The sequence below is a fragment of the Heteronotia binoei genome, chromosome 3 (genome assembly GCF_032191835.1).
Source record: "Heteronotia binoei isolate CCM8104 ecotype False Entrance Well chromosome 3, APGP_CSIRO_Hbin_v1, whole genome shotgun sequence".
In the NCBI taxonomy this organism is placed as follows: Eukaryota; Metazoa; Chordata; class Lepidosauria; order Squamata; family Gekkonidae; genus Heteronotia; species Heteronotia binoei.
The window spans coordinates 158,999,807-159,121,702 of record NC_083225.1 but is presented as its reverse complement, the minus strand read 5'-3'; the positions used below and the strand labels follow the sequence as shown (position 1 = coordinate 159,121,702).

The 121,896-nt window shown below is 41.0% G+C and overlaps 1 protein-coding gene across 1 annotated transcript; it reads left to right on the top strand.

The window, feature by feature from the left end:
• The first annotated feature begins 3,586 nt into the window (after positions 1–3,586).
• Positions 3,587–89,960, top strand: B3GLCT (beta 3-glucosyltransferase). The gene is made up of 15 exons (XM_060234718.1): positions 3,587–3,843; positions 15,100–15,161; positions 19,639–19,678; positions 23,179–23,288; positions 46,349–46,425; positions 48,522–48,633; positions 50,862–50,998; positions 54,866–54,929; positions 58,922–59,053; positions 60,666–60,735; positions 68,347–68,460; positions 77,300–77,399; positions 81,399–81,518; positions 82,594–82,738; positions 87,878–89,960. Exons 1-15 carry the CDS (start codon positions 3,762–3,764, stop codon positions 88,037–88,039), a joined length of 1,527 nt encoding a protein of 508 aa, XP_060090701.1. The 5' UTR covers positions 3,587–3,761; the 3' UTR covers positions 88,040–89,960.
• Positions 89,961–121,896: the final 31,936 nt, after the last annotated feature.

The window sequence follows — 121,896 nt, the reverse complement described above, 5'->3', positions numbered from 1 at the left end:
TGGTAGGGTATGTGTGTATCAAGCACTTTTATGGATTAATTAATGTGGGATATCTCTGTCATCCACCTTGAGTCTCAGTGCAAAAGATAAACTATAAATAAGCTAAATAAATAAAATTAAATGAATTATAATCAGACACCTTTATTAATCAGTAAGTTTGTATTATAATACATACACTAATGTAACTAACACAAATTTGAGCAGTCTTCGGAGGATGGTGGAAGAAAGGAGGGCCTGGCATGACTTGGTCTATGAGGTCGCAAAGAGTCGGACTTGACTGTGTGACTGAACAACAAACATGCACACTTATTCTTAAAAGGAATCAGTATATTCTTCCTGTGATTTCCTGTACCCCTCACTGCTATTATTTTTCATTCAGAGCATTTATATCCTGCCTTTCCAGTTGTTAACAGTTCTCAAAATCATCATCCAAAGAATAAAAACTAATCAATAATGTTCAAAAATCTAGAATCAAACAGCAACATAAAATCCAGAACAGACGTAACAGAACCATGAACACCTAAATTACAATTAAAACCTCTGGAATAAAGGATTTAGCTTGACACCAGCAGATTTTGCTAGGAATCTCAAACCAAGATATCACACCAGAAAATGCCCTTTATCCAGTTGCCACCCACCTAATCCCAGGATCTGGGGGAATGTGGAGATTTTGATTCTTGGACACCTTCACATGAGAGGCTGCCTGCAGATGACCAGGTCCCTCATCATTGCTTAGGTCAACACCAGTACCTTAGATTGTGCTGAAGAGCAAGCTGATGACCCATTAATGGCTTTTAATAACAAAGTGAGGGCCAAAATCTAGTTCTGTGCTTGAAATTGCTTTTTCATAGGTCCTAGCAATCTTTTTCAAGCAGCAACATGCAAAACAAGAACACAGGTCTTAAGCATTCCGTTCCAGTGCCATTTTTGCAACCTGAAACAGTTTTGGGAAGCCACTATGTTTCAACTATTAACTTTAAAAAAATAACTGGAGATTGGTCCTCATACCTGGCCACAATATTTTGGACAAGTTGTGAGGTTGCACAAAGCTCAGTCTTGTGCCCCATGCTATTCATTCTCTATGTAAAACCGTAATTTTTGAATATAGTGTGTCATTAATATGCTAATTACATCCACCTCTACATTCCTTTATCCTGAATACCCAGTGACTCTTCAGAGGCTCTGAACTACTGGTTAATAAAGGTGTCTGACTGCTGTAGTTGCTGAGGGTAAACGAACTGAAACTGAATTCTGTCAAGATGGAGGTATTGTTGGATGGGAAGACTGAGGTCTTGAATGACATTGTTTCCCCCACTTTTGTTGGTGTCCATTTGATTCCATTAAGAGACTAGGGGTGATCCAGTTTTACTGCTGGAGAAGCAAACTAATGCAGTTGCAAAGGACATTCTACCCACTCCTGTTAGTTTAGAAGATGGCCTCCCTACCTTAATATGGCTGATTTGACCAAGTGGATCCATCCTGTTCCTACATTGAGACTAGGTCAGGGGTGTCAAAGTCATTTGTTACGAGGGCCAGATCTGACATAAATGGGACTTTGTGGGGCCAGGCCATGCAAATCATAAAATGTAATGACAGGTACTGGAGATACAAACTTTATAAAGTTTGCAGAGAAACACCATTAAAGATATTATTTTTACTTAAAATACAAACATGCTTAAAACTCTTGTGATGTTTTGTTTAAAATGGAAAGGTGGAGGAGTAGTGGGATTTAGCAATGCAATTAAAAAAATAAAACATCAAGAAGCACAAGGATCACAGCAGAAACTAAAAATTCAAACAAAAAATATAAAATGCTCTGGGCTTTGGAAAACATGAAATGGCTGCGTATTGCAAACTTCTTCCCCTGCCTCCAGGTCTACTCAGAATGGCAATGGCTCTTCAGTGTAATATCACCCTTTGGCTGTGGGTTCCCAGGTTAGAGTACTCACTAGACATCAGTTGTAAGGTCCATTCAGCAGAGACATGCTGGCTTAATGCATCAACCTTTTATTTGCAAGGTCACACAACTCCAGCAAGAAACAGCTTCCAAATGGCCATAGAAATGCTGAAAAGTGAAACTGAGCTCCACTCCATAAAATCATGTAAGCCGCCCTGAACCTGATTCGGTGGGGAGGGCGGGATATAAATTAAAAATTATTATTATTATTATTATTAAAATACATTACAGCACAGACAAAGCTGCAAGAAAAACATGGAATGGATTTTCCATTAAGATTTCTGTGTCCAGATAGACTACTCTGGCAGTAGTTCATCTGGACACAGAGCCCTTAATGGAACATCGACTTTGCATTTTCTTTGCAGCTTTGTAAGCCCAGGATTGCATCCTGCTTCAGCCTGCAAAGACAAAGCAGAAGAAGCTGGGAACTTAGGCAGCCTAGGAGCTTCGGGGGGGGGGGGGGGGGAGGGAAGAGCCCCACAGGCCTGATTAAAGCCCTGGGCGGGCCAGACATTTACACCCCTGGACTAGATGGTACTCTATATGGATCTGTCCTTAAAGACAACTCAGAAACTACCGTTAGTACAGAATGCCATAGCTCAACTACTATTGGGCACTAAAAGGATGCTACATATAATTTCCTTTCTGCAGTTACTCCACTGGTTACCCATCAGTAATTGGGTTCAATTCAAGGCAGTAGCGATCACCCTTAAAGGCATTGGACCCACATAGCTGTTGGACTGCCTCCCCTTCTATGTTCCATTGCAACAGCTTCATTTGTCTGAGCAAAGCCTTGCAAAGATACCACCCTGTGAAGAGGTATAATTGGGAACTGTCCACATCACATAGAATCATAGAGTTGGAAGGGACCTCCAGGGTCATCTAGTCCAACCCCCTACACAATGCAGGAAACTCACAAATACCTCCCCCTAAATTCATCGGATCTTCTCTGTGGTGGTTGTGACATTGCAGAACAATCTGCCTGAAGCCATTATTATTTGTCACTCTTGAATGGTTTGGCAAAATGTGCAAAACAGCTTCTTTTTTTTTTTTAGGAGGCCATTCTTATAGAGGAAGCAGAGTTGTGGCATAATGGGTCAACTTAGGTGACTTTTATAGGGATAAAGTTCTACGTTCATGGGTCTGTGGCCTTAAACAGTTGTTGAAAATGTGAATAGATAATAACACAGATTATTTTGTAAATGTTTCACATGAAATTCTGTAGCTTTGATTTCTAGCTTTTTTTAAAAAAGTGAACGATGAAAAGATACAAATCCCCACCCTCTTGATTAGACACCCTTGAGTTCCCTTTAATCTTTATGTTATATTCAAAGTAAGGATTTATCTTCTCACTTTTCAGTATAACAAGCACGCTGTGAATACAGAGGAAAGAGATGTTATTAGCGTTTCTGTGTCACTGAAGATCAGTTATGCCCGAGTAACAAATTCAGGACATCGCGTCTGTGTGGCACTAAAGACAACAGTACTTTAAACAGCCTTTAGTTAAATTGGATGGGCCAGGAGAGGCCGCTTATAACTGCTTGAACCTGAAGGCAGAATTAGGGTGCGAGACGCCGATCGGAACGAAGGAAGGCACTTTTTCTCCCGCTAGATGGCGCTGTTGCCTCCGACTCGCTCGCTTCCTTCTCCCGCTTCCCGGCGCCCGGTTCTGCTGGGCGGCGGTGCCCTCCTGAGGCCGCTCGGGAGTCGGCGGCGCTCCTGCAGCAGAAGCGGGAGAACGGGCCAAGACGAGCTGACTCTTTCTTCCCCCGCACCTCCTCCTCCTTACAGCGGCGCTGCCAAAATGCCTCGCGAAGAGGAGCGCGCCTGCCTCGTGACGCCCCTCGCCATAGCCGCTTGCCTCCTCTTGTCGCTCTTCACCCGGGGTGAGTTGCCGAAAGCGGGCGGAGGGAAGCTGGAGTGGACCGGGGGACATTTTGTCGTGCTGGGGAGGAGGAGTCCCTGGAAGGGATGAGGGGAACAAAAAAAGAGAACAAATAAATAAACCGACGCCGGAGAGCCGCAGCAGCCAGGCTGCCCTCTGCCTGCCCGTGAGGGGAACCGGATGCGGAGGGAGCTTCCCCCTTCCTTGAAGTTTGTTGGCGGGATGGGCTGCCGGAGTGGCCGCCGAAAGAACGGAGGAAGTCGCCTCCTGGTGAAAAGTGGGGAAGCGGCGGCGGCTTCTCTTCACCGTCCGCCTGTCTCTCCCTCCGCCCCTTTTCTGGGGTTCTCTTGTCTTCTGAGGCGGGAATGCGGGGCGATGGCTGGCTGGCTGCGAAGAGAGAGAAGCTGTTGAGCGCCCGCCGAGCCAGGGTGGCGACTCTTTCCAAAGGAAGGAGGGAAGAATAAAATGGGCGCGGGGAATGTTTTGTGGCAGCGGCTTTGGTGGGCTTGGGGCGTCAGTTTTAGTAAAAGGGTGTCAGGCTCTCCCGAGCTGTGACACAGCGGCGTGGCTTCTCTTCTGTAGACCTTTATGATGCTCCTTGATGGAGATCGGGCCCGGCCCAGAGTAACGGTCAAGTTCATTCAGACTAACCAACTCCTCTCGGATCCTCACCCCACCGGTGTATAACAGGAGAATTAAGGAAAAGTCCCTATTTCTGGTTTTGAGCGTGGCAGGGTGTGTTGTAGGAAGGGGTCAGTAATCCGGGTTTGGTGACGTTAAGAATAGCCAGCACAGAGGGCCATCAGTTCCCATGTGGGCCATTTAAACATTATGCTGGCTGCCTAGACAGCTACTGGCAGAGAAGCAAGAAAGCAGGAGGTGAACCTCCAGATGAGCGCAGCAGAGTGGCTCTGCTTACTGAGGCACTCCAAACGGTCTTGCCACAGACGTGTTTGGGGTATTTATAAAGCGGAGTAATAACACTTGAACTGTGCCCGCTCTGATGTGTGGGACTGTGGATGGGTGCTGGATGCACACCCCCCACCCCACCGGGTAATGTTCAAAGTCCTCCATATCTAATACTTTAAACTGAAAATGTTTGTAGAAGGGGCGTGGCTAGACATTTTTATTCTAGATTGAAATTGTCAAAGAAGGCGTATTTTTATCTCCCTGTTTTCATTGTGAATTAATGTGTTCTATATTAAACAGAATAGATTGCAGATATTATTTTTGAAAGAGTAGAATTTGTAGCCCCCCTCTTAATTGCAAGGAGGAGGAATTATGATCTCTGTCACAATATTAGTGTTGACTGTGTCGTGTCAAATATATAGTGAACATATAGATCCAATTGGTATTGTCTGCATTGCCATGTTTTAATGTTAGACTCATGAAATGTTCACAAGACCATGCATTTTAGTTGCTGTAGTAGAGAAGTGCACTGTAAATCCTGCAGCAGAAGGGGCAGGTCTGTTATTGCCCAAGAAAAGCCCTCTTGTGGCTTAAAGCATGGGCATTTGAGGAAATTACTTGTGTGCCTGCTTCAGGAGCATGAGGGTTACTTCATGTACTATATGCTGATGTGAAAGTGATAGCATTAGGATATCTGTTGGTTAACCTTCCTTCCAAGGTAGGTTAAACAGAGAGATTCACTATTATTAATCTATGGCATTTAAGTGTACAGCTATATAATGGCATAATATTTAGGTTCTGGAACTTAATTCTCTCAAACTCAGTTATAAAACTATCAGGTCTTGCTTGGCTAAGTCACAGGCTGTTGCTGTTACATGCAGCAGCAGTCAGGAGAGTTGATGTGAAAAATGCACAGTAAAAAACTGACTGATTTATTTTGCTGTTTTATTGCTCCTGGCTGCCTCTGTATCAGAGATCCTGAACATTCTGAGTAACAGCAACAGGCAAGAAGTAAATCATGAAAATGTATCAAGTAATAGGTTTGAGGGGCTGCCAGTGTAGATTACAAAAGAAATATAGTACTGAACAGGCAGGTGGAACTAGGCTCTTGTTAAATGATAAATATCATGTAATCTCCAGTGATTGCTCTTGTATGAATCAAAATGCCAGTTATGAGGAACAGTAAAGAAATGAAAGATCTGGAATAAATACAATACAGCCTCAGTTAGCCTAACGTTATAGGGGTGGAAATTGTGGTGAATGAAGAAATTCTCTATTTCAGGTGTTTCCAAATTTTGCTATATCGGGTCTTTTTAAGCCAAGAAAGACACTCCAAATGTAGGGAAGAAACATAATCCCATATCCAAGGAGACCAGAAAAAAAAAGAAGGAAGGCATGCAAAGCGAGCAAGCTTTTTTCTTTTGATGGTTGCAGTTTGGCAGCCATTATGGGGTCTCCTCAACCTTTTTGAGCCTGTGGGCACCTTTGAATTGTGGCATGGTATGGTGGGCACAGCTGTGAAATGGCTGCCCTGAAGGAGGCACAGCTAGACACAAAGTGACTGCTGCAACATCCTTCAGTCACACAGTGAAGGTTCTTGTGCTGTGGTGGTAGCTGCTGCTAAAACAGCATTTTAAAAAATCTACATAGCTAATTAGAAGCCTTGCTGAGCAAAAGCCCCACTTGGCCTTGCACACTTTCTAAAAATATGCAGTGGGCATGAAGAAAAGTGTCAGGGCACCATTATGCCAGGAACCCCTGTTTTACATTAAGAAGCTGTAGTGCTGGTGGTAAGATGATCTCAGTCATTATGAAACATTTTCCTCTGGGACACCACTGGGCTGTTTTAGATAGGATTAACTTTTGTTTCAGTAATCTTTTAAAATGTCCTGCTTTTAAGGCAACTCTGTTTCTTTTTGAGCTGTATGGTATTGTTTTAATGATTCTAAAAATTCTCCTTGAAAACTTGTAAAAGGCAACTAAAATTTTTCAAATTGTTATTGTAAAACCATGTTTTTTAAATTAAACTAAGACTGCATTCAGACAGCAGCATCCCTAAATCAGACTTCAGAAGCAAGCTTAAGCATGCCTTTTTTAAAGTACCGTAAGTTATATTTTATTCAGTGGGGATTACTCCCAGGGAAGTGCTTTTACGATATCGCTGCTAGTATGGGAATAGTAAATCTCTACTGGGGACAAAGGATCTCAAGATGGAGGCACCTTGTGGGGAAGATTCCCCCCCCCCCATCACGGTCATAGTTTTGGACTGGGTTACTCATTCCATGTTATACAGCCCAATGCTAAGCTCCCCATCGCAGTCATACTTTTGGACTGGGTTACTCATTACAGTCATATTATACAGCCCAATGATAAACTCTGATGTACATGGGAAATTTCACAGTTACCACATGGCTTGTATGTATTAGTTGCTGTGAATAAATGTATTTGACACTTTAAAAACTCTTAAATGCACCATATTTGGCAGGGTTGTGTTGAAACTCTGTTTTTAGCTCCTCCCGGGGCTAGGGTGCTTGCTACAGTTCAAGGTGTGCTGCTGTATGGACATAGTATGAGACTAGCCTCTTGAAGGATAGGTAAATATGAAGGGAGCTGCAAACTCATTTCTAATATCCTCTTGCCAGCCTCCCTTTCAGTGTGGTACAAGAAGACTAGGATTTGTTTTCCTTCTTGAAATAACTTGATTGGTTCTGCGGAGGCAGTGCCACAGGTCTCTGGACTTTTGGTATATTTTTTTGTGTTCCTGAAAACCTCGCTTTTGAGAACATCAAAAGCTTACCAAGTAACTTTGTGACTCTCCTACTTTCTTTGAACCTCTCTTTAGAAAAAGGGTAATCATGAGCACTGTCACCTAAAAGTTTGGTTTTGTTTACCGTTGAGTTATCTGTGCTATATTTGAAGTGTAATGTAGCAGATTTCATTTTAAAAGTTCCCCAGCACGTTCAGTAAAGTGGAGGCTTGAATGTGGACATTATTGATCAGCTGTAGAATGTTGAGGAAAGCCGGATCTCTCTTGGGCCAGGGGCTACCAGGAGATTTTTTTGTATCAGTTCAAAACACTATTGCAGGCATATTGAAACAGGCAGTCCTGAAGGTATGTGGGTCCCTGACCACGAATAGCCTTAAAGGCCTTCTTGAGAAACTGGAAGATTTGGGGGGGGAGGGGCTAAAAGGGCCAAATGTCTAGACATATTATAATCAACTGTGCTTTTGGACCTTCTGTCAGTTTTAAGGTCTTTTACGTTTTTTAGGTGTGCTTGTTATTACTGTGAGCTGCATTGGGACCAGACACAGGCATACAAGCCCACCAAATAAATGAACCTTTTGGGTTTCTATGCTTTTCAAAGGACAGATGACTGCTTCCTGTCTTGCCGTTGCTGACGATAAACCCTTGTCTTGTAGTACTGAATTAGAGTGTTTAAACTCAATATAGGAAAGGTGATCAGTCACCTCAGCTAATTCGGTTGATGGGATGGCACTGTATTTACTTGAGAATGTGATATACGTGTATTATTTTACTATATTTCTCCCCCGCAAGTGGCCTCAGGGCAGTTCACAACAAATGTAATCAAATAAAAGCATTAAAAAGTACTTATACAATAATTCAGTTAAAACCCCATAATTCAACACATGATGACAAAAATAATTTTACAAAAGCTCCCAGAGGTTGCTTTGCGTTTGTCCAGATGGAATGAGTGTTTGAGAATAGGTGGCAACACCGTAAGATGGAATGAAGAGGGTGGATGGAGCAGAGGAAGGCAATATAACCTCAACCAAAGTCCTGGTAGAACAGCTGTTTTGCAGAGTCCCTCAGGTCTGTGATCTCACTTGGTTGAGAATTCCACCAGGCCAGAGCCAAGGCTGAAGGAACCCTGGTTCTGGTCAAGGCTACATGGATGTCTTAGGGGCCAGAGGTCACCAGGAGATGCTGTTCAGAAGAGTACAAGGCTCACCAGGACAGAGAACATATAAGGAGAGTCGGTCCTGCAGAAAAATGATGGTCCCATACCGCGTAGGGCTTTGAAGGTTAATACCATAACCTTGAACCTTATCCGGTACTCAATTGGCAGCCAGTGCAGTGCAGTTGATAAAGAACTGGCTGCATGTGCGTCTGCGGAGATGACTCAGTCAGTAAGTGTGCTGCCACATTTTGAACCAGTTGAAGTTTCTGAAGCAGGGTCAAGGGTAGCCCTGCATAGAGCGATTTGCAGTAGTCCAACTTGGAGGTGACCATTGCGTGGATTACCACGGATAAGTCGCAGTTGAATGGATTGGTATGGCTAAGTCACAGGGAACCAGTTGCCTGACCAGCCAAAGATGGTAAAAGGATGATCTGGCAACGTTTGTGACCTGGGCCTCCATAAACTCCTCACTGTTGGTGCAGACATCAGTGATGCCCCATCAAGGGCCAGGAGGTGGATTCCTGATCCCATACTGGAATTGAAGAAATCTGATTTTATGGGCTTTAGTAATACAGATACTCCATACTTGGAAAAAAATATGCTGGAGAGTGATCAGGGATGCATAATGCTGCTAAATGTTAAAGCTAACCAGGAAAAGTGGTCAGTGACAATTTTGATAGTGGTTTTGGGAATGTGCTGTGAGCTTTAGCAGGATATGTACTCATAATGCTATCCTGATAGTGTTAAAATAGGAAGTTTATAGAAAGCTTTTTAAAATACTTGTGTTATGGCAGCAGTTTTTTTAAAAAAAAAAGTTTCAAAAGAAGCTTTCTGCTATTGTTGCAGAATAAGGCTTCATAATAGCCTTCTGCTGGTACTCACAAGATAGCACTTTAAAATGGCTTTTACTTACTGAGCATTGAAAAAGAGTTTTCATTTCGTTTTCTTTAATCCAGTGGCTTTCCCCAACCAGTTGTTGCATTGAAAATAGCTTGAACGTAAAAATGGGGGGTGGGGAGTCTCAAACTGGAAATGCATGGGCATAAACTATTATTGAGAAAGGGTACATTTTTCTCATGTTTGATCTCTTCTTTTGACTTCTATTTCTTTTTCTGCTATCTGGAGAAACAGACATCACAAGGAAGGACAGAGAGATTAAAATGCAGCACATCTGTAATACAAGCTTCACTTTACTTTCAGCCTCATTTTTTATGAAAGTAATATTGGAATGGCTGATGCAATGTAGCTAGAGGTAAGAAAAAAAGGTACTTAGCTATTTTGGTCTGTGCTAGATCAAATCAACTAGGGTTGTCAGCACACTGATAAAATCTACAATACCTCTACCAAAAAAAGCAGGAGTTAAGAGAGAGACCAGAATTTTTTTTTACAAGCTAATCCTGAAGTATGTACCAAGATGCAGTGTCTTTTTATGATAATGATAGCGATAATACCACTAATGGTTGAATTTAAGTGACAGTAGAAATATGAGATCCTTTATTGTAGCAATACACAAGTGAATTCTGATTCATGAAAGCTTATGTTGGAATAAATTTTGTTAGTATTTAGGGTGCTGCTGAACTATGCACTATTTTGTTGCTGTAGGCTAACGCAGCTACCCATTTGGAAATAACACAGTAATAGAGTATTTGTGAATTTAGGCATTTAGCCACTAATTACTTGCATGAACATTTGAAAAATCATCTTGGGCTATTGCAGTTCTTCAGACCTAAAAGTGATTTTGTATGGGCTGAAATTTTGATTTAATCATTCATTTGCTGAGACCCAGCATGGTATAATGCAGGGGTAGCCAATGGTAGCTCTCCAGATGTTTTTTGCTTACAACTCCCATCAGCCCCAGCCATTGACCCTGATGGGAGTTGTAGACAAAAAACATCGGGAGAGCTACTGTTGGCCACCCCTGTATAGTAGTTAGAGTTTCAGACCCGGATCTCGAAGACCCAGTACTGAATCCCCACTCTGCTTTGGAAGTTGGTTGGGTGACCTTGTGACAGTCACATATTCAGCCAAGCCTGCCTCACACGGTGATTGCTGTAGGGGTAAAATGGTGAAAATTAGAATGATACAAGCAACTTTGGCTCCTATTGAAGAGAGAAATGTCCTGTATGAATGAAGTAAATATATTAAAAAGAGATGAATTGGGATCTTTATTTGCTGTTATGTGCATAGTACCTCCCGCATTCCTATATATTACAAAGTTGAAAGCGCGTATTTCCTAAACTATATAGAGCTGTATGAGAAAAGGGACTGGAATGAGCAAAGTGAAGCAGAAAAATAATACCATATTTTAGACAAAACTTGATAAACCCAACTATAGAAGCTGCAAGTGTGAGAATTGCTCTGGGTTTATAGTAAAGAATTTAAAAAGAAATGCCAGATTAAACAAGGAGAATGGGGCCATTATAGTTTTGACCATACAGAAATGACTATGAGAGGTATGCAGGTATAAATAATTCCTTATAGGATTTCCACCATAGTGCTGGAATTATATAATAGCTGGCTTCTTATCCAAGTTCTCTCTAATCCCTGATTTGTTTCAGGGTTGTGTATTAATATTTTATAAACTGAAAATACTGTATGCTGCATCAGATATTCAAAAGTTATGATGAGACAGGCAGTGTTTTAGTCTCAGTTGCATATTTCAGTTCACATCTCCTCATGTGGCCTCTCACCTGCATGCAAAAATCCAAGCACTGTGCATCCCATGTTTTTATAGAAGTTCTGCAAAAAGAATATATTTTATCAGGAAATACATTGTTTTCTATAGTAATACAAAGTTTTACTTAGAAATGCCCTAGAGAATCATTTATGGGTTGACCTTGAAATTGCAATTCCAAAAACAAAGAACATGGTATTGGCTTGCTGTTTGCATATGTAAAATATTTCTTCTGTGGTGCTCAAAACACAATTAAAATTCTTGCAGCCCAATTGTAAAAATGTTTACACAAAAGTAATTCCCAGGTATTTCACTGGGATAATTTCTAGTCTGAATTGCCATCTTAAATTCTAAACTGTTATTTCGTGAAGTTATAGTAGGTGATTAAAAGAAGTAATTTCTTAATAATTTACAAGACTTTCTATGTTTCTTGAGCTTCAAATATGAACGTATGAAGCTGCCTTATATTGAATCAGATCCTCGGTCCATCAAAGTCAGTATTGTCTACTCAGACTGGCAGTGGCTCTCCAGGGTCTCAAGCTGAGGTTTTTCACACCTACTTGCCTGGATCTTTTTTAGTTGGAGATGCCAGGGATTGAACCTGGGACCTTCTGCTTACCAAGCAGATGCTCTACCACTGAGTCACCATCCCTCCTTTGTTGCTGGGCTTCTATTATCTAAATTGCTTTTTTCTCTTTTAGACATAATTTGTCAAATATGAATATGAAATACTATTAGATTTAAATACCATGCATTTTATATACTGTGCTTTATATATACTGTGTAGTTTTGTTGTGTATGATATGTAGGAGGCTTTTTAAGACTAAAAAAGGAAAGGTCCCTTGTGCAAGCACCAGTCGTTTCCAACTCTGGGGTGACATTGCTTTCACAACGTTTTCATGGCAGACTTTTTACAGGGTGGTTTGCCGTTGCTTTCCCCAGTCATCTACACTTTCCCCCCAGCAAGCTGGGTACTCATTTTACCGACCTTGGAAGGATGGAAGGTTGAGTCAACCTCGAGCCTGCTACCTGAAGAACCCCGTGGCGCAGAGTGTTAAAGCTGCAGTACTGCAGTCCTAAACTCTGCTCACAACCTGAGTTCGATCCCTGGTAGAAGCTGGGTTTTCAGGTAGCCGGCTTGAGGTTGACTCAGCCTTCCATCCTTCCAAGGTCGGTAAAATGAGTACCCAGCTTGCTGGGGGGAAAGTGTAGATGACTGGGGAAGGCAATGGCAAACCACACCATAAAATGTCTGCCATGAAAATGTTGTGAAAGCAAGTCACCCCAGAGTCAGAAACGACTGGTGCTTGCACAGGGGACCTTTCCTTTAAGACTACAGTTCCTATTTGCTGTTCTAAGGATATATATCCACTTTGTAGAGTTTCTTCAGAAATGTAGGAATTTTCTGTGAGGATGTTTTAATTACTAATGTCTGCTTATTTTGTTTGGTATGAATTTGACATTAAGTTTTCAGTAATAATGGTTGGCTTCAGTATGGAACAATTGTTAGATAGATAGCTATTTTGACCTGTTCAAAATATGCAGATTTTTGTGAGATGGAAGTAGTGGAACTTTTATGTAGAACTTGTTTGGCAAAGATATGCTTTTTGTAATCGTGATTGATGAGATGGAAATTGTCTGATTTGTAATAGGATAACAGACTTCTAAAAATATTTCTTATACATTTATATTCTGCGGTGAGACCCAAGTGACATAATTGTAGTTTATATTTATACATTTATAGGCTTTGTCTAAGAGAAAAGCACTCACAAGTTCACTTGTGCTAGAAAAATGCAGTATATTAAGTAAAGACAAGGAGTAAAGGCTGCCAATTTAACTTACACAAAGTGTGAGTAGTGCGGATGTGAAGACTGACATTTTACATTTGGGTACAAGTAGGACTCACTGTAGCAGCATTTTTCTGTTTCATTTTTTTTTTTAGATTCGTATTGCTGTTATATCTATTCCTTCAAATTCCCATGGCATGGGTCCTGTGGATCCATTCTTCTAGCAGAGGTACTTTGTTATGGCGGAAAAAGATTTTCCTTGGTACAAGATATTCAGAACAGCCAAAGGCACAGAGCACCTCTGCTAGTGGAACGGGTCTGCGGGATCTAGCTGCATCATTAATTTCAACATCTTCACAAGTTCTTACTAAACATTTATAGAACACTGAACCTGTGTTCAATATTTCAGTACCCCCAACTTGCAAAGGTAGAGAACTGAAGGTAAAACAACTCAGGATAGTTACAGGAAAGAGGAACAAAAATGACTAGGAAATTGCTGCAATGTCTTAGATAGGCTGAAGTGTATATAAAGTGTAAATACTTATAAAATTATGTATAGTAAGAGTGGAATGGGTAGAGATTTTTACTCTTTGGTGGCACAATAACATTTATTCAGAAAGAGTAAAAAAAGTTCTATTTCACACAACACATACTTCATAAAGAATATGTTGCTGCTGGATGTGCCTGATGAATACTATCAAAGATGGCTTTCAGAGGCCAAATACAGGGCTCATAATATAATAATAATAAAATTTTATTTATATCCCGCCCTCCCCGCCGAGGCGGGTTCAGGGCGGCTAACAACATTTATTCATAGTGAGGAGGACTGTAGGCCATCTTTAAGAAAAGCCATATTGGATCAGGGCAATGGCCCATCCAGTCCAATACTCTGTGTCACACAATGGCCAAAAAAACCAGGCGCCATCAGGAGGTCCATCAGTGGGGCCAGGACACCCACAGTGCCTCCCCAAAACCAAGAATTCAGAGCATCACTGCCCCAGGCAGAGAGTTCCAACAATGCGCTGTGGCTAATAGCCACTGATTGACCTCTGTTCTTTGTATTCTTATAGATTTCTGTGTGTCAGTGTTCGGAAACAAGAATCTGAACTAAATGAACTTTGTCTAATATAGAAGAATTGATTCTTTGTTTCAGTGTAGCATTCCTAGGTCATGAACATTCCAACCTTTTACTTCAGTTGTCCATCGCTTGCATTTCTCCTTTTGTCTTAAGGAGCCTAAACTCTTTCTTTAGCTGTTCCTTGTATAATTTCCAAGCATACACAGTTCTTTGTCGCTGGGATATACCATATCTCCTCACCTCCAGTTCCCAAGTATGATATCTTTCTGGCAAGAGAATAAACCTATTTTCAATATATATTTTTTAAAAATCCAGTTTCTGATCTGTTTACATATTATCAGTTACCTTGATATTGGCACTTGTTCATAATTTGCAGCCCAGAAAAATGGCAGTTTCCTTTAAGTCTAAATGAGCCTCATGTCAGTTCCTGGCAGTCTTTCAGGAAACTGGATCATGAACTCTTCTTCACCCAGGATTCTAAGGAGGTCTTCTCTAATAATAACAAGTTTTAACCTAAGGGTAAAGAGAAATTCAGGTCTCCTGTGTGCTAGCACATTGTTCAGTAAACCAAAGTGCTGGAGTGGCCAGATGTTATTTTTATGGGATTTGTTTTGACTTGAAGCCAAAATAAATTGGCTTCACATCAAAGAATGATTTTCTGTCCACAGAAGCATGAGAGTAAAATTGTCAGACTACAGAAAATGATACTACTATTGAAACAGCAGAATTGCCTAATAGCTGCGCTGCTATTACAGATATTCTATGCATTTAAGAGATACTGTTATATATATTGTTTTTTAAATACTGTTTTGTTGTGGATTTGTCAAATTTGAAACAGATACTTCTTTGAGAAAAAGGTGGATAACATTTTTCCCCTTCCTATTTCCAGCTTTGGCTTTAAATATTGCTGCTGAAGAATTAAAGGATCAGAGCAAGATTCTGGTATCTCAGGTACTAAATTTTCTGTCCTTTCCCAGAAGACACCAGCATCTCTGAAGCAGAGCTGGCACATAAATTCCAAATCTTGTTGTCCACAGATTTTCTTGAAATGAAAATGTAGCATCTTTGTTTAGTAGATTATGTCCCCTGTTAGGTTTTTCTAAGCTTTTTTGATAGTCCTTTTAAAAACTTCTATCGTAGTACAGCTGCCCCCTCTTAAATTTTTAGAAGTAGTTTTGTTGCCTCTCCCACATGACTGCATTCCTGACTACTCAGGTAACATTACAACAAGTTGATCACATGAGTGAGACAAGTAGGTGGTTATTTTTTCCAGAGCCAGATACGCTGGATTGAGAAGTAACGGTATCATTGGACCTTCTGATGTTATCTCTCACATTCTAATATTCTAATAATATTGGAGCATTGTTAGATGGAGCTTTGAGGAAATACCAACCATATTGCTTATGTAATATTAGAACTAAACTTCATTTTGTTTAATAATCCATGCTCCCATATTCCAGGGTTTGTAGCCTAGCCACCTTATAATGTTTTTGCCATTCCCACCCCCCCCACCCCAGTCTCTGCTAAATAAGTTGAGCTAAACTTGTGTTTGGGCCTGCCCCCTCTGTTCAGATTGTGCCAAATACACAATCTCCCAAGCGAGATCCATTCATTGGATGCCATAACAGAAAACATCTGCTTCGCACCCCCTCTGATCTAAACACTATCTATGGTGAGCAAGTTGACTCCCAGTTTCCTGAATAAGCAAAATATGTATATACTCTCAAAGATATTCAGGCCCCAAGGGGTATTAAAAGCAGGAGACAGCTCCTTGTACAAAATACCTTTCAGCAGAATTGATTATGTGGAAAGCAAGAGCAATTGGTTTCTCATTCCATCAGGAAAAATGTTGAGAAGAATTGCATTTGTTCCATTAAGAGAAACTCACAGACCAGTTGCAAAAGAAGGGAGCCATCAAAATGTACAAGAACTACAGCTGAAGTCAAAAGTTTTTGTTCTGTTTTTTTGCTTTTTGAGATACTATTGGGTCCATTTTTATGTTGCTTTGCTTAGAGCAGTTCATGTACACATACCAACACATTAGATAGCTTTACCAAAATAAATAAACATTTGTAAGAAAGAGCATAGCTGTGATACATTCTTTGGTGAAGGTGTTTGAAGAATCACATTCTCTTTGTCAGATGAGTTAATTAGACCAGTAGCATCAATAATATAGTTCAGCTACTTGGTTGAAGATTTAAAGACTGCACCCTTGCCCTGGCATGGCTTCAGTCCTTATTTGTTAAGTTTAAGACAGTATCCAGATTCTGAAGATTCTTCTTTGTTTTCTCCTGTAACAAGGATATCATTTAAATATCACTGGACGCCAAGCTCAATCAAGGCCTCATCCCTGGTGTTTTGAAACAGGGCAGATGCAGAAGTAATGCCAAAGTGTTACCATGTTACAAAAATTTTCTGTGTGTATTGATAGTGACGTATTTGAGAGGTAAAGCTCAGCTTTGATTTGGAGGTGAAAATAACTTGACTTATAGTCTTTTTGAAACCTGTAGGAAATCCAAACACAGAGTGCACTTTGTCACCTATTTTAATCATAGGCAGAACAGGTGTTGCTTGTTGACTTTGAGAACAGGTGTCAGAATTCCAATCTGCATTAAATGGTCCAATTTACCTTCCCCAAGTGATCAGAAAATTTAAAGAACTATGTATGGGTTTACAGTACTTAGGTTAGCAGTCAGATTTCATTGAAAGTTTTAGTATAATATTCTCCAGTTTCTCTTTGAATTGTTTAAGGATGTACAACCAGGATTCCTTTAGAGTTGATTGTGATGAAAAAATTGCTTTAATCTGGCTTCACTTCACTTGAAGCTGCTAAAATCAGTAAGACCTTCCTTCTAGTCCTGCTTCTATACCTAGTATCCCTTTTTGGCACAAATGTATCACCTGTATTGTTCTTTGGTACCATGAAACTTTCTAGACAGCATCTGAAGATATTGTTGACATCACATTTCTGGTATCTGGCACCATTCTAATATGAACACCTTCAGACTCAGAGTCTGACGATAATGCCTTCCTTGTTCTAGCTTCAAATAGCACATTCAAGACAGGCTTATATTCACTACCACTTGAATTGTCTTCCTTTATGTTTTGTACTACAGACCAACATCTTTTCTGATGCCCAGCTGCCATTGCCACCTTCATGGGGACTGTTGTAGATTGGTTGCCAGAGCAACAGGCCACTGCAACATGTTCCTTCTTACGGCATTAACTACAAATAAGTTGGGTTGACCACCATTCCCTCTTGGCATGTTTACTCTGAGCACAGTGTGTATGAGACTCTCGTTCATAAGGCTTTTGACTCATTACTGACTGAAAAGATTAATTTTCCAGTTCATGATCCAGTCTGGATGGTCATTCTCAACACTTTCATAGCACCTTGAATAGTAGTGCTGGGATAGTCATTAACCTTTTTTGTATCCGATATATAAACCAGCAGCAAATCTGTCTCTCAAGGCATTATTTAACCTTTGTCCAAATTGGCAGTGTGCTAACACCTTCCTGAGTGAAGCTACAAACCATGCAATTGACTCTCCACTTGTCTGATGTTACTGATAGAATTTGTGGCATTTAGCAATCATTAATGCAACAGGGGGAAAAAATGAGATCTCATCGATGCTGTAATGTCAGCATAAGCAGCATAGCACCAGAATGTGCCATATATACCTTAGACTCCATCACATATATACCTTAGACTCCATCACAGCCAGCAAGATAGGGATTTTTTGTTTATCAGAAATGGAGTTGCAGACTACAAATCACTCAGACCATTCAATATATAGTGCCCGTATTTCATTTTCTCATTGATTCCCCCAATACTGCCCAGAAAAGTTACCATTGTTTGTGTAGGGCTTGATGTATTTCTTTTGTGTCTTGGATTTCCCTACCCTTCTAGGTAGTTCTTATAATTACCGAGTGTTATTTTTCTATATTGCCACAAAAATGGCATCTTTAGTTAATTTCCCTCTTGCAACCAGAAATTGCTCCACTTTTAGTTTTCCATTTCCTACTGTTTTTTCCAGTACTAAGGATCTCATGCTTGTCTTTCATAATCATTACCAGATGTTATGTGACCCCATTTCTGCAGAAATGGTTGACCTCTTAGCAACTAAGCAGTTAGGGTAAGTTTGTCTCTTTTCCAGACCTGAGAATCAAAGAAACAGGAATTAGAAATGAAGAGAGTGTAAGATTTAAAGGAACAGGATGTCACAATCAGTACACTTTATCAAGTCATATGGTGGGAACTGCAAACATCTCTCTATTAGCTGAACTTTCAAAAGGGGCCTTTGTCTTTTCTTGAGGTGCTCCCCTGTTTGTTTAATGAGAAACTTTTATATATCTGCATAAAGGAATCTAGAAATCAAGAATCTGCTAAGAACCTTTGATTCAGGATGGGAAGGAAAGGGATTCATAAAAAAAAGTTGTCATGTGCTAACAGAAAGGACTCAACTACCTGGATTTGGCTCACAGATCATGTCTTGAGTATTATAGTACATATAGCGTTTACAAGCTGAGGGCTGGATTAGTTGCTCCATTAGGACTTCTCAGATGTTAGAATTTATGTAGTGCTTCTTCTTAACTTGGCATGTCCAGTTGTTTGTCACCAGATCCTACTGGTAATCCCAGTGTGCTCACTTCTTCAGGTTAACTGCTGAATAGTAACAAATATATTTTTAGAACTTGGTTTCCTGGGTGATAGTACCATGAACTCTACTCTTAAGTACAAAGCTTAAATTCTGACTCAAATGTGTGAAAATAACATGGAATTACTGGGTTTTATTTCAACATCTGCAGCAAACTTTTTGTATTCATTTAGACTGCCATGCAATTTGGATTTGAGGTATTTTCCTAAGATTAATGTCCTCAAAAATATTTTACTGTTAGTCATATATCAATGCGACACTTCAGTGAAGTGTTCCTTCCATATTTATTTATTTTGTGTGCTGTTTTGGTAACTAGTCCAAACTGATTACAACAAAGACATTTAAAATAGTGAAAGTGATTCTAGTAACTAATTTCTTCCACTTAAAATGTTAATTTGTTTCTATTCATTAGACATCAGCTCAGTTAAGCTGGACAGTCATGCAATCTAGCAGAAAGTACCCATCTCAAGTCTCAGAAACATTAGGTAACCGACAATTCTCTTTAGTTTCAGTCCCCATCTGAGATACCAATACTGGCCTACCTCTTTTGTGAGGATTGCTGAGAATAATGTGATTCACTGTACATGCTTGAAATGTTCTGCACTGCTAAATATTTTGTCTTTGAAAGCAGGAAAATGATTTTCGTACTAGTTATGGCTGCTTAGTGTCTTAAATTGTGCTAACTCTATAGCATTTGGTTCAATGATTTAGCTGTTCTTGTACAATTTCATTATTTGTATTGTGATATGGTGTTTGGTTTCTTACTGCAGACTTCAGAAAAAAATGGAAACTCACATAAAGTAAGCAAAGGTAAGTAAGCTGTACTGGCAAGGAATTCGTATTTATTGTAGATTGGCTGTGCAATCCTAAACAGAAAAACAACTTTTAGAATTGCACTGCAAATCATGTTTATAAGGCTTAACAGCTAGCTGTGCTACAGGAATCTCACTCTGTGCAAGGTTCCTGTGTTTCTCTGTACTTCTGCTACATTCAGCTATTGTCAGTCTTGGTTAAAGACCTGCTAATCCTGGTAGAGGCTTTCCTTCCCATTTGACAAGGTCCCTTGACATTCCCCTGGGGCTTTAGAGAATTATCATAGTTACTTTGTTACAAATATGTTCGTAAATGTGTTCCTGTAAAATAATACCATGTAGTACATAGTGGACAAGAGTCCCGTGGCACAGAATGGTAAAGCTGCAGTACTGCAGCCAGAGCCCTCTGCTCATGACCTGAGTTCGATCCCAGCGGAAGCTGGTTCAGGTAGCCGACTCCAGGTTTACTCAGCCTTCCATCCTTCTGAGGTCGGTAAAATGAGTACCCAGCTTGCTGGGGGGAAAGTGTAGATGACTGGGGAAGGCAATGGCAAACCACCCCGTAAAAAGTCTTCCATGAAAACATTGTGAAAGCAATGTCACCCCAGAGTCTAAAATGACTGGTGCTTGCACAGGGGACTACCTTTACCTTTTTACACAGTGGACAACAGAATACTTAATAAATATGATGAAAGTAAGCTCTAAAATGAATTTATCTAGACATTCAACCCCTGAAATTGTATTTGCAGAGCTCACAGTTAATAGTCTTTTGGCACCTCCTTTCATCACAAGATTGTTAGTGTGTTTCAGCGTGTGCTAATTTATTCATTACAATGAGTACTGATAAAAAGCACAGCAAACATTTCAAGGATAGCATTTTGCAAGTCTGTTGTACATTATTCCAAAAGACAGCTAAGTGGTTTTACATTTTATGTTTGATTTTACAGCAAATATGCTTAACTGAGTGTACCAATTATTTCAAATTAAAGAATATCAGATTTTGTACTTTAAGCTCAAATTAAATTCAGAAATCTAGCAGCACCCCTCCAATGTATTTATAGCACTTGTAATAACAGTAGTTTGATTCAAGCTAACTTTGTATCTAAATTGTTTTCCTCAATTCATCTTGAATATTTTGTAAGCAGCAGAAATCAGAAACACAGTCTTCTTAACTGGTGAAACTGGAAGTGTTTGTGTTAATTTGGAAGAAAGAAGAATTTTACCATATTTATGCAAGTTCACTTTCCCACTCTTGTGGTTGTCTGGTGGAGGAAGCTACAAACAACAATTCCTGTATTGCGAAATTGACTTTTTAAAATCAGTACAGATGAAAGTAAAAATGATTAAAGTGAACTGATGAGCATCATGAGGACAAATCTAGAGACAATCTGCAATTCATTGTATTTATCACAAAACTGCATTAACAGACTGTCTAACGGTTTAGTCAGAAGCCATTCTTAGGAGAAAGCCACATTGAACAGGAGTCTGTGTAAACCTGTTTGGAATTGCTCTGCTATAGTGCAGACCTAAGAACACTTTCCTGGAAGTAAGCCCCATTAAATAGACCTAAGATTCTAAGTAGACCAGTTTAGGATTAATACCCCCCCACCCCCAAGTTCTTAAAGGTGTAGATTATACTGTTCACAGATATATCCTTAAGGGGGGAAAGGGCTAAAACATCAAAAACAGCAAAAGAAAGTTGCTCATTTTGCATAGCATTAAGGCAGTTTAAGTAACATAGATACAGAATGAACCTTTTATAAAATAGCAACTGTGCTACATTGACTTTAATACCTCTATGCTGGAAGGCATGAGCTAACAACCCGCTGATGCAATGAATAATATATATCCCTATACCAATTTTTGAGTAGGAAAAATTGCAATGTATTTTATTCAACATATTTACAAACTATGGGGTATCTGAACACCTACTTGCAAATTAATGAGAAGATGGAGCGATGGTAAAACATATTAATAGATTACAACAAACAGGGGACCTGCAAGGTCTTGTGGGGAGGGTTCTCATTTTCCCCTCCTCCATTATTTTCTCTTTCCCTTTCCTGAAAGCCGCCATAACCTGTCTGCTTTTCCTGCTTCCTTCTCTTCCTTCCCATCTGCCAGCCAAACTATCTTTATCTGGCCTCCTGTCTTCAGCTTTTCTTCCTGCCCTCCACCTGGCAGCCTCTACCCAGAAAGACTGTGGCCCCGTTGCACAAGGCTGTGCTCAGTTGCACGGTGAGGAACCAGCAAGGAATTTGGGAGGACCTCACTTTCCCCTGTTTAACCCTCCTCACACTGTTTCCTCTTCCTTACCCCTGGAAATCCCCATATCCTCACCTTTCCCTGCTTCCTCCTCCTTCCTACCCACCAACCAAGCTAACTTTTATTTGCCCACCATATTTAGATATAGGTATTTACTTCATTTATACCCCATCTGTCTTCAAAAAGGGAGTCCAAAGCAGCTTACACCATTCCTCAATCCATTTTATCCTCACAAAAAACTGGGAGATAGGTTCGGATGAGAATGTGTTAAAAGGCCCAAATCACCCAGTGAGCTTCCATGGTATATTGGTAATTAAATCGATCTCCAAGAAACTAGTTTGAGATTAAAAACCACTATAGCACACTGGCTTTCATGAGGTGGCTGCTGCTGAATAGTAGCAGGCCTGGGTGAATCAAGCAGTTCTCATGGTTATCTGGCAGTTGCTTCCAGGCCTGGCTCTAATCAGTACTCTCTCTCTGACAAGCTGTTTTGGTTACCTGGTAAACTCCCACAATGGCCACTGAGGTTTTTTTTCTTGTTACGGTCCTGCTTGTATTATTTGTGGTTTTTAAAAATTCCCAATGCAAGTTTTTTATTTCAGAAAACTGTTTAGGTCAAAGGGTAATTACTGTAGTCCCTATACAGAAAAAAATTGAAACTATTTATTCTTTTATTGAGTCTTTCGCATAAGATTGGCCACCTTGTTATATACAAACTGCAGCTTGGGGGCCATATGTGGATCTTCCACACATATTGTGTGGCTCTTGAAGCCTCCACTGCCCTGTCAGCTGGCTTCGAGAAGGAATTTTTTTCTTTTAAATTACTTCTCCAAGGCAAACCAGCTAGTGGCTTGGAGAATGCATTTAAAGTTAAGTTGCTTTATTTCCACCTCTCGCTCCCTCCCTCCCTCCTTCCCACATCTTGCGGCTCTCAAACATCTGAAATTTATTCTATATGGCTCTTATGTTAGGCACGTTTGGCCACCACTGGTATATAATATGTCTTTGTGTTAAAATTTTGTGGCTAATTAGTAAACATATTCGGCCAAATTCAAAGATATATGAAAAATTTTATCCTTTGACCTAAAATGAATTATTTTCTTCTCACTTGTTGTTCTCCATAACATTTGATACTATCCAGAGATCCTTTTTTGGTAAAGTTAACTGCCTGAATAATTGAGATTTTGTTAATGCAGCTTTTATTCCTTTAATTTATCTTTGTTTCTTGATTTACAGAACTAAAAGAAATTGTGTTTGTCATCCAAAGCCAAAGCAATTCTTTCCATTCAAAGAGAGCGGATGCCCTAAAACAAAACATTTTAAAACAGGCTGCAGTTCTTGGGAAGGTATGAGTATATATAGTGCTAAATCCAATGATTATCTACATATAAATCTTCATATTTGAGAAATATGATGTATGCATTGCGCATTTTCTCCATTTTATAATTCTTCAATGGACCATTCTTACCCATTTCACCTGTCAGCCACCCTTCCTGAAGATTACAAGGAAGAGAATGTAACATTTGTTTTTAGAAAGGTATTTGGAGAAGATCCAGGAAATTACAAGCAGCAAAGGTACATTATTACTCCATCCACCAGACAGCTTTCCATACTTCTTAGAAAGGGAAGGATATGTGCTTAGATAATAGAAAGTCTGCAATAAATAGACTTTCAAGGCTTTCAAGAGGCTGTTGCAGAGGGGTAACTGCATTAGCATGTTGTAGTAAAATAAAACTAAAGTCCAGTGGCACTTTTAAGGCTAGCAACATTTGTTGCTTTGTGATTCAGTACTCACTTTTTCAAATTCTATGAGGAGAAAAAAGTAGAATTATAAAAAGGAGGGCTTGGTGTGGATCTCATCCTAAATCTTTCAGGTGTGATTATCTATGAAAGAGCCTGGAATGAATTAGAAATGATGGGTGATGAAAGAGGCTAGAGATTCCAGCCTTTCTATCATGCAAACTATTAAGTTACGGCATTTGTGTTAATAAAAAGGTGTTACTGGTGTGGGTGTTTATACTGTTTCTTCTTGGAACTGCCGTCCCCTTGCCAAACGTCTCAATGTTCATGGTATCATGAACAAATCCTACAATCAGCTGTGGCCAGCCTGATCTTTCAGTGAGTGTGTGTGTTTGTGTCTAACCCATAAGTTATTTCAGAAAAGCTTTATTTTTTTTAAGTACCCTTCCCTGGAAATTGCTGTTTTTTGCTGGATTTGAACCTGCAAGGTCTGGAGCACTGCAGCTGGGTTTGATCAGCCCAGGGACATGAGATCAAAGACTGCAGGTGCTATTGTGTACCTAACTGGTGGAAAAGAGGTATATAAAGTTCCAGAGAGGATAGGATCTTGTGGTTGGCAGAGCTTTCTGTGCACAATTAGGCAAGGCACAGTTGGTTGAATGCTTCATAGCTGAAGATTCTCTTTGTTCCATGAAGTGATTTCCTTTTCTGTGTACTCATAATCCTTAACCCAGTTATTAAGAGTATGATTGTTATATGAGTTACTGAGGCTGTTACAATATCTGGTTTTTTGGGGGGTGGGGTTGGGGTCTTGTAGTTTGACCCTTGGTTGCTCATTACAACTATAGTGGATTAAAGGTGGGGAGTTGTATTTATTCCAAGTAAAAAAATATATATTCTGCAACTTAGATGGGTATTGAAAAGCTTTGGCAGTACAAAATGTGGATCCAGCTATTATGCCTTAATGGTATTTCAGATCCTGATTCCAGTTACCTGTCACAAGGTTTTACTTCTTCAAACAGGAAAATAATGTCAGGTGAAAAATCCTATATGTAAATTAACACAAGTATGGGATCCAAATACTTTTGACGTGCCAGGCAAAAGCTCTGCTTGACAACTACAGAATAGCTCAGCAGTGCTGCTGTGTTTGAATTTAGTGACCTGACCTAGAGATTTTGGTGGAAGTGAATGTTAATTTGGGGATCAGTAGAGAAAACTTCTAGTCTAGAGAAAGGGATGGTGAGCAGGTTGCAGATGAGCGTTTTCAGCTTTTAGCACAAAATTGGCTCTCTTCAGTATAGCTGTGCATTTACTGCTTCACCTGCAGTTACACCTACTTTAATAATTTAGAATGTGCTAGGTTACCACTAGATGTCAGTATTATGTACCTTGTTAAAATGTAATTTTTTTTGCTTTGCAACTGTTGTACAGATTTTATGCAAATGATGCTAGAAAATCAGTTATCCCCAAATGGAGATAGATAGGTTAAGCATGACAACAGAATTTGCTCATGCTTGCTGTATTCTGTGATTAACATTGCAGTAACTGCCCACGTCATACATATTTGTCCAAGAAGCATAAGGCAGCATTGTGGTTCTCCTCTCCATAGCTTGGACTCCCAATAATGTTGTGACTTAGGTACAACTGAGAGTTTGGCTGACTTAAGTAACATTCATGGCAGAATGGAGATTTGAATCCCTGTCCCCCCTAGTGCTCCTCCAACACTAAAAGCATCTGAAACACTATACTGGTTGCCAGTAGCAGGGTTATACAATATTACTCCATTGGGTCAAAATTGCATACAGTCACCACTTGCTACCAAATTACCTCATAAAACAAAAAGGGTAAGCTGGCATCTACACAGCAGCATTGTTGGCTTTAGAAATGCAGGGAAGTCAAATTTGAAATTGTGGTCAAAAATACCCTCATTGAAAATGTTAGAATTCTACAAAAATGTAAATGGGGTCAAATTGACCCTACCATTTTTAAAGTAGAAGACACAGTTGGGAATCTATAAAACTTTATTTTTTTTAAAAAAGCAATTGTTTTGAACTTTTACAACTTCGAAACTTAATGTGATGATGATAATGGAACAGCAGACCAAGTACAAAGGGAAGCAATTAACTCAGAAAACAGGCAGCCCGGTGTCATCTAGAGTTCCAATCTTCATGCCTCCTTCAAGTCTGGAAAATGTGAGGTTCAGAGGATGCCTTCCACATGTCCAGGCTTATGCTGCTAGGGTTTACAACAACCCCATTTCCAAAACTGCACTACAGGAGTGGTGGCTGTGCCCCCTTGGCCTCGCAGCAGTCCAGAACATACCTGGTGGCATAGCAGAACCTCTTCTCTAGGCTATCTTGTTGGCTAAAATTACAGGCATCTCTTAACAGGAGCACAAATAGTTATCAGTGGCAAAATTCACTTGTAATACAATAGTAATTATGTTTCTAATTAGCAAATAGTAAATCCAGGACTTTTATGGTAGAAAAAGCCCAGCAGGAACTTATTTGCATATTAGGCCACACCCCCTGACACCAAGCCAGCTAGAACTGTGTTCCTGTGCATTCCTACTCAAAAAAGCCCTGAGTAAACCTGTTAATGATTAAATTATTTTTTTTGTTCTAATAAAGCTGATGCTTTGAAATGTTTGTTCAGTATTTGACTGATCAGTCTCATTTGACCTCACTTATAGGCAACACTAGTTTAAAAATTATTTCTGTTAGTACACAGAAAACATAAATTGTTCTGCTTATATGCAGAATACTGCATATAGTACTGCAATAGACTCTGCCTACTGATTATATGAGAGAGAGATACTAATAAAAATGCAAAGATGATTCTCAGGATGTGGTGTGCATTCTTCCTTTTATGGCTTGCTTGTAGACGTGCAGATCTATCAAGTTCCTGGACACCAGATCTGTATAGTTCTTGATGATAACATGGAATAAAAAGAAACTACAGAAGGGTAACATTCAAGAGATATGCAGGGAAATGATGACAGAATAGCATAGTGGTATACATATGCAGGGCTGGATCTACGGCAGGGGGGCAGAGGGGGGTGCTTGCCCTGGGCACCGATGGAGGGGGGGACGCCAAATTGGGTATGGAATCCATTCTATGGGACCATAACATAGAATGGCCCAAAAGGGGACGCCATTTTTTATTTTTGCCCTCCCTCAGAAAAATTGTAGATCCGGTCCTGACATATGTGCACTATAGCTTCTACAACAGGACAAGAAAGCCCTGTGCATTTCCAGAACTCATCAATCAGATTCTTTCCTTAAAACTTTCTTTGAGCTTTAATCCAGGTTTTCATATTTCATCTTCCACATTTTCCTGGTTTCTACGACTGTTTAGCCTTCCTAGAAATATAAGTTTGAGAATAGATTTGATGCGTGACAGCAATACCTTCAAAGCATGTTTAGCTTCCTCTTGAAGCATTGCATGAATATTGTGGATGTTGTGATGCCTTGACCACAATAAAGGATGATTGCTAAGGGGTTTTTTAAAAGACTGAACCCTTGTCTTAAGATAAAGGTAGTGAGTTCCCATATGGGACTTAGGCTGGAATCACTCTTCATTGGATGGCACTCCTCTGTGATTACTATATCATCGTAACAAAGTTAATCTAGGAATTCTCAGTGCCTCCTGTGCCTTACTAGGGCTTACTCTGCCTCCATTCTGGAACTTGCTTTCTACCTAACAGTTTGCCACCGCTTCAGTAATAAAATCAATTGACTCTTTATCAACTGTTCCGGCTCTCACCTCTTCACTTCCCATAGCTTCTAAGTCAAAATGCCCTCAAAACTGAGGTTGGGGAATTGTCAGGTGGGCACCTGGCTTGATCAGGATCTTTTACCCGTGTATACAGGATTCCACGCCCAGAAATTAATGCTTAAAATATTAGAGACTCTAATTAAGTAAAACAATTAAAATTTATTCCAGAAAATATAGGCTTACATACAAGATAAAATACTCATAAAATCATTCATACAGTCCTAAGAAAAATAGAGAGAGAGATAGAGACAACACATGGGTAGACAAACAGGGTGATAATTACCTATAGTAGTCTTCAAGGAAGGCTCCAATGGCAACGAAAGAGGACGGGGGAAATGAACCCAAAACTGATCAGGAATCGGGGATGGATCTAGACAGCGGAGATAGGGTACTTCTAGATGCACACCTGAGTGGAGCTGGGTCAGAGGTTAAATAGACTACCTTAGACGCTCAGGGGATGGAAGGTATGAAGGAGGAGAAAGGGGAGGTTCTGCAGTGACTATAAGGGCTGGACTTCTGCAGTAGCCAATAGCAAGTTAATTGGTGGCACCTAATTGGGTGCCCATGACTGACCAATGAACAAGCTTGAGTCCTGGTTACCTGGTTGGACTTTCAGGTTACAACGGACCAGGGTGGGGATGCTCCAGGATTACAGTTGGGGAGAAGAATGGGGGAAATCACTGGGTGGAGGGGTGCTAAGACTATTAAACTTATCTAAAAGGGTGACAATAGATGGCCAAATTATTGCCTAGGTAACACCCGGTTCACACAAAGGAACTTGGCTCTAGCTGAAGATGGTCTTCCTCCTCTTCTGTGTTCTTCTTGCTGCCATTCTTTGTCCTGGGTTCCGTTGGACAAATGCTTGGGCAGTCTGGCAGGATCCACGCCCGGATAAGCTTGATGGCTCCATGAGTGGGTAACATCTGCTGCGTACGTGTGTTTCCCGCTGTGCAGAAATGGAGTCTTGGCACTGCTGGAAGATAGCTGGTATTAGCCTCCCAAAGTGGATTCTATGGTCAAGGCTGAAAACCACATGGCCTGGATAGCTGCTAACGGCGCGCTTTCTTCTGCTCCAAGATAGAGATGGCGTTCGCCCGAAGCGACTGTAAACCATCCGTTCTCATTACTGGCGCTCTTCCAGGGACACGGAGTGCTGCTTTTAGCTTTGTGGCTGTTAGTATTCATAAGTCCTTTCTATTCTGGTAGACAAACACATCCTTCTGGCAGATGTGTGAGAGCTCTGTCTCCAGGCACTCTGGCAACCAGACTGGTGACCACGATGTTCTGAAAATTAGGGGCATTTCCTTACAAGCTCTTTTGTCTTTCCCCCTACCAGGTCTCACTTGATACATTTCTACATTTTTATCTTCATCTAACTTCCCTGCTTGTTCCCATGACCCCCTGCCATTCTCCCTTTTTCCCACCATGGAATCTACTTCACTCTCTCATCTGGAAAGCCTCTGCCATTCAGACTTGCAACATCTTCATTCTTTTATTTAGAATTCTTCAAACAAAAGTTTCTGATTGAATGGAGAGTTCTGTGCATCCATGCAGAGATGTGACGTATCATTGTACTTACCCTTCTAACACATTGAGAAAATATTTTAAGACCCTTGTTGCGCTTCCAATGGATTAAAGGCCAGAAAAAACACAATGAAGTGGTGTACCAGACACATGAATGTTAACAACATTTGCAGTCTCTTGAAAATTCAGGAAGATCACAGCCTCTCTGTGAAAAACTGATGATTTTTCAGAACAGTCATGCCAAGAATTTTCTCTGATTTTCTGTGCATGCATTTTTTCTCTTTACCATTGTTTTAAAAAAAGACAGAATATACTAAGGCTTTATATGTGGCAGATGTTTGCATCCTTGGGCTATGGAAGCCTTTAAGTATTACATGTTGATTCATAACCAGATGTAACAGCCTGCTGCATCACTTTCTAACAGGCATTCACTTTTGCTTCTGAAATCTCTTAAGTGGGAATTACATTGTTGAATAGACGGGAACTGACATTACAACTGCGAATAGTTAGTGAGATTATAATTGCTTTTTATTATCTAGAAATAATTAGGTCAATATGGTATAGGACTGGGGCTAGATGTCAGAAACCCATATCCAGATCTTGCTGGGCCTTGTACTGGCTGTGGGTGAATCACTACCATAGCCTACCTGAGAGGGCTGCTGTTAAATTGAAATAAAGCAGGAGTCAAGTGGCACCTTTAAGACCAACCAATTTTTATTTAGAATGTAAGCTTTTTGAAATGTCACCCTGAGCACCATGCAGGAAATGCAATATTATGTATGTAATAGTGACTAAGGGACCGAAATTAGTGACAGAAATTAAAAATTACTATGGGTGATGTCCAGTTTACAAAGTGGTATAGGAACAAGTATTTCAAGTTAATGTTTTCTTTGAGTTAGATTTTATTATCTATCCTAATGAGCTTTTCAATTTGGGCTTATTATGTTTTGCCAAAAGTATAATTATCAGTAATTTTATATAGTTTCCATCTGTCTTGCTACTAGCTTGTTAATTTTTAATATTCATTTTGCTGCGGTTTGTTCACATGTATTTGGATGAGAAGCAGTATTAATAAGTCATCCTGTTTCCTGCTAGTTTGAAGATGTTAATTGGTATAAACAATATAGTTCAGTAAAAGAGGAAAAATATGAGCCGTAATTCTACTTCTGAAAGTATCTCTTTACTGAGAGGGAACATCTTTTATTTAAATGATAAATAATCTATATAGGACATACAACACACTAAAATAAATTGGAGCAGTGCAAGCCATTACAGTCATCTTCTGCATATTTTACACTTGTGCAGGGTTCCCCCAGGATCATGCCCCACAGGGTGCAATCCACAGACATGGTCTTCTGTATAAGTTCCTTGGAAATAAGTGGGAACTTACAGTTCAATGAGCCATATGTAAAAAATTTCCCCATTGGATTTTTTGCTAGTCTCTTTTATCTGTTGCTGTTTACATATTTTAAGAAATAAATGGATTAACCTACAGAGGATTTGCGGAGTATGATCCATAATATGTGATTTAGTGAACATGAGGCTAGTATATGGGTGGGCAGATTCTCTCTCCAGAAAGAATGCTGATATGATTATCTTGTGTTAATTAAATTTCTTCATTTAGGATGGTCTGTGAAAACCTGTAAAAACTGCAGTATTCCAGTCTGTAGTACTAGATTTAACATAAGAACACAAGAGAGGCCATGTTGGATCAGGCCAGTGGCCCATCCAGTCCAGCAGTCCGTGGCCAAAACCCAGGTGCTATCAGGAGGTCCACCAGTGGGGCCAAAATTCCAGAAGCCCTCCCACTGTTTCCTCCTAAGCACCAAGAATGCAGAGCATCACTGCCCCAGACATAGTGTTCAGTCTGTATCTTGCGGCTAATAGGCACTGATGGATCTCTGCTCCTTAAGTTTATCCAGTCTTCTCCTGAAGTCGTCTATACTTGTAGCTACTACCACTTCCTGTGGCAGTGAATTCCACATGTTAATTACTGTTTGGGTGAAGAAGTACTTCTTTCATTTATTCTAAACCTACTGTTCATTACTTTAAGTGCCCATGAGTTCTTGTATTGTGAGAAAGGGAGAAAAGTACTTTCTCTACCTTCTCTATCTCATGCATATTGTATAAACCTCTATCATGTCACCCCTCAGGCATAATTTCTCCAAGATAAAGAACTTGAACCCATGCACCTTGCCTGTACTGAATCAGACCTTTGGTCTGTCAAGGGCAGTATTGTCTCCTGACCAGCATTGCCTCTCCAGGGACTGGTAGAGGCCTTTCCATTACCTACTTAACTGATCCTTTTCTCTAAAGGTGCTGGTGATTGAACCAGGGACCAGGACTGGATTTACATGATTTTTGAGGGGGGTCAAAATTAAAAAATGATACCTCCTTATGGGCCCATAGAATACAATGGACTCCATACCCAATTTGGCACCCCCCTTGCATCAGCACCCAGGGCAAGCACCCCCCTCTGCACCCCCCCCCCCAAAGATCCGGCCCTGCCAGGGATTTCATGCTTGCAAAGCAGATGCTCTACTATTTAGCAACTCCCCTGCCCCATCCAGTTTTTCAGCCTAGTTATGGACTAGAATAGCTTTGGTCACCCTAATGGATGATCTTTGCCTAGGGAAAGATGAGGGACTGCAATCCTTTTGCCGCTCCTGTATCTCTTTCTGGCTTTAAGTATCACGAACTTTGTCAGATACAGCATTCTGCCTAGCTGGGTAGATTCAGTAGGTATAGTTGATGCACTGCTGTTCTCTCATGTTATTTGTGTTGTTGGCTGCCCAGGCTATTGTCTCTCTCTCCCCCCCTCTCAGAGCTCTACAATATCTTCATCAAACATCATCAAATTCAGGAACATTCTGAGTAGGTACTTGGAGGTAATAATGGGGTGGATTATGCCATTTAAAGTTCTGGCCAGAGAAGGGGGGGGGGTACTGTTAGTATTGATTGATTAAGTGAGGTTAGTAGGGTTTCTCCTGTTCCAGGTAGATTTCACACCCCCTTAAAGATTAGGTGCAGTTAAGAGGTACTTAAATACAGTAAATGCAGTGGGGGGGGGATACTTAAATCCATGACTGGAATTCAGATAGCATCCATTGCATATGGTGTATAATTCAAGCAAATTGGACAGTGGGCCCAAATTCAACAGGCTCCTGAACAAGCTGACCCCAGCCATTGTAACTGCACTTCTGTTATTCATTATGGGCAACTCTTCAGGGGTGCCAGAGTGACTGTTTTTCAACCAAATGGTACCAAAATAGCAGTGGAGTGAGGTGCTGCCTGTCCACTAAAGAATCCCAAGTTTCAAACAAATGGGGCCAAGGGTCTACAGGCCTCTGAACAAGGTATTCTCAGCTGTCTATTTTTCCAACCATAGTATTTTTAAAGAACAAAAGGACTCTTTCCCCACAAAAGACAGAAAGAGAACTGCAGTTCTTTGCGGCTTGTCTCCAAAGGTGATTGGCTGGAAGCACTTTGTGCTCCTCCCTTGCAAGGATTGATTGGGAGAAATGCCATTGCTCTGGAAACCAGTAGGATCGAAAAACACAGCAATGGAAAACAAAAATATGACTGACCAGGACAAACAGCAATAAATTATAACTAATTGCTAAATATATATTGTGTAGAGTGATTATTTGAAGCACAGGTAAATTAAGGCAAAATAATCAAAAGGTCCTCTTAAAGCAATCGATTCAAAGAAAAAAATCCACTTAATAAACATCAAAACATCTGTGAAAGTACAAAAATCCACAATAAATCTGTAGTCCTCCCATCAGATGTTCAAGGGAACAGAAGGTCCTCTTAGTCAAAAGTAATAAATCATCAGAAGACAGGAACTTGTTTTGAAGTGAGATCTTTCTCAAGTCCAGTTGCTATAATAAAACATATGCAGGCAGGGACCTCACTTAGAACATCTCCGTAATCTCTAAATGTTGTAAGGTAGCATGTGTAGAGATCAGGAAAGTCCGGGCTCACAAACTGGGTGGCCCAGAACCTTGAACCAAAACCCCAAGCAAAAACCCTGCCTGTTACCAAGAAGTGATGCAAGGATGCAAGGCCATCGGATGACACACGTCACTTCCAGATGAGGATAAAGCAAAGAAAACTGTGCACCAGTAATCAAAATGAATAGTATGAAGATATATTCAAAACAATTCATATATAATATTAAATTCCATACATAAATACATAACCCTCACACATATACCATACATACAGAAGCACGATTTGTTCCGAAGAAGTTACAGTCAAATACAGAGAATACTGGAGATAATTTTGTTTGAGTGGACTTTGTGACAGGTCTTCTAAATGGAAGCTTCATCAGCACAAGTAAAGATCAAGATTGATATCTATATTTTGGAACCCAGAAGAGCCACCGTTTGAGAATACACAGTGACTTTATTGCTCGTGGTGCTTCTGTATGTATGGCATGTGTGTGAGGGTTATGTATGTATGTATGGAATTTGCTATTAATTATATATGAATTGTTTGGTGTAGTGGTTAAGTGCGTGGACTCTTATCTGGGAGAACCGGGTTTGATTCCCCACTCCTCCACCTGCAGCTGCTGGAATGGCCTTGGGTCAGCCATAGCTATCTCAGAGCTGTCCTTGAAAGGGCAGCTTCTGGGAAAGCTCTCTCAGCCGCACCCACCTCACATGGTGTTTGTTGGGGGCGGGGGGAAGGAAGATAAAGAAGATTGTGAGCCACTCTGAGACTCTGATTAAGGGTGGAGAGTGGAATATAAATCCAATGTCGTTGTCATCTTCTTTTGAATACATCTTGATATTATTCATTTTTATTATTGGTGCACAGTTTCTTTGCTTTTTCCCAGTCCTCAGTTTGGTGTTCACTGACCAAGAGAGAGATCTTGACCAAGAGAGAGAGAAGTTGTGGCAGATAACTCACTGAAAATGTCAAGACAGTGTGCTACTACAATAAAAAAAGGCCAGTGCTATGATGGGAATTATTAGGAAGGGAATTGAAAACAAATCAGCCAATATCATAATGCTTCTGTATAAATAGATGGTGTGGCCTCATTTGGAATACTGTGTACAATTCTAATTACCACACCTCAAAAAAGATAGTATTGCACTAGAAAAAGTCCAGAAAAGGGCAACTAGAATGATTAAAGGATTGAAACATTTTCCCTATGAAGAAAGGTTAAAGCACTTGGGGCTCTTTAGCTTAGAGAAATGTCAACTGAGGGGTGACATAGAGGTTTACAAGAGTATGCATGGAATAGAGAAGTTAGAGAAAGAAGTCCCCTTTCTCACAATACAAGAACTCATGGACACGCAATGAAATTGCTGAGCAGTTGTGTTAGAACAGATAAAAGAAAGTAATTCTTCACCCAAAGGGTGATTAACACATGGAATTCATTGCCACAGGAGGTGGTGGCAGCTGCATACACAGGCAGCTTCAAAAGGGGATTGGATAAATATATGGAGCAAAGGTATATATGGAACTCTGTCTGGGGCAGTGATGCTTTGTATTCTTGGTGCTTGGGGGGGGGCAACAGTGGGAGGAATTCATGTCCTGACCCCACTGGTCGACCTTCTGATATCACCTGGGTTATTTTGGACACTGTGTGACACAGAGTGTTGGACTGGATGGGCCTCTGGCCTGATCTAACATGGCTTCTCTTATGTTCTCTTATGGTCTTATAAGCCAGGCAAAGTCCAGCCTGGACTTTGACTTGGGTTTAGGTCTGTGCCCATCCCTAATAATAAATGCACTTGTGTTGTGTGTCTACTCTTGTTACATCATCCATCGTTCATCATGCATTTCAAGAAACTGGATGATGATGATGATCTGACAACGGGAGCTTTGATTCCCAAAAGCTTATATCTTGAAAGTCTCGTTGGTCACTAAATGTGGTGCTGGACTCTAATCTGGCTGATAATGTTCTCAAAAGGAAATTAATTTCAAACTACACTAGATACAAAAGGCTATCATGAACGCATTTATGTGAAATCTAAATAAAGTACTTTTTATTTCTATACTCTGGAAAAACTTCTAAATGATCAAGTTAGTAAAATTGCCTAAAAATTCTATGTGTGCTAGATGTCCCAGGTTTATGAAAACACATTTTGACTTTGGGGTTTGGGCTTATTCTCTTGGGGATGCTCACTCTCTTATCCCTTCAGAATGCTCAATCTATCATTGGATTAAAGCCAAGCAACTAGGAGTATAAAATGATTAGATTGCTATAAATTCTACTTATTACTTGGTATTTGCTGCAAGCTGTGTAGACAATTTGGCAGCATGCCTGCAATTATGCTGTTCAAGTGTTCATTTAAATTCAGATTATAATTTGAAGGACTAAATATGTTTTTTGTTTCTGCTGTTTTTGAATATAGAGTCCATTGCCAGAACTGTATTCTAATGGAATTCTGTCTGCACTATTAAATATAGCAATGCCATGATGAAATGGCAATAATGACATGATGCTAAAAATCTAAAATTGTCAGGCTATCATTCATCTTAAAAAACAGGCATGAATAAAACTTACCTGATTTTCTAAAGTTGCTTGCCTTGTGGCATGGGGGATCAAGGTGGCATTGGAAAGAGGAGGAACACATTTAGAGTTGGATCCAGACTAATATTTTGGCAGATGTGAGTTGGATCCAGACTGACATTTTGGCAGACTAACGTTTTGGCAATCAGTGTGATTTTTCAAATCCCCCCTCCTATGGCACCCCAAAATGTCTCCCCAGTCCTGTTCTATGGGGGTCCCCAAGAACAGGATTTGAGGGGAACTACAGACTGCCATGGGAGAGAGAGACAGAAAAAAAAATCCTAGCACCTGTGAAAGTGTCTAGTCCAAATTCAGACCTTGAAGTTCAATTGGACATGAAAGAATATATTCAGTGCTTTTAAAATCCTGGCCCACATACAGAATAAGCAGAAGAAAGAGAGCGGTCTGTCTCCTTTTTGCTTCACTGGTATCTTGCAGAAGAAGAGATTAGTTTTTGGATCATTGATGTGAAAATTCTCAAAAGGCCCAGAGAATGGAAAGAAGGCATTAAAAATCCACTATATACTTTGTTTCCTGTATAACCAAAGGAAGTGTACTGTCATGCTCATAAACCACATAAGATAATTAAAGCCATATAAATACACATTCTTAAACTCAGAGCTTTCAAATAAAAGTAATACCACATTAATCTCCTGCTAAATTTTCTTTTTACTGTTTGCAATATAATTTTAGCTTCAAATCTAGTGGGGAAAATTCCCTATAGAAAAAGTATGATCTTATAGGCCTTATACAAAACTATTGATGTTGGTGGTTTCCAAACAACCTTTGGCGGATATGATGCCCCTGTCCACTTACCTTCTCAGAGGCAAGATTTTCCCTCTGTTTTTCTCTCCTCTTTGGTACTGAGCTGCCCTAGCTGACTGCTTTCTTCTTTCTTGAAGAATTCTGGCTGTCTCACCTGCCGCAGGATAATATTTTGATGATGATGATATTGGATTTATATTCTGCCCTTCACTCTGAATTGCAGGGTCTCAGAGCGGTCACAATCTCCTTTACCTTCCCCCCCTCCACACATACACAACAGACACCCTGTAAGGTAGGTGGGGCTAAGAGAGCTCCTACAGCAGCTGTCCTTTCAAGGACAACTCTTATGAAAGCTATGGCTGACCCAAGGCCATCCCAGCAGGTGCAAGTGAAGGAGTGGGGATTCAGACCTGGTTCTGCCAGATAAGAGTCCGCGCACTTAACCACTACACCAAATTTTGGTTGTTTGCTCAGCCAGGAACCTTAGGAAAGCATCAAGAGCCCAATTTAACATAAACAAATGGTACTCAAGACTTTAAAGTTCAAAAATATTTTATTTAACATAGAGGGGAAGGGTCAGATGAAATCGGGTTGAACTTTCTGAGGTAATGCAATATAGATAACTGACATAAAATCCATCTTTGGTTCTTATGTTTCCAGCTTTACCATTACTTGGATTGTAGGTACCAAGTCTCTCAGCCCCCGCAGCAGACATACAGGGCAGCCTTCAGCCAGCAGACACAGGAAGCAGGGCAGACAAAGAGGAAAGCACCCTTCCCAATCCCCCAGGGAGCACATTCTAGAAGGACCACAATGTGCTGACTAGTACAGGACAAAATTCTTCTGGACAGGTTGTCCAAATTTTATACAGCATGGTCACAAGTTACCAGCAATTCTTGGATGTTATCAACAATAAACATAGACTATTTTTTGGAATTTGATTATTTGTCTGCTTCAACCTCCCCCTGGGGTTCCCTTGAATACCTCTAACTTCCTGTTACAGGAAGTTCCTTTTCTCCTGGTGAAAGGGGCCATTCCTAAGTATCATTCCTGAGCCTGTGTGTTGTGGAGTTTACTTGAGTATCCAGGGTCAGGAGCGAACCTTGGTCCCACAGAGCCCCCGGAATCTCTGGGGAGTGGCAAAACCCACACCCCCATCGCTCTCACCAGCTCCTGGAGCTGGCCCTGATGCCCAGAACTCATCCACTGGCAGCAAGGGTCTCGGAAATCCTAGCCAGCATAGAATTTAAAATGCAAAAAAAGAGTTTAGGAGGAATAGGAATCTATTAATCTGCTCAAAGGTCCTAATAAGGGCAAAGTAGCATCCTAATATAGCCCAAAGGGCAAAGGTAAGAGCAAAGTAGGCACTGTCAAATTAGTATACCAGAAGTCCAAGATGCTTGCCCCATTACATTGAAAGCACAAGGGCTCAAGCTTCATCAACAGCTTTCTTGTCCAGGCTTTTGCTAGAAGACATCTGTAAAATGGCTACCTGGTTGACACACTCAACTTTTATCAAGGGCTTCTCCACTGATGTGGACTCCAGGAATGAGGCTGCTGTGTGAAAAAGCAGTGTTGCAGTCAGTCTTCCACTGATAAGCCTACACCAGCCTCCTTTGTAAAATGTGAATATATCCAAGAACCACATGCAAGTCACTTTGCACTTTTAGGAAGACTGAGAAAGAAGGATAATGAATACATAAATATGCCAGCTTCATTGCAGATAGCAAAAAATATTCTCCCAGGAAATGCCTTGAAATACAAAAACAATCAGATAATGTTGCAGAAAATATCCTAGCTATCATAATGGCAAAATAGAAAGGGAAATTTCTGATGCTGAGTATGTAAATGAGCATACAAATGCGACCAGGATTCCATCAATTCTTTTCAAAGAAAATCAAAGCGTTTGTTGAAGCTTTCTCTCATGTAGTTTCCCATTTTTTTTCACTTAAAAGACTGCTGAGAGAAGAAACACTTGCTTCTCTACTTGAAGGGAAATGTTTGACGTGGAGCTAAGCTTGCATGCCCTCTTAGCTATAAATAGATATTTTTTCCTCCATTGATCCTAATGAAATTCTCCACTGATGATGGAAACAGTTAATGTTTTTATTAGAGGAAACAAAAGTATACATGATTGATAGGATTGCTAATGAAATGTGGAAGAAATACCCCAGTTTAAAAACTGTTGAAAGATACATTCATGAAACTTTCTTTTCCCTTCATCTCAGTATATAGAATTCATGCACCCATTAAAAACCACATACAGCTGACGGAGACTGGCTGTGGTTTTTGTTCTTTGACTTTGATGAAATGTATTGTCAGCCTGAAAAACTGAAGGGTTTTTTTTAAAAAAATTTAAACCTTTAATTTCTTTTGTCTGGAGCTATCCACAGAGAGCCTGTGAATTAATTCCCACCCTCCCATCTCACTGGTTATCAAAAAATAACTATGTCAGTCTGTCTAATATTAAGCCTTCCATTTGATTTTTTGAAATAAAAAGGAAAATCATTAATTTGCAGAAAGTGATTTTATGTGTGTGTAAAGCTGGTCCATGGTGACTTAGAGGAATGAGCTATGATTGGAGATGTCACATGTTTATTTAGTTCATTTATACCCCACCCTTCTCTCTAAAAGAATCCAAAGTAGCTTATGTCATTCTCTGCTCCTGTTTTAATCTCACAACAACCCTGCAAGGTAAATTAGGCTGTGTGACTGGCCCAAAATCATCCAGCAAACTTCCACAGGGATTGAAACCTGTGTGTTCCAGACCCTAATCTGACATTTTAACCACTGTCCCATACTGGATCTCAAATCTTCTCTTAGCTACAAACTCTTTCTTACATCACTGCCTTGTTTACAGCATGGGGATGATAATATTGGTCTCCCTCATGGATTACTGTTATGTGTATTAAAGTATTTGGGCACTGAAAGCACTGCATAAATGCTTATTTTATTATCATAGGATGAAGATTGATTTGTTTGTGAGATTTATAGGCTGCTTCTCTAGAGATGTTCAAGGCAGCTAAGAAAATAAGAACAATTTAACAATAAGATCATAATGTCCATCAGAAATAAATCAGTAATTACACCAGCATAAGGGGGATTAAAACTGTATAAACAGCAACATAGCAATTCCAGCATTGTAATAATAAAACAGCACTCAGGCATTATGCAGGCCATAAAAACAAGCAGCTAAAATGACAATTAACAGAAAAGCTTTGTTGCTCATGGTACCTGTTCAGCCAGACTTTTAAAAAGAAGATACCTCGGGTCCACAGTAGTCCTCTTAACAGGGCATGCCTGGTAATCTTTGCAAAAAAGATTTTATATTTTAATATACTTTTGCGTGTGTGAGACAGTATATTGTTATAAGGGGACTGGAAGGGAACAGCAAAGTATAAGTGTAACTCACAACAGCTATGATTTTACAGGAATTTAAAAATATCAGGTTACAACATGTGAGGAAACCATAAAACTCATGGGGTGGGAATCATGTCTCATCCTCTCACTCCCCAGGCCAGCCAGCTCATGCTCCTACTTGCTTGTAGTGCTGCTCTTGAGGAAGAGGGGTGGCTGAAGTAGGTCACTACTCATTTCACCCAGGAATGAGCGCTCCTTCAATTTTCTCCACCATGTAACATTTTAAAATTTTAAAACTTTTTTTATTCTTTGGAATTTTGTACAAGCATTTCCTACTCTACCTGGTCCTAGTGTGTGAATTTAGAGAATGATGTATTTATTTTATTTTATTTTAGTAAATTTCTATTCTGCCCATTCCCCGTAGGGCTGAAGGCGGAGTACAACATATAATAAAACAATAAAATACAATAAAAACATTTTAAAATAGACAACTCAACAGCACTAAGATTACCATGACATCACATATTGCCCAGCCTAGCCATCTCACATCATGATATCTCATAGGGATGGCAGTTTTTATTCCATTTCCTAGCACAGATGACGGTGCTGGCCAGGGAAGCCAACCAGATCAAGAATAGATGCCCACAGCCTCAGCTAAAAGCCTGGTGGAACAGCTCCGTTTTACAGGCCCTATGGAAGGCTAAGCCAGGTAGGGCCCGGATCTCAATAGGGAGCTGATTCCACCAGGTTGGGGCCAGGACTGAAAAAGCCCTGGCCCTAGTTGAGGCAAGGCGGGCGTCTCTTGGGCCAGGGACAGCCAACAGATGTTGGGAGGCCGAACATAATGACCTCCTGGGCATATATGAAAAGAGACGGTCCTGCAGGTATGTTGGTCCCAGGCCGCGAAAGGCTTTAAATGTTAGCAGGAAGCGGATCCAGTACTCAATGGGCAGCCAGTGCAGACTGCGGAGCGCCGGCCGAATGCCCACCCATAATAGTGGTGCAGTCAGCAGGCAAGCCGCTGCATTCTGCACCCGCTGCAGTTTCCGGATCAGTCTCAAGGGTAAGCCAGCGTAGAGTGAGTTACAGTAGTCTAGTCTGGAAGTGACCATTGCATAGATCACTGTAGCCAGGTCCTGGGGGGATAGATATGGTGATAGCTGCTTGATCTGCCGAAGATAACAAAAGGCAGACCTGGCAACCATCGTGATCTTGGCCTCCATGGAAAGGGAGGCATCCAAGCGCCTCACCTTTTGTGTTGGCACCAACATGGCACCGTCCAAATGCCCATACCCACCCCACCCCAACTCATGTACAGGACCTCCATCTTAGCTGGATTCAGCTTCAGCCTGCTCTGTTGTAACCACCCAGCCATGGCTCCCAATGCCTCAGACAACTGGTCAGGGGCGGCGACTGGCCGGCCACTCATCAATAGATAGAGCTGGGTGTCATCAGCATACTGATGGCAACCCAGCCCAAAACCTCAGGCAATCTGGGCAAGGGGGCGCATATAGATGTTTATTTATTTATTTTATTTATTCCGGGATTTATATCCCGCCCTTCCCACGAGTGGCTCAGGGCGACTTACAACAGACAACAAAACAATAAAATCGGAATAAATTAGTTACATTTAAAATCAAGCATTTAAAAACCTAAAACCTTAAAATTAGTATTAACTATAGAGTTATCACAGAAATCTAGAAAGCTACATTTATCCAGTCAGGGGTAGGCTAACCGGAAGAGGGTCGTCTTACAGGCCCTGCGGAACTGGGTAAGATCCCGCAGGGCCCTCACCTCTTCCGGTAGCTGGTTCCACCACATAGGGGCCGTTGTAGAGAAGGCCCTGTCTCTCGTTGTCTTGAGACGCACTTCCTTGGGCCCGGGGATGTTGAGAAGATTTTGGGTCCCAGACCTCAGTATTCTCTGGGGAACGTGTGGGGAGAGACGGTCCCTCAGGTAGGCAGGTCCCAGGCAATATAGGGCTTTAAAGGTAATAACCAGCACCTTGTACCGGACCCGGTATGTTATTGGGAGCCAGTGCAGAGCCCAAAGACCCGGCCGAATGTGCCCCCATCTTGGGAGGCCCAATAACAGCCGGGCCGCGGCATTCTGCACCAGCTGCAGTTTCCGGGTCCGGCACAGGGGCAGCCCCATGTAGAGGGCATTGCAGTAATCCAACCTCGAGGTGACCGTAGCGTGGATCACTGTTGCTAGGTCGTCGGGGTCCAGGAAGGGGGCCAACTGCCTTGCCCGTCTAAGATGAAAAAACGCGGACTTGGCAGTGGCCGCTATCTGGGCCTCCATCTTTAGGGACGGCTCCAGTAGCACCCCCCAGGCTTCTGACCCTGTCCGCTGGCCTCAGCGGTACACCGCCAAAAGTTGGCAGGGGGAGAGAATAATATTGGCGAGAGAATGTGACTCTTCACATATAAGTGGATGCTGCAAGGAAGTCTGCTCGCCAAGCACCACCCTTTGTCCCCGTCCCCAGAGAAAGGAGAAAAACCATTGTAAGGCCACCCTCCGAACTGCAGAGATGGTAAGGCAGTGGGTCATAAGGTCGTAATCAACCGTGTCAAATGCTGCTGACAGATTACAAAGTATAAGCAGCGCTGACCCACCTTGATCCAGATGCCGTCATCTGTGAGAGTGACTAAGACAGTCTCCATCCCATGGCCCGGGCGAAAGCTGGACTCGAATGGATCCAAGGCAGATGTCTCATCCAGGAAAACCTGTAACTGCTCCGCCACCACTTTTTCAACTACCTTACCCAGAAACGGTAAATTCGAAACTGGGCAGTAGTTGGCCAAGACCCCAGGGTCTGATGATGGTTTTTTCAAAAGTGGACACACCACTGCCTCCTTCAATTTCTCTGGGAAGGTCCCCGTTGAAAGGGACAAGTTGACAATATCACCCAGAGAATCCCTGATACCATCCTGACTGGCTTTCACCAGCCAGGATGGTCAGAGATCCAGGGGGCAAATGGTAGGCTTCACTGCAGCCAGGATCCTGTCCTCATCCTCCATTAAGACCCCACTGAAGCAGTCCAATATAGGACCAGAAGACGGCCAAGGGGCTTCCAGCTCGCGTACTGTATCAATCGTGGTGGGTAGGTCCTGGAGGAGAGTCAGGATTTTATCTGCGAAATATGTTGCAAAAGCCTCAGAGCCAGTATCCAATTCTCTACCATTTTGATTGCCTGATGGCAAGACTGTTAATGACTGAATTACTCTAAAAAGTTGGGCTGGGCGTGATTTCGCAGACTCTGGAGGCTGCATAGAACTCTTTCTTAGCAGACTTCATAGACCCTTCATAGACCTTTAAAAATGCTCTATAAGAGGTTATTGACTCTTCATCACGAGCATGTCACCACACTCGCTCTAGCCGTCTAAGTTGCTGTTTCATCCTCAGCAGCTCCATGGTATACCACGGGGTAGCTTTGGTGTGACAACGAAGAGGGCACCGGGGAGCGATGTCATCGATGGCAGTGGAGAACCAGGAGTACCAGTCCTCCACTAACTCATTCAATTACCCGCCAGGGGGCATCGGATCCCGCAGGGCCTCCTGAAACTGCTTTGGGTCCATTTGGCTCCGTGGACAAGCATAAATCTGCTCACTGCCTAAATGGGAGGGAAGTTTCAGGTCTAACTGGGCTTTCAGGGCATAATGATCTGATCATGGAACTGGCTCTGCCACCACCAGATCTGGTAATAAACCTGCCCCAAAGATCAAATCCAGCGTGTGGCCGGCCTGATGCGCGGAATACAAATTGGCTGAGTCCTAGTGTCTCCATGGACAACATCAGGTCCATGGACAACATCAGGTCCTGTGCCTGCTGAGATGCTGCGTCATCAACATGGATGTTGAAATCCCCCAGAACTAATAGCCTGGGGAAGTCCAATGCCCAGGTGGACACAGCATCCAGCAGGGCAGGCAGGCTTTCTGGTGGTGCAGTAGAATTAGATAAAATATACTTTGTAATAGTGTGCTGTGTAAGTTGCTAAATTTGAAAAACAAAATAAAAAACAGCAGCCACAGCTGTCCTGATCTATAGATTGTGCCTCTGACCTTAAAGCTGGTAAAGTTCATTCATGTAAGAATTTTCTTAAGTAGGGATGGTGGTCACTATGCATACTTACAGATAAGTATTTTTTTTTAAATGTAGTTTGAAGTTATCACTAATAGCATTTCCATGTTTAGTTCAACCTATCCTGAGTTCTGACATCATTATGATATATGTTCTCTTTTTTCTAACTGTCAATTAAATGGAATGAATAAGTGAATTTCATATCATAATGACATTAGGACATAGGTGAATCAAACTAGGTTATGGAGGGTTGCAGGAAGCTTGGGATTGCCATTTTTGACACTATTGTATTTTTGTGATGTTTTGTTCTCTCAAAATTTGAAATGAGATTTACTTCTAAATTTGCTGATCTTTTCAAGGCCCACTTGTCCATCTTCAGCAATCTCATACCAATAAACATTAAACTAATTTGTGTTTTATTTTTAATGCTTAGTGTTTAATAACCAGTAGTGCTGTAAAGTTAAAAGCTATGTTTCATGGCTATTTTGCACAGTAAGCAGAGACAAATCCAAATTTGCTGCTGAGCTTCCCAGCTTGCCCTGTTCTTCCTTTCTCCTGGCCATTCAACCCACCTCTGAGAGAGCTGCTACTGTGTTCTGGGTTCCAGACCAGAATTTAAGAGCCAGTGTCTCAATGCAAAATGATTTTGCTGCAATTTCAAGACTCCAGTGAAGTTTTTAAACAGTGATTGCACATGCTTCTTCTAATGTTTATAAGTAGTTTTTCATCCATCAAGAATGATTTGGGCTATAACAGGAAAGTTTGGGACAGTATTTGATTTTAATGCATTCCATAAATAGACTCAGCATGGGCCTTTTAATCAACAAAGTCTCATAGAAAATTACAATTGTGGATAGTCCAGATATTTTAGTTCTGTTTCCCACCGATATTTTCTGAGTATTCGAAAAATGATTTCCCAGTTGTCATTCATGATATACTTAAAGGTACCTTTTGTCCATCGGAAAGAAGTGAAAAGACTTGGACTGTTCACAACTCAATACTTTTTTATATGACAAAAGCTTTTCTGTCATTGCTGCTGTTGTACATTTGGTTTCACCTTCTTTTTGTACCCTTTTGGCTTTGATGTCTGTCAGAAGAAGCTGCTGAAAGAACCACTTGAATAAAAGCACATTTTGCACATTTTCTGCATTACTGCTGTGACAGTATTTAAACAGCAGCCAAAAGACATTTATTGCTGTTGATATAGTACAGCCAAGCCTAGTTCATATGGGCCAAAGAGCCCTGTGGCACAGAGTGGTAAAGATGCAGTACTGCGGTCGGAGCCCTCTGCTCACGACCTGAGTTTGATCCCAGCGGAAGCTGGTTCAGGTAGTCGCCTCATGGTTGACTCAGCCTTCCATCCTTCCGAGGTTGGTAAAATGAGTACTCAGCTTGCTGGGGGGAAAGTGTAGATGACTCGGGAAGGCAATGGCAAACCACCCCGTAAAAAAGTCTGCAGTGAAAATGTTGCGAAAGCAACATCACCCCAGAGTCGAAAACGACTGGTGCTTGCACAGGGGGACTACCTTTACCTTTAGTTCATATAGACTTACTAGACAGACTCTTATGTGAGACAAAACTTGCATACCAGCAAATAGATGTACTTTCACTTATTTACGTGTTATGGAACCAGACTGTAAGCCAACATATTCACACTGTGGGCCTATATTTAGTCTCCACAGTGCAGCACAGAAATCCTCCAATGAACTATAGATCCAGGCTCTTTGGAGAGTCAGTTGGAAGCAATATGCTTGGAAAGTGCCTTTGCAGATGATATGGATCAGCTTGGTCTTGTTCAGCTTCTTGATATATTGGAGAAAACAACTGTGACACACCTGATGAGATTTCATTAGATTGCCCTTATAGGTCAGATTGCATAGAATCACCTTGCATTTGTAAACGAAAATCATAAGCCTGCTGATTTTACAGTAGTGAATGGAAGAAATGAGTTTAAATTGAACTTATATTCGTGGAGAGGTGTCCAGGATTGTTTTAACTCTACTCCAGGTACTGTTTTATTGCAAATTGCTTGTTTTCGTTCAACTGTGTTACTCTTGAGAATATCTGAAGTACATGTTAATTTAACTGAGACTGCTGTGATACTAAATTGTACAAATGGTTGTTTAGGAACAGCAACTGATATATGCTTGTTTCTCAGCACTGCAATTTATATACTATCTGGATTTTGAGTGTACTCTGTCAATATCAGTCAATGTGGAATAAAGCAAAATGAGTTATTAAAAAACTACCCTTACTTGAAAATAAATTTCTAGTGTTAAGTGCATATTTCTTTCAGGGCATTGAGAGTAGAGCATTTAACCATCAATAGTTCTCACAGGAAGAGAATTGTTAATAAAACCTTCTGATTATTTATGAAGAGGTTCATTCAGTTGATAGATACAGGATGTCTGTTGTGGGGGAGGGAGATAAAGGAGATTGTGCGCTACTCTGAGATTCTGAAATTTGGAGTGGAGGGTGGGATATAAATCCAATATCATCATCATCTTGGGAAAGTTTTTCAGAAACAGAGGGTAACAAAAGCTGAAACCGAAATTACCCATCATTTAAAAAGAAAGCATTCTTATGTAAATATGTGGATTATAGAAATGTTTTTTTTTTCCTTAAAGGAAATCCCTACAGTTTTGCTTATTCACCTGCTGGATAGGCATGAAGCTGCATGGACCATTCTGCCTCTAATGCATGAGTAAGTGTGCAACTCTGTTATTGTTGTGGAGTAACACTTTTGGCCAGTTAAGTGGATGTGCTTTAGTGAACTAGTATCAATTACAAAAGTAATGAAAATATAGCAAAAAGGAGTAGCTTATCTCCCATCATTCTTTTTCGTATGAGCCCAAGTTTTCTACTTCTGTCCATATGTCTCATCCATGTATGTCCTGTCTCTCAGCTCACAGAATTTTACCTAAGAACTAGATACTTTTTTGAAGAAGAATAGAGAGAATTTTTATTGGCTGCATGCCCTTGGTCCCTTTGAGATATATCTGTCCATTCTATTAAGGGAGTCTGTTCTAAACATAATTAAGACCTTGCTGGATTTGTACACTTTTCTTCTAAAGATGTTTTCCTTTAGAATTGTATGTACTGTGATATGATTCTGTGACTGCTGTTACGATGTCTTTGAGTCCATTGATTGTTTTAAGATTGTATCCTACAAAGAATTAGAAAAAGACATTGCATGAAAGATATACCTTACAAAAGACAAAGTAATAGTGTTTTCTTATAAAAGACAAACTGATAATTAGGAGCAGTTCATATAACAAAAAATTGGCCTTCACTGCAAAGTACATTTGTTAGCAGTGATACCTTGTCATGGAGTAAAAGGACAAGTCCTCTTGTGGATCAAAAACTGGCTAATTAATAGGAAACAGAGAGTGAGTATAAATGGGCAACCTTTGCAGTGGGGTGCCGCAGGACTCAGTACTGAGTCCCATACTCTTTAACTTGTTCATAAATGATTTGGAGTTGAGAGTAAGCAGTGAAGTGGCTCAGTTTGCAGATGACACTAAATTGTTCAGGGTGGTAAGAACCAGAGAGGATTGAGGCACTCCAAAGGGATCTGTTGAGGCTGGATGAGTGGGCGTCATCATGGCAGATGAGGTTCATTGTGGCCAAGTGCAAAGTAATGCACATTGGGGCCAAAAATCCCAGCTACAAATACAAGTTGATGGGGGTGTGAACTGGCAGAGACTGACCAAGAGAGAGATCATGGGGTCATTGTAGATAACTCACTGAAAATGTCAAGACAGTGTGCGATTGCAATAAAAAAGGCCAATGCCATGCTGGGAATTATTAGGAAGGGAATTGATAACAAATCAGCCAGTATCATAATGCCCCTGTATAAATCGATGGTGCGATCTCATTTGGAATATTGTGTACAATTCTGGTCACCGCACCTCAAAAAGAATATTGTAGCATTGGAAAAAGTCCAGAAAAGGGCAACTAGAATGATTAAAGGTTTGGAACACTTTCCCCATGAAGAAAGGTTAAAACGCTTGGGGCTCTTTAGCTTGGAGAAACGTCGACTGCAGGGTGACATAATAGAGGTTTACAAGATTATGCATGGAATGGAGAAAGTAGAGAAAGAAGTACTTTTCTCCCTTTCTCACAATACAAGAACTCGTGGGCATTCAATGAAATTGCTGAGCAGTAGGGTTAGAACGGATAAAAGGAAGTACTTCTTCACTCAAAGGGTGATTAACATGTGGAATTCACTGCCACAGGACATGGTGGTGGCTACAAGCATAGCCAGCTTCAAGACGGGTTTGAATAAAAATATGGAGCAGAAGTCAATCAGTGGCTATTAGCCACAGCATATTATTGGAACTGTCTGGGGCAGTGTTGCTCTGTATTCTTGGGGCTTGCGGGGTGGGGGGGGCAAAGTGGAAGGGCTTCTATCCCCACTTGTGAACCTCCTTTTGGGGGGGGGGCACTGTGTGACACAGAGTGTTGGACTGGATGGGCCATTGGCCTGATCCAACATGGCTTCTCTTATGTTCTTGTCATGGAGGGTCTCCTGGTCACTCAGCCAGGCTGCCACATTTGTTTTTCATTTGTGATCAAGGGAGTAAACTCTTTCTGTACTTGGGCTAATAACCTACTTGGCCACACCTTGTGAGAGTCTGATGACTGCTTGGCCACACAGCAAGAAGCATTATAATGTTCATGTTTCTTCTGGTTATATAATTAAGGTTTTCAATTGGTATATTTAAAAAAGTATTTGTTTTTGCATCTGAAATACTTAATTTTATCCCAAATGATGAATCCAAGTCTTTCTTCCATCAGCTTCTCTGCTTCATACAGCAGAAATACCTCATGGTTTTTTTTCTGTGAAGAAGATACAAGAATAAATATTGTAAGGCTGATGGAAGTACTTAGAAGATACGACAAATCTAAGGTGAAAAATATTCATTGGTCATTAATGCTTGAAGTATATTTTTGTGGGAACACAACTGCACAAACTGAGATTCAGAAATCCATCTTTAGATTTCCCCAGATTTTGGGGGGTTTTTTCACTTAAAAGCACTAAATTGATTGAGGAAACAGCATGGGGGAGGAGGTTTATTCCTTTATCTTGAATAATCTAAATCAGCTTTTGTTTCCCAGGTTGATTTGGTTCCTTTTGTTCTTCTGGTTTTATTCCCATCCTCTCCCCCTTACATGTTGAAACCTTAACGTGAAATCTTAAGAGTTACTCTTCTAAGTCTGTTAACTTCTGTAGAAGGATATAACTCTGCTTGATATTACTCTACTAGTCTTTAACCTTGAACAAAAGTTGGTTTTGACCATTACAATGTGTTATAAATTTCCTTTTAATGCTTATTGGTGGTGTTATAACTCCACGAAAAATTAAGCTTCCTTCTAGTAACATGCTTGCTTATTTCTGTGAATTAGTGTATTTATTGGTTAGATGTAACATGCAGTTCTTTTGCTGCCTTTTATGTGTATTTATTCATTAATTGCTATTGATATTTTGATCACCTTTGGCCATGAAAGTTAGGATTGCCAATCTCCATGTGGTGGCTGGAGATCTGTCACTATTACAAACTGATCTCCAGTTGACAGCAATCAGTTCACCTGGAGAAAATGTTTATGTCTTATGGTTGGTAAATTGTTTTATAGTTTTTATCCTATTTATTATATGTTATACCCATGCATATGCAGTAATATGTAAGCCGCCCTGAGCCCACTTTGGCAGGGAGGGCGGGATACAAATGGAACTAACTAAATAAATAATAAAATGACTGCTTTGGAAGGTGAGTTCTATGGCATTATATACCTCTGAAGTCCCTCCCCTCCTCAAACACCACCCTTTTTAGGCTCCAACATCAAAATCTGCAGGTATTTCCCAACTCAGAGCTGGTATTCTTATTTGTATTAATATTCATGTCATTTATATGGAAAGCACCAAACTAGATCATACTTCTTTACCCACAGTTGCTTAATAGACCGTTTGTGTGTGTGAGTGTGTGATGTTCTGCCAAAGAGAAATAATTGTGTAGATGTATCAAGCCATAGACTAACTTTTCTGTTCACCACTTCACTCTTGACAAATGCAAAATAAATTTTTAAGACTTGACCACTCATAGGCAAGTGTTTTTAATGAAATATTTACTGGTGAGTAGAGGGACCAACACAGGATTTGAGGTGTTTTCTATTCTGCATGGGGTTGTACTTTCCAAAGGCGTAGGTACATAGCTAGGGAGACACAGGCTTACAATTGGAAAAGCAGGTGGCAATCCATTTTGGCCTATTTAGCCAGTGGTGTCCTTTTCTAGGCAAATAGTATACAGTGGTACATGTTTGATGCATGCCCTGGTTACATCTAGGTTAGATTCCTAGTTTGCTCTACATGGAGCTACCCTTAAAAAGTGGTCAGAAATGTCAGTTGGTACATAATGTTGCGTCCAGGATGTTGACTAGGGTGGGTCATAGAGACCATTTCATTCCAGTCTCAGTCCTTCTATGTTGGCTTACAATTTACTTCCACGCACAATCTGAGACACTGTTGTCTTTCAATGTCCTTTATGGTTTGGGACCAGCTTATTTTACGGATGCTTTCTAGGGTTGCCAGGTCTGTGTTGGAACATACCTGGAGACTTTGGGGGTGAAGCCAGGAGAGGGTGGGGCTTGGGGAGGGGCCTCAGCATGGTACAGTGCCATGGAGTCCACCCTTCAAGACAGCCATTTTCTCTAGGGAAGCTGATCTCTGCCAGCTGGAGATAAGTTGTAAAAGCAGGAGATCTCCAGGCCCCACCTGGAGGCTGGCGACCCTACATTGCTTTCATAAGTTAGATGGATGGCAGCCTGAGAGATGGCCTTTCTGGATCATAGTGCCAAATTATGGAAGCCTATCACTAGGAATATTCAACTGTCCCATTCTATCACTAACTTCTAACAACACATGAAGACTTTTTTGTCTCACCTGGTATTCCCTAAATACTCCCCACCACTACCACCTTATGCAGAAAGTTGGAATATAAATTTTTGGGGTATAAATTTTGTAAATAAATAAAATGGTCAGTGATATTTCTTTGAAAAAATGTACATCTGGGATATGTTGTTAGATGCTCTGGCATTGTTAAAATTGTAAATATATTCAGCTGTGCTTTTCTTCTCTCACAGGAACTTTTTCTAGGCAAAGCATTACACGATGAAGAATCTACAATTATTCACCATTATGCTTTTGCTGAAAATCCTACCAGTTTTAAATTTCCAGATTTTGCTGCTGGCTGGGTGCTCAGTATGCCACTTGTAAATAAGTAAGAATTCAGCTTTGCAGGGTGGGTGGCTGGTTGGGCTGTAAATTGGTTTACTAAGCACTTGATATTTGTAAAATGGCTTTGGAAAGGTAAAACATACTATTAGATATTAAATGTCTTTTTCTGTGGGTATATATGCAAATAAATTATTCGATTGCAATTTGAATTCTTATCCAAAGGTTAAGTAACCATAAATTTACACTGCGAGCAATAAAATGAAAGGTTTTTCTTTTAAAAAAAAGTATAAAAACCCATTCCTTTTATTGCTCACAATATAATACTAGAGAATTATTATAATATGACACATTAGTAAGCAGTTAAAACTTTATAAATGTGCATGTTAAAAATAGATACCTGCATATATATTAGTATTCAGTTAAATTTAGGTTACAGCTGCATTTATTTTGAAGTTTTGTAGTGAGATATGTCTGCATAAGTGGGGAATATTCTAATATTACAGATGGAAGAAATTTTAAAATAATTGAATAAATAGTTGAATAAGAACAGTAAAGTCTTTGATGATGATGATCAAGATGATATTGCATTTATATCCCGCCCTCCACTCCGAATCTCAGAGTCTCAAAGTGGCTCACAATCTCCTTATCTTCCTCCCCCACAGCAGGCACCCTGTGAGGTGGGTGGGGCTGAGAGGGCTTTCACAGCCCTTTCAAGGTCAACCTCTGCCAGAGCTATGGCTGCCCCAAGGCCATTCCAGCAGGTGCAAGTGGAGGAGTGGGGAATCAAACCCGGTTCTCCCAGATAAGAGTCCACACACTTAACCACTACACCAAACTGGCTCTCCGCACATCTAGAAGCAAAATATTTTTCGGTGTATGCTGAAAATTCTAAATATAATGAAGAACTTTTTGTCTTCTTTCCCCTTTGTTGACTGAAAATATTTATCATATTAAAATAATGAATATCTCTTATATTACCAATTTATTGCTAAATATTTGCCTCTATTTTATAATCTGAACATAAGTCCTGTGTATTATTATTATCATTATTGTTATTAATAATAAATTTATAGACTGCCCTTCCCCAAAGGGCTTAGGGCAGTGCACAGCAGGTTAAAATACAACACATTTACAGTAAAATCAGCAGCACTAGTTGATGGCGTAAAATTGCTATTCATTAATAATAATAATAATAATAAATTTTTATTTATACCCCGCCCTCCCCGCCAAGGCAGGCTCAGGGCGGCTTACAGGACATGGCATAAGCCATGATGTAACAATAAAACAGGACAATTCAGTTACATACAATTCACAATTAAACATTAAATAATCTAAAAACAGTCTAAAACAGTATAATTTAGTGGTGCTACTATCTCAGTTGTGCTAAAGATGGCGTGATGTTTATGCCAGGTTCCATCTTAGAAGGCTAGTTGGAAGAGGGCAGTTTTGCACGCCCTATGGAATTAATTAAAATCCCGTAGGGCCCACACCTCTTCCGGCAGCTGGTTCCACCATTGGGGTGCTTTTATGGAGAAGGCCTGTTCTCTAGTTGTTTTTAATTTGGCCTCCTTTGGCCCAGGTACTGCTAGAAGATTTTGTGAGAGAGGCGGTCCTTAAGGTAGGCAGGTCCTTGGCCATATAGGGCTTTAAAGGTAATAACCAGCATCTTGTAACGAACTCGGTATACAATTGGCAGCCAGTGCAGTTTCTGCAGCCTAGGCCACACATATTCCCACTGAGGTAGGCCCATTAACAGCCTGGCCGCTGCATTCTGCACTAGCTGCAGTTTCTGAGTTCGGCACAGGGGCAGCCCCATGTAGAGGGCGTTACAGTAGTCTAACCTCGAGGTGACGGTTGCATGTATCACTGTTGCCAGGTCACCGCGCTCCAGGAAGCGAACCAACTGCCTCGCCCGCCTAAGATGAAAAAAGGCAGATTTGGCAGTGGCTGCTATCTGGGCCTCCATTGTCAAGGAAGACTCCAGTAGCTCTCCCAAGCTCCTGACCCTGCGCACTGGTACCAGTGACGCACTGTCAAAAGCTGGGAGCTGGGAGGGAGATCCCTCCCTCCGGACCTCCACGACCTAGGCAAAGGACCTCTGTCTTTGCTGGATTCAATTTCAGCCCACTCGACTTAATCCAATCTGCCACAGCCTGGTCCAGATTTGCAGGGCCATCACCAGTTCGGCCGCCCATCAATAGATAGAGCTGGGTGTCATCCGCATACTGGTGACAACCCAGTCCATATCTCCAGGCAATCTGGGCAAGGGGGTGCATGTAGATGTTAAATAACATTGGAGAGAGAACTGCCCCCTGAGGCACCCCACAATCAAGTAGGTGTCTCCGGGACAGCTCTCCCCCAATCGCCACCCTTTGTCCCCGACCCTCAAGGAAAGAGGAAAGCCACTACAAGGCTAACCCCTGAATCCCTGCCTAAAGGAGATCAGAGGACTGGGTATGGTCCCAGAGGGAGAACCACAGTGAGGACTGTTGCTGTCCTCAACTGTAGGCTTTCCAGAACATCTCTGTTTTACATGCCCTGCAGAATTGAGTAAGGTCCTGCAAGGTTTGGATGTCACCAAATAGAGAGCTTCACCAGGCCAGGGCCTTTTTGATTGAAAAGTCCCTGGCCCTGGTCAAAGACATCCAGAGGGGACTGGCTGTGTGACCTGGTGTAGTTGGAAAAATGCCAGCCTGGCAGTGTTAACCACCTGGGCCTGCATAGTTAAGGAGGGATCCAGGAGCACTCCCAAACTCTTGACAGTCGTTGCTGGTGTTAGTGGCACACCGTCAAGACCTGGGAGTTGGCACCCCAATCTTGGATCAAAGAACTGGGGGTGGGGTGAGAATTCATCACAAAATAAGGGATGTTGCAGATTTCACAATTAACATATTAGACAGTTAGCCTTACTCTGTTCAGAGATGCCAAACAGACATGATCTGATCACCCAATCTGTTTGATTCATTCCAAAGATCCATGAATGCCTTTCAAACAGATGGGTATCCTCTAGCATCACTAAGGACTGCTTAGATGAACACTGAAGGATAGGATTGTATTAAAACGCAGTATTTATTTAGAACTGATTTATTTTACTTGTTATTAATAAAGTTAATAACAAGGTCCATCAGTGTCTATTAGCCACAGCTAACAATGTCTGGGGCAGTGATGGTCTGTATTCTTGGTGCTTGGGGGAGGGACACAGTGGGAGGGCTTCTAGTGTCCTGGTCCCACTGATGGACCTCCCGACAGTGCCTGGGTTTTTGTGGTTTTTTAGGCCATTGTGTGACACAGAGTATTGGACTGGATGGGCCATTGACCTGATCCAACATGGCTTCTCTTATGTTCTTAAAGTTGTCCTAAACTATTCCTTGCTGAGCAGAGCAGCCATGCAGCAAGGATAGGGAGAATGTAACTCAGTCAGGCTGCATGAGAATGCACATGTGCAAAAAGATGTTTAGATTACACTGCATGTATAGGAAGGAATAACATGAAGCAACCTGCCAAACAGCCAATAACAGTTTGATGACTGAACTGGTCATCAGAAAAACAGCTTTTAATTTGCAGCCAGCAAACATGATGTGAGGTGAACTGGCAGGTGTTCAAGCATCCCTCATAAAACTTGTCTGTTGTAGTTTTTTGGAAGTAAAAATAGAACTGGAGAAAAACTCACAATTTCAGAATCACATTCATAGTTCTAATAGCGTTCATGACATGCAACAGTTTTATAAATAAGAATAATACTGTAAAATCCTTAAGCTTACATTTAAATTGTACCTTGCCTTCTAGGATATCACCTCAAATCCTTTATGTGCTAGTTAATGGTTTTGCTAGTTGATGTTTTCTCTGTTTTCTGCCATATAGAACATTGTTACTATAGAAAATCTGTATTTTTATTATCTTTTCTATTCAGGCTTGCAAAGAGGTTGAAAAATGAACCTTTAAAGTCAGATTTTACCATAGATTTGAAATATGAGGTAAGTCCTGCTTTGTTTCTGTGGTGCTTTTTATTACCTACCCTTGCTTTGCAAGATAGGAAACATATTATGTATACTTTTATTCTTCCTTCCTTTCTTATTGTTTGTGCAGAATTAAAATGATTAAGATTCTGTTATTAACACTTAATAAAGTGCTGGAAATCTGTGGCAGGATCTTAAGAACTACTTAGCCTCAAGCAACACCCAGTGGCTTCTCCTCGCCATCCCTTTTTTTTCTGTTGACCAATTAAAGCTTGTGTTGTACTGTAGACTATTTTAAAACTCTGCTCCAATTTAAAAAGTTGGTCCATGGACTGGAAGGAGGTTGTTTGAGGAAAAGCAAGCCCAAAACTTTCTTGAATGGGTTGAACTAGCTGAGGAGATCTTGTGTACCTCATTGTGGCTTTACCTTTTCAACTTTCAGTAAGATGTAAAGAAATGTGAACATGCATAATGTATATAGAAGCTTCATTAAGAAATACACCAGTCCACACAAAAAGTCCAGTACAAATGATACTGGTTTGATGATACTGGTTTGAGTGTGTGAGCATTAACCTAAGGGCTGAATGTGAACACAGCTCCCAGCATTTTTTTCCTGTCTAAAAATCAGTTGCATTAAGACCTGATTCATAGTGGGCTGTAGCATGAAAGGAGGGGCTTCAAACTTTCTCAGCATGCTGTTTCCTTGATCTGAAGCAGCTCTAAGAAGCTGGTATTTGTTCCATTGGGGGAATCTTCCATGTACTGGTGATGGTAGCTCTATAATTGCCCAGGAGGGCAAATTACTCCTAGGGCATTACAGGCTAAGAAAATGACCGGGGAGGGGGGGGGTGCTAATCCTTTATTGCTCCGTGTCTTGATCCAAATCCAGAGCCCCATGTGCCTTATTTTTAGAGAGAAACTCTTGAAGCTTTATTCCTGGAACTCTCTGCATTCTGTGCATCTGAGCCCATAGAGTTATTCTCACCTCTATGGGATGCTAGTCAATAACCTGTTCAGGGATATTCGTTATTAATGAGCTTTTCAAAAGTTAATCCACATTGTCACATAAATGATATGTTATGGCATTGAAGAGCATCCTTTAAAAAAACTATTTGAAAAGGCAGATGCTTACATCTTTCATTTATGAATGAAAGGTATAATGAAATGCAGTGAATAAAACAAATGTTCTCTAATGTTTGTTAATTAGCAAACTGATTCCGTACTCTCCTGCAGAGTACTGAAGCCCTGTTGGAGCCCTGGTGTTTGCATGAACATCCATATGAGCTAAGTGTTCACATCATGGGGATATATTTAGAAAAGATATTTAGTGGTGTTAATGCTCGAGACTCCATTTCTAACACCTCGGGAGCTTCACCTTTCTTTCACTACACTGATTGAAACAGAATTGCATGCTAAAACAAACAGGGCAGGAGAGACTCACTCTCATTCATCAATGGTGTTAATGTAATCTTCAAGATTAGCTAGAAGCAACTCTACTTAAACAAAGACACATTGAGTACTTAAAAATTTGCCTAAAATTCTAACTTTTTTTTTACCACTCTCCTGTAAAAGTTGGAGCATGAATTCTGCCTCAGAATAGCTAGCAAAAATGAAATGCATCTTGGTTCCTGAGAATTCCGGTTTCAGCATCCTCATTGTGGTGGGAGGGATTATTGTAGTTAATCAGGAATGTTTATTTTATGAAAATGAACCTACCCATAGACATCTAGATCTTCCTCTTTCAAACAGAACTGGGGCAGGGGAGAGGTCTCCCAGAAGCAGCTGTAGATCTTTCTATGCTTGCGCAGTGGGAGCTGTATTTACTAGTAATGAGGCATCCTGCTAAAGGTTACCATCTTTTATTCCAGTTCTGGCGACACTAGGCAATGGCACTTTTGAAAGTGAAGAGAATTGCCATTTATTCCTGCGAAGTTTAAAAAAAAACATTGGATGCCTCAGGTCATTGTTTCATTCCTGTCTCGCTTAATGACATTCAGTATGCTGCTGTGCCTTTCCAGATGGAATACAATTCACTTTTACTGTATTTTGTTACAACCCATCTTTCAAGTGTATCAGCTTTTCATTTTTGTGACACATGCTGAGCCTACTGTTGTTGTCAGTGCAATTAATCTTTCCAGGGTTTTGTTTAATACTTTGTCTTCAGTAGGAGTTCTAAAAGGCCATACTCTCTTTATTTCCATCTCCTAACAAGCCCTAAGATTCAGAAACATTACATTGCTTTCCACAGTTGAAAGGAGTGAAAGTGATCTATGGCATCTGAGGGCCAGCACTGTTTGGCAATTAAAAAAAAAAAATCAAGCAGTTATCCAGACCTTAAAATGTTTCACTGGTACAAACTAGGATTTGCAACCTTATTTCATAAGATTTCGTGCCTCATTTTTATTCATTGTATTACAACCTTTTTGAGCTTGCAATCACCTTTGGAATTCTGATTTGATTTATTACATTTATAAATTGCCCCATTCCTATCATAGCAGGGCTCTGGGCGATGTAAAGCATGTTCAAATAATTTCAATACAACAGTTACAACAAAAGCATAATTAAAACATACGATAAGTTAGAATAGTATAAAAACCAGATGACGAATAATACATTCATTTACTCTGTGGAGGGGCGGGAGGGGCAAGCAAGCTGAATCAAACAAACAGGGCACCAGTTTGAGATGAAACTATCACTGTCCTCAGTCAAAAGCCTGGTGGAACATCTCTGCCTTGTAGGCCCTGCAGAATTGCATAAGGTCCCTTAATGTTAAATGTGGGTTGGGGCATGGAAAGTTCAGATGAGCCACATGCTGACTGTGTTAGGCAAGAGTCAGAAATATATGGTTGATGCCTAGTTCTTATGACACAGGGTTCTGGGTACAACCACAAAATATCTACAATGGAAGTGAGTCAAACGCAAAGTATCAGAGAGTGAGGTTATGCATAACTCTAATATTTGCTCTTCATTGTTTCAAGGCAGAAGCTCTATTTAACTATATGCCCTTTAAATGAATATATTGTTTTAAAGTGAAGACCTTTGTGATGTGGTGGCAGCTACTACCAAAGCAACGTTTTTTAAAATGCTGCACAGTCAGTGGAAGCCCTCCTGGGCAAAAGCCTCATCTGGCTCCACCCACTTTCTAAAAACACTTGTTGAGTTTCTGGAAAGGTGTCAGTAGGCACCATGGTGTCCATGTAGTTTTTGCCAGCCTCTATGTGGTGACTGGTGATCTCCTGGGATTACAACTGATCTCCAGTTCACCTGGAGAAAATGGCCGTTTTGGAAGGTGGACGCTATGACATTGTACCGCATTGAAGTCCATATCCTCCCCAAACTTCACCCTCCTCAGGCTCCACCCACAAAATCTCCAGGTATTTCCCAACCCGGAGCTGGCAGCCTTAGTGCCATGTTTAGGACCCGTGCATTAAAGTGTATTTCTGCAATAGACAAAATAGATGTGACCTTAAAATACACTTCTCAATGTTTTTTTAATTGTTTGTTGACCTTTTTGGCATTTATACAGGAGCTAGTTGTTGTTCAAGTATTAAAAGTAGCTACCCTGAAGAATTTATCTTGCGTTTATCCAGCTGCATCAACGCTTACTAACCTTCCCCAGCCATCTGTTCCTGTCAGCCTTAACTAAACTTATTTTCAATTTGTGTTGTCTTGTATTCCATTTGGGTATAAATCACAGGCACTGAACATATGTGCAGTCTCATGAGACATTATATACAATAGCTAAATTTAGGGTTACGTGAGAAGATGTACAATACCTTTGTAGTGAGAACAGCTAGTGGCTGTTTAGCAATATACTACTGCCTACATGGATGGAATTATAATCATCATCAGCTCAGGATTTGGGATTTACTTTGTACAGCATAACAGCTACTCTGAGCATAGTTATTCTGTCTCATTTCAAATACATATACTTCTTGTCTTGCAGTGGTATAGCTTCATAGCATGAAAATATTCAAGTGCTGATTGATATTTTCTGTATATTTTAAAAGATTGCACTATATGTCTGGGAAAAAGGCAATGGACCACATCTCACCCCAGTGCCTGAGTTCTGCACAGAAGATGTTGACTCTCCAAAGACTAGTCATTGTGCCACTACATTTGCTAATTCCCTCCCAACATGTGTAAGCATTTCCAGATTGTTTTTCCTCTATGATTTATAGACAAGTAAGCAGTCCTATTCAAAACCTTTTTAAATTGTTTAATTGCTTAATCAGTCCAAACACTTGCATTTTCAGATGGAGGCATGTGTTCTAAGGTGTAAAGTTTAGGTGGGCTGTGATAGGGAAATTATTTTCTTTGAGGTGTAGAAGGTCTCTGAAATTTGTACTTTCATTTAGGTTGTAATATTATTGTGGTTACAGTAGAATTGGCCAGAGTGGACATAATTGGGACAGCTGCATTTATTCATGAGTATGTTCCATTCACATATAAAGTTTGTTTGTGGCCAGAGGATATTGTAGCATAAAGGTAGGCACAGGTAAGGGAAACGGAAACCCTCCCCAATCTTGCTTCCTTCTTCTCATTTGCTTCAGACATTTTTCTTCCAGCCTGACTCAAATAATGGAAATGACTAGGCTTGGAAGAAAAGTGCCTGAAGCAATGGAGCATGTTTTTTATTGTTTTCAAAATAAGCCTGTTCTGCTTCTGCTAGAAAATAGTAGGGCATGTTTTCTAGTAGTGAAAGTACTTTCATATTGTGAATGGAGATTGTGGGTTACAGAAGAAAAATCCCGACTAGTAATTATTTTCTGTTTGTTTCTCCACCACAGGTTATTTTATTAAATTAAGACTGCAGAATGAAATGTGAATTGCCTTCACAAAGCTTTGAAATTGAGTCAAATGTGTATATGTTGCTTGAGCTAGAAGAATTTTCTCTCTCTGTGTGTGCATGCACACTTAAATCCCTGCTAAGAACCTGATTCCTAGTTTTTTGAAGCTTTATTTTTTTAAATAAATTTTATTTTATTAAATCTAATCCAATACAAAGGGAGCATAGGGAAATTTAATAATAAAAATATAAATCTAACATACAAGGATGCAATTTAGAGCACTGGATGCATATAACAAACAATTTACAAAAAACAGTACATAATATGCTAAGTATTAAGAATTGAGAAATAGCCTATAATTCATTGTATTAGGCAAAAAAGAAATTTTCCCAAAGAATTCCAAAATCGGGGCCCAAAGCAAATCATAATCTATAGCCAAATCAATATCATTATTGAAGAAGGGGTTATCCATTGTCTTTCCCATTACATACTGATTTTGAAGCTTTATGATGCACCATAATAGAAACTGATTCACTACAATGTATAAAATGCATTCTGAAAAAAGAGCGTGTGACAATCAAGAATAAAAGTGCTTCTCAGTCTCCATGACTTTAGTGTGAGAGTTTAGCACATGCTGGCATCTCTGCTGTTGAAATCAGAGTTTAGCTGCATCAGACCCTATTGCTTCAATTTGTAATTTCCTCTTGTTCATTAGCTTCCTTAATTAGTTGTATCTGGCTTCAACCAGAATTTTAATCCAGATTTTAGTGAAAATATGGTGATAGGCATATGGTGATTTGGGTTAAGTTGTTGAATTTGAAAAGAAAAAAAATCTTGCTGTACTATCTTACTATTTTTAAATGTGTATAAACCCATATTTTAAAGTTCCTTTTTTTTAAAAAATACTTGCCTGTGTGATATAAACCTGAATAGAAGTAAGACATTGACAGTGTTTTAATTTTAGGGTGATCCAATGAAGAAAACGGATATCTTTGTTGCTGTAAAAACTTGCAGAAAATTCCATGAAGATAGAAGTAAGTTCTAGATTTAAGGGTATTACTATATATATATAATTTCTGAAACTAGTTTTGATTTAAATAATTTTGCTTTTTATATGTTCACTTGTTGAACTTTTTAATGTTGCAAAAAAGCATGTGGGAAGAAGCAGGAAGGAAATCACTATGTGATTTTCATTTAAAGTCAATTAAGGATTTTAAAACAATGTTTTAAAATAATATTTTAAAATCAGTTGTGTAACTATATATGTAAGTGCCAACATAATCTTGTTTTCAAAAGCAATGATTATTTGTTCTTGGCTATTTTTGTGGTCTATTTTGAATGTTTTGTATTCATGAAAGTGAGGAGATTTTTTTGTTTTTAAGGAGCTAATATGTCAGGTACTTGGTCTTTTCAGCTGGGTATCTGTCTTCCACTTATATGATGTTGGATGAAAATGTCATCTATCTCTTTGGCCTGTTGGGCTGAATCCAGCAATCTGAACATGCAAGGATCATGGATTTTTTTCCACATTCTTCTCTCCGTCGTAGCCTTTTTCAATCCAGGAAAATTTATTCCCAGAGTTATTAAATCCCCTTTTCTTCCCACCCAACAGTGGAAGGTGATTTTGTCTCCTTCTTCCTCCCTACTGCAGCCTCCTGACCTGCATGACCATTAATCTACACAGGTCTAACTTCCCTGAAGTTAGAAGTGGCTGAGAGAATGTAGGAAAACTCCTAGTGTTGATGGACCACTAGATCCAACCCACTGTGACAATGTAGAGAAGAAGAGTATAATGATTTTTTTTAAAGCATCCACTTAATAAAATAGTGTTATCAGTACCAAAAGAAGCAGCAGCAAGGAGATGGCAGTGATTGGATCCCATATGTAGTATCTGTAGATCTCATTAAATATTGTGGTGGGCATGGATGATTGCAGTTGTTGGAATCCAGAGCCCTTTTAAAGAAGTCAGATAAAACCATTTGCCATACTACTGACAATCCAGATTAATTTTCAGTTTTGTTTTTGTTCTCAAAAAAGTCTTATATTTCAAGTGCTGTAGGTAGAATGTTGCCACAAAAGCAATGAATTTTTATATCCATAGTCGTATTCAGGTTGCATGGGACTCCTGTAATACCGATAAATGCAAAGCAATATCAAGTGATTATTGTATCCCAAAAGTATTTAACAGGAATGTGTAACTACTTGAATACACATCAAAGAAGTTAATTCTAAACTATTGCATCTCCAAAAAAAAAAAATATCCCTTCTCCTGCTCCAGTCTTCATCAAGTGCTCTGTGGCTTGTAGGAATGTAGTAACAGCAGACTCATGCAGAGCATTATCTTAAAATGTTGGATTTCAGATTAACTTTGGGGCCCAGCTCTAAAATCTGTAGCATAGCAGTGGTTTTGTTGGACAGCATAAAAAACAAGTTCCATATCCCATAAAATGTAGAATGAGAAACTGAAAATATAGAATGTCTGTTAGTTCAGTTTTTAGTTCAGTCTGTTTAGTTTTTCAGCATATTTTCCCCCTTCTCTTGACTTAGTTATCAGTGAGATCTGTGTGTAAAGCAGATCGGTAATCAAGGTGGACAATTAGAAATCTTCTACATTTAAGTGGAACAAAGGGGTGTTGTGTAAAGGGGAGGGACAGCAGATAAAAGACATTTCTTCTTCCTGTCAGGGTGATGCAAGTGACTATATCATCACATTTGGCTATAATATCTTGCATTTAAATACTAGGTCAATCATAGGCAAAGCATCCACAATTCAGCATTTAATTCTAACGAAGAAGGCTGAATCTGACATGTATCACTGGCTGGGGTAGGAGTTTCTCCCAAGTGTGCCTCCCTCGGGTACTCAGTAAGATATCAGCATAGATCTAGTGGGCCAGAAGGAAGTGTCATAGCCTATCAAGATTCTGTTTCCCTGGCTCAGTGCCCCGTCCAGGACCCTGCTGGTTTTGAGAGTGTGTATTAAGAGTACAATACCGGATTGGGATTCTGTTGGCACCCACCCCACTGCTTGACCATCTCCCTGACAGACTTTGTGAGGGTGGTTTTGGATGTAGTGTTGAAGACTCCATGGCTTGCTGTTTTGGGATACGTCATCATCCATGCCAAGGCTACCTGTCGGGAACAGCTCAGGAGTTCACGATCTGCATGACACAGCCATGGGCCTGTCTTGCATTATATCAGACCCCATACACTGTCAAGTCACACTCTTGATCAGATATTTTGCTCTGTGTTGGAAGAAGGTTATCCGAAGCAGGAGGGATTAAAGATGGCCTCCATTTCAAGAACTTTCTGAGGTTTAGACTTACAAGGATACCAAGACTCCACAGTGGTGGGGTATTGATGAAGATGATCCACCCCGTAGCCTAATGGATCCAGTTGCTTTTCAGATGGCAGGGGATTTTTACTGGGTGATCTTAGGCCAATCACACTTTTTCAGCTTATCCTACCTCACAGTGTTGTTGTGAGGATAAATGGAGGAGATAATAATGTGAGCCACTTTGGGTCCCCATTGAGGAGAACGTTGGGGTACAAATGAATTAAAAATAGATGAACCAAACAATCATTCAAAGCATGTGATGGAAGATAAGAATAATGGGCTCATTTACTCCTTTCCCACTCTTTCCCCCCTCTTTTGTAATTCCCTTTTCATTTTCCTTTTTAACACTCACCATCTTTGCTCTAGCACCCAGACTGGCAAATACTGTAGTTAGTATTTTCCTTCCAAACCAGTATTTTTAATTTGTTTTGAAGTGGTTTTGTCATTTTGATTTGGAGGGAAGACAATAATCAAAGTTTGCAGATCTAGATTTCATGGACAGCTATAGTTTATGCTAAAAATGAAACACATACCTGTGCACAAGAAGGTAGGAGGGAGTGTTCATTTTTTAAAATCATCCAGACCACATTTTGGAGGATAGTCTAAATGAAGCCTCAGATATTTAGCATACTTTGAAATCATCAAAGTGGTGATTATTTTTGAAAATAACATATTTTGTGCATTAATAGCTCTGTATTACCATTCTTCATGAAAAACTAATAACAGGTTTTCCCTAACGATTCCAGGAAAATATCCAGTGACATTGTATTCATAGGTGAACTTATTTTTATTTCACATTCATGTATGGGAGTTTTAATATAGCACATTTATGTACAGCATTGTGTTACAAAGTCAAGCTGTGTTAAAATTAGAGGTTTAATTTTAGCAAGAGTTTAAGCTGGAGTTGAAGAACAACTTTCTCCAAGGTTTTGGACCAGATGGCATTTGTTACTGATCGCAGCTGTCTAAAACTTGAAGAATTTTCCTTTCAGCTTATTTGTTATGTTGTTCATGAATCCCTTATACGTCACAGTGACTACTTCAGTAGACTACGAGGCAAATGAATCCAGCTGTGTCTTACACTGAAGGACATCAGCCTTCAGCTTTTTCTGTACTTTCAAATATATTTCTAATTTCCTTATTAAAATTCATTGGCGGAATAAAATTGTTATATAATTGATAACAGATTTTTCAGTAATTAAGTTTGTTGTTAAGGGTGATAAGAAGGAAGAGGAAGGGGATTATGGCTGTATCTTATTCAGATACCTGTAAGTCTCCACCTAACTAAACAGTAATCCACAGGAGCTAGTTATAAAATGAGAGGAATAGAGAGAGCACATTCACAGACAGCATCCCTGTTACTTTTCCAATGGCATACTGGGAAAATGTACTAGTGTGGGAAACCAGAGCTAGGGATTGAGGTTCACTAAACAACATTCTTATCAGAGCAACAGAAGCAAGAGTTAGGTGGTCTACACGCCATATACTGTAGTGAATTTTGCAAACAGGGCACTAAAAAAAAGATACACATCAAGGGACATTTGGAATCCTCCATTGGCCAAGATGACAAAAAGCAGCCATATATATGAGGGCTGGAAAGACAGCAGTGGAAGACTTAACACAGTGGAACAGCAAATATTTAAGGGAGCCCATGGCTTACTGGTAGAGCATTTCTTTTCTGTGTAGATTCAGTCCCTGGTGTAAAATAGTTCTACTTGAGATCCTGGTGCACTGCTGCCAGCCAGAGTAGATAACACTGACTTTGATGGACTAATGGTCTGAAGCAGTATAAGGTAGCTTCATATGCTGATGCCTAAGAGATTCAAACTGTTACAGAATTCCACCAAAACAGACATCTCACAGATTTTGCAGTGCTACATTCAGTCTGTGAAGATGCATCCATTCATTTTGCTTATTTTATGTTATCCAGAATCTGAGGCTGACACATGTATGTGTCCCCACAGGGTGTGTACCCGCCCCCCCAGCAGTCTAGGGATTACTCTAGATCTGGATATATTCTGGTTTGGGCTACACACCTTCTTCAAAGGTGCTGGAAAGAAAGACACCTCTAATAAGCAATAGCAAGCTTTATTGACTAATAAGGAGGAAAGTAAAGTCATCAGTTAATCAGTGGCAGTTTGTAGATGCAATAATGACATTCAAACCTATTATCCTATTTTACTATAGTGTTGCACCCTCTTCTGATTCTGAGGGGCCATTTATGTGCTGGGTTCTGGCAGGGATCAAAAAAAGGGGGCTACTGAGATGAGAGAGAGTAGCAGACAAATGGGTAGCAGATGATGGGGGCTAGAAATTGCCTGAGACCAGGGCCTTTTTTATAGCAGGAACACACAGAAACGCACAGGAACACAGTTCCAGCTGACTTGGTGTCAGGGGGTGTGGCCTAATATGCAAACGAGTTCCTTCTGGGCTTTTTCTACACACAAAAAAGCCCTGCCTGGAACTGAATCCAGAGGGCTATGGTTAAGGATGCTGGGAAGATGGGACTGAGGGAAAGTTGCTGGGTTGCAGAAGTGCCTAGACAGGAGGAGAGATCTGGAGCTCTGGTGGTGAGATATAGGGAGACAAAGTGTGACGGTGGAGCAGGATGATGCTGTAGATAGAATGGTACTTGCTGGTGGTGGTATGAAGTTTTTTGCCTGGATTAAGTTACAGAGGAGAGAGTAAACACAAATAGGGAGAGGCATTATTTTGGCTTATTCTGTTGCCTAATGCTTGTATAGCAGTGGAGATCGGTCTGGAGGAGAAATTGAACCCATTTTGTGACTAAAATTACAGTCCTTATATACCTAAAGTTGCTCTTTTTAAAAAGAGAGTCCTATGATAATTTCCAATTTATGTTCTAGTTTTCTGCTTCAAAGAAAATTATTTCTTTGCTAAGTGTTCATGGCAAAAGCTGATTGTGACATGATTAACTCAAACACAGTAGACTGTTATTTGCTTTCAGATGTCTTAGGATGCAGATGTGTTTGCCCTATAATTAACTCTGGAAGGAGACTAGGTTGCTCCCAAGGATGTGTTAGATATTTGGCTTAAGAAAAATCCTTTTATGTCCTCTGTACTATTTGTCCTTTACAGCCACAAGCACTGACCATTTCTTGTGGTAGGAATTTGAAATGATCTGAGTTAATCAAAGTGTTTGCTTTTGCTTTTAAGATGAACCTTTTTTTTTTTGCAGAAGGGATGCTCACTTTAAATTTTAATTAATTTTCACTAGCATTAATTCTTTGTGAGACTCAGAGTCTAATCTATGCTGCTTCTTTTCCTGGCCTTTTGGCATCTGCACTCTGGATATGAAAGTAAGGAGGGGATGCCTTTAGTTGCTCCTTTTTGTGAGTTCAGGAGTAGCTTGAGTCCCTAGATGGAGAACATAGGGAACCGAGGTCTTCCCATCCTAGCCTGAAATTCAAGCCACTACTCTACAGTGATTTATTTAAAAGCCCTAAACTCCCAAAAGAAATGTTCTTAAAATGCAGTACTATTTTGCAATTCAGCTATCAATACATCCAAAATTATAATTTAAGCCTTCCTATAAATCCCTACCACCACCCTACCACATTAAAATCTGCTCTTTTCTCCAACTGAAACAGAATGAGTGATCCTACCCAGCCTTCTGAAATTTTGATTGGTTTTTTTGAGGGGTGGGGAGAACTGGATTGGGTCAATACAGTGGCAGCTCTTAGCATCGCCTGAGTCACGTGGGGGGTGCCCAGTTTGGTGCCCCCCCAGGGCCAGCTGCTCTAGGCAGTCACCTGTTTTGCCAACTAGCTGGGCTGGCCCTGGTTGTAATTCAGTTATATTTTATCATTGCTTTACACTAATCAAGTTTTGGCAATCCAGTGCTATAATTAGTGTGTGTGTGTGTGTGTGTGCACCCACATGTATTTTACGATGCAAGAAAATAACTCCCCTGAACTTGGTGTTTGCTGAGGAATGTTTCCATATTCTTGATGTACATTGTAATTGAAGAAAGTTTGATGATAACTAAAAAAAAAATAGGTTGCTATGTCAGAGCTAACGAAACTTACGAAGGCAAGGTAAAAATGAAATTAAAGTTTAAATGTCTTTCACGGAATACACTGAAGTCAGGAAAATGCTTGAACTTTCTTCACAGCATCTTGTTACCATGTGGAGGATAATCTTGTTCAAGAATGCGAAAAATTTATAGATGCTAGCTTCATGGAGTCCTTTTTATCTAGTTTTTTTATCTGCCAAAACCAACTTCAGTGCAATATTAAGGCTGAGAATTTATTTCCATTAAATGATAAAAAATATATTCCAGCACCTTTTCAGCCGTTTGGAGTCAGTGTTATATGCAAGCCCCATGTGCAGGGCCTTCGTTCTTTTCTGTGACTGGTTTTTGTGCATGCTTAGGGATTTCTGTGTATTCAGACTTCTCAGTGTATAATTTTGCAAGAGCAGAAGCAGAAATATGTCACAGATTTAAGTAGGACAAAGAAAAGAAAATACTTCTTTATAGGATACATAAATTTCTTGTTGAAAGTAGACAGCCATTAGCTTTTAGATCACTTTTAAAAGATATTACACAAATTCATCATGCTTAAGTCCATCAGTGGTTATTAGTCTGTGCTCCCACATGTAACATGCCCTCAACTTTCTCTAAATAAAAATATGCAACATTAGGTTTTAAGCCTAGCCCTTTGCATTCTGTGATAGGTTTCCACTTACAGGGAATTATTAAGGATGGGAAACTCTGAAAAATGAATCCTCCACCTCCTGCCTGGAGTGGTAGAGTCTAATATACCACTTCAGCCCCTCATGCCACCTTATTCTGCTGCTTGTCTAGACCAGGCCTCAAGGAGCCTTTTGGAGCCAGAGCACTGCTGAATATCTGAACAGGTAAGGTGGGAGGAGTCTGATGTGGTTTAAAATAAGAAATATGTCCTTCATTTGGAAGAAGGGAACTTTGAAAGCAGAAATGGAGAGAAGGCTTGACTTATGAATACAAAATCTCCAGGAGCAGTAGACACTTAAATGAAGAAGCCCAGAAATGTCTGGGAAAGAGAGAAGCCTAAATATGACTTGAGACAGAAACTTATTAACTTCAAGATTTTTCGGCCTAATTTACAGAGGGGTAAGATTTAACCTACAGAGGGAGGATTGAGCATGTTGCCTGCGTTATTTTCCTTTTGCTTGGTTGCTGTTAGATAATGTTTGCTCAAAGCTATGGATTCCCTTGTTGTAAACCAGTGACTGCAAAAACAAGAAAAGTTAATGTTTACCTAAACACAGTTTCACCTACACCTGGGAATAATTCCTTATTCTGTAGTACCCATTGTGAAACAGACCTGGGAAGCAGAGGCTGCTCTTATAGAATACTACAGTGATTACACCGAAAGATCGATTCCTACTGTTGATTTAGAAGTGCCAAATACTGAAAGAGGTGAGTTTTTAAGAAGTGTTAATATTGTATGATATTACTTTGATTCAGTGATGGAAAGTTTCCACAAAGGACTATGTAGATTATGATGGTAAGCCCAGGTTCTCGTGCCCCCTGTACACATGCATACAATGATCTCAGTCTGATGCTTTAAAATATGAAAGATTGATTCATAGACTTGATCTTCTTCTGGCATCTGCTGCTGCTGTAGCCTAGTCCATCTGGGGTTGGTTCTTAAAGGAGACATTTCTCAGTGACATTGTGTATTTCTACGATGTGGCCCATAGAGGTGGTAGCAAGAGGAGGTGATATGAGGATTAGAGATCTTCCTTGGTTGAGGTGAAGGAAGAGGAGGCTAATCTTCTCCACCTGTCCCTGCCAACTGTTTACTGCTGGCATCCATCACATGCTACAATAATATGAGCACAACAGCTCTCTTACTCTGCCTGCTTAGAATTTCCCAGCCATGCACATAGAAACACCAAAGCACCATGCCTGAGCATTACGAGGCAAGAAAGAGTCCCAGGTGCATTGAAGAGACTTTTCGCCTTCCAATAGAATAGAATGGGAAGAGTTTTTAAAGACATGAGATGAGGAAACCCCAAGCACTAGCTCTTTTGTCTCCATGGTTCCCTTCTAAGTTCAAAGGTAGAAATTTGCCATTCATCTCCTTTCCCTCTCTCTTTGACACACATTCACTGCATCACACCCTGCCTGGCTCTGATAAGATCAAAGAGGCCAAGAGGGAGATACTGGGGACACAGAAAAGGCAGGGCTTTATAGACACCTGGTCATATAGATTGATTTATAGCTGTGGAGATGGAAGAGTGGGAGTACCAAATCTCTGCCTGCTGACTTCCCTGCCACATACATCAAATTTCTTCCTCCCTCACCGTTTTTTCCTCAGTTTTACTCTGTCAGTAGGAGGGAGTTGTAATCTTGCAAACTACTGTGCAAAAAGATAACTGGTTATTGACAAAGGCACAGAAACGTGCATTGTTTGCCCTTCTGTGGCTTTTCCCACCTATGGTTCCTAAGTGAAGAGCTATTCAGTGTTGTTTTTTCCCAAGTCATAAGTTGCAAGGTCCTCAAACACAGTCTGTTACCTTCTCCTTAGTTTTACAGTCTCATCTGCTTTCCTGGTCTAGTAGTTGTCTGATAAATCAGGCTGCCACAATAACTATGATAGATCTTCATGCTGATAGCAGAGAATCTATGCTGGTGCCAACTCAGGTTGTTGGCGCATGAAGGACTTGATATATGGTGCTAGAATAATAGCTGGTTATATCTGTCACATATTCAAGCTTGGAAGTTTTATGGAAAAGTCAAGAAGTAATTTCATGCATAATGTTCAGTACCTTTAAATAGAAAATATATGATTCCTCTATTCCTAGAATCCCTTACCAAAATTCCTTTGTTTCTAAGTTGTATATGTATATTAAACTGGTGCAGTATAGTGGTTACAGTGCAGGGCTAGGATCTTGGAAACCCAGCTCTGAATCCTTACTCTGCCATGGAATCTCACTGGGTGACTTTGGGCCAATCATACACTCTCAGCTTAATCTAGCTCACAATGTTGTTGTGAGGATTCAGTGGAGGAAGGGAAACAATGCATGCTACTTTGAGTCCTCATTGGGGAGAAAGGCAGAGTATAAATGAAGTAAATCGATTAAATAAAATTTCATTTCCTGAGAATTGGTGTACTATATTCTCAGACTGATGGAGCTACAAATCAGGAGAACACCGATTCAATCCTCAGTTCTGCAGTAAACTCAGCGGGTAGAGGCTGGCAAGACACTGTCACCCTTCTGGACTCTTCTGAATAACTTCCTCATCCAAGGAGGCAAAAGAAGGCTGAGATTTGCTGTCTGCTTTGGAAGAAAGATGCTGTTTGAGGATCCTGAAGCTCCCAGTTTGTTCTGTTCTATTCAGGATCCCTTGACTTTCATACCCAAGGCTTAAGAAACAAGTAGGTGCCAGGAAACACACTGGCAGGTACCATGTAGCACCTGTGGCCATCACCATATTGACAATCATTGCTCTAGGCCCTAGCACCCACTTGGTGACCCAAGTTAAATTAGGGAAAGTCCACCAACTGCTAATATGAACCCATGGTCAGCATGGTGTGGTGACTAGTGTCGAACTGGGATGTGGGTGTCAAGCATGCATATTTCTAAGTACAGTGGTGGGTTCTTAGACAGAAAGCAGGCCGCTAGTATCCACTGCTTCCCTCCCTTTTTCAACGATTGGGTAAACAGTAAATCCATCTAGCCCAAGGATGTTTACGCTGCAGCCTGGCTTTGAGGTGCCTCTCTTCCACATTCACACAGACAGTTCTTCTCAGGTCTGGAAGAAGTGTGAGAAAGGGAGATGTTTTTAATAACCTAAATTCCTTAGTAGTAAACTAGATACTATGCACTAACCTTTGAATCCGTGACTCAAACTGCATCTGTATGCTATCCTTTGAAGTGATCCTATATAGTAACAGCGTAATCATGTATACGTCATTACTTCCAAGGATTCTGTCCTTGGTAAAGCTTCAGAGTTTCTACAATAAAGCAACTTTTTATTTAACAACAAAAGATTGATTATTGAGAAATATTGATGCTTGACATTTTGGAAGTAATCTTACTTGGGGACGTAACCGAACTGGAAACTTTCTAACCATATGACAGAGAGCGCACCAGATAACAGAGAAGCCCCCGACACTCCAGAACAACCAATTGGTGAAGACCAAAGACCCGGTACCGGCCCTAAGCAATCTCCATGGCAGATACATAACGCACAGAGAGCAGCAGGGAGAGGGTCTCCGCTGCACATACAGCAGCTGTTCATCACTCCCAAAGTGTGGGTCCCCCAAAGATCAACTAGCTTGATGGACGAAGCACCCGCTCGGAGAGAGGCGATCCTGGCATTGCCTTCCCTGCATTCGAGGATGGGAGAGGACAGCGACCAGGGCACCTCGGAGGCGAGTGGCGGAAATGATCGGAATGAGGGGGGAGAATCGTGCCCCGACCCAGACAAGGAGGAAGAGGAGGATCCAAACCCAGACCCTCGAGAATTCCTCCGAACGGTGAGATTCAAGATGGCGGAAAAAGTGAAAGGGTTGAGATACGAGATGCAAACCAACGCTACATTCATGGTCCAAGAGGTGAGGAGGCAGTTAGAGCAAGCGCTGCAGCCACCAGGCCCGAGAGGGGGGCAGCCACCTCCGCCCCCCCCGGTGTTACAACAACCCATTCTACTGCAGCCACCACTGCTGCCACGCAACTACGGAAGGGGCCACAAGCTAGATGCCACCTTTGATGGGGATCCTGAACAGGTGGAGTACTTCTCCATCCAAGCCAATAGCTTTATGTACTATTGGGGAAACACCTTCCCAGATGAATTCAGCAGAGTGAATTATTTAGGGTCGAAACTGAAAGGAGCAGGCAAACGGTGGTAGGTGAGCCTGTATGAGACCAGAAGCTCCAAATTAGACAACGTGGCAGCATTTTTACAAGCCCTGCTGACCCAATATGAAGATCCGCTACAGGCGACCCAAGCCCTTACCACCCTGCAAGACCTACAACAAGGGTCTAAGGCCATTCGAGAATACGCGGCTGAGTTTCGCACGAATGCAGCCAAAGTGCGTGGCTGGAACAAGCAGATGAAGATAGAGCAGTTCCAGAGAGACCTGAACGCGAACATGTTGGATCAAGCCCTCCAACAGGCTCGCCTCACCATGTTGATGGGGTGGGTGCAACTGGCTGGTGAAGTAGAAACTAATATGAAGCGAGTTGCTCTCCAGCACCAACAGCAGCAAGGGGGGACATGAGTCTCAGCCGGGGGCAAAAGCAGAGGAACGGAAAGCAAACCAAGGGGGGAGAGTCACCAAACCGACTACCCCCAGACATTGCTTTTGATATGGCGACCCAAATCATCTGGCCACCAATTGCCCCCTTACTCCAAAGACCAGAGCACCCAAGGATGAGCGAAGGATCCAGCGAAAGGCAGCTCAGTGGCAGCAACCCCTCGGAAGGAAGAAATCATTGTTGGGACAAGTTGGGAGAAGGTGACTGGGAAGACAAGCCGGTGGGAAATGGGGACGCACTGAGAGGTGTCGAGCAGCAGGTCACGGAATCAACGACACCATTGAGGGGGAGAATAACTGGGACTTTATTTTTCATCCCATTGACTTTACTTGAACCCTAAACTAAAACGGTTGATGCGTGCCAGGGCCTTACTAGACTCGGGATGCACTAGAGACATAATCATGCCCAAATTAGTGGAAGCCCTGGGACTCACTACAAGTCTCCTGCCGCACCCCATACAATTTGAACAGATGGATGGGACAGTCATGAGAGGGGAACCCTGCATGGAACAAACCCACAAAGTGCCGATAGGAATAAATGATCATTGGGACACAGAATTTTTTGTAGTGGCCCCCTCTTCATCCTTTGACGTTGTCTTAGGGGTAGGATGGCTAGCCAAACATGAGCTGGACATAAAGCGGGGGGACCAGATTATATACTTCAAGGATGAGTATTGTGAACACCACCACTGGGATGAGGGTTGGGGTCCAGAGCTGCCTCCGGTAAATGAGAAATTATGCCTCACTATAGAAGAGGTGAAATTGATCCCTAAGGAGCATAGAGACTTAAAACAAGTGTTTAGTGAAGAGGAGGCCAAAGAACTCCCACCTCATCAAGACACTGACTGTGTGATAGAATTGATCCCAGGACAAAGCCTTCCGAGAGCCAAATTGTACTCTATGGGGTGGGCCGAGAAAGCAGAGCTGCGCAAATTTCTGGATAAAAACTTAAAGCGGGGGTTCATGAGGCCAGCCACGGCGCCACATGCCGCCCTAGTGCTCTTTAGAAAGAAGGAGGACGGGGGGCTCAGACTTGGCACGGATTTTAGGGGGATCGACGCGATTTCAACCTCGAATGCGTACCCCATTCCATTAATAAAAGATTTACTAAGCACTGTCAGAGGGAAAGATTTTCACAAAGTTAGATTTGCGTGATGCCTACTTCCGGGTGCGCATAAAAGAAGGGGAAGAATGGAAGACGGCATTTAATACGCTGATGGGACAGTTTGAATACTTAGTTATGCCATTTGGATTACAAGGGGCCCCTGGAGTTTTCATGAACTTTATCAATGAAGTACTATGGAAATACTTGTATAAAGGGGTGGTGGTGTACCTAGATGATATAATTATTTATTCCAAGGACTTACCAGCTCACGTGAAATTGGTCAGAGATGTCTTAAAAACCCTTTACAAGCATCAGTTGTATGCCAAACTATCCCAATGTGAATTTCATCAGACGGAATTGGATTATTTGGGTTTTAGAGTGTCAGGAAAGGGACTGGCCATGGACCCCGTAAAAATACAAGCCGTATTAGATTGGGAACCCTCGAGGACACTTAGACAGCTCCAATCCTTCATCAGATTTGCGAACATTTATCGTAATTTTATACAGGGATTCGCCCACACCATGCTCCCCTTAACGGACCTTCTCAAAACAAAAAGGAAGGGTTCAGACGCCAAACGGCCGGGGGCCAGTTTAGATTGGACAGCCAAGTGTCAGGAAGCATTCACTAAACTGAAGAGATTGTTTACCAGTGAACCTATTTTGATTCACCCCAATGAATTAAAACCATTTGTGGTCCAATGCGATGCTAGCGACATCACTGTGGGGGCAATTCTCATGCAACCCGATGAGGAGGGGGCTCTCAAACCATGTGCATATATTTCCAAGAAATTTTCCCACGAACAGAGGAATTGGTCAGTGTGGGATAAGGAAGCTTTCGCAGTGACTTTCACTTTAAAATCGTGGTTGAGAGGGTGGTTGGAGATCGTGGTTGGAGGGTGCAAGAGTCCCCTTTGAAATATGGATAGATCATAAAAACCTAGAAGCCCTAAAGGGGTGCAGGAAGCTAACTCAAAAACAAATAAGATGGGTGGGATTCTTTGCCAAATTTGACTTCAAGTTAAAACATATCCCTGGATCTAAGAACACTTTAGCAAATGCCTTGTCGAGACTTCCTCAGCACAATAGCCAAAGAGAGAAGGTAATCGATTCTCTCATATCCCCCAGCCAATTGGGGGGGAGCTGTAACCACACACTCAAAAGCGAAGCGTGAGAAAGTAGAAGAAAAGTGGGGGTGGGGAGAGAGACTGGTTACTGAGGTGGAGAAGGAAGAGAACGCCATACCGGAAGGGGTAAAGAAAGGCGAAGGGGGGGTTTGGTACAAGGACGGTAAACTCTACGTGTCCAAGAGCCTCCGAAAAAAGGTGCTCCAGTTTTGTCATGACAGTAAACTCTCTGGGCATTTTGGATATGTCAAAACCCTACATCTAGTGAACAGACAATTTTGGTGGCCGTTCATGAAGAAAGATATTTCCAATTACGTTGCTTCATGTCCTATATGCTTTATGGCCAAAAGAAGGGGGGTGAACGTCCTGGATTGTTACAACCACTAGAAACAGCAGCCAGACTGTGGTCAGTAGTCTCATTGGATTTTATTGTAGAACTCCCCCCCTTCTCAGGGAAGAACCATAATTCTTGTAGTAGTGGACACCTTCTCTAAACAAGCTCATTTCATTCCATGCTCGCAAATACCCACTGCCAAGAAATTGGCCCAATTATTTTTCCAACGCATGGTGAAACTACACTCGTTCCCGGACAAGTTAATTAGTGACCGGGGCGTTCAGATCGTTGCCAACTTCTGGCGGGAGTTTTGTAAACTGACTGGGATTGAGCAGGGTCTCAGCGCCGCGTATCACCCGCAGACAGATGGACAGACGGAGAGGGTGAACGCTCTGCTGGAGCAATATTTGAGGTGCTTTGTGAACTATCAGCAATCCAATTGGATAAACCTCCTCCCCTTTGCCAAGTATGGATACAATAACAGCATACATAGTTCCACTAAAACCTCTCCATTTTTGATAGTGAATGGATATGAGGGAAAACTGTTTCTGCAGTTACCAGGGGGAGTGAAACCAGAGGTATCATCCACTTTTGAACAATGGTGGGGAAAGTTGGTGAAGGCATGGAACAATATCCAAGAAAACTTGGACACAGCAAAAAAAACTTACAAAAAACATGATAAGCACCATTCTCCCTCTTGGGACTTTAAAGTGGGAGATACAGTGTTCCTATCTACCAAAAACCTGCCTTTACACAACCATCTAAGAAACTGGCATACAAGTTCTTGGGACCTTTCCGTATTAAACGTGTGATCAATAAAGTGACTGTGGAACTTGATTTACCTAAACTGTTTAGTAAGATACACCCCATCTTTCATTGCAGTTTACTTCTCAGAGATCCTGGAGCCACGCCTTGGCATCCCCGACTCCAAGTTCCAGAACCTATTCCAGTTGGGAATCAGAATCATCATGAAGTGAAGGAGATCTTAGATGCTAAGCTGAAGCAGGGTGTCTTATATTTTCTGATTAGATGGAAACATTTTTCTGTAGCCCACGACAAATGGGTCGAGGGCTCAAATGTCAGAGAGCCAGAGCTGATTAAAAAATTCTATGCAAAACAATCTCACAAACCCCGGAGAAGATCTTAGGGGGGCAGTATGTCAAGCATGCATATTCCTAAGTACAATGGTGGGTTCTTAGACAGAAAGCGGGCCGCTAGTATCCACCGCCTCCTTCCCTTTTTCAACAATTGGGCAAATAGTAAATCCATCTAGCCCAAGGATGTTTACGCTGCAGCCTGGCTGTGAGGTGCCTCTCTTCCACATTCACACAGACAGTTCTTCTCAGGTCTGGAAGAAGTGTGAGAAAGGGAGATGTTTTTAATAACCTAAATTCCTTAGTAGTAAACTAGATACTATGCACTAACCTTTGAACCCGTGACTCAAACTGCATCTGTATGCTATCCTTTGAAGTAATCCTATATAGTAACAGTGTAATCATGTATATGTCATTACATCCAAGGATTCTGTCCTTGGTAAAACTTCAGAGTTTCTACAATAAAGCAACTTTTTATTTAACAACAAAAGACTGATTATTGAGAAATATCGATGTTTAACAGTGGGGGACTCAGGTTCAAAACCCACTGTCTCCTAGAATTTTTTGTTGTGTATATATATAATTTTTTTATGGTCACAAACCAAAATTCATCACAAACTGGGCCTGGTTCATGGTTCATGAACCTTAGTTCATGCCATCCTCCCTCCCCCCCCAACCCCCCCCCTCCCATGACCCTCTATAATAATAATAATAATAATAATAATAAATTTTTATTTATATCCCGCCCTCCCCCGCCGAAGCAGGCTCAGGGCGGCCTCTGAGGTGGGTTTGGGAGGTTCGTGTCGATGTCAGCAGACACATCGGCATCAGTGGTGGGGCTTGGAGAAGGCATTTAAAGAGATTGCGTGAGAACCCACAAACTTTCATGAACCTCCATTTTCCTAGTTCATGTCCAACCCTAGTGGTTGCAGTGTGGGACTTTGCCATGAAAACTTGCTAGGTGACCATGGGCAAGTTGCACACTCCCATCCTAAATTACTTCACAGGATGGCTGTAATGATAAAATGGAAAATGATGTAAACTGTAACCAAGGGAGGATATAGATGAAATAAAGAAATAAACTTGGACTTCTGGTTTGGGCGGCAGCCACTAAAGATGCCAAAGGTACCTGCTCCAAGGCTTAGGGTTACTCTAGACAAGTTTTATCTCTGTTTTTTTTTATTAATTAGCCTGTCTAACCTCCTCTAGGAAATGAATTTAGTACTGCTAGACGAATACCATTGGCCATATAATTTAGAAATGTTTTATTGTTGCTACTTGATAAGCTAATTATTACATTGTATTTGCTTTTGGATCATATCTCTCATGTAGGTCATTGTGGAAAAACATTTGCCATTTTGAAAAGATTTTTAAACCATCATCCTTCTACAGCACCTTGGTTAGTCATTGTGGATGATGACACTTTGATAAGGTATGGATAATATAATCAGAGGTAGCAATGTTGTACTCTTCCTTACAAGTCAACTTATTTGGAAACCACAGTTGAGAAACTAACATGCAGTAACAGAAATCTCAAGTGAAATATGAAGTTTCAGATAGAAGAGCCAAATAATTTGAGCTAATCCAAAACATTTCAAATGTTAAATAAAATGTCAGCAACTAGATACATTAAATACTCATGCCAGAACATTGGATTAGTGTCCTGAAAGATGGCAACATAGTATGTTTTCAATAACAGTGCCAATTCTGCAACAAACATTGCATATTGGGAAAGAACTGCGGTACCAGCATAGGAATAAAAAATAATCTCCCCAGCATCTCTTCCTTGTTTTTAAATTGGTCTGTGCCATCTTCGAAAATCTGAAGTCATTTTGGCTGCAAGAGATTGTAATAACAGTTTCATTTTTAGAAGTTTCACTCAAATTCTGCCAAAAATTAGATACTGTCTTTTTCTGTACACCTGCTGCTATTTTCCTATGCCTTGTATGCAGCTGTTTTGATCTTGTTCTGACTGTAATACCAAGATAATGTCATCATGGGTTCACAAAGGGAGAGATGCAAGTATATTTGAAATGATGGTAGTGTAAAATAAGAATGTGAAGTGTGCATGTAGACAAGGGGAAGGAATACGGCAATTACACTTTTCATTTAACAGAAGGAAAAGAGAAGTATTTGATGATTGTATGACAGCAAAGGAGTCTATGGTTTATATGGAAATATCAATACTCTAAAACCAGTACTAAGAAGAATAAAATGCCTGACACACATTTAAAATCTGAATTACTTTTGAATACGTTCTGAACTGCAGATTAGATGTTGCAAGCAATAATTTTATCCTTCACAAAGAAAGTAATGGCACAGAAAGGACAAACCATAGCACTGAAAGACATCTTATGCCTAATAGTCTGGTTTCTGTACAATTCTGCAATGTTTTTTTTATTCAATCCATGGTATTTATGGAATTTAGCATCTAATAGAAACTTCAACATATCCTATCTCTTTCCCAAACTGTGTCTCTGAAATTGATGTCTGCTGCTTTGAACATCCTCGCTTTTGATAGAACATACTGTTTCTGTCCATTTGATTAGTTAATGTTCTTTGAAGAGCTCTGTCTGTTTGTGCTTAGATGCTACTATGAAAGAGTGCCCCTTGTCCTTGTGAGTGGCTTGAGAAGTGAGGCATGTGCTACACCATGGCCAGCAATGCCAAACAGACCTGGGCAGCTGCCACTCTCTGGATTTAAATTTGTTCTGGCAGGGATGCACTTCACAGAATAACATTCTGGCAGTAAAGATCTGCATCAATCAATATGGGTGCTGGAGGCAAGAGCATTGTTTTATCCACTGATTCATCCTTGATGCATTAGCTGATGCCAAAGTCAGAAGCATTATCTAAACATTATCTGATTAGAGTGTAATTTCTTCAGTGCTTTTGACAGAATGAGATATAGTTGTCCACCCACCAGTGACAGCTCATACTCCATGCTTACATGTTGGTTGCAATGTCACTTGGAAGTCAATCACATAAAAGGAATTGATAGCAAAATCAATGGTAGTTGGGGAGTGGGGAGAAGATCTTAACAATGAACATTAGAGACTGAGAAGCAAGGGTATATTTCTACTCTACCTCTTTTTTAAAATCTAAACTGTGAAACACCCAGCTTTTTAAATCAAGAATACCCATTTTGGAACTTGCTTGTGCCGCTTTCACTCTGTAAACTCTGAAACATCCAGCTCATACCCACCTTGGAACTTGTTTGTTCCTCTTTCAATCTGTAGTATACATTTTATTTGATAACTATTTTATATGATCTTCCTGAAAGGATTTGACAGTTTCAGTTTTCTTTTATCGCCTAATATCCTTTTAAGCAGTTTCATTCTTCTTTTGCATACCTGTCTAGGCAGTAATCTGGTTCCATCAAATAAAATTATTTCACTCTGCTAATATGTTTCATTTTAAATACTCAGGGCTTTTTTCCTGAGTATTTAAAATTTTCCTGAGAGCCAGTTTGGTGTAGTGGTTAAGTGTGCGGACTCTTATCTGGGAGAACCGGGTTTGATTCCCCACTCCTCCACTTGCACCTGCTGGCATGGCCTTGGGTCAGCCATAGCTCTGGCAGAGGTTGTCTTTGAAAGGGCAGCTGCTGTGAGAGCCCTCTCCAGCCCCACCCACCTCACAGGGTGTCTGTTGTGGGGGAGGAAGGTAAAGGAGATTGTGAGCCGCTCTGAGACTCTTCGGAGTGGAGGGCGGGATATAAATCCAATATCTTCTTCTTCTTCTTAGAAAAAGCCTAGCAGGAATTTATTTGCATATTAGGCGACAACCCCTGACATCAAGCCAGCTGGAACTGTGTTCCTGTGCATTTCTGCTCAAAAGCTCTGCAAATACTAAATATTTGTAAACAGAGACCACAATGCCCTCTCTGTGCGTGCATGTGTGTGTATGTGCATAGAGCAAGGGAAAGAGAATATATGTATGACTATAACTAGGATTACTCTAAATATCCCTGAAAGTTAGCTATTTTTCCATTCTGCCTAGTGAACTGTCCCATGTAGCTGAAAACTAGCAAATCTACACCATCTAAGGAATTATTCAATTAGAAAGATAAAGACAAAAGCTTACTGTGCCTTGAAAAGTTACTACTTTGTTGCAGTCTGAAGTATTTGCTGTATTTTTCCAAAGCAGCATGTGAAAAAGTCTCAATAGATTTTTGATAAAATACAAAAATGGCCCTCACAACATATGAAATAGGAGAATGATGGTGAACAATGGTGAACACCCATAGGGTTTTCAAGGAAAGAGACGTTCAGAGGTGGTTTTCCATTTCTTGCCTCTGTGTAGCAAGCCTGGACTTCCTGCGTGGTCTCCCATGTAAATACTAACCAGGGCCAACCTTGCTTAGCTTCAGAGATCTGATGAGATCAGGTTGGCCTGGCCCATCCAGGTAAGAGCTGAATAGCAGAATTGTCTTCATAAACTGAACATAAGACCATTTCATTCTCTTACATTACACGGACTCTGGGACTTCTTAAAGCAAACTGAGGAGCAAATGTAAGCCTTGAATTAACTCAACTATAATGTTCTTGAGGAAAAAGCTAACTTGGTAGGATCACATAGGGGGATGATCTCATTGCAGGGTGGACCTTTGACCATCTAGTCCCCAGCTATCCAGATTAAATATGCAACATCGCTTGGGGTTTCTGAACTTTGCATTACTAAAAATTTTGAATCTCCTCAGCTGCTTTGATACGAAGACCTTACATTGGAACTTACATTCCAAGTAATTTTATTAGAAGCAATTTAACATGCAAGTGTGATTAATTTACCTGGCTCCATCTCATGCCTTTGTGGGAGTGTGTGCGTTCAGAATGATGGGATACTGCTTGCTCTCCTGTGCAGCATTGCCATGGTACCATAACAAATGATTACTTATAGGGTTGGACTGCAAGATATTTGCAGAAATTCTGAAGTAGGAAATATTTCTTTTAGAATGCCCAGGACAGTTCTGCTCTAAACCAGCTTAGTTTTCTGCTGTAATATAGAATTACATTAAAATGATAGAGTTTTATGAAGATGTATTGGCTTTTGAGATCTGCAATCATTCCTGTTTGCTACCCATTGGGAACAGCCTGGAGAAAATGATAAATGTTTACTTTAAATTAAAGACCTCATGTTGCAAGCAAACATACATATTCCTTTTAAAGTAATATTTCATAAAGTATATAGATCATACTTCAGAGCAAACCCAAGAGATTTTTTTAAAAAAATTCACCTCCTTAATAATGTATTTTAAGTGAATGTCTTCTGACTATTTTATCTGCAGTGTCAACAATTAATATATGTGTGTTTTGCTGTCATAGATCTCGTACTGCCACTTAGGCTGACAGCTTAAACGCTTTGGGATTGTTTAAAGGCTTTAAATGTATCATTTTGGAATAATTGTAGTTAAATGCACTACTTTGTCTTATAGTATCTCTAGGCTCCGGAAACTTCTCAGCTGCTATAACCCCAGTGAACCAGTGATTCTTGGAGAACGTTATGGCTATGGATTAGGATCAGGAGGCTACAGTTACATCACTGGAGGAGGAGGGTAACTCATCTCATTTCAGTTCTTCTGAGAACTAAAATTTAGGATAGATAAAAGATTCCGTCCATAGGAATCTCATAATGGGCGACCTTTTCCCCACAGATGGATGTTTCTTTGAACATAATTGGGACCAGTGTTCCCTCTAAGCTAAGTTCATATGAACTAGCTCACAGTTTTTTAACCTCTAGATCACACATTTTTGTCTTAGCCTGCTCAGGAAGGATGACCCCTGGACAACACTAATTTCTGCAGTAGCTCACAGCCTTAATGCCTGTAGCTTACAAAGTAGAATTTTTGCTCACAAGACTCCGCAGCTTAGAGGGAGCATTGTTTGGGACTACTGGGGAAAATAATCACAGTGTGTATGTTTCCGGTGGCTGGATAATAATAGCAAGGCCCAAAAACATAGGGATCTGTCTTCCAGAGTTATGCTATAACTTGCTCTGCTATGTAAAATTAGTACAGATAGAAATGCAATTTTTTTGTGAAATTTGCATGCTGAACAAAAGAAAGTACTTTGGAGCTCCCAGCATTTTAAAACCTTTGTACTGCTACTGTTTAAATTGTGATTATGGGTGATGAACCCTGTCTTTCATAAATGAACTGCATTTGGGAGTGCATCTCCAACTGAACATCTTATTTTTGTCAGTAAGTTAAAATGTTTGTTAAAAATGAGTGACTCTTCCTAAGATCATTGTTGTTTGAGTGTCACTGGTGATGAAGAAACCACATAATGTACAAAATTGGTTGTTATCAGGGGAGTTTTTGTAGAAAAAGCCCAGCAGAAATTCATTTGCATATTAGGCCACACCCCCTGATGCCAGACCAGCTGGAACTGTGTTCCTGCTCAAAAAAGTCCTGGTTGTTACTGACTTTATACAGTTGTGCTATTAACTCTGTTAGGACAGTGATTCATACTAGCATGATAAACTTAGTGTTGATGTTACCTTGTCTAAATGCCTTTAACACTAGGAGACTGTTAGTACCATGGATTTGTGTCTGTGATAATCACTGAGAATTTTTTTTTATAATCAAACAAATATATACCTTAAATCCCTTGCTAATTTTATCCCTCAAGGATGGTCTTCAGCAGAGAAGCAATCCAAAGATTATTTGCTAGTAAATGCCGATGTTATAGCAATGATGCCCCAGATGACATGGTAATTGGAATGTGTTTCAGTGGCTTAGGAATTCCAGTAACACACAGCCCTCTCTTCCATCAGGTAAGCACTGAAAAATTAATTTATCTATATAACATATTTCTGCCCACTCTCAGTTTAAAGAATTCATTAGGCAGCTTATAACAATAAAATAACAATTTAAAATAATTATCAGTATATTGAAAACCCAAGATCTGTCCCTTGTGTGGCCTCATGTAGCTACAGGTACAGCTTACAGTTCTGCAAGCCAAGGGAAGCCTCAAGGTTTACAGAATGATTTGATTTTAAAATGTGGGAAAGTTACTTCGCCAAGCAGAAATAGAGATACAAACTTTGCAACCCTTCAAAGCACCGCTGTTTCTTGGAACTGTGATTGTACTTCCCTTTTTGCTTTGAGGAATAAGTAGTAAAGTTTAGTGCCCTCTCCCATGTATGTGTGACTTGCCCAGTGCTGGGAGAGAGGCATTGAACTCTACAGTCAGTGTTCAAAAGCACAACATGAGGCAGAGGACCAGGCATTGTAAGGAGTTGCCTTGCCACCAAGAGAAGTAAGTGATAGGGGAAGCAGAGGATAAGGTGTGGGCCAGGAGCAGCTGGGGTGTGCAGCTTCCCCTCCCTTTGTAACACTTCCTTTTGTAAATCTGCAATATCCAGTATGACAGCATAAACACAAGATACTAAAACCAGAATAGAGAGGAACAATAAAAATCAAGACAAATCCTGTGTTAGTAATTCATAAATATCTGGGAAAATAGGAATGTTTTCACTTGGTTTTTCAAGTTTATCAAATTTTGTTTCAAGTATACAGTTGGGGAGAGGGAGTATCAGGGAAGAACCACCATAACTGCAAAATCTCTGTCTATCAAATCCACCCATCTCATCTCAGATTGAGTTCTCTTGAAAAAGATCCTGTCAGTCAGGTGATAGGGGAGCTGACAATCCTTATATCCCATGTGCTACTTTATAAGTTAATTACTAAACACAAGATAAGCATCTTATATTCCAATATTGAAATCAGGATATAGAACCATAGAGTTGGAAGGGACTTCCAGGGTCATCTAGTCCAGCTCCCTGCGTGATGCAGGAAACTCACAAATACCTCCCCCCCACACACATCCTCAGTGACCCTGCTTCATGCCCATAAGATGGAAAAAAACTCCAGGATCCCTTGCCAATCTGGCCTGGAGAAAACATTTCTGACTGACCCCGAAGTGTCAATCAGCATTTCTCTGGGTGTGTAAGCAGGAGCCACAAGAACTAAGCACTGATACAACCCTTCCTGGCCTCCTTCTCATGATCTTTGGATACTTAAATCTGGTGACTGGAGCTGTGAACAGGTAAGACAGGTCTTTCCACAAACCTGAAAGTTTTGCAGAAAAATGTGATTTTTTTAATCATCCTACTGGGCATCCTAAAAAATCCAAAAATGATTAAAAGTAATTTTCTCCAGGGAAACAGAACTCTGTTCTCTGAAATTCAGTTGCAATTCTGGAATATTCCCAAGTTCCACCTGGAATATGGCAGCCCTAGGCCTGAAAGCAATTTCTGCATGTCGTGATACCACCTGACTTGCATGACTGAACTAGGCCTGGCTGCTTGTTACTGTTCAACATCAGCCACCTTATGAAACCAGTGTGGTGTAGTGGTTAGAGCTTTTGAGCAGTTTCTGTGAGACCCTAGTTCAGATCATCATCTTGCTGTGAAAACTCGCTGTGTGATTTTAGACTACTCACATACTTTCAGCCTAACCCACCTCACAAGGTTTATTTGTAGATAAAATGGAGGAGGAGAGGATAATATAAATTGCTTTGATCCCTACTGTGGAGAAAACTGAAGTATAAGTGAAGTAAATAAAGAATAAATATAGCCAAAGATTGGGAAGGTGATAAAAGGTAGTTTGGTTAATGGCTAAGAAGAAGGGAATGAGGCAGGGAGAGGTGTCATTTCCTCCAGGGGAATTAGGCTTGTCAATTTCCAGGTGGGGATAGAGGCTGTTTTCCACATGACAGAGATGGGTTCCCCTGAAGAAAATGGCTACTTTGGAGGTTGGACTTTATGGCATTATCTCCTGCTGAAGCTGCTTCCCTCCCCAAACCTCGCCCTTCAAAAGGTCTGTCTCCAAATCTTCTCAGCCTTGATCTGGCAACCCAAAGGGGAACTGATCTCTGTAGTTGAGAGATCTGTTGTGATTCCAGGAGATTTCCACACACACCCCCACCCAAACTTGGCAACCCTAGGAAAAGAGAAGGAAACAGGAAAAAGAGAGAGACACTGGGAGCTTTCAGGAAAGGGAAAGAGGAAATAGTGGGAGAGGGGGAAATGAGATGCCTCCTGCAAGTCCTTGTGGGTTCCCACTTGTTCATTTATATTGTCCTTAGAATAAAAGGCATTTCTAAAATACTGTTACTTATTGTGCATGTTCTTGTCAGTTCCAAGGCCTGGGATGCATGGGGAGCAGTTACAGCCTCTAAATGGAATGTTGTCACTTTGTTTGGCAGGAATACCAAAAAGCATTCAAGTGATTAAGCAACAGAATGACAAATAGAGTTTTCTAGCAGGTGGCTGTAGAACCTTTAAGAATAAAGAATGAGGAAGAAAAGCGTGGTTGAAATTAATAATATTGCATTGCTTCAAAATTATACTTCAAAAATGTGACTCATGCCCTACTGTTTGTTTTAACACAAAATCAAGAGAACTGGGCATATTGCTTGTCTGCATGTAAGAATTCTTTTCCCATTCTGATTTATAATTTAGTACTGAATCAGTTCTTTCTTGTTTCTCAAAGTTTTGCAGAATGCTGATTTCAAAATTTATAGCTCTAAAAACTTGGTTATCTTTCACAGCCACCCCCCCCCCCCACTATGATAGATCAAATTTCATCAACTAGTTTTAGCATTTTTGTATGTTTTGATAATTTTCTTGGTAGAGCTATATATTTAATCCTCTCTGCTAGTAAATACTTCACTGATAAGTCAAACAGAATATTTAGCTATTAAATCATCATTTTATTGGTGTGAACAAGACCCATAGCAAAAGTGGCACAGGCCACCTGTCCGTGTCTTCCACAGTTACCTAATAGCACACAGGATGCCAGACAGGTACCAGCAAAGGCATTTTAAAGTTTGTTTTAATGTCTAGGCTGTTCCCCAGGACCCTGTACTGAGTGGAAAGGCAGCATAAAAATGTTTTAAATAAATATAAAATAAGTATATTATGCAGCCCATCCAGAAATAATACATACTGCTAGCTAGAAACTATTTGTAAATATTACATAAAAGCAATAATAAGGAGATGGCAACAAATATATATAGTAACTATAAAGGAATTGGGACTTATTTATTTTTATTTTAGTATATTTCTATTCCGCCCATTTCCTTGCTGTGCACTCCATTATACCCTGTGGAGACCAGTAGGTATTGGGGGGGGGCTGTTTTTTGAGGTAGAGGCACTACATTTTCAGCATAGCATCTGGTGCCTCTCCTCAGAATTTCCCAAGTTTCAAAAAGATTGGACGAGGGGGCCTAATTCTATGAGCCCCCAAATAAGGTGCCCCCATTATTTCCAATGGAAAAGGCATTTAAAGGGAGCATGGCCCATTTAAATGTGATGGCCAGAACTCCCTTTGGAATTCAATCGTGCTTGTCACTACCTTGCTCCTGGCTACATCCCAAAATCTCCTGGCTCCACCCCCAAAGTCCCCAAATATTTCTTGAGTTGGACTTTACAACCCTAGTAGGCATTCAGCTGTGAGGAAATTCCAGTATTATTGGATTAGTGCTGAATCAGGCCCCATCCACCTTGGACTGCATTCCCAGCAGGAATTCACAAAGTACTGTCTGAAAAGCCTCATAGTCTTGTTAGGCCCTGAGGGATAGTTGTTGCAGATTTAATTAAGGGATGCATTTTTCTCATTTCTGTTTCATCTTTTCTTCGTTTGGTTTCATTTCAAATTAGATGTATGAAGTAATTTTACAAAATAGTATACCATATCTATATTCCTATGTTGAATAGCTCTGGATGCTATTGAATTTAATATGACATAATTTAAAAGTACACTTGAGGGTACAGGTAGGTGGCAGCTTCTGTTGACCTTCTAAACAGCTGCCTGGCTATGTGCATGAAGATTGTTTTTTCTCTGATCTGGGCAATTCAGCATCTGTGAGAAGGATGGAGGAAAATTCTGTTTGAGCTTCCTTATCTCTGTCATTCAAGAGTAATCATGCTCTCTGGAAGGACAGGACTTGTAAAATCTCTTTAAAATATATCAGGGGTGGCCAACAGTAGCTCTCCAGATGTTTTTTTGCCTACAACTCCCATCAGCCCCAGCCATTGGCCATGCTGGCTGGGGCTGATGGGAGTCGTAGGCAAAAAACATCTGGAAAGCTACCGTTGGCCACCCCTGGAATATATTATTATTATTTTTAATTACCTGAATTAGCTTTGGAATTACTGTTGAGAAATATTAATGATTAATCTCTTTATTCATACTTTAGATGCAAATTTAAAAATTTAATATAGCTACTGTGAATTTTAAAAATTGTTTTTGCGTAATAGTTGTCTAACATTTAAATGTGACCCAGTGACACATAGATCCTGTTGCGATTCTGAGAAGTTATTCATAACTGAATTGTTTTAATTGTCTTGGTTTATTACCCTTCTTCTCTAAGGTAAAGTGATTTTTTAAAAAAAGGACCAATACTTATGGATATTACACATTTTGAGTTATTTTATCTAGCTGAAAGCTATAGTTTTTCTTTGTTAGAAGGGTAGTTATCTAAATTGCTCCCTTAATTTCAGTAGACCAGTTCCCCAGTTCTCTGTTAGTATATTTGAGATGGCAGTAGATTGGTACAAACTGTGCAATGGATAACTGAAAGTATTGTAAACTGCTAACTGTTTGCATCTTTTGTTTCCTGTGGATGACAATTCTTCTGTTCTTACAGTGGAAGACTGGGGTTGCATCAGCCCCACTGTCACCTGATGCTGTCCCACTGAACTTTGTGTTGACATAAGTGGTCTACATATGTAGAGTCCACCTGGTGTAAAGTGGTCTTTACACACTGAATTTGAAAGTCTTCTTTCCTAATTTAAGAATAATTGAGACCTAGGATTTACTGGATTGCATTATTTCTGTGATTCTGCTTAATTGGTCTAATAAATTCTTATTATACATGACTTCTTTTTTACATCCTGCCTGTTCAGGCTCGGCCAGTGGATTATCCAAAGGATTATCTCTCCCATCAAGTTCCGATTTCCTTTCATAAACACTGGAACATTGATCCAGTGGATGTGTACTTTAGGTGGCTAGCACCAAAACTGGAAGATTTCCAAGAACGACATATACGTGTCAAGGAGGATTTATAATATGTAAAAACATTCATATTTAAATATTGCTGTAGGCTTATATTGGAGCTACTGAATTTGCTGTTGTATTTATACTTGTCACCCATATTGTATACAGTGCTAAAGGCATGCTCCATTTCTACTGTGACTATATTACCTGTGTGTGGAAGAGTCTTACAGGATGTAACAGAGCCCTGTTTTCTTCCTTCCAAAACACAACTTATACTACTTATGGATAAGGATTTTGGAGGTATATACAAAGCTCACATTCTCCATAATGCCCCATGATGCTGACAGTATACATGAGCCAGTTGGGGGAGAGACAGTACTCTGTTGAGTCTTTTGGGAGTTGTTCATGTATAGAGAGAGTGCAGTGGAACAAGTTCATGCCTTAAATATCCCTCTCTCAGATGATATATATTCAACCATGTATATACATTTATTAAGTGGATTTAAATACATATCTTCTGGAATTCAGATTTTTAAAACATCACCTGTTCAGTATCAAGATATATTTTTAAAAACTCCTCATGTATCAGCAACCTGTTTAGTTTTATTTTTTCTAATTGACAGTGGCATATTAGGGTCACAATGATAAAGTGTGTTACAACACCTTTTGAGTTGCAAATGATTTTTGATTCTTTGTCCCATGATATCTGGTACTGTATGGAAAGAGAAACAGGCTTGATCAGACTGTGTATGAATTGTTAAGATGAGAACCTGTATGTTGTCTTCTCTATGCATCAACTAGTATCTTTAAACAAATTCCATTTATGAATAATTGAAGAAGTACTGACCACAAGGTGTCCCTACCCAAGCATATGTATCCTATGAAATCTTTGGGAACTTGCCCTTTAGATACTTACCTAATGTGCTCATCATGTGAGTTGTATGTGCAAGACTGAAATCTAGCTGAATGCTAGGATAGCAGCATCTCATTTGCTGCACTTATATTACTTCAGCTATGCTACACATCTAAAATTCTACACATGCACAACGAAGTCCAATTTGTTAAGGGGAGAGGGACAAGAATGGAGATGAGGGGATTTGATGAAGAAATGCACACTCGTCTGTTGAGAGTTACAAGATGGGGTAGAAATCTTTGTCCATTCCGAGTGAGGGCAGGAAGCATTGTCCTCATTCTGGTTTGGCCTGTGTGATGCTCTTATTTAATCAAATCTGATTGGCTGCATGATGAAGTGATCAGCAAGATTTCTTCACACTGCCTACAAGTTCTCTGACTGACTGGGAGTAAGTTAGGAAAGAAGCCCTTTGTTTTTAAAGATTATGCTAGATTAGAGACATCTAGCTGCAGACACCTGCCAAATAAAAAAACGGTAAGTCAAAAGCAGTGTGGGGTATATTTATGCAGTTCTCCCTTTAATTCTGAAAAATTCTTTTGGGTAAAAATTCATTGCAGGCTTAGGAAAGAGATTGTATAAAATATGTTACTACAATTTTGATGTTTACAGTGAATTTCTTCTGTTGAAAGCAATTTAGGTGACTTCAATTTATTGTAGCTTACTTTTTTTTTTAACCAAATACAGGGTTGTAAAACCATCTTGCATAATTGTTTTCATATACGTTAAAACATTTTCCCCTATAACAGAATTTGCCTGATGTGTTCCAAAGTAATACAGTTCTTACCTCTGGGAAAGGAATTTCTCAGTCAGGAATTACTGGAGGAGTATGGTCATGCTTATGAATGTAACTTAAGGAGGTATGAACAGTAAGTGCATTCAGGATGAATAAACATTTGAACTGGAGGAACTGGCATTGTGTATTTTCCCTTCTCTTGAGCTCAGTGCCTTAAAGTGTAGATATTTCTACTGATTTCAGATATTCTATTTTTTTAATGTGTGCTATGTATTGTTATTTATGTTTATTGTTTAAAACTGTGTAAATGTAAAATGGAATAAAACAATTATTTAAAGTTCTGGAATATGTTGTGCTTCAGTCCTTTGTCAACAGTCAGGAGAACATCTTCCCACAATCTTAATTCCCGGGCAGGAACACAAATGGGAGAAAGTCCTTCAGTTACCCCAGGCCCCCGTGTAGCGCTTTATTTCTGATGCAGTTTCCTCCCTCCCACCCCCACATTGCAAGGCAGCTTTAAGATATGAGGTCTGCCAGTATAAATATGGTGCACCCATCTGATAGATGGGCTAACTTGCTGGAGGGATTTAAGTATAGAGTGACTTTTGCATGGAGCAGAGAAGTGATAGTGGGAAATGATGACTGGGTCTCTTCTAGGCTTAAATGTCTGATTCTCAGAGGTGAAATTTACTTAGAGCATTAATCTCTTTCATAGTTACTCCAGTCATTTAACACAGGAGTACTTGTACTAAAAAAGATTAGGAAATTAATACTTCAGTCTTCAAATCTTGTTCCACCTATAGATGTGGTCTTACACTGTAGGACAAGGAGTCGTTTTTGTGTTTAAGAAAGCCAAGAGTCAGTTTAATTCATCATTTTGATTCAAATGCTATTGGCATTTTACATTTCTGACTCTTGTCATCCCTCACTGGTTGAAAATTTAAATCTGCTGAGTTTTATGTAAACTCTCGTAACGGATGGCAGAATTCAGAACCTTTTTCTTTATTCCCAGTACTTGGGGAATATATGTAAATAAGATGCAGTTTGGTGGCAGAAAGGCTGTTTGCATTTAAACACTTTTCCTTAGAGGACTAATATACAAATATTTCAGCAAAGGAACTGAAGAACTGCAACAAGACGAAATTAGAAATGAACTGTATTTTAATAGCACAATGCAACAACAAGGCTTCTTCAGTGTATTTAGAACCACTTTTCTAAAAAAAGCAAATCTGCTTCAAAGTCATTGTTTCTTTGGTGGAAGTTGTGCCCCCTCACCCAGCCATGTGGGATTTTAAGACTCCTGCTTCCATTGATAAGGTCCCTGTTCTCTCAGAGCTATTGTTTGGCTGTGGATAGTTGGTGCTGGGTATTCTGGATTTTCCTGAAGTGTGGCTGTATCAGAGATAGCTGTATCTGTTTGTTGAGGCGTGCATGTGGTGGCCATGAAAGGGTCACTTCCTCTCTTCACTTGTTCTTCCTTATTTTTTTTCTTGGCTCAGCATAGGATGACCTTCAGGAGCAGTGCCACATTATTTGCATTATGGACTTACTGATGAACTGTCAACAACATGGCTTTGCATGTCCTTTGCAGGAAGGTTTTGATATACAAACAGCCTGATTAGCCCAGTTTGGTCTCTGGCCATCATCAGGGCTTTTTTTTGTAGCAGGAACTCCCTTGCATATTAGGCTACACCCCCCTGATGTAGCCAATCCTCTAAGCGCTTACCGTGCTCTTCTTATGGGGCCTACTGGTCCCTCAATACTGTCTCCTTCAACTGACGGATTTCTCAAGGTCTCCAGCAGATGACTTTCTCAGGCTTTCTAGCTATGGTCTAAAGAAGTGTGCTGGCACACAAAAGCTTATAGCTTGAATAAAACTTTGTTGATCTTAATGGTGCTACTGAATTCAAACTTTGTTCTACTGCTTTAGACCAACATGGATGCCCTCCCAGATCTACCTATGGAGGTGTAAATGGTAATACTAAGAGATTGAACCTGGGATTTTTAAATTTTGTTTTTGCATACAGTGGATGTATGTTGCATCTTCCTTCAGTTTAGCTGCACAGAACTATACTTCACATATTTTGTAAAAGCACACTGGTCCATGGTTTAAATTTTCATTGTGTTTTTTATATAGCAGTAATCTGCTGCTGTTCTTTTATGATGTGGAGTTTGATGCTGCATTCTGTTAATGAAGTCCACTAAATTTCATACAATATCCCCCCTGATTAAATCACGGGGCTATATTGCCTATGGCTGTGAAGCACGGAAAGGGATGTATTTCCAGGAGACAATTGGCAGCTAGGTGGGGAGTACTTAATCCTTCCTATATCTGTCTGATCTTCTTTGCAATTTTTCTCTCTGTCCAGTTTTCTTCCTAGCTGAAGACAAAATATAGCTGAGGGGGAAATGGCTGGGTAGAAGAAGTAATTCAGAACAGAAACTGTAGGCAGCTACAAGGCTAAGTCTTCCCTAAGTTTTCCTGGCCCTGAATTATCATTCAGTGGTGAATTAATGTCAGTGGCAAACCACCCCATTAAAAAGTCTGCCATGAAAACATTGTGATGTGACGTCACCCCAGAGTGGGAAACAACTGGTGCTTGCAAATGTAGGTCCACCCCACAGTGTAGCAGTTACAGCATCAGGCGAGGATCTGGGATACAAGGTTCTAATCCCCACTGTGCCATGGAAGTTTACTGGGTGATCTTGGGCCAGCCACCCACTTTCAGATTGACTTACCTTACAAGGTTGTTCTGAAGGTAAAACAGAGGAAGAGTGAAAGATGCTGTAAGTCACTTGAGTCCCATTTGGAAGAAAAGATATAAATTTCTAAATAATATTACACGCCATTATTCAGTCTGAAAAAAGTTCTGAAGATATGTCCCCCAAAGCTAGCTCAATGAGGCTCCAGCCACCCCCCCATGTTCTCAGTTTGGATCCCATACTTCCTCACACATTTGCAGATTTCATGTGGAGTTTTGTAATTTATTTTGTACTTCCAAAAGCCAGTGACTGAACAGACGCTGTCATGTGACCCCACTTAGCTCTCTGTTTTGACTTTTGCAAAGAAATAGAGTCTTCTGTTGATCATAGTTTCTCTTAAAGAATAAAACCGGTCATGGAGCTACATGCACTGAGGTTCTTAATATAGTAAGATGATAAAAGATTAGGGAAACGTCTAACTCAGATTATAATGGTCTTATCAAACCTATATTCCCAAGTGAACTTCATTGGAGCTAGAAAATACACTTGAATTTTATTTCAAATTCTTTTGATTACATTCTTAATAGCCAAGGGCCAGCCCCTGAAAATCCTTATAAAACCAGCCACAGCAACAGTTTTGGGGCAAAAGTTGGGGGGGGGGAGGGTAATAGATTTCTCCTCCCCACAATGAGTCCTCAGTAATCTCCATTTATTCTGTATATTCCTGTCCTAAATTCAGATGGGTAGCAACGCTGGTCTGAAGCAACAGAATAAAGTTTGAGTCCAGTAGAACTTTTAAAACCCAACAAATTTTAATTCTCAGTATAAGCATGCACACACGCACACAAAAGCTTATACCCAGAATTAACCTTTGTTCTAAATTGATTTAGTGGCTTAGCTTTCAGTGCATTTAAACTATGGCAAATCAATAGCTAAGGTTTATGTCTGCAGGCAGACACTGAGGGCTGAAAATGAAAGGCATCTATAGATCTGTTGAGAAAATGAAAGGCATCTGTAGATCTGGTGAGATATTCCTAACTGTAGGAGGAAAGCAAGAACAACCACCTTCTTCCTCTGTATCTAATCCCAGCAAAAGCTGTGCATGTGCTGTTTCCATAGACTGCCTTGGAAATTTCCAAGCAGCTGAAATCAGCAGAGAGAACTTTACCCCTTTCCTGTCACTCCACTAAGTAAATTTTATTTATTTATTAAAATATTTTATACCCCTGTTTTCATATTGGCTCCATTATGGACTTCGTCCAAACTGAGTGACTCATGGGAGTTAGAGACAAGTTGGAGAAAGACTCTTGTTTAGAGGAAGGCTACATGTAGAATAGTTGGATCCTCCTCAGTAATCCTGGGCTCAAGGAGGACTGGGAAGTTAAATTGGCTGAGGATATACCATTAACTATGTATTAGCTATAGTCTTAGCCCATGCAATCCTATTGGTTTTCCTTTCCCATCAAAGAGCCACCAGAAGGAGGAAGGTCTATCAAGGTGGCAGCTGCGTTCCAAGAGCTCAGATAATGGCTGAACCCTAGATCATTTTGGAGCTACTATTCAGAAGAGGTTCCTCTCTTAGTATGTATTTATTTGACTGATTTTTCTTTCATAAGATCCTTTTAGCCTGCTTTTGGTTTAGCATGGGCCTACAAAGTTGCTTTCAATAAAAGATATACCGTACTTTTAAAAGTTTAAATATACAAATAAAAAGAAATCAAAACTTAAAATAGGCACAGAAAAACCTTAGAAGAAAACCAACCAGTGTAACAACTCACACCAAGTTAAAAATATAACTGACCTCTAGAACAAAATTTGTGACCAACGGGCCTCTTGTAGAAAGGAGTTCTGTAGTCTTGGTGCTGAGAAGACCCCATCCTCTGTAATAATGATCACCCAACTGTACCTTTTGCTTCTGCCATTGAAGAATGCTGTTGAAGGAAGCCATTTCCTTCATGTGCTAGTGGAGGAGGAAGAAAAGAGAGGTGGAAGGAGCTGAGAACAAAGTGTGAGAAGAAGGAAGGTGAATTGGGTATGTTTATCAGGGACAGGTGGAACTAGAGGAAAGGAGCAAAGAACCTTCTTTTTCTTGCAGCTCACCTCCCTCTCCCCTACTCCAACCCCCAACTTTGACCTGAACCCATGCGGGCATTACTATAGTTTTAACACTAACCAAAGCAATGTATGGTAAGACAAGATGTGAAATACTTTTCATCCTGACTTGGATAGCCCAGGCAAGCCAGATCTTGGAAGCTAAGCAGAGCTGAGCCTCTCAATTACTTGGATGGGAGTGAACTCTTTAGAATACCAGGACCGGAAGGCAGAGAAAGGCTGTATTCTCTGAACATTCTCCATGGTTGCCAGAAGTCACCATGACTTCCAGGTGTGCATGCACACACACACAAATACAAAAAAAGGAAGATGTGGAATAACTGTGACAGCTAAGGGAGAGCATATAGTGATTAAATTTTATGGGAAGAAGTTCACAGAAGAGACATCATAAAAGAGTTGAGTGGTTCATGTTGTGATGGACAGAACCCAACAGAATCTCACTTTCGGGGGAACCAAACATCATTTATGTAGTTCAAAATGGAATTGTGGATATGGCAGATACAAGCTGTTGCAGAGTTTACTTTTGCTATCTAATGTCAACAATCTGAGAAACATCTTAGAAATGTCTGGGGAGGGGGTAGGAAACCCAGCAGCATGTAATGCTTCCCAATCTTTCTAGAGACACTCCAGCAAATATTGGCAGTCACCCAAATGCACTGTGCCAACATTTGGTGATATGCCTCTAAAAAAATTGTGATGTTTTTCTGACATTTGTGAGAAGACTGAAAATGTCAACACTCTCAGGTGACTGTCAACAGTCACATCACTTCAGACTTTCACCGCAACGTGCAGACACATTTTGTAATTAATCCTCCTTCATGTGGAAATGGAAGGGGGGAAATTTTACTCATCTTCTCTCTCCACATTCAAATGACCCTGAGTAAATTTAAGAGAAATTAGAAGCTGGTCTGTGCTCAGCCTACTGTATAAAATTGGCAACCAGACAGATGTAAGCAGGAGGAATAATTTAATGAGATATGACATGAAGCACCTGAGTGTCTGTATTTGTAATTATAATATGAGCTCTCTAATGCCTTGTCTATAGACTTGCTACCTGCCTGTCTTCACATATATATAGGATGTGATGCACTTCTCCATCCATGTGTAAATACTATGTGTATTATTTTATTAATTAATTTAACATGTCTGTATTTTATCTGTCCAAAGGGCTCAAAGCTACTAACATCAAGTACCAAATCAATAAAACTATATGCATAATCCATTTATGAGTTTAATAAATTCACCCACACCCAAAACTGCACTGGTATGCCAACAGTTAGTTTAACAGTCTCAAAAATCCAGAAATTCAGAGTTCATCTATATCACAAGTTCCATAAATCTGTCATTATCAATGAAAACCTATGCAGTTGTTTCAGTACTGTTGTCATAGAATCATATTGCCTCAACTGCAATGAACTGTGTTTTGCACCATGTGGAGTTTGCACATTTGTCTTCAAGGATGTGCCCATCTGAGTGCTTTACATACAGTATACCAGCCTAGAGGTTATGGTAGCATGGCTCTGTGTGACTAGATTGAGTGAGTCTAGAAAAAAGGACAATTTAGCTAAACACAGCTATCAAAAAAACCCCAACTTTTTTTCAAACACCAGCTCTAAGAGTACTCAAGATTATTTACTAAAGTAATTCTAGTTTCAGATTGGAGAATCAATTCCTTCTAGAATACCAACTCTATGATTGTTAATACAAAGATTAAAGAGCAGCTGTGAAAACATATGGCATTGTGTTCTGCGTAGATCAGCATCATATGAAGTGATCACTTTGACTGTTCAGAAAAGAGTATATTAAACTTTATGGGTAAATAGGGTTTAATCAGGGCTTTTTTGTAGAAAAAGCCTAGCAGGAACTTATATGCATATTAGGCCACACCCCCTGACATCACTATTGTTTCACACAGGGCTTGTAGATAAAGCCCAGTAGGAACTCATTTGCATATTAGGCCACACCTCTTGATACCAAGCCAGCTTTAACTGCATTCTTGCTCTAAAAAAGCCCTGAAGGAGAGTGGTCCATCTCAACTCTGGAAGGTGAAGTTCAGTTGACTTTATATATATCATTTTCCCTCTCCAGTGAGCTTTGTAACTGAACAGGAATTTGAACTCAGTTCCCAGTTCAGTACTTCAACCACTGCACTCTTCAGAGGGGTCTCCCTCCAATGAAGAAAGCCTTTCTCTGACAAAGCAAAACTCCTCACTTAGTGGAAAGGACCTGGATTCACTCCATAGTAACCAAATTCAGATAAATTAATAGGACCTTGAATATGTGGCGCACATCCCCATTCTGCTATGGATCTTGCTGGACCAGTAACCTTGAACTAATAACATACATCCTGGTGTTGTTGTTTTTTTTTTAAAAAAAGAGGAGGAGATGAACAATTGTGCAGTCCTTGGGGGGGGGGGCGCTCCAAGAGGTTTTTAAGTTCCTCATTTATTAATGGCTTAGTGTTTTTCTATGTAGGAGTGAGCCTATGTTCTCACACATTATCCTCCCAAAGTGCAAAGACAGATCAAAAAAGGACCTGCAGCAGGAAAAGGCCAAGTTGTATCTTTATGATCTCTTGTATATGCTTTTCATGAATAACTTTCACAAATGGGCTGAAATATGTGCAGCATCATACCTCCTCCACTGAAGACTGAATTGAGATACTGGAATAGTTTAGAACAGTTGAGCCAAGACATGAAAACTGAATACATAAAATTCATTGTAGAAGCTCATTAGCTTATCTTTTATCCTTTTTTTAAGGACCTGTAAATGAAAAGTGTTGGTTTTATCTCTTTAAAAAGCATGTAATGTTTTATGGTATCACTGAACCGTGATGTGCTAAAAAGCCTCCAGCCAGGGAAGATTTATGGTACAAAATGACAGTTCAATCCTTCCGTTAGTCAGAATCCTCTTAAGCGTGTGGGTCTCTTTCATAAGGCAAGCACCCAATCACATAATGCATATCCTTATTTGTCTGAGTTGTTCTATCCACATTCTACAAAAATTTGAGACAGAATATCCTTGGAGCAATCATGTGGCTAAGAAACAGCACCCAATAACCAAGGTATGACATTTCTTCAGGGTTTAAGAGGCATAACACATTAGCATACTTTATTTCATATAAAACATTTTCAGTAGAAAGCCAGTGTGGTATAATGGTTAGAGTTTGGCTCAGATCTGGAAGACCTGGGTTCAAATCCTGTTGCTGCTGTTAAGCTTTCTAGGTCCCCTTTGGCCAGTCATACACTCTTGGCCTTAGAGAGGCAGTGGGACAAAATACTAGTTGCTGTGAGGACACAACGGGCCTTCATTCTCTGTTGGTGGTCTTTCTGGAGGAATGTGATTGGCTGCTGTAGGAAATAGGATTAGGTGAATCCCTTTGACTGATTCAGAATGTTTCTTTTATCCAGAATGGCTTTAATGATCTCTCTTTGATATATGTAGTGTATCCAGGAGATCCTACAATTGTCTGGCAGCCAGAAGTTCTAGATCTTTAGCATTATCCAGGGTGCACCACGAGTAGGCAAGCTAGACATCACTGTCATCATGAAAACAGAAGATTCCCAGGGGAATTCAAGAAAGCAAAGATAGTTGCTATTCTGAAACCTGGAACACCAAAACATCTGGTGGAAAGTTACAGACCTGTTTTCTTTCTGAGCTCCTGTTATAAACTCCTTTAGAGGCTAATGCTGAGCAGAATCAGTGGCAAAATTAAAGAACATATTCCTATACAGCAAGTAAGATTTAGACCCCGTTGCAGTTGTGAAGACTAGGGTCTCAGTTTAACAACTTTCATTGAAGCAAGGTATCAGAAATGTCTTAAGATATCGCAGTTTTTGTCAATCTGACTGCTGCTTATGACACAGTCTGGAGGGATGGTCAGCTGCACAAGTTTTCCCCTGCAGGATGTTATGTTGACTCCTAAATAACATGCTGAGTGATAGAACTTTCCAAGTAATTCATGTTGAACCACATTGAAACTCCATATTCTGCAGTACTCTACACCAGCACTATACACTATCAATTAGCAAGCAGAAGAAACTGAACAATGGTCTACCCCAAGGCTTGGGCCTCACTCCAATTCTTTCTCTATACACTTCTGATGTTTCTGAGGCAATATGCAGGAAGTTTGCTTTTGTCGATGACATGGCAATTGCAGTAAGGTATATATCAATTGAAAGGCTAGAGGAAACATCAACTAGCGACCTCAAATTTTGGTTGACTACTACCATAAATGCGGCCCTGTGGTGCAGAGTGGTAAAGCAGCAGTACTGCAGTACTGTGGTCTGAACTCTCTGCTCACGACCTGAATTCGATTCCGGCAGAAGCTGGACTCAGGTAGCTGGTCCAAGGTTGACTCAGCCTTCCATCCTTCCAAGGTTGGTAAAATGAGGACCCAGCTTGCTGGGGGGAAAGTGTAAAAGACTGGGGAAGGCAATGGCAAACCACCCCATAAAAAAGTCTGCCGTGAAAACGTGAAAGCAACGTCACCCCAGAGTCGGAAACAACTGGTGCTTGCACAGGGGACCTTTCCTTTTCCTACAACCATAAATGGCAGCTTATTCCAAGTCCTGGAAAAACAGAATGTTCCTGTTTCCATCTCAATAACAATCTTGTCAACTATTAACTGAATGTTAATGGTACCTGGCTGACACACAACCATATACCTAAGTACCTTAGCATTACCCTTGACAGGACCTTGAGCTATAAATACCATCTTAGCAATGTAGCAGCAAAAATATGGAGAAAAATTTCTCCAAAAATTATGTGGTAAATTTGGGGTACACTTGGATGCTTCTGTGTGGATCAACAGCTCCCATGTCCACAGACGTGATGTCACACAACAATGAGAACCATCAGTGGATGTATTAAACCCTCTCCCACCTATTGGCTACCCACATTGTGCCACATCACTCCCTCACATCTCTGAAGACCAAATGCTATAGCAAGATCACTGAAAACAGTAGGGTTGCCATGTCCAATTCAAGAAATATCTGTAGACTTTGGGGGTGGAGCCAGGAGCAAGGCATAACTGAACTCCAAAGGGAGTTCTGGACATCACATTTAAAGGGACCGCACATTTTTTAAATGCCTTCCCTCCACTGGAAATAATAAAGGATAGGGGCATCTTCTTTTGGGGCTCATAGAATTGGACCTCTGGTCCAAATTTTTTTGAAACCTGGAGGATGTTTTAAGGAGAGGCACTGGATGCTATGCTGTAAATTTGGTGCCTCTACCTAAAAAAACAGCCTCCCTCAGAGGCCCAGATACCCACAGATCAGTTCTCCATTATACCCTATGGGAATCAGTCTCCATAGGGAATAATGCAATGCCCAGCAGACATCCCTCCCCCCGCTTTCTGAAGTGGGGGGAGGGCCTCCAAACTGGGGGATCTCCTGCCCCCACTTGGGGATTATGCAATCAACAAAAGTCACACAGACAGGAGAACTGGATACTTTTGTGAAGCACTATGCTCTCAACCTGCAATTGAGAAAAGATGCAGTACTTCAGTTGTTTCAGTGACAGCATCACTCTATCTCCCCTGGTGAGTAGTTACTAGTTAGCTTTAATCCAAATGTGGGGCTGCACTGAAGTCAGAAGATGAAAACAGAGTTACCCTTAACTGTAACTGTTGTTCATCAAGGTCTTCTGAGCAGACACACATTCCCTCCCACCTGCCCTCATGTGAGCTCTCTTCCTGAAATAATCTATGGTATTTTCCTGAGAATGTGTGGTGAGGGACAAGGGTCATGCGCCTCCAGAGCATGTGACAGTTTGGTGAGAAACCTCCATGCTTGCTCTGAAGGTGCAGGGCATCTCCCTCGATTTCTAGAAGCTTAAAAAACTCCAATCACTGCCAGCCTCTGTCTGTGCAGTCCCAATGTGTGTCTGCACAGAAGTTGATTAACAACAGTTACAGGTAAATGCAACTCTCTTTTCTCACTGTAAGCAGCAACTCAAAGCAGCTTACAAAGCCAGCCAAAGCTAGTGCCAAAACACTGAAATCAACAATTTCACAAAATGTATCAAACATCAGCAGTAACTCCTGTATTCTCCAGAAATAAAATCTATTACCTACCCTAATGCCCATCAAGACTACTTTACACTGCCTGTGGACAGGCCTGACACAACCATTAGGTGATCGTACGTAGGGTGCGGCCCTAGGGGGGTGCCAAATTGGGCATCCCCCAGGAGGCGGGTGGGAGGAACCAGCCAGCAAGCACAGAAGGGATAGCTGCTGCCCTTCCTGCTTGCTAATAAGGATTCAGCCAACCAGCTGATCAGTGGGCCCTTCTGGCGCCCTCCCACATGTTTCAAATCACACAGGAGGTGGCAGAGTTGTGCTGAGCCATGATGAGATGGGCAGTGGCTAGTAAGGCAGCAAGGCTGGCCAGTTGCCTGGGTGGGAAGGCCAGGGGTGGGGGGACATGCTTTGCCCAGGGGGTGCCTTGCCTGGGGCAGTGAGCATGGCAGCACACCCTAGCACCCCATCCCTGCCTATGGAGCTGGTGCATACTTGTTCCAGGAAGCCATCCCAAAGAGCTGGAGCGGCTACAGCTGCTATAAAAGAACAAGTCCCGGTGCTAACTCTACAAAATGCCCCAGGTAGCACCAGCTCTAACATAAGAAATTCCTGGAGATTTTGCAGAGTTTGGGAAGATAGCTCAGTGACAATGTGATGTCACTATAGGACTAGTCAATTTATAACTAAATCTAATACAGATTCTATGGGTTGAATCCTAAAAGCTTTCAGTTGTGGATCCCCATTATCCAGCTACTCCCTGTGATTTCCCCAATAATTCTCTTCTAAGGGCCAGAAAACCTTTGCAAATAAAACATATTGCAGCACAAAGGGCTGCAGTAAGAAAGAAAACAGTCCACTTCCTTCTTGCATGAGCCCAACACTTGTATGATCCAGCTCTATGACCTTGAGGGTAAAAGTTATTTAGGTGCAGTTTTAATTGGAAGGTGTCTTTTCCCACCTCGCTGAGACCTAACTGGCAATAATGATGCTATTGGTACTATTCTACTTGCAGAATAACAGTGGTAGGAAATTGGAAAGATGTTATCAGATCAGTTTGGGCTGCCCTTTTCCTCTGTGGTTTGAATTATTCTGAAAAGAACACAGAGTACAATGAGACAGTTCTGTATTTATTCCTAAGCCTCATGGTGGTCAGGAATCAATTTAAATGAGAAATACAGATATTCCTCCCAGGTAACAATTTTTAAGGGACAAAGGGAGTTCTTTTTTTAATGTGAAATCAACAAAGGAAAGTAGAGAAGGGCTTGAGGTTTCTATGTGTAGCATTAAATCTGGACCCATTTGCAGTAACTAGTGATTTTGTAACTGCAAATAATGAACAAAATAGTCACAGCATCACACCAGTAGTTTGTTTCCTCCGTTGCTAAATATTTCTTTCCATAACAAAAGGAAGAGAAGCACAGGCTAGAAAGCCTTTCTCTAAGGTAAGCACCTCTAAGGTACACACACCTTCCAAAACAGAAGCACAATAAGGTAAGCACAATAGAAGCAAAACAATAAGGTTAGTAGACCCTCCAGAAGGAGAGCCACATAAACAAACAGGATTTAAAAGGGGACTGTATATTTTAAAAAAGAACATAAGAACATAAGAGAAGCCATGTTGGATCAAGCCAATGGCCCATCCAGTCCAACACTCTGTATCACACAGTGGCCAAAAATTTATACACACTCAAATTTACACACACACACACTGTGGCTAATAGCCAATGATGGACCTCTGCTCCATATTTTTAACTAACCCCCTCTTGGGGTTTATCATGAAGCTATCATGAAGGTAGAATGCCAGCAGGGGGGTGGGGGCTTTCCAGTGTTTTGCACTGAGTGTCACATGTATGACTATCTGCCCACAAGACAGAAGTCTTGAGTGTGTGCTCGATGCAAGGAGCTCCTGGTACTCAGGGTACGGGTTTGTACCCCTGAGGCCGAGGTGACTTATCTGAAGAAGCAGAGACAGTCAGTTAGGCACTTGGAGAAGACTCTCGGGGACGTATTAGATGAGCCCCACTCTGAACGTGGCAGCCCCGTTGCTGCCAGAGAGCATGAGGGTCGAGAGGGAACAGGGCACCATGCTGAGGATAAGGGGAATGCTGAGGGCACATTCCTCAGTGAGGGACCTCTTCTTCAGTTGGTGAGCGGGTATCCTTTTGCGCCAAGGAATCATCCCTGGGCAGGGAGAGGGGGGTGGTCTTGGTAGTTGGTGATTTGATCCTTAGGCAAGTAGACAGCTGGGTGGCAAACCACGTACTGACCATATGGTGACTTGCCTGCCTGGTGTGAAGGAAGTGGGCATTATGCATGTTGTAGATAGGCTGATAGACAGTGCTGGGGAGGAGCCAGTGGTCGTGCTGCATGTTGGCACCAAAGATGTGGGGAAATGCAGTTGTGAGGTCCTGGAGGAAAAATTTAGGCTGCTAGGCAGGAGACTTAAGGCCAGGACCTCCAAGGTAGCCTTCTCAGAAGTGCTACCTGTTACACGTGCAGGGCTGGAGAGACAGGCACAAATTAGAAGTCTCAATGTGTGGATGAGACAATGGTGTAGGGAGGAAGGGTTTAAGTTTGTTAGGAACTGGGATGCTTTCTGGAACAAGCGGGAACTGTACAAAAGAGATGGTCTCCACTTGTCCCCAGATGGAACCAAGCTGCTGGCGCTAAAATCAAAAAGATGGCAGAGCAGTTTTTAAACTAAATCTCAGGGGAAAGCCGACAGGAGATGAAATGTCTGTGGTTCGGGAGGACTCATCTCAAAGAGATGAAGGGTTAGCTGTTACTTTTCTACCGGGTAATGGATCAGAGTTGTCCACTAAGATGGTGACAAACAGTATGAAGTGTCTGCCAAAGTCTCGAGGCAGCAGGAGGAAGGTTGTGGGCCTAACTTGCCTGGGAAATTATAAATGTTTGTATACAAATGCTAGAAGTGTTTGAAGTAAAATTGGTTTGTTGGAATGTTTAGTGTTGGGAGAAAACATAGACATTGTGGGAATTTCAGAAACTTGGTGGAATGAGGAGAATCAGTGAGACACAGTGATTCCTGGATATAAGTTATATCGGAAGGATAGGGAGAGAAGGGTTGGAGGTGGGGTGGCTCTGTATGTCAGAGAGGATATACAGTCCAGTAAGACTGAGGTCAAATAATTAGATTCCCCTCTAGAAATGCTTTGGGTCGAAATAGAGGGCCCAAAAGGAAATTTAATTATGGGAGTTTATCATCGCCCACCAAATCAAAAGATAGAGGATGATTATAATATGATGGAAGGATTAAAGATAGCGGCTAAACATAAAAACTGTGTTGTAATAGGTGATTTTAACTACCCGCCAATTGATTGGGTCAATATGTGTTCAGGTTGAGAGAAAGAGATTGAGTTTCTAGATGCTCTCAATGACTGTGCTATGGAGCAGATGGTCACAGAACCTACCAGGGGTGGGGCAATCCTGGATTTGGTCCTAAGTAATGCCCAAGACTTGGTGAGAGATGTAAAAGTGATCGCACCGCTTGGGAGGAGTTATTGATTTTACCACGTTATTGATTTCACCACTTGTATAAATAGGGAGTTGCCCCAAAAGACCAGCACAACCATGTTTAACTTTAAAAGGGGTAAATTCTCTGAGATGAGGAGGCATGTGAAGAGGAAACTGAAAGGAAAGGTAAATACAGTCAAAACCCTTGGGGAAGCTTGGAGGCTATTTAAAACTACAATCCTAGAAGCTCAGATAAAATATATACCACAAGTTAGGAAAGGCACAAACAGGTATAAGAAAAGGCCTGCATGGTTAACAAACAAAGTAATGGGAGCTGTAAAAGGTAAGAAGGACTCTTTTAAGTGGTGGAAAGCTAGTCCAAGTGAGATTAATAAAAGGGAACACAGGCTATGGCAAATCAAATGCAAGACTGTGATCAGGCAGGCAAAAAGGGACTATGAGGAGCATATTGCAGAAAACATAAATATATTAGAAGCAGGAAACCAGCCAGGGAGGCAGTGGGGCCCTTGGATGACCAAGGGGTCAAAGGATTACTGAAGGAGAATAAGGAAATGGCTGAGAAGCTGAATGCATTTTTTGCCCCAGTCTTCACGGTGGAAGATGAGAAGTGTTTGCCTGCTCCAGAACCACTTATTTTGGAAGGGGTGTTGAAAGACCTGAGTCAAATTGAGGTGACAAGAGAAGAGGTCCTACAACTGATTGACGAATTAAAAAAGAATAAGTCACCAGGTCTGGATGGCATACATCCAAGAGTTCTGAAAGAACTCAAAGTTGAACTTCTGGATCTCCTGACAAAAATATGTAATCTTTCATTGAAATCTGCCTCCGTTCCTGAGGACTGGAAGGTAGTAAATGTCACCCCCATCTTTAAAAAGGGTTCCAGAGGAGATCCGGGAAATTACAGGCCAGTCAGTCTGACTTCAATACCGGGAAAGTTGGTAGAAACCATTATCAAGGACAAAATGAGTAGGCACATTGATGAACATGAGTTATTGAGGAATACTCAGCATGGGTTCTGTAAGGGAAGATCTTGCCTCACTAACCTGTTACATTTCTTTGAGGGGGAGAACAAACATGTGGACAAAGGGGACCCAATAGATATTGTTTACCTTGACTTCCAGAAAGCTTTTGATAAAGTTCCTCATCAAAGGCTCCTTAGTTAATTCGAGAGTCATGGAGTAAAGGGACAGGTCCTCTTGTGGATCAAAAACTGGCTAATTAATAGGAAACAGAGAGTGAGTATAAATGGGCAGTTTTCTCTGTGAAGGATGGTAAGCAGTGGGGTGCCAAAAGGCTCAGTACTGAATCCCATGCTCTTTATCTTGTTCGTTAATGATCTGGAGATGGGAGTAAGCAGTGAAGTGGCCAAGTTTGCAGATGACACTAAATTGTTCAGGGTGGTGAGAACCAGAGAGGATTGTGAGGCACTTCAAAGGGTTCTGTTGAGGCTGGGTGAGTGGGCGTCAGCGTGGCAGATGAGGTTCAATGTGGCCAAGTGCAAAGTAATGCACATTGGGGCCAAGAATCCCAGCTACAAATACAAGTTGATGGGGTGTGAACTGACAGAGACTGACCAAGAGAGAGATCTTGGGGTCGTGGTAGATAACTCACTGAAAATGTCAAGACAGTGTGCGATTGCAATAAAAAAGGCCAATGCCATGCTGGGAATTATTAGGAAGGGAATTGAAAACAAATCAGCCAGTATCATAATGCCCCTGTATAAATCGATGGTGCGGTCTCATTTGGAATACTGTGTACAATTCTGGTCACCGCACCTCAAAAAGGATATTATAGCATTGGAAAAAGTCCAGAAAAGGGCAACTAGAATGATTAAATGGTTGGAACGCTTTTCCCATGAAGAAAGGTTAAAATGCTTGGGGCTCTTTAGCTTGGAGAAATGTCTACTGCGGGGTGACATGATAGAGGTTTACAAGATTATGCATGGGATGGAGAAAGTAGAGAAAGAAGTATTTTTCTCCCTTTCTCACAATACAAGAAGTCGTGGGCATTCAACGAAATTGCTGAGCAGTCAGGTTAAAACGGATAAAAGGAGGTACTTCTTCACCCAAAGGGTGATTAACATGTGGAATTCACTGCCACAGGAGGTGGTGGAGGCTACAAGCATAGCCAGCTTTAAGAGGGGATTGGATAAAAATATGGAACAGAAGTCCATCAGTGGGTATTAGCCACAGTGTGTGTGTGTGTGTATATATATGTTTGTGTGTGTATATAGATATAGATATACACACACACATACACACACATATATTGGCCACTCTAAGCCTGCAGAAGTTTAGAGGCACATGGTGGCTGTTGGGGCAGGAATCCCCTCCACTAGTCAACTTGCTGGCAGCTGGGAGAAACCTGCAAAGCCAAGGGACCTGGGGATTGGCAAGCCTATGTGGAAGTCACCTAAGAGCTGAATATCAGTCAGTCATACTAAAAAAGGCAGCTCTGCAATGTCTGCTTAACGTCACTGTTTGTGGAGATATGACTGATACAGTAGTCATTTCTTGGCAGCTACAACACATGGGGTGCATGGGACTTCAGTGCTCATGTGTCACAATTATGTAAGTGAACACTTGAGACAAGATGCACCCAGTCTGTACTCTGAAATTTAACTGCATTTTCCCCCTGATGATACGTGTTTTTAATGAAAAAAATTTATTTTTTCTAAAATAAAATTTTACTGCTCAAGGCTCTAGGGAGGGAACTTGTATAATGTATATTGGCAACTCTAGCGATGTAACCAGGCTTCCTTCCAAAAAGAGGAAATAGGGAGAGATATATATTAGAGGAATAAACAAGAGCAAACAGTGACTGTCCTTGGTAAATAGTAACAGTTGAAGCATATGATTTAGCTAAGAATCTGTACAATTTACACATACTTCTGGCTTGCTACTTTCCAATTATAGTTGCATTCCCAGGTTTCTCCTGCTGCTTCTCCACCACTGAAATTAAAAAGCAATCATGAGTACATGGTGGGGAAGAATAACCTGTAAAATGCTGATTTAATGATCCTCTGAAGTATTCAGAACTTTAGTGATCATAGCTCCGTAATGTTTTATTATATATGCAGGTTTCTCCTATCTGTATTCTGCTCATTAATTTTTCATGACAACTTTTCTTAACTGTGAACTGAAATTGCTAAAAATATCACCAGTAGAATTTACACTCAGTTTTCCTCACTTTTCTTAAACTCAGACTATAATATAGTGGGTACACACACAATTTTGGCATATTTTATTGGCAATCAAGAGTAAAGGAAACTGCTTTATATATATAAAAAGCTAAAATTATCAGAGTTAGCATACTATTAACCTAATATACTACCAGTTAGATATTTGTTTTTCAATGGGCCTATAAATCATTCACATTCAACTATACTTGAGTATTTCCATCAGAAATCGGGGCTATTCAGCTACTAAAGAGCAGTGGCTACAAAACTGGCAAAATGTTGAGATAACAGGACATTTTATTCTGAACAGAATAAATGTAAGAAATGATGCTAGTAGTAAAAACATTAATTGATTAACTAGTGTGTTTTAGAGTCCTTATTTACAATAATTCAGTTGATCGACTGAATTGCTTGTTTAATTTGGTGACTGCACAATTAAAACATTGATATTCAATTGCATTTAAATTAGGTCTTCATAATAAGACAACAGTTAGTGTTGATGATGCTGTTTGTATATAATCTTAATTGTTACAATACATTTAATTGTGTTTTTTCCATGAACAGTGGGCAAATGTTGTTACTTACTGAGATAAATGATTGTGATCATCTTCTGGATTCATATACTACCATACATATTTTAGTTCCTTTAATTGATTGATTGACTGCATAAAATGAGAGAGTTGAGTACAGACATTATTGTTAGGAAGTTCTACTTTCAAAACATTGAAAACAATATTTGGAAGTATTGTATTGATTTATTAGATTTCTATCCCACTTTTTTATCACAGGTCCCCAGAGTGGTTAACAGCATTCATAAAATGCAACAGATTCTCATTAAAAGATAAAGATACCTGTGATAAAAGATGTGGGTGTGAGGCATGGAAGCTAAAACACAGACTTTGAAAAAATGCTGAGCTCCACAGCAAGATAAAATACCAGAAATACAATCTAAATAAACAAAAAGAAAACTTCCCCAACACTGAGAACATTTAGTTCCTCAGAACATTGGCACGGAGAACAGTAGGAGCTAATCCAAGAAGAGCAGATAAACGGTGGTATGATGACTGCACCTTAAAAGCTCATAAGTAGAAACTGTAGAAACATGTGATAGATTGTGAAGGGTTAATGACTTAGAGATCCAGAAAGTCTTGAGTGACAGACTGCTCAATTTGGGTTGCCAGGTCTCACTTGCTCTCTGGCGGGGTGGGGGGAGAGAGAGCTTTCCAGGAATTGCAGGGGTGGGGGTGATATCACACAGGATTGTGGTTGATGGAAGTGGGGCTTCCCCCCACCAGCCAGTGGAGATCAAGAGTCCCTGAAATTAGCCATCCCCCAATCCCACCTGGGTGCTGGCAATCCTGTGCTCAATGGAATTTGATTGGTTAGTGTCAGTTGAGCAGAAAGAATTTGGCTGTATGGTAGTGTATCCCTGCCTTCTGAAACCTGGAGTGTCAGTTAAATTCAAGAAAGTATTCTGGAGTGTTTAGGAAACACTGAAACTTCTCATCTCAGAGATTCTAAGATTGTGAAAGATTGTGAAAAGTTTAAAACTCTCAGTTGTTGGAAACATATGAACTGTAGGTATGTGAAAATATTAAGTTGCCTAAGAGTTTTTATTGATTTACCTCGGATATTTTACACCTGATTTCACCTGACCTTTCTCCTTCTATATTGAATAAAACATTTTGCTTATTATTGAATGTTATAAAACCACTTGCTTTGGGGGGGGGGCGGACAGTGGAAGGGCTTCTAGCCCCATTAGTGGACCTCTTGATGGCACTTGGGGTTTTTTTGGCCACTGTGTGATACAGAGTGTTGAACTGGATGGGCCATTGGCCTGATCCAACATGGCTTCTCTTATGTTCTTATATTCTTAGGCTGAGACAGCCATAGTTCTTCAGGAAAGAAAAAAAATAGATAAAGGGGCTAATCAGTCAAGAAAGGGGGGGGGGAACGGAGGGAGAATCCTACGTCTGAGGAAGGTAAGAGTCTGAGGTCATCATAGATGGCTTCTCTGCAAATGTACACCAATTCCTGCAGAATTAATAATGATAGTGTGGCACTGAGAAACTAGCAACTGAAGATATACTCTTCTTTTTGTCTAACTGAATAGAAATGTTACCCTGACAATATAGATCAGGGGTGGCCAATGGTAGCTCTCCAGATGTTTTTGCCTACAACTCCCATCAGCCCCAGCCAGCATGGCCAATGGCCGGGGTTGATGGGAGTTGTAGGCAAAAAACATCTGGAAAGCTATCGTTGGCCACCCCTGATATAGGTGAAGATGGAGATTTGCCCCAGCCAGCATGGCCAATGGCCGGGGTTGATGGGAGTTGTAGGCAAAAAACATCTGGAGAGCTACCGTTGGCCACCCCTGATATAGGTGAAGATGGAGATTTGCAAGTAACTGGTAAACTATAGATCATTTCTACACAAGCAGGGCAGCCTTTCAATTTTAAATTGAAAAGATTATAAAAATGCAATTTTTTAAATAAAACATCAAGAAAAAGCACAAGTATCATAGCAGAAATTATGATAAAATAATTTTATAAAATATTGCAAGTTTTAAACATGTTTTTATTATAAGTAAAAAAATAATATATTTGTGTTTTTCTGTATCCTTTATAAAGTCTATATCTCTGCTGCCTGGCATTATATGGCCCAACCCTGCTGCCTGGCACACATGTTCCAATCCCACAAAATCCTTTATAAAGTTTATATCTCTGATGACTGGCATTATATGACCCAACCCTCTGCTGCCTTGCACACATGGCCCAACCCCACAAAGTCCCATTTATGTCAGATTCAGCCTTCATAACAAATGAGTTTGACACCTCTGCCCTAAAGAGTTTCAAAGCAGCTTACAATCACATTCCTTTTCTATCCCCACAGCAGGCACAATGTGAGGTAGATGGGGCTGAGAGTATTCGGAGAGAGTTGTGACTGACACAAGGTCACCCAGCTGGCTGCATGTGGAGCAGGAGTGGAAAATCAAACCCAGTTTTCCAGATTAGAGTCCACTGTTTGTAACTATTACACCATGCAAGCTCTTATCCACTATACCTTGCTGACCATTTGCAGGCCCTGATTGTATATGGTCCCAGCCAAAGCAATTTATTTAAAAGTTTTTATTTATTTATTTTAAAGAATTTATTTATTAAAAGTGTTTATTTAAAACATTTATATCCTGTGTTTTTGATAATAAAACATCACCATCTATTAATAACATGAAAACAATATAAAAAATGCAACAGAAAAACCCGATTAAATCAATTCAGAGAAACAGGTATCAAAAGCGGGGCAGCTGAGAACTACCAAAGACCACTGGAAGAAATGACCTCTGGGCTCCTTTGACACATATCTAAGGCCTGCACACTAGGGTTGCCAGCCTCCAGGTGGGGTCTGGAGATCTCCTGCTTTTACAACTAATCTCCAGATAGCAGAGATCAGCTCCCCTGGAGAAAATGGCTGCTTTGAAGGGTGGACTTAGGGCATTGCACCTAGCGGAGGCCCCTCCCCTCCCCAAACCCCACCCTTTCCCAGATCCACCTCCAAAGTCCCCAGGTATTTTCCAACGCAGACCTGGCAAGCCTACTGCACACACAGCCCAAAAGAACTTAGCAAACATGAGGGGAAAACCTCTTCAGGATTCCAGAATTGCTCATTTGTAACAGCTCATTTAACTGGAAAACAGCAAATACTCTCTTGCCACAAGAGAGCACTTTCTATGATTTACAATTAAGTAAAGAAGTTAAAATGGGTGATTATGAATTCCTAGAGAGGCCAGAATAACCTGGAAGATTCCCATACTGTCCAGGCTGACAGTCAAGATCTGTCTCTCAAGCCCTGCCCTTTGTGCCCCCATCTTCAGAGGTGAGATGGGTGGCAACTAGAGACAGAGCATTTTCTCTTATGGCAGCTTGCCTCTGGATTGCCCTTCGCACTGAGGCTCGCCTTACACCTACTTTACTTTCTTTTAGGAGCCATGCAAAAATTTTGCTTGCCAATTTGGCAGCTGGAAAATTCCTAGAGATTTTGTGGGTAGAGCAGAGTTTGGGAAGGGAAGGGAGCTGGGTATAATGCCATGGACTCCACCCTCCAAAACAGCCATTTTCTCCAGGTGAACTGATCTCTGTCATCTGTAGCACAGTTGTAATTCTGGGAGATATCCAGACCCCTCCTTGAAGTTGGTAACCAAAGCCCATAACACGTCTTTTTTACCCAAGCTTTTAGTTAGGGGATTTATTTGACAAGCTTCTTAATTTTGTTGTTGTTCAGTTACATAGTCAAGTCTGACTCTTCGCAATCCCATGGACCACATCACACCAGGCTCTTCTATCTTCCACCATCCTTCTAAGTTTGCTCAAATTCATGTTCATTGCATCGATAACACTGTCTAACCATCTCATTCTTTTCCGTTCCCTTCTTCTTTTACCTTCAATCTTTCCCAGCTTCTTAATAATTGGCCTCTATTTATGGATAGTTTTTAGGTTTGCCAATCCCCAAGTCTGGGGTAGGGGGAATCTCCCACTTTTGCAGGCTTCTTCCCACCCCCAGTCGGCTGGCCAGTGGGGAAAAGCCTTGCCCCAACAGCCACCATGTGTCATTCTGCGTCAAAGGCTTAAAAAGAAGCTCAAAAAGGCTTCCTTTTTAGGCAGTGTGTCTGTGTCTTTAAATCTAGAAGCCAGGCTGAATGAGGGAAGGGTGAGCCAGCAGAACAATATGGCTGCTCACAGTGAGCTATGAAGCTGTAAAAAAGGAAGGAAGCAGTCCAGACCCTCCAATTGTTTTATAATCTTTTCAGAAGTCATTTGCATTGGAAAGGGTAAACTAGAACCTTTGGTTTCCCTGTGTTAGTCTGAAGAACTTGGAACTTCAGCAACTTGTGAGTAAATGCCCTAGTGAGACCACATAAGTGTGGGATTGCAAACTGTTTATTTTGCATGTGTGTGTGTGTGTGAGAGAGAGAGAGTGTATACACAAGACGCTCAGCTGCTTGGGAATGAGGAAATGAAGATTGTATTCAGGAAACTGCACTGCTGTGCTTTTACTTATTTATTTTAGGGAATGTGAAAGTCTCCTGGCTCCACCCCCAAAGTCCCCAGATATTTTCTGAGTTAGACTTGGCAACTTTAACAGTTTTCATGCTTTTCAATAACTTCTCTACCACCACCATATTGTGATGTTTTAATTATAAATTACTTCAAGCAAGACTAAGGTTGCATAGAAATGTCCTAAATAAAAAAATGGAGGAGCTTTTAGCTGTTGCTGAAGCCTCAGGATTACAGGCATTGTGCTGGGTAAGAGCATGGAAGAAAAATGAGGTGGGTACGAACTGCCTTGCTAATGGGAGGCCCCTGAGCAACCTGATCCTGGGAATTTTGTACCTCCATCCTTCTTCTTGGCTGCCCTGGTCAGGAGGATGAGGACAGAAGCTGTATGTGTCTCTCAAACCCTCTTAAATAGCCATGCTTTCATGGCTCTCTGTAAAGTCAGCAATGATGAGGACAGGTGAACTTTCTGTAGTTGTGCATTTAATTGCAGTTGTCATTCTCACTACCATGACTGTACTAAGTGCAATGACTGAATGTATAAGCCCCACATGCAGGCATCAGTTCCATGCAGTTACAGGATTGACAGACTCCAGGTGGGTCCTGGAGATCTCCTGGAATTACAACTGATCTCCAGACTTTCCCTGGAGAAAATGGCTGCTTTGGAGGGTAAACTTTATGGCACTGTACTGCACTGAAGGTTGCTCCCCTTTCCAAATTCCAATCTCAAATATCCAGAAGTTTTTCAACAGGAGGGGCTATGACTCAGTGGTAGAATATCTGATTGGCATGCAGAAGGTCCCAGGTTCAATCCCCAGCATCTCTAGTTAAAAGGATCAGGTAGTGGATTATGTGAAAAACCTTACTCTGGCCAAGTCCCTGGACAGCTGCTGCCAGTCTGAGTAGACGATACTGACTTCGATAGATTCAGTATAAGGCAGGTTCATGTGAAACCCAGAGTAGGCAACCCAATGCAATTAGCATCTCCATTTTATCTGTTCTGGCCACCTGTTCAGTACTCTGTGCACTCCTGTCTCTGCCAGTTGTCTAAACTAGGCCAATGTGAGGTATTTAAATGTGAGGTATTTAAATGTTTTTAAATACCTCAACTAGGGGTTGCCAATCCCTAATTGGGGGCAGGGGATCCCCTGGTTTGGAGGACCTCCCTCCACTTCAAGGTTAGCAGAAAGCAGGGGGAGGGAAATATCTGCTGGACACTCCATTATTCCCTATGAAGATTGGTCTCTACAAGGTATGATGGAGAATCGATCTGTGGGTATCTGGGGCTGTGGGGGGCTGTTTTTTGAGAGAGAGGCACCAAATTTTCAGCATAACATCAGGTGTCTCTTCTCAAGCCCCCCCAGGTTCAAAAAGATTAGACCAGGGGGTCTGATTCTATGAGCGCCAAAAGAAGGTGCCCCCCATCCTTCATTATTTCCAATGGAAGAAAGCAGTGGTGGGATTCAAATAAATTAACAACAGGTTCTATGTCCTAATGACCATTTTAACTATATCAAAAGATATACCGAAAGGTAGTTTAATAATTCACGCATTAAATACTGCAATAAGAACAGTAAAAGGGGTAAAGACAACTAGATTATGTTTAAAGAAAGATTTATTGAAGATATTTCCATATTGGGAGTTCTGGCCCTCACATTTAAAGGGATGGCACACCTTTTCAATGCCTTCCTTTCATAGGAAATAATGAAGGATAAGGGCACCTTCTTTTGGGGCTCATAGAATTGGACCCCCTGGTCCAATCTTTTTGAAACTGGGAGGGTATTTTGGGGAGAGGCACTACCGTCCTCCACACCGAAGACTGCCCATTTATACTCACTCTCTGTTTCCTATTACTCAGCCAGTTTTTGATCCACAAGAGGACCTGTCCTTTTACTCCATGACTCTCAAGCTTTCTAAGGAGCCTTTGATGAGGAACTTTATCAAAAGCTTTCTGGAAGTCAAGGTAAACAACATCTATTGGGTCCCCTTTGTCCACCCCCTCAAAGAACTGTAACAGGTTAGTGAGGCAAGATCTTCCCTTACAGAACCCATCCTGAGTCTTCCTCAATATCCCGTGTTCATCAATGTGCCTGCTCATTCTGTCCTTGATAATGGTTTCTAACAACTTTCCCGGTATTGAAGTCAGACTGACTGGCCTGTAATTTCCCGGAAATCCTCTGGAACCCTTTTTAAAGATGAGGGTGACATTTGCTACCTTCCAGTTTTCAGGAACGGAGGCAGATTTCAATGAAAGATTACATATTTTTGTCAGAAGATCAACAAGTTCAACTTTGAGTTCTTTCAGAACTCTCGGATGTATGCCATCCGGACCTGGTGACTTATTAGTTTTTAATTTGTCTATCAGTTGTAGGACCTCCTCTCTTGTCACCTCAATCTGACTCAGGTCTTTCAACACCCCTTCCAAAATTAGTGGTTCTGGAGCGGGCAAACACTTCTCGTCTTCCACAGTGAAGGCAAAAAATGCATTCAACTTCTCAGCCATTTCCCTACCCCTGATGTAGCCCATCTTTGTATTAAGGTACTCATGATGTTATACATGGTTTACTAGCCTTCCCCTTTAAATCCGCACAACCTTGTGCAGTAGGTGAATGAATGAATGAATGAATGAATGAATGAATGAATGAATGAATGAATGAATGCAGTAGGTGGGGCTGACAGACACAGCACCATCCTTAGGAGATCTAACTCAGACTCACGCAGGTCTATGCAACTGGGCTGCATAGGGAAATGGCTTTAGGATTGCGCTGATAGTGACTGATTGAAATCAGCCTGTGAGTTTTGCAGGAATTTGACCTTCAGTCTTCCCAGTCCAGAATTCTGATTGCAACAAATCTTGGCTTCTTCTTCTGGCCAATTAAATAAAACACGATTGCTCCTAACTTTGAACAATTTGAACAATTGCTTTGAACAATTTTGAGGAAGAGAAGAAGAAGAAGAAGAAGAAGAAGAAGAAGAAGAAGAAGAAAAAGAAGACCATAGATTTATACCCCACTCTTCTCTCTGAATCAGTCTCAGAGTGGCTTACAATTTCCATTATCTTCTTCCCCCACAACTGACTCCCTGTTAGGTAGGTGGAGCTGAGAGAGCTCTTCCAGAAGCTGCTCTTTCAAAGACAACCTCTGCAAGAACTATAGCTGATCCAAGGCCATTCCAGCAGCTGCAAGTGGAGGAGTGGGGAATAAAACCCAGTTCTTCCAGACAAGAGTCCGCACACTTCACCACCACAACAAACTGGCTCTTGATAGAAAGGATAAACAGGATAGAAACCTGGTAAACTAGTCACTAACTGCTGTTAATACACCTATGTCCTTACTAATGTTTGATTTTTTCCCTCTTCAGTGTTGGATCCAACCATTTTCTCGCCATAAATACCAACAACTGTCCATAACAATATAATTCCCAGGGTCCTGGGTGGGACGTGCCAAAAAAGTACCTTTTCAGGTTCAGGTATATTGGACTGGGAATATATTGGTAATTCCAATATTCCTGAATTCCAGATACCTGTATGGTAATTGGATGTGGAGGGTCCCCCCCCCCCCCATTTCCAGTTTTTTCAGGACCATTATTCTGTATGGGGAATGGCTGGGGAAATGGAACAGTTGTTTTGAAAGATTTCCAGGTGGCCAGGGGAGTTGTTTTTAGAAGAAGAAGAAGATATTGGATTTATATCCCGCCCTCCACTCCGAAGAGTCTCAGAGGGGCTCACAATCTCCTTTCCCTTCCTCCCCCCCAAAAAACACCCTGCGAGGTGGGTGGGGCTGGAGAGGGCTCTCCCAGCAGCTGCCCTTTCAAGGACAACCTCTGCCAGAGCTATGGCTGACCGAAGACCATTTCAGCAGGTGCAAGTGGAGGAGTGGGGAATCAAACCCGGTTCTCCCAGATAAGAGTCCGCACACTTAACCACTACACCAAACTGGCTTTTAGAGGCACAAGCACCACAATCGCAGGGAAGCTGCTGGTGCCTGTCCTTTCAATCAGTGGCTCCCAACCTTTTTGGCACCAGGGACCAGTTTTGTAGCAGACAATTTTTCCACGGACTGTGGGGGGTGGTGCAGGGGTTCTTGCTGCCCCAGGCCACCCTGCTCCCATGTCCCTGCCCCCATGGGGGTCTTTAAATACGGGGGAGACTGGGGCTGCTTCTGGCCACCTCCCCTGGAAGGGGAGGCAGCCTCAGAGAGAGGCCACACTGCCTCTTTCGTCCACCACCGTGTTTGGAGTGAGGCTGTGTGGGTGGGCAAAAGGGGTGGTGGAGCAAGCCTGCTCTCCTCTATGCCTGGGAAGCAGGGCTTGGAGCCCTTCTTTGCCGAGGGGCATGCCGGGTCTGGTAGTCTTTCGAGCCTCCTGCCTGCTGCGCTCCCGAGCACAAGGACTACGAGTCCCAGAAGGCACCGCGGTGGTTAGCTTGAGCTGCTTTTTCCTCGGCGCCTGGGTTTTAATCACACGTGGGAGTGGTGAAGCTGGAAGGGGCTGGAGGGAGTGAGACGCAATTCCTGGCAGGGCGCGCGTCTAACTTGTTCGCTTTTTTGCAGTCTGGTGGGGAAAAGAAACTGGTGAGTTTTAGGCACTTAGAGGGGAAAGTCCCTGTTGATCCAAGGGTGCCCGACCAACAAACGGTTCTATAGAACCGATAGCGCATTAGGTAATGGTTCCATAGAACTGGTGCGAACCTGCTGAATCCCACCACTGGAAGAAAGGCATTTAAAAGGAGAGTGGTCCCTTTAAATGTGATGGCCAGAACTCCCTTTGGAGTTCAATTGTTCTTGTCACAACCTTGCTCCTGGCTCTATCCCCAAAGTCTCCTGGTTCCACCCCCAAAGTCCCCAGATATTTCCTGAGTTGGACCTGGCAACTCTACAAATACAGCAACATTATTAGCATGGTCCTTTTATTTTGGCAAAGGCATTTGAGCTTTTACATACACACCTCATACGTAGTCCCATTTAATTTACAGCAGTGCTCATTTCTGTGAGTAGAATTTTCCAGAAATAGGCACTCTCAAAGAATAATTATGTGTGGCCAGCTGGCTGGTCATCCCTCTTGCTCTCCCTAAATAGCACACATGAAGTCAGTGAGCGCTGGATGTCTCTTCTGCTGCTGTCGCTTTATGCTTTAGTTCAAACTCCTGCTTGCAGTGCGAAATTCAGAGGGCTGGAGTGCAAAAGTAAATGCTCTTATATCTTCAATATTTGTGTATGAGGCCCTTGAAAATTAAACCTTATTTGATTTTAAACCCTGAGTAAGGAGGTAGAAATGATTGCACCAAACAGCAGATGGATGTTGGTATATAAACCCCTCAAGAGCTCATTTTCTTGGAGAATATTGCCAAGCTGAGCCCTGCGTGGCTCCCCTCAAGCACAAAAGTAATGAACACAACCTGTGATTACCTGAGATCTGGCAATTAAAAAAAAAGTTCCAAATGTGACACAACACATTTGCAGAGCGCTTTCTCCTGTATCTGCGATGACAGATATTTCAGAAAGTGACATTTACATCTTCCAGCTTCAGAAATTCCTTTCTGGAGTAATTCCCTGTAGGGCATAATATTGTGCCAAGTAAACAGCTGGCATTCAAACAGCCTCTGTTCTTTAAATTGCTGACTTTAAGATGGAGGATCCTGTGAATTTGTTCTACTAAGACTTGCTTCTTGTTCAAGTAACCTGCTGGACCAAGAACTTCATGTATTAGTGGAAGGGTTCTTGCGTGGAGGAAAGCACTACCGTTAGCAGAACCAATACTGGGATCCAACCCAGTGAGCTGCATAATTGTCCTTGCTTTATTTCTCACATTGTAGCAATTTTCTGCCACTTTGCCAATCTCCTTGCCAAGTTGGGGTCTCAGTGCTCTGACTGTTATTGGCTTCCATAGCTAAGCAACCCTTTTTGTTTTAAGAGAATGTCTTGCAAATTTAAAAAGTAGAATCAAGCCATATCTAAACACTAAACTTGATTGCAAATGAAAAGGCAATATATACACCAGAAGTATGAGCAGCATAAAACCTTCACAATGCTATGTGTTATCCAGCTTAAAAAATGCATATAGATGAGGAGAGCCTAGTTTACCGTTTTAGAGTTGGAAGTCCCCTGCCAAAAAAAAAAAAGGGTCATGTAACCTTAATAGCTAATGAGTTGCTGCTGAGATGCTTTTTGGCTCTATTAAGTTGTGCAAATGCTAACAAAAGTACTTTCGTCTCATTAAGGGAATAAATCTCTAATTGGAGAAGTAAGTTACTGAGATCCTCTTTGCCTTGCTCTCACACCGATGACAGGGCCTTAAACTAGAACGTTTAATGCAGCATTAAAGCAGCATATCTGCTCCAGCCCAAACTGCGAATCACAAATGAGCAGAGCTTAATGGCTTATAATAAAAAGCCCCTTGGCCTCCAGCATTTATGAGAAATCGATTAAGCTAGCTGCTTAACATTAAATTAAATAAATGTTTGAGTCCAGTGGAACCTTTAAGACCAACAAAGTTTAATTTTGAGTATAAACTTTTGTGTGCATGCACTGAAGCCAGCACCTGGAGGTTGGAAGACTTGAAGCTTATACCCAGAATTAAACTTTGTTGATCTTAAATAGAACTTTGTTCTGTTGCTTCAGCTCAACATAGTTACCCACCTGAATTACGGTAGATGTTATGATCAGTGTGTGTGCTCTTTACAGTGCTCTGGGCAATCACTGAGCAGTGGTATTTTTTGAAACTGCTCTGTATAGGGCCAGAGAACCTTTTTAAGGAGTCTTCCTGGCTGGACTCCATTCTATTGCTGCTGTGTTAGTGTGTTGGTGTGAGAGAGAGATTGTGCTGCGCTGGCCCTTGGCCTTAGCTGCTACTGTTCTCTCTCAGCCTTGCCTGACCTGCCTGGAGAAGAGAAGACATCTAAGGTAAGACAGTCTTGGGATTCTTGTTTTTATTTTAGTTAGTAAAAGGACTTTTTAAGACTCAGAGTCCCTTTACTTATCCCAATTTGGGTGGGTGAGTACCGGGTAGCTTATTTGGGGTTAGGGTTAGGGGGTTCTGGTGGGGGCCTGGGGTTGGGGGGTTGCCAATTTGCCCATATCTTACTTTAGTGCGAGGACTTTTAAAAGTGCAGTGTCCTTTTACTTTTCCTGATTTGGGTGGCTTGGATTTCTTGGGGTTAGGGTGAAGGTTTTTCTGGGGGGGGGGGGGGGAGAGGTTGGTTTGTATTTTTTAAAGTCAAGTTTTTTACTGTTTTTTACTGTTTTAAAATGATTCTGTGTTTTATTTGTTGCTGCTGTGTTGTGCTGCTGTTGTTCCTTTTCTCTTCTGGTTCTGGTTCTTGGGGGGAGGGGCTATTTGGCCTAATTTTCATTGTTGTCAGATGTCAGATAATTACATGAATTCTTCTATTTCACTTCCTTAGAAGATCCTGATGCTGGGAAAGACAGAAGGCAAAAGAAGAAGGGGATGGCAAAAGATGAGATGGCTGGACAGCGTCACTGATGTAACAAATATGAATCTGAACAGACTTCGGAGGATGGTGGAAGACAGGAGGGCCTGGCATGATTTGGTCCATGGAGTCGCAAAGAGTCGGACTCGACTGTGCGACTGAACAACAACAACAAAGCATTGAGTTGAATTCAGATTAACAATTCCATGGGCACAATTATTTCTGTTTACTTAGCTCAATTTTCCACCTCCTCCCTCAGAAAGAGTCCAAGATGCTCCTAAAACCTTGTTCCTCGGCACCCCTCTTCCCTTAAGACCTGGATTTGGGGAATCTAAGGCTGCTGTGCAAGGAGAAGGTGGGGAAGTTGTGCTTCATGGTTATAAATCCTTGTGTCTGTGTAAACATCTGGTTTGGATCTAAGCCCAGGATCAGGCCCTTTCCCAGCAGAATGGTTAGATTTTTGAAAATCCTCATTAATTTATTTTCATATGACCCAATTTCACTATTTAATTCTCGTCAGAATGGGAATGTATGAAGATAGCTGCAAGCTAAGTACACTGCCCTCTGCAAGGTCAACGACTGCTGGAAGAAACCAGAAAAACACATCTTCTCCCTGGAATGTTGGAGGGGGGTGGGGATTGGGAAAGGCTCAACCACAGTGGTAAAAGTGTGGCTGCATAAGCGATGGGTGGATATTCTGGCCTTTTGCTCTGTTCCTTCCATTATACCGTCTGTGGAACACAAAGCTCTGTTTATATTGATGCTTTATATGAACCATGAAAGGCACCTCCTGTGCTTCCACCTATACCAACCCCTTTACAAGGTTTTAATCAGATGTTTTTCCAGATTTTGAGCAGTTTTAATCACCTGGTTTGTATCTACCTGCACCTCTGAAGCATTCAGCAGGCTTGGCTGATTGGAGGTTCAGAATATGGGGATGGTTAGAAGATGAACGGTGTCTCCTAGAACTCACCAGCAGCAGCTGGGGTAGGAGCCTGTTACTGAAGATAACCTGGGCTGTGAGGCAAGGTCCAGGAAATAATTTCTATATGAAGAAGTTTGTGCACCATGGACAAGGAGTTTAGTTTGTCTACTTATGCTCATACATTTTTCTACTACTGTGCCGCCTCACTTTAAGCCCAATTACCCTTAGTCTAAGTTTGAACATGGTATGGACAGGGCTTTTTTTTTTTTTGTAGAAAAGGCCCAGCAGGATCTCATTTGCCTATTAGGCCACACTCCCTGACACCATATGAACATATATGAAGCTGCCTTATACTGAATCAGACCCTTGGTCCATCAAAGTCAGTATTGTCTTCCCAGACTGGCGGCTCTCCAGGGTCTCAAGCTGAGGTTTTTCACACCTATATGCCTGGACCCTTTTTTGGAGATGCCGGGGATTGAACCTGGGACCTTCTGCTTCCCAAGCAGATGCTCTACCACTGAGCCACCGTCCCTCCCAACCCAGCCGGAACTGCGTTCCTGTGCATTCCTGCTCAAAAAATAGCCCTGGGTGTAGAATAAATATCTCTGGTTACCTCAGAACATTCCTTCCTCTCTTTTGGCTTTGATGAATGGTTGTAGTTGGCTTCAGAAGCACCTGGGCCATACCTGTCAAGTGCTGAGCATCTCACGGAGGGGTGCCCTTTCATTGGAAGAGCGCATGGTGTTTCTTTTGTACATTGCAAACTGTTTTATTTATGAATAGTTTCAAACATTCACATGAAACAACTCAGTCTGATGTACTTCCAAGTGGCTACATTGCAATAGCCATTATTTATGCCTACAGCCCTGTGTGCAAACAACACATGCACCAGGTCAAGTCAGCCAGTGTTATTATTTATTTATATGATTGCTCTCTTGAATTTCTATAATAAAGACTGGGTAGATGTTTGCAGGGGGTGGGGCGGTATTTCCCAATGGGAAATGTATGTGAAGTTCAAGTTTGCCTTTTTGTCAAAAGGGGTCTTTGTTGTTATTCATTAGAGTGTAATTTCAGGCGCCATCGGGAAAGCTACCAGATTCAATGAATACTTAAACCACTTTATTTTAAAGGCAGAACTGTTCTTCACTTGTCATTAGCATTTTTCCTAGGGAACATCAAGACCTGTTGTTTGCAGCTGGATTTCTGGAGTGTGCAGGCCTGTCATGGTGGGAACTACTGTGTTGCTGTGTTGGTTCTGAGTATAATTTTGTCTTTTTGAATCCTGTACCCCCACTCAGAATCCATGAACTCAGTTTTGTCCAAAGCAGAAAACAAAAACACACCGAATGGGTCCAACTGCTTGTGGG

Coding starts and splice junctions, on each gene's coding strand:
- B3GLCT (XM_060234718.1), top strand. CDS start 3,762: ATGCCTCGCGAAGAGGAGCGCGCCTGCCTCGTGACGCCCCTCGCCATA. Junction 15,162..19,638: donor GCAAGATTCTGGTATCTCAG/GTACTAAATTTT, acceptor TTCTTACTGCAG/ACTTCAGAAAAAAATGGAAA. Junction 68,461..77,299: donor AGTGCCAAATACTGAAAGAG/GTGAGTTTTTAA, acceptor TCTCTCATGTAG/GTCATTGTGGAAAAACATTT.